At 42.3% G+C, this 144,179-nt stretch overlaps 1 long non-coding RNA gene across 1 annotated transcript; it reads right to left on the reverse strand.

The window, feature by feature from the left end:
• Nucleotides 1–45,734: 45,734 nt before the first annotated feature.
• LOC148501519 (uncharacterized) lies at nucleotides 45,735–109,520 on the reverse strand. The gene is made up of 3 exons (XR_015870041.1): nucleotides 109,425–109,520; nucleotides 51,840–51,916; nucleotides 45,735–46,343 (listed from the first exon to the last, which is right to left on the reverse strand). It is a non-coding gene; the product is annotated as an uncharacterized LOC148501519 (long non-coding RNA).
• Nucleotides 109,521–144,179: the final 34,659 nt, after the last annotated feature.

Raw genomic sequence — 144,179 nt, forward strand, 5'->3', positions numbered from 1 at the left:
AAAAGTAGCAGTGAAACCTGCAGTTGCTAGGCAACACAATGGAAAATTAGGTAAACACAGCATAACAACATAAATATAAATTAGATCATTTAATTATAAAATTGAAGCTATAAAAATACTTGTATAAAAACTACTGCCTTGTCTTGTCTTCTACTTATCTGCTTCAGTCATCAGCTATCCTTCTTAATTACTACAGCCAGTGTACACCTCTCACATTGTGCCCATGGTGGTTCCAAGAAGTATAAACACTACCCCTGCACCTGCCCTGCACTATACCTGCCTGTGGCCCTAGTGAAGCTCTGCACCCATTCCACAAGCTGTTTTAACATCACCCTCTTATTGCAGTCTCTGGACGTGATTCGGATGAACTTTATTTTGTTATTGTACAGATTGTACAGTGTTTGTGAAACCTAAAACATGTAGTGCACTTAAGATGTCTGCCTGGCCAGGAATCTTCATGTGTAGGATGACCAATCCATGAAACCTATGATTCTGTGTATGTCTTGTAGTTTCTACACTAGGTAGAATTTTGTTCTCTGTTTCTCCTCAAAGTACAGTCACATCCCCACGTATCATGACATGAATGTGACTAGAGTCTTGTAAGGAACATCTATTTTTACAACTAAGCCTTGTATATTATTTATTAATTTTCCATTTAGTGTTATGTACAGTACTCTGGAGATTATTGAATCGCTTACACAGAACTGCTTGATACAGTACCAAGTTTTCTTTTTCTAATTAAAAGAAAAAATAGCATGCCAAAACATAATGTAAAAGTTAATTAAAAATATAATTGTTGTCTTTGACAAATATTGTTGCACAAGTATTATAGGAAATCACACACACACACACAAGCACACACAAACGAGCACACACATGCGCACACACACAAGCACAGACACACACACGCACACATGAACACACACAAGCACACACACACACACGAGCACACAAGCCTAAACAGCTGTTTGTTCAAGCCTTTATATACTCATGGAACTCCTTGGTTATTCCTGAATCCTACATTGCAATAGCTATATTCTATTTTGAACTTTAGGGGTAAGGAATAATCATCAATATATCACATCAGTTTAAGAAATTCGGGAACACCTTTTTTATATCAGACTTCTTGTAGAATATGATTCCTATCACAGCTGGAAACTTCCCTTTTTCTTTTGTACTTTCTTTATAAAAGCATAGTCATGGGAGAGTAGGAGCAACCCACCATAAAATAAATGACTCTCAAAGACATAAGGCAATTTGTGAAATACTTAAAAACTTATCAGATACAATATAATTGGGAAGCAAATCCAGTTACAACATGTGTTATCTTGATTTATGTTGCTAATAGGTAATAGTTCATATATACCACAGTTGCCTCTGGCACTGGTCCGTTGGCTTCATTTAAATAATGTAAGTGATCCATGAGAAACAAGTCCTGTCCTTTTTTTTGTGTTGAAGATAATTTACACATACGCAATTAGCCTCTGGCAGTTGGTATCCACTTCTAGTATCATAGATAGCTTGATTGGCAGTTTGACAGCAATACAGTAACCCAGTCTGGCTCAAGAGAGTCACATATTCCACTCTTGTGATGGTAGGAGCTTAGACATAACTTTAATCTTAAAGCTGACTATGATGAATTAAATACTTAGTACCTCTGGCAATAAAACATATATGACATAAATGATTTGGCTCTTACAGTTCCTCTTAAATTTGTTGAATGTTGAAGAATATAGAGTAAATTATCTAAAGTTAATGTTGCTATGTCAACAACTACAGAAATCCCTTTGGTTTTCCATCAGTTATAGTTTGGAATCATGAAAAAACTTGTTTGAAATGACTAAGGGCTCTATTTACTAAAAAATGCATTTGTAATGCAGATTGTAGTGTGATATTATCGACTGAATTCACATTGCAAATTCAGGCAATATCACAGGGATTTACTACAAATCCCTTGCAGGGACAGAGCTTGCGATAAAGCTCTGTCCCTGCAAATCCCTTCCGCACACTAGTCACGGTATTTTTGCAAAAATTACTGTGACAAAGTGCCCGCGCATGCACCTACCCCCCGGTGCTAAGCCCCGCCCTGTCATTAAGCCCCACCCCCCATGATTGTGTACCCACACAACCCCCCCTCCCTTAATAGCACTTACCTGCTGTCATCGGTGCTGCGGTGATGTCTTCCATGCCTCCGGTCAGCTGATATCCCATACTGCACTGGGACCTGATCACCTGATGACCAGGCCCCAGTGCACCATGGGAGACCAGCTGACCAGAGGGGAGTCATCACTGGAGCCCCGATCACCGGTCCATGGAGTCAGGTAAGTAAATTTTTTTGTTTACTTTTTTTTAGCAGAGATCAGCTTGTGGTCAGTTTAGACCACACAGCTGATCACTGGGACCGGCTTTGGGCTCTGCTCTGCCTTTTAGAGCAGAGTAGGAGCCCAGTAACCGGGTGAGACCCTGGATAATGCCACCTCCAGGTGGCGTTATTATAACAGGTCTTTCCCCGGTATTTTTTTACAATTTATTTTTAGTAACTTTGGTCGGATCACATTTCCCATTACAATTATGGGAAATGCGATCTGCTTACTAAAAATAAGTGGTACTTAGGGGTTGGAGTAGAATTTTATGAATTCTACTCCAATTGCCCTATAATAACTATAGGTGATACTAAAATAATGTAAAAAGCCCTATGTGTTCTCTGTTACTGTAGAAAACCTCAGTATCTGGTTAGAATTTAAATGTCCATTAAAAATATTTATTTAAAATGTATTCTTAAGGCATATTTCATTTATATTATGAGCACTCAATGTAGATTGCATATGCAATCTACATCTAACTTGCGTGAGAACTCGCTGCATGAGTAGCTGAGGAATATCTGTTCTGCTTGAAACGCGTTAGGACTGAGATTTGATTAATTTGATTAATTGCATGTTTAAGAGTAGCAAACAGCTGATGTTGGTCTATTTGTTACTAGACATGCATTCTTCTCTTTTGTAAACCACTTGGATGAACTTGGAAGTGACGGAACAGTGAGAAGGTGCCTAGATGGCTAATAACCCTACATTGACATACTCTGTTATCACAAAGGCTACAGCTGTCTTGACACTCATTGTCTTGGTTGGGATAAGAAAAAGTTCCACACGGTAGAAGTGGCCTTTTTGGTCTTTTGCCCAGGCATGACAATTCATTTATGGTCATTAGGTGGGACAACTGGTGGATGTCTTATTTTGTTTTTAACAGAAACAACATTGTAGTCATTATCATCTTCAAATACAACACAATTATCATTGTTATTGTCTGATACACACTGGTCTACCTCTTTTTGTTGCACATTATTAACTTACATAGCAGCATCCTCAATTGATGTATCTAACTGGAAATCATCAGCATGCATATTCATCTCCAAAAGGTTCAGATTTTTGTAAGAAGGATGCTGTGCTACTGTTTCCAAATCAGAAATGTCAGGCTGAAGTATTATACTCATGGACACACACTCTCCTCAGGATTCTGTGATGGCCCAATTAATTCTTTTTCAGCCTCAATGTCTTCTCTCTATATATACATATAGGGAAAGGAGGATCTGTTACCTAGCAATCCAGACACTGACCCACAATATTTCTCCAAGTTTTTATTCAAATGGTTGCCCCTTTCTTACATTTATGGGGGAGGGAGGTATGTTTTGTTTATTTTTTGTGGTGTTACTACATGGTGAAAAATGCAGATCACCCTGTATTTCTGCCGCTGCTAATACCCATCATATACAGAACATGACACCAAGCCTCACACAATACCCCTTCACAATGGTACAAAATAGAATAAACAATTGAACAGAGGGAGCCCTTGAATTTTGTTGGGGGTATAATTTACGGAGTCAATACACCCACAGTCTCCAGAAGAAATTTGGAAAGAAGGACTATTGCAATTAAATATATTTTTTTATTTTGGAGTGTTCTGCAGTTAAGCATGTAAAGCATCCTGTATTTCTGCTTCACACAATAACCCTTCACAATGGAAATACTGTATTTAGTATTAGTACAAAACTGAATAAACAATTGTTTTTTGAACAAAAGGAGATTTTGGGGGTGTATGTAGACTTGAAATACCTAAACAGACTCAAAATATCTCCCAACTAGGCTACTTCACTCTGTGCAAGATTTTTTTTTTAACTTGATAAAAGTTTATTGAAAAAAATAGCAGCAGATATTGTATAAAGCATCAATACAGAGGGCCTGATTCAGAGCTGAACGCTCTGACCAGAGCGCTCGCTCTGAATCAGGGCCCTCCTCCCTGAAAATGGAGCATCCTCTTGGACGCTTGCATAGCTGTGGGTGACCACCCACAGCATATGCGAGCGTCCATGATGATGGTCGTGATGGTCTTGACCATCGCGACCATCGGGCTTGCGACGGAGACCCTGCGGTAGGGTCTCTCTTCCGCAAGCTCAGGAGTGATTTTGGCTCTATCAGAGCCAAAATCACTCCCACTGACATCGCTAGTGATGTCAGTGGGGCCGGCCCCAGACGGAAGGCGTTCCCATGGGAACGCCTCCGTCTGGCAGGCATGCCCACCAAAGGGGGTGTGCTGTCATTCAACATCGACAGCACGCCCCCTTTGGTGCGAGACCCGGAGCGACAGCTTGGCTGTCGCAGTCCGGGTCTCGCGCATGCGCATGACGGAGCTCCCTCCGTCATGCACATGCGCAGTGGGGGAACATCGACCCGTTTGCGAGAGTCCTTTGCTCACGAACGGGTCTGAATTACCCCCAGAGTACAATGTACAATATGCAAAGTGCTGTTTTTGGGTAAACTTAAACGAAAAAGCACAGAGAATTGAAAACAGATGAGAAAAAGGATAGGGGAAAAATAAGTAAATAAATTATAAAAATTGCAATCAGCACATCTGTAAAGAAAATAATACATACACCTAACTAGGAAAATGTAGCAACAGTTACAGTACCAATTGCCATTGAGGTCCTAACCATTCACACAACAAAGTGAAGACAGACAGCGTGTAGCATAGTATTCAGAGCATGATTGAGAACCATTTAACTATAGGGGACGAGGTGGACTAGAATACTTGAAGCCCATAGTTTCCATTTCAGAACTACATTGTCCGTGCAAGATTTTTAGCCCTCATCCACACTCATTACCTGCTCCTATGGTCAGAGCAAGGCACTAAACCACTTTTTACCAGCCCTGCCTCCAAAACCTGTGATGTTATGCCCAGGGGACAGGACCACCTGCACCAGGAAGTAGAGCACTGCCCAGAAACATTGTTAGGATACACCAGGTGGCTCTGCAACAGCACTACTGACTGCAGTCTGCCATTCCAGGCACCCTGCAAGCCAATTACAGGTGCCATCACTGCCTTGAGTCTCTGTGCCTTGACGATGGCACGAGTCATAGACCACTAGTTATGGTCCTACCTGCTGTTATTCACAGTTACAGGACTTCTTTCAGACTCAACACACTCTGGGGAATGCTCTCCCATGTGCGATAAGACTTTCTTCTAGCCTCCAAACCATCAAGCGTTCCCTGAAAACGTACCTCTTCAGACAAGTTTATCAAATCCCAGAACCACCCAACTTGCATGCCCAATTACTCCCTTCTACACAGCTCGCAGAAAATGTATTCTGGCCAACTAATAACAACTATTAACAAATATCATCAGATACTTGGAGTACATTGCAGTGATTCCTAGAAATTGCTTTAAGTGAATATTGGAGAAAAAAATGTCTATATGTGATGTTAAGAATATAATTGTGAAATTGATTATAAGACTGAGCTAAAAGTTAATAGTAGTTTCTTCAACATTAATGAATGTTGGTCTGAAAATTTTTAAACCAATAAAATCTTAAAAAAAACAACAAAATAAAACCAAAATTAACAACAAAGTGAAACGTGTACATTATGCTAGGTACAACAAACTGTGATATTGTAGCCACTCTATAATAACTGTCTGAATATTTCATTGCATTTGTGTGACATTCAGCCCTAATGCCTGCTAAATCTCTGAATGAAATCAATGAGGTCATTAGTGGTGAGAAGATGACTACACATCACGATTATCGGCCTCTGTGTCCAGTCATCATCCAACGACAGGATCATAAAAGGTCTCTTGTGAAAGCAAAGAAATATATGTTGTATGCTACAAGGACTCATACAATTTAACCACACAACATTTCTTTTAAATCTCATATGCAAAACTTATCTGTCCTCTTTCACATTAATATTCACCTTATTCGTTACGCCTCATACAGTTCATCAAAGCTTCCCATCCTTGTCAGCAATTTTAATCATGGTGATGAGGTTAGATTAAAACTATTTAAATATGCTAATACTCTGACAGGCAATTGAATGGCCTATTATAAATGATTCAAAATCAAACATTGCTTTTCTCTCCCTGCACAGCTGATCCTGATTAGCTTTGATATTTCTACTTGTCAAATATATTGAATGTCCACTGATTTCCATTGCTGTCAAACATATCTTCTCTCAGAGGATTACGTTTTAGTCACAAATGTTTGCCTGGGAAATTCAGCTTTGGGAAAAATGGAACAATTGCACCACAAAATATAAAATTTTGTAAGGCACCTTGTTATTAGTGTAGACTTTTATTTATTTGTTTTATAAACAGAGGTTTATTTATTTATAAACTGTTATATGATACATTGTTCAAGTTAACTCAACACCAAAAAAAAAATCACTTCTCGGCATCTGCTTTAGGGGTATTTTTATTATTATCTTTTATTTCTAATTGCCACAAAGTTTCCGCAGTGCCATACAAGGCTTAAACATAAAAACAGAAATGCAGAACATAAGTATGATACGCAGGTGAGAGACGGGCGAACAAGTCATATAAATAACATAAGACATTCACAAGTAAGCAGAACAAAAGTTATTTAATGCGATTTTAACCAAATTCCATGGCAGACAAAATAATTCAACCTGAGACATGGAAGGCAGGAATGACAGACAGTGCCGTATCTGGATGGCAGTGCGCCCTGTGCAGCACTGCCGCCCCTCTCGCTCCCTCGCCACCTCCCCCTGAGCGCTTACCTTTCCATACAGGGGGTGGAGGGTGGGCGGGACCTTCAGCTGGCTTTCTTGGTGCACCGAGCCCCACTGCAGGAGGTCTACTCTTGCAGATCTCCGGAGCCGGAAAATGTGTGGCCGGTGACCCTGGAAGGATTCCGCCCTGTGCAAAGGCACCGGCCGCACCACCCACCCTACGGCCTTGATGACAGACATGAACATAACAGTTATGCAGAATAAGATGGATGTATGCAGATGAGCATAATGCATACAGAACTAATTCAGCATAAGATAAGACAGGGATACATGATGAAGATGATGAGCAGACAGACATGAGACATAAGGTAGATGACACTACCTGTAAGTGCTTACATTCTAAAGGAATGGGGTAAGAAGAGACAAAAAGAGCCAATGGGAAAGTAAGCCAAGGGGGAATGGGTTGCAAGGTCTAAAAGAGGTGATGCTCTGTGAAAAAAACATCACAGGCAGCATGATTTCTAGGTGATGTTTATGGTAGCGGAAGAAGAGGCAGTGGATCCATAGTGCTGGGGTGTAGGTTGGGAGGACAGAAATTATGGTAGGTAAGGGTCACTATGGAAGATGGTCGGCCCATGCTTCAGTAGTGCCTGTGTGAAAAGGATGCAGAATCCAAGGCCTCAATGGAGGCCGGCCAGTCCAGGCCACAGTAGTGATAAGTTTTGCAGAGTACATTGGTTTTGTAGTAAAACATACTGTATGTGTGGCAGTCTCTGTGCAATGGTATTGAAATGAATTACTCACCACACCAACTGACCTGAGAATTTTCAGGCCCTCCAGACGGGATGTAGTCAGTAAGCCGTCGGTCAAAATGCCAACTGCTGGCTTTCCGACAGTGAAATCCCAGCATGAAACTAATGATAGGTGTCTAAATACAGACGCCTATCATTAGCCCCATGCCAAAATCCCGACGCCTGGCATACCGAATGGTGGTAAGCCGGGCGTTGGGAGGTGATAGCCATGAAGGGGGAGGGTTAGGTTTAGGGACTCATGGGGGTGTCTTAGGGTTAGGCACCCCCCCCGGGATGGTTAGGGTCAGGCTAGGGGAAGGGAGTGTTAGCATCAGGCACCCCCGGGAGGAGGTTAGGTTTAGGCACCACCCCCAGGAGGGCTAGTTTTAGGGTGCAGGGAGGGGGGGTTAGGTGTAGGTACCACTGGGAGAAGGTTAGGGTTAGGCACTAGGGGGGAGGTTAGGGTTAGGCACCCCTAAGGGAGGGTTAGGGTGGGGAGATGGAAGGGTTAGGGGTCTTACTTCTGTCAGGATTTTCATGTGTCGACCTTCCAGCATTGGTATTTCATTTGCCGGGTTTTGGTCCAGCGGTAATTCATACTGGTTCCCTCCAGACATGTTAGTAACAGAGCTGGACTAACTGCAGAATAAAAGTCCCTCAGGTGGTAGGAGGCAAGCAGGTAGGCATCAGCTCCTCAAGTGCTAGAGGGGTGCCATCTTCAGAGGCAGATTTGGAAGAGGAGACCTCAGAGGGAGCCACTTGGGTGAAAGTTTGATGTGCATTAGGTACCAATGGGGAAGCTGGAGCAACTCTCAGTACCTGTCTTATTCCTGGTTAATGAAAGAAAGCTCAGCATGGGCGTATGAACCATACTTTGCAGCCAAGTCTTAGGAGTTGGGTGATAAACGGTTGTCTCAACCATGGCCAGAATGGGAACTCAGCATCAGCTGGCTGGAGAGACACTGTGCGGACTGGCTGGACACTGTGAAGGCTGGTTGGGGAGAAACTGTGGGGCTGGCTGGAGAGAGAGAAGGGGGCTGGCTAGAAAGACATAATGGGGCTGGCTGGAGTCACACAATTCTAACAGTATTCATTTTTAACTATAAACTCAAACAAATTTGCAAAAAAAGTAAATACAGAAACTATAGAGTACGTGAAGATGATTGTTATTTATAAATAAATAAAGTGATAAAATGCAACACAATAATGATCAAAAATAATAATAGGAAAGTCCTAATAAATCCTAGTTAATAGTAACAGCAGTACATTTCCATAAGCTAATTACTGGAAAAAAAACCCTGAAATGAGTAGAAATAAAGCACATCATACTATATCATACCATAGCATGCCATACCATAACATATCATACTACACCACACCACAGCAAACCATATACTGTATGACACAGTATTATCTGTTACAGATAATATAATTTTAAAGTAATAAAGTTAAAACTAACAGGCTTATTGAAGTATTAAAAACATCCTATATAATATGCAGTTTTGTGAGCACAAACTGTGGGACTTATTAACATGCGGCTTACAGTATATAAATAACATCCCATATGTGAGGCAGTTTGCAAAGTCCCAAACTGCACTTGGTTTAAAGCAAACTGTTGACTTCAAATTATTCTACCATTACTTTAAAAGCAGTTCTACTTCTTTCACAGTCAGTGTTTTCACACGATAGTCAACTTTTCATATATCAATTTGTATAAGCTTGTTTTGAAATAGTCCATAACAGCATGAGCATAGTAATCTGTATAGATAATGGAACCTAAAACTTAAAACTAGTAACAATCAAACAGTAATTTTTTTTTCCAAAGTGAGGAAAGAAGAGGAATAAACATGTTGCCTAGGTCTGGGGTTTAGTTAGGTCAGCCTTTGAAAAAACTGCAACATCATCAGCTTTATTTAGTGCCTTTGAGAGTAGAGTTTTTAGGTCATTTATCTAAAACATTTCTTTTTTACATAGATAATGGAAACTGTTTCCTCCTCTGTCCCTAGAGGTTATTATCTCAGTTCCTTTCATCTTTAAACCCTCTATGTAACAATAGTAAATGTCTCCAAACTGGTGTGTCTTTGTTCACCAAACTTTGCTTTTAGTGAGAACTGTGTCCTGTCAGAATTTGCAAGTAGACATATCTATTTGCATGACTAATAAGTATCTCTATAAGTTTCTATAAGTTAAACAGCAAAATTGTAAAGTACATTATGTTGACTTGAATGAAAGCAACTGCACACACACTCGGGGGGTCCGCTCCTACCCCCCTGCTACCGCACTGTAAAAGTGTGTGCCGGCTGCCCTCCTGCTCCGCCTACCTACGCCGCGGCTGACACACATATCTCTTTGAAAAAAGTGACTTACAGTTACAGGCCCTGCCGGGGCCTGCTCCTGCCAACACGCTGTGGCCGCCCATCACTACCCCCAAAGACTGCCTGGCTGGGCCGGAGGACAAGGTGCCGCCAGCAGTCTGCAGCCAGACGCTGCACACTAGTGCAGGACCTGGCCTTGGGCCGGCATTAGCATCTGCCACCGTGGCCTGGTGAAGCTGAGTCAGAGGGGATGTTGAGCACTGTGCGCAGCATTTGGGTGGGAGCGGGACCTGGCTGCCTGATGACTCCTCGGATATTTAAGCCAGTGATCTGAGGAGTCTGAAGTAAGCTGAGCTGTGTGCTTCAGTCTTCTTTGGTCACTGGCTGAGAGAGTCATCAGGAAGCTCCACCCCACCCCAGTCAGTGCAGTGTTCAGCTTCTCCAGGGACCCCGGCCAGCGTCAGGCATGATGACAACACAGCAGTCTCTGCATGCAGAGGAGCCAACCACCAGGTAGTAGGACTGCCCAGCATTGTTCAAGGTTAGTGTTGGAGGAGAGGGCACAGTGTGGGTGAGATGAGAGAAGGGGGCACAGTGTGGGTGACATCAGGTGGCGCAGTGTGGGTGACATAAGGGGGCACAGTGTGGGTGAGGGGGTGACATGAGGGAAAGGGGAGCACAGTGTGGGTGAGATGAGGGAAGGAAGAGCACAGTGTGGGTGACATGAGGGAAGGGAGCACAGTGTGGGTGAGTTGAGGGACAGGGGGGCACAGTGCGGGATAGGGAATGGGAAGCACAATGCGGGATGTGGAGCACAGTGGGATACAGAGAAGGGGAGGCAGAACATATAGGGAACACAATGCAGAATGTATAGGGGACACAATGGAGAACATATACGGGGCACAATGCAGAACATATAGGGGGCACAGTGCGGGATAGGGAATGGGAAGCACAATGCGGGATGTGGAGCACAGTGGGATAGAGAAGGGGAGGCAGAACATTTAGGGGACACAATGCAGAACATATAGGGGACACAATGCAGAACATACGGGGCACAATGCAGAACATATAGGGGGCACAATGCGGAAAAAATAGGGAGAAGCACATACATACAGATATATGAAAGGACAAAACAATAAATGTTATGATGGCATATATTTTACAATGGCTTCTTTGCTGTTCAAGTTAAGTCTGCCGGGAGTCAAGTAGATGGCAAAGTCAAGTTACTGTCACAAGCCGCCGCACTGCGAATGCTGTGCAAGGTGAACGCTGGGCAAGTGTTTGCTGAATCCCCGCCTACCTCCTGTCCAGCATTATGAGGATCAGTCCGGATTGGCTCCTGCACCTATATCTTGCTGGTGCTAACGCTGCTCTGATGCCGGTGATAGAGTTTCGTGTTTCCGGTTCTGGCTTTGTCTCCTGTCTTCCAGTTGAGCTCCAGTTTTCCTGCCTCCTATATTGTTGTTGTTCTGCCGTTGTGTCATCCAGGCGGCACAGTTTTGCACATCTACCTGCCATTTGAGTTATCCAGGTGGCACGGTCCACGTATTGGTCCCCTGCCATTTGTGTCATCCAGGTGGCACGGACTGTACTCTGTGTCCAGAGTATGCATTACAGCTTCAGCTGCTTGTGTCAACCTGGCGGCACAGGCTGCACTACTGTGTCATCTGCTCGTGTCAACCCAGCTGCACAGGCCGCAGTACAGCGTCAGCTGCTTGTGTCGACCCGGTGGCACAGGATGCATTACTGCGTCAGCAGCTTGTGTCAACCCAGCGGCATAGGCTGCACTACAGCGTCAGCTGCTTGTGTCAACTCGGCGGCACAGGCCACACTACAGCGTCAGCTGCTTGTGTCAACTCGGCGGCATGGGCCACACTCCAGTGACTTTAATGTGCAGTTCTGCACATCACCAGTGACTTTGTTACAGCAGTACCGGGCTGCTGCCACATCTTGCCAAGTCATACCAACCCTCAAGGCTGCTACCCGGCCCAGAGGCCGCTTCATATTCTACGGCCCACTGGCCACATCTTGCCAAGTTATACCAGCCCTCAAGACTGCTACACGGCCCAGAGGCTGCTTCATATTCTTCGACCCATTGGCCACAGCTAACCAAGTCATACCAGTCCTCAAGGCTGCTACATGGTCCAGAGGTCACTTCATATTCTACGGCCCACTGGCCACAGCTAGCCAAATCATACCAGCCCTCAAGGCTGCTGCATTGCCCAAAGACTGCTTCATACTCTACGGCCCTTAGGCCCACCTAGCCAAGTTTCTACCAGCTCTTAAAGCTGTTGCATGGCCACATCCAGCCAAGAATTCCAGCCCTAAAGGCTGTTGCAGCACTACACTCAAAAGAGTCATGCACGTACCCTAACAGTTACCGCCCAGAGGCAACTGAGGATCCAGCACAAGCTGAGGAGCAGCGCTGACCCTTGCATTGAGCAGAGCAGGTTGGCAGATGGGTAAGATCCCAGTGGGACAACCCATCCTCATTACCACCCTAGGCCACCAGGACGTCCGACCTTATTCCTTGGGCACGCAGGGGCACATAGCAAAGCCAGGGCCACGTGCTTGTGTTTGCTTCCCAATCTGAAAGTTGCCAGCTAGTCCCTCACTACCCTCCATCCTGCAGCACAATAGAGTGAGTCAAGTCACTTCTCATCCAGGCCTCCTGCTCCAACTCCTATATACGCCACAATAAAGTTTTCTTGTGAGCCGGCACGGCGTGATGTCAAGGGAAGGGGGTGGCCTGGGGGAACCATGACAATTTTTTCAGTCCCAGGCCCCACAATTTTTGATGGCAGCCTTGCTCACTAGTCACCAGATTGATCTTATATTTGCCAATTAGCAACATATTGTGCTTACATTTTTCTACCTGACACCGGATTGAGGTCAGTTTTTTCCTCTAGTAGTCTGCGTCAGCTATGCCAGTCTTTACATGGGACTTGTTGAAATCAAGTACAGTACATCTGGTAAAGTCCATTCATTGCGAACCTGGGCCCTGATTCAGAGCCGGACGCTCTGACAGAGCGCTCGCTCTGAATCAGGGCCGACCTTATCTTTTTTAAGAGCGGCCTCCTGGCCGCTCGCATAGCTGTGGGTGACCATCCACAGCTATAGCGAGCGGCCAAAAAGATGGTCGCGATGGGCAAGACCATCGCGACCATCGGGCTTGCGACGAGACCCTTGTGGTAGGGTCTCCTTGCCGCAAGCCCTGGAGTGCTTTCGGCTCTATCAGAGCCGAGAGCACTCCCACTGACATCACTTGTGATGTCAGTGGGGCCGGCTCCAGACGGTAGACGTTCCCATGGGAACGCCTCCGTCTGGGCAGCCATGCCCCCGGCACGCCCACCAAAGGGGGCGTGCTGTCACTCACCATCGACAGCACGCCCCCTTTGTAGCGAGACCCGGAGCGACGGCTTGGCCGTCACTATCCGGGTCTCTTGCATGCGCACGACGGGGCCGGCTCCCTCGTGCGCACTGGGCTAACATCGACCCGCTTGCGAGCGCTTAGCGCTCGTGAGCGAGTCTGAATCAGGCCCTCGGTCCTCTATAACTGGTACACAGACAACCTGTATTTATTTGGGATGGGAATTCTACACAACCCACTTAATTTGGCTACATATTTAATTTGTAACACCTTTAGGGGCGTGTTTATCATCAGCCACATTTTTAATGCAGTTGGGACATGATAATTACACCCCAAATTTCAATGTGATAATGCAAATTACTGCACGCATTCATTAAAAGTGGGGAACCGGACAAAGTTTCTAAAAAGCCCTGTCCCAGTGATTGGCTAGAAGCAAAGTGAGAGCTAGTGCTTTGTATTCCAGAGCTTAGTAAATCCGACAGTTTAAAAACCTGTGGGGGCTGATTTTGCAGTCGGGATTTCCGTAATATAACTGTGATAAATATGCCCCTTATATTAATTGGACACAAACCTTTAGCACCATTCACATTTTTACTTTTTTTTTATCTGACATCCTCAGTCAAAGATGATCATATTATTTCAGCACATTATCACAAATATGTTAATTCTAGCAACTACAGTATTTGCACTATAAAAGCTGCCATCATCACCCCTAGCTATCTCATATTCCCAGGCGAGAATTTAGTAGGAATAAAAGAAATTACACCTTGATTTTCCCCTTTGAGTCACAGGCCTCTAGCTTGACTTTGAATTTTGTAGACAGGAATTATCCAGAATCTATGGTTAAAGAAGCATTGATGGAAGTACATAAAGTTGACAGGACAAAACTATTAAATATGGATAATAAACAACCCATTTAGATTTGAAATGATGAACAAAGAGAATTTTACTTCTAAATTTATTTCTACAGGAAGGATCCAGAATATTTTATTAAAAACAATTATTATTTTTAAGAAAAACATTAATTAGCTTAACTTATCTATATAAAATAATATTTTTTATTATTAGCGCTTGGTCCTACATAAAATATAATAAAGTATAAAATAAAGTCCCTGGTAGGCGTCTGTCTGTTTGTTTGGGCTAATCTCGAGAACCACTGGATGGATTTTGATACAGTTTTTACTATTCTATACAGCATTTTTTTTGAGGAAGGTTTTGGTGTATGACACATTAATGTATGACAAAAGGGAGCCGAGCAGAGTCGAGTTTAGTGAAGCAAGTCAATGAGAAAATGACCGTCAGAGCGCTTTCTTGACTTATATTGCCTAAACCATTAAAGATTTATCACAACGATGGACTTTATTTTATACCATGTAGAGATTGATAAGTATTATATGGTTTCTCCAGAAATATGGATACTTGCGATGTTGCTGCATCTGAAGACTCCTGCAGGCATTAGCATAGTTTAGCATAGTAACTGCATCCAAAGATGCAGCTACTGAACTACTGCTTCCGTCTCTGAATCAGGCCCTGTGTTGTGTATTAGCCATTAATAAGGACTGTGCATTGTACACTAGTCCTCAGAACAAAAGTAGGAAAATGCACAAAGGGGTTGGGTACGGGATCCCACAGTCACAATGCCGATGGTCAGAATCCTGTCAGATTTCTGTAAGTATTATAACCCTTACCCTAAAGCTCCCACTAACTCCACCCCTCCCGCAGCCTAACCCTCCTGTCTGGATGCTGGCTACATCCCGTTTAAAGTGCAGTCTAATACACTTTGCTTACATATAGGGTACAGGCCTCACATTTGTAATGGGGCACATGGCCTCTAGATATTCCAATGTATTGAAATAAGAATCAATATAAGGAAAAAAATTATTATATATACTAGCTGAAGTACCTGGTGTTGCCCAGGTTTAAATCTTCACGTTAAGTTTTATTATATGATGTCCAAATCGATCAAGTGGAAGGCCCAGAAAAGGCTCTCTGGACCAGGACCCTAACCACTCCATTAGGCATCCCAGGCCAATTGCCACCACTCTGATAATGTTTTCATCCATAGTCATCCAGTGGAAGTTTCAGAACAGGCTCACTGGGTCAAAGTTCTGCCCAGTGTACACAACAAGAGGTCTGACCAGGACCTCAACCCCCTAGTATGTCTTCTCGGATCCAATGTTACCACTCTGTGAAGTTTTTATCCACATCATGTGAGGTCACTCAAATCCATCCTGTGGAAGGCTCAGACCAGGCTCCCCAGGTCAAAGTTCTGCTCAGCATACACCAGCGGGAGGTCCAACCAGGACCCTAACCCCCCTAAAACCTAGCTAGGTTCCATCTGGACTACCTCGCGTTGGTTTCATACCATTCGGTTCATGGGTGTCCGAATGCATAACCAGAAAAAACAAACAAACATACCAATGAATTTTATATACTGTATAATATTTATACAGCTTGAGTCTCCCATATCAAAAATGCTTGAGACCAAGGGTATTTTGGATATCAGAATATTCCATATTTTGGAATAATTGCATATCATATTGAAATGTCTTAGGAATAGGGCCCAAATCTAAACACAGAATGCATTTATGAATCATATACACCTTATACACACAGCCTGAAGGCAATTTTATACAATATTTTCAATAATTTTGTGGCTCAAACAAAGTTTGTGTACATACATGAAATTAATTTATGTTTCATATACACCTTATACACACAGTCTATAGGTCATTTTATACTTTATTTTCAATAATTGTGCGCTTTAATCAAGTTTGTGTACATTGAACCATCAAAAATCAAGTGTTTCACTATCTCAGTCATGCTAAAAATATTCCGTATTTCGGAATATTCCCTATTTTGGAATATTTGCATATGGGAGACTCAACCTGTATACTGTAGTGCAAATAATTCACAGCATGGTACAATTTTAGCACACAATGAAATTAAATAAAATAGAAGATGAGATAAATTTTCAATCTGAAGATGACATGGAATGAAATTAAAGTTATTGGCAAATATGATTGTATAGACAAGAAATCATAGCTAATCATGATCTGGCCCAATATAACATCAATAATCAGGGCTATAGTTGGCCACTCCAGCACCCTGGGCTTCTCCCACTGTGTCACAACTAGCACATGTGAAGTCATAGCATCACAGAAGAGGGGGCCAGGAGCAGGAGTCTGAACACTGTATATATCCTAAGGATGTGCTGGGTGGATCTCAAGGCATGCTGCAAGTCAAATACAGGTGTCACCAGGGCAGGATCAGTGTCATACCTTGGTCTTGCTCCCTGGGTGGGGCAGCGGTCACACTTGTTGCCGTCATGTCATTAATGGACCCATATCTGGTAACTACATCTACTGTATTTCGAGCTAAGTTAAGGCTATTAAAATTCACTCATAGAGGATGTGAGTATTTCTGAGAGACAGTGAGACTTTCTTCTGGACTCACTCACAATTATGTTTTGTTTGAAACCACTTGATTCCAATATTTATGTTACAGCATGCAATGACATTCTACATCATTCTCTGCTTCCTAATTTGTGGCAACAGTTTTGGGAAGGCCCAATCCTGTTTAAGCATTAGGATTTGCTGAGTTTGGTTTGGAAGAACTTCACTGGACTACAAAGAGCCCTGACCTCAACCCTTCAAACACCTATGGAATGCCAGATGTGAGCCTCCCAGAGGCTCCCACCATCAGTAATAATCCTCACTTACGCTCTTGTTGCTGAATGGATCCCGATACCGGCAGTGATTTTGTAAAAACGAGTGAAATGCCTACCCCAGAAGAGTGCAGGGTGTTATAGCAATGAAGGAGGGGCCAAATCCATTTTAATGCCCATGGTTTTGGGAGAGGTTATTAATAATCATGCAACAGTCATAATAATGACTATCTCATTGGCAATGTTATGTAGAGCACAGTATGCCGACATAGTATTAATATTACTTAAAGCATTGTAACCGGCTTTATAACTGGAAACAGGATGCTTAACCATGATGTTTAAGGTTATAGTGTCGACACGGTTGCAATGCCTTAACTGATATTACTATCATTTTGGTATACTCTGCTTGACAGTAAAAAAGCACATATTGGTGCGCTGCTCCTGTGTTCCTTTCACTTTTGTATTGGCTACTAATATATCAGTACCCCTAAAACAATCCTAACGACATTTATGAAACATTTTTAGGACTTTTGTGGCAGCCAAGAACATTAGAATAGAATAGCATTTGGTATTGTGCACAATTTTGTTTTTATACCAGTAGAGCATCCTGGAGAGAAAGATTTTCCATTTAGTATTGTAAATGTGTTTGCTAAATATTTTTTTCCCAATGCAACAGGGGTGCTGAATATTTGCTGAACATGATACATTTAATAATTTGCCATAAATTGCAATTTGTCATCTTTTATACAGGTGCAGATAGGGGTTGTCGGAGAAGAGTGTGAACACAGTGACTCAGGAGAGAGCTGTATTGGGAATATTTATTTCTCTGAATTGAGAAAAGAGGATTTAACTGAGTTTTTTGCATTAACAAGGTTCTCTATCTGCTCTAACGGAAATCTTTCCTCTCTACTTCTCAATATAATGGTTGCAGACTTTAACCTTCTTAGTAACGACACACTAAAAAATACATAAAGGGCACTAAGTTATGTTTGATTTCTTCCCCCCTATGGATTTATACTGCACTAAACTGCAATAAAAATAAATAAAAATGATATGCTAAGATTATATGTGATAGTTTTATTACTAAGATGGGCTCACAGTCATTCAGTTATTTGCCACTTCAGACATAACATTTCGTTTATTCTAATGATTCCGAACATTAGTATTCTGCATGTCAAAAAATGTTATGCTGGGAAGTTTAAAATATTAAGGCAATAAATGATTGGTCCCTTACACGTACACAGAGTTCTTGCTGTGATTGGAATTGACAGGTATCTCCTGCACTTCAGCTTCTCAGATTTTTATGTTTATAGTTCAACAGAGACTTAGCAAATAATATCAGATCAACTCCATGAGGTGTAGTTATCATACCGGAGATAGAAGATGTATCACTAGACTCTGAAAACTGTTATATGTCCCAGAACTGTTTTGTAATGGATTAACATTATTCTCTCCTGTCACAAGGTGCAGTGCCATGAAACTCATAAAATAGTTTTCTCTCCTTCTTTGTATTCATCTTATGATCAGCGAGTAGTGAAGTTAGCACTGCAAAGATTTACTTCATCTATAAGTCGCTTTGGAATATTCTATAGAAGACAGGCTAATTCCACTAAGAAGTGACACCTTCAGCTTCACCAGATATAGTAACCGGGAGTCGAGGAACATTCTCACTAGTTTACTTGGCTGTTTTGGGTGCATAAACTTTTAAAGACAGAACAGTCGATCAAGAAAAAATAGCTTGAATTTATTTTCTTCAGCATTTATTAAATGGAATAAACATCAAGTATATGTTATAAAATGTACTGGTATCCAGTATATTGTGGAACACAATTATACTCAGCTATAATGGGGCCTGTTTTTAGAATATATCTGCACTAGCATATGGGCTAGGCAAGACAGAAAATATAGATATTCCATTTAGCAATTTTAGTAATACGATTCAACCATGCAGAAGCTCTGGAATGTCCTGCGTTTCTGAGGGTAAGAGAGAGAGAGTGACCACAGTGACTGGGTGAGGAAGGTACAAGAACTGTGTATCTGTGTGGTTGTCCACTAAAGTGACAGTGGTAAACAGTCTAGCCGCCCACTGGAGAGAGAGAGGTGACAAGAAGATCATGTCCTGACATGAAGGTAACTTTAGGTCATACTTGCCTACTTTATTTAACTGAAGCAGGTGGGCAGAACTTGGGGTGGGGCAATGCAAATCATGTCATCATGACCCTGTCCCCATGACCCAATTACAAGAATCATGCCTCATAAAAAAGGGACAAGGCCATGATAGCTCGATTCTTAGAGAAATGCATCATCATGTCCCAACCGACCAACTTCCTAGTGAAATGGGCAGGATACTGGAAATTGACCTACTGTACTGGGAGTGTGAGGACACCCTGAAACATGTAAGCCTCTCGGTGTCCTGGGTGAATAAGTTAGTATGGTTTATGTGTTTCTTGTTTCCTTTAGACCATATTTATTTTGTCATATGCTATACTCTGGCTTCAATGGAAGCCAATGGATGATGTTGTATCAGAGGCTACTACCATAGAGTGAAAAGGGAGACAAGCTGTTAAAAGAAATAGAATTTAGTTGTGGGACATGTGCAGTAGGGATGGCCATCGGCGTAATTACCATTGATGGTAAAATCACAAGTGGCCATCGATGGTAACCAACCATGCAATGGATGACCATTGATGGCTTCACCAACCAATGGTCATCCCTGTTCTTTGACTGACTGGCCCATGGGGCAACCAGAACCTGGGGACAGGGTTTCATGGGTGTTGGGGGGCAGAGCTATGCTCCATTTCCCAGCACCTTGTAAAAACAAAACAAAAAAAAACATTTGGTTATGCTGTTCCATCGATGTAGGGAAGCCATTTGGTTTTCCCCCCATCGATGGTAAAAACATTCAACATCGGCCAAAACCATATATGATTATGAATCATCGATGGTCGATGACCATCCCTAATATGCAGTTTCCCTGAAGAGACGCCGAGGAGTGGAGCAAGAGAGTGGAGTGAGTTGCCGCATATCAGTGAGCAAACTCTGAGCAAGCGACAATGCTGGGGTGGTGCCAAGTGCCAGGACCACTGAATACTCACTGACAGAGTAATTGGGAACACAGCAGAATCACCAGCAGTGTGTGAGAGATCCGGAGAGGCAGCATGTCAGATCTGGGGACTGCAGCAGGATCCATTGAGGCTGGGTGATCTATTGTGAGTGAACTGCAGCATCAAGTAGTTTATACACCTGTAAGAGACTAAGGGACATACCGTCAGTGCAATCAGTTTTTATCTAATTGAAGCTACTTTAGTATGGTTGTTGCTGTCCTTCTGGAACACATATTCTTGAAAACATTAAGTAAATGGAGATTTATCAACGTATAAAGAAATGTTTTTCCAATAACAACCAATCAAATTCTAGGTAACATTCTATATACTGTACTAGATAAATGATAGTTTGAATCTTATTGATTGCTAGGGTAGAGTAACACTTCCAATTATCCTTGTTAGAAGGTTTGATAAATCTCCCCCAAAAGGTCTTGCAGATTGCAGCAGGTTTTCCTCTAAGATTTATCTGTATCTTTTTCCATCTATACAATATTCTGGTTTCCTGAAGCAGAAAAGCACGTCCACATCATTATGGGCCTGATTTCGCAAGGATCGCTATTGCGATTACGCATGCAGATGGCCGATTGTTGCATACCACCCAGACCAATCGCAGAATGATTGACAGGAAGTGACCTTTTGGGGGTGTAGACTAGGGGGTGATCGGGGAAACGCAGGCGTGTCAGTGTTTTTGACCGAAGTAAGGTCAGGGCTGCTGTAATTCTGCGTGAGGGACCGATAGTACTCAATGTTACCGATGTTTATGAAGGTTTGCAATGTATTATGGATGTGAGTTAGTGGTAGTGGTAGTGGTAGTGGGAGGCAGTGGGCGTCTCTATGCTGGCAGTGCGACGGCCTTGCAGTTGCATTCATTAGCATATTTTCGCAACAGACAAATCAAAATGTAGTTTATTAAATATGTTGATGATACACTGCGAACATTAGCATCTGACATATTCATATCAAAAGCAAAAAATAGAATAATGTAACCTAAATAGAACCATCCTAACAACATATAATCATAAATAAACAAAATTTATTTGTAAAGATTCTTTGTTAATAAAGCAACCGCACAACAGGAAAATCAGTCAACATAATAAGATATTCCACGCACATTAGGAATATACAATGATATATAAATCAAAAGTATAAGACTATCAAGGTAATAGGCTTCTCTGAATAACCAACAATAATCAGAAAGCCTCACAAGTTTAATATTGCTGTATCTTTATATTGTTGTGGGATTTTCTCATTATACTGTAGTATAGGGGATTTTTGTCTAGTGCTCAGAATTCATTGAAGTATTTTCCATCCTGTTTTTGTTTGATTTTTTAATCCAAATTCTGTGTGTTGGAATGATGTCAAGTTGCTTAGTGATGCAGGAACTGCACAAGTTATTCTCTGGATTACATTCTGAGCGTATTGGATTTATGTCACAGACTGGTAAGATAACAAAACGTGAAGTTCATTTGTTACTTCATGGACAGTTTTTGACTGTTCAAATACTAAGAGGGTTCAGGATTAATGCTATACTTACCATTGGTCACAACAGCCCTGTTCTTTGTAATTGTTTGATTGGTGTGCTTATTAAATGTTCTTTGTGTCTCATAAACTCACTAACGTGTATTATCGTGTTACCATATAACAACCTTCTTAAATACAATGTAACTTAACTTCTAAAATAAAGACACAGACAACAGTGTTGGCATTTAAATATTTTGTCAAATTTATTTTTGACAAGTCATTACATTTTTACACTATAAGTTAATACTAATAATGGTGACGGCACAAAAAGAACGCACAGGACAATAACAACAAAATCGTTCAAACAAACACACACACAAGCCAAGCATTGGTGATCAACTCTCCTTTAACTTCAACCACCGGTCCAGGTGGTATAGCCATTTCCCTCCAGGACAATTGGCTGTCTCCTTACTCCACTTCAATGACAGCGCACCCACTAAGCCTAAGTATTAACATAAACCAAGTGTCGTTCTTTTCCGCCAAGCGAGGCCTAAACCAATGCGTTGCCACCATAACTCAACCCTGTAACAATAAACACCTCAACCAGCAGAAAATTAGCCAATCCTGCAGGACTAAAAATGCACGCCATCTACACGAAAACAAATGTGCATCGCGGAATGAATAAACACCTGCTCCACTACACCACCACCATTCTCCAACATGTACCTCACCACTGCAGTATTTACCTTCCCCCTAGCCACATCCAACCAGGCACCAGAACCAGCACACCACCAAACACTCTTGTGGACAATGAAATACCACAACAACTGGCAGGAAGGCGAAGCTTCTGCTATCAAATGGCTCTAATGACAATAGAGCGCAAATCCAATGCAGTTCCCTGACTTAAATTATTCCCAATGATGGGTAGAGAGGGAAAGAGTTGTCTGCAATGGATGCACAGAATTAAAATAGAACTTTTATTAGTCTTTAAAATATGTAAATCAATTATATAGTCCGTGAAATATTCAATGAAAGAAATTAAAGTGTTATATAGGTAAGAAAAAATGTGATTAAAATAGATTCTTAGTACCAATACAGGTGTGTTTTTAATATTTTTCTGAAATATATGGTAGTATCCTGGATATCTACTGTATATATTACCATTTATTTAATCTATTGCAATAAATAATTATTTAAACCAAATGCCACTCTGTCCGTATTATTTCAAACATTAATTATAGCAGTGCGTTGAATGGAGTACATATACTGTATGTCCACATATCACAACATAAGTAGATATGTTCATTCACACACAGATGCAGCACCTATAATACGGAAAGAAAAAACACAAACCAAGCAGTCGAACCACAGACACACCATACCAACAAGACATAGAAACGAAACAAAGAGGGGGGAAGGGGGAGAGGACCAACGTAACTAAACAGACTTGAGGCAAAAAACATACAAAACCAAGTGAGAGCATGACTCTCTGCAAGCTCTTACGTACCTGAGCCACCAAAAGCAGAAAAACTCTCCCATTCCAGCCAACCCACCTGATAACAGCGCAAAATCCCTGGGGGGCAATGACCCTCAAAACTAATTCCTAAATGCCGGCCTGATGAACTGCCAAACCTAAGGCGGACACGGGTCACCGACCAATACGTCCTGAGGTGCTAATTCCTTGAACGTCAACAGTGTATTGGCAATCCCAATTTGTGTACCAGGCACATGACTGGCAACAAAATGGACATTAAGCAGCAGGCAACACAGAACAATTCATTCTAGCAAACGAACAACCGGAAGAGAGGACGAACTCTAAGGTCAAGCGCATGCACCGCGCCCAGGGTGTCGCAACAAAGTCAACAGCATGTTCTTAGTAAACCCCTACGTAACTCAAGTGAATGACCAAGGTGAAGCGCACCACGGACAGTTGAGGTAAGCCAAAAGACCAGTCGCGACAGCAGCGTCAGTAAAATTGGAGCTGAGTGTTTCTGCAGGAGTACTCAACCACTTCCCTATGGGGATGTAGCTGAGAGCAGGTTTCAGGGTAGCACGCTGCAAATATAATGAAAACCCGCCTGCAGATTATGGTAAGAGCAGTAGGCCTTCTCACCCATGCCCCCCCCCCCACGCCCCAGCGCAGCAAGTGCTGGCCAGCCAATAGGCCCAGCTGTGTCTGAACATGAAGAAGCAATGGGGAAGCGGCAACTGCTGATGACTGATCAATAGATGACCAAGGCATGGAGACTGGGATGCTAGCAAAGGGGTAAAAAAAATGGTGGCCTGAGATGACAGCATATGGAGGGCAGCAATAGCAGCAGCTCTGTCAGAGGGTGGGGTGCGCCATGGCCCCGGGAGACAATGCACCCGGCGTGGGTGTAACAAACCAGAGTATACTCTGTATATTTAAGTGCTCGGAATAATAATACAATCTCCTCTATTGACTGATAACAATAATTCAAAGTAGATAAAATTTAGATCCTAGGTGCCATACATAAATAAAGCAGAGACAAAGCAGCTACCCCTTAATGTCAGATAGCGCATCACTAAAGCATGCTATTCCCCAATGGGACTTCAATGCCCAGCATAAAAACTGCCAGTTTGCTGGGTTTCTCTGCACTCTAGTATTCCCCCGCAGACTGGCCATACCCCAATAGCACAGTACAGAACAGCACCCTGGATCGGCGGAGCCAAGACTGCCTAGCTCTATACATGGGAGACTAAAATAACTGCTGGCGTTACAGCAGGGGAATGGGTACCCCGGACCCGAGCACCCACAGCAGCTGACGCACTTGCCGCTGATGCGGTAATGGAGAGCCCACCGCTACTGGACCCATACGCGACCTCTTCGCTATAAAGGAGAGGAGGGGCCTGCCTTCCCCCTTGGGCAGTCCTAACAGACCTGGGGCCTGATTCAGAGCCGTTCGCTATTTGTGGTCGTTCGTTTAAAAACAAGGGGTGGCTATTCAAATGATCCGTACGCACATTGCAGTCTGTTCACACCTCTAAGTCTGAACGAGCGAGCAAAACATACGCTCGTTTATTTGTTAAAAACGCCCCCTGGCCGCTCGCATCCTACGTCATGTCCGCTATTTATTAGATTAATCGAGTACATCGACCAGCGTATGAACTGCTCGCTATTCTTGTGGTTGGTGTTTGCTACCACAAATTTGCGAGCAGTTCTGGCTATAAAATAACCCAGTGACGTGGTCAATGACGCTGCTGTTTTAAATATACACACCCATAAAACGCCCGTTTTGACCTTTAAGCACGCCTGCGTTCGGATCTCCACTCCCCATTTTCAAACTCCTTCCCCTGTTACCACCCACATACGCCTCATTCTGTCACTCAAAATAGCAGGCCCTCGCTATATTGCGTACCAACGATTTTCGGCCGCACTGACTGGTTCGCGCATGCGTACTAAAAACCGTACGCATGCGCAGATGTGCAAACATCGCTCGGAACGAGCGTACTGCCGCTAACGAGCGGCTCTGAATGAGGGCCCTGGTTTGTAAAGGGACAGGGCCCAGTGGCAAATGCAGAATCTCTACAGAGGAGTTTCCAAATGCTTGATTTTAACATTTTACCATTAAGAGGGCGTAATCAGCACTTAAACCTGCTATAATATACATCATACGCATGTACTGAATGAAGGAATTCTGGCATATACAGGACCAGCAAACAGAGTAAGCAATTATATGTAGAAGTAGAGCCATCCTGTCTGAGCTGAATCTTTTATTTCATATGTGGGCTCCATTACAGATCATTTGAGCAAGTTGGGGAATCTGGGAGAGGGCAGAAGAAGAAACCATGCACTGCCCTGGACATCGATGTACAGATTGGTCTGTACTGGATAGGGTATTATTCAGTATTAATAATTGATCCTATAGATGGTCTATATCAGTGCACTCCTATCAGTACATGTTTTCCAGATCTCCTAGTTGTTGCACAACTATATTCATTATTGGCTTTCCAATTTATTTACTACTGGCTGCACAACTATATTCATTACATGTTCTCCAGATCTCCTAGTCGGTACACAACTATACTCATTACTGGCTTTCCAATTTATTTACTACTGGCTGCACAACTATATTCATTACATGTTTTCCAGATCTCTTAGTGACACATTTTAAAAGATCATCAGGGACTGTAGTTTGCTAGTTAGTTAATTAGTGACACTGAGGGGGTCCTAATTTTGTATGGCCCCTTATAATCTGGGGCACGAATAGGGCAGTCTGTGGTACCTGGGAGGGCTGCCTGCTGCGCCTACAGGAGGCAGCAGCTACCCCCCTAGTATAAAGATGGCAGCTGCGACTCGGGACAAAGCCATGCCCCCTTCACAGCCCTAATTGCGGGCTCGCAACCGCCCACAACCAGGCCGCTTATTGATCCAACCAGCAGGGCAGCCACCCCTGCCTGCCGCTGGTTAAACAATACAGAGGTGGAGCCAGAGGTTACATGCTGAGCCGCGCTAGGTCTCACAGCACATTCGTGGATGCTGCTTCTGGCCTAGGCTGTGCTAGGGCGCGAGGCCGTGCCTGGCACCATATGAAGAGGCAGGATCAGAGGCGGCGGATACCGTACACCAAAGGCCGTCGGCCTCCGCCCTTGAGCTTTGGTGTATGGAGGCAGGATCAGAGGCCGCCTGCCTCCGTACACCAAAGCTAAAGGGCAGGGGCCGATGGCGCAGTAGGGCAGGGTCACAACAGTTCGTGATAAGCGTGGCAGCCTGCTCGGCGGGGGGGGGGGGGGTTTGGGGGTGGCAACATGGGAGCCTGCCGTTTTAGCCCACCAGAGGGCAAGAGGGAGAGACAAGGAAGGAATCACAGTGGGGAAGAAGACAGGGAAAGCATGAAAGAATAAGTGAAAAGAATGAAAGTATATAGCAAAAAATAGCAGGAGGGGAGAGAACAGGAGAAAGAAAAAAGGCAAAAAGGAGATTTATTCAGGAGATTCAAATCGCAAATTTTACTTCTCTGTACTGGAAAAAAAAAAAAACTGGCACAAAGAGACAGATTCACATATATCACTATTGGGTTTGATTCAGAGATGGATGCAAATTCCATCGCATCTGCGATCTTTTACGGATCACAATTGCTAAAATATGCTAATTACTCACTCACTATCCAGTGTTTAGAGACACCCATTGAAAGCATCTCACATCCGCCGCTCACACAAAAATCTGGAAACATTGAACGGAGCTCCGGTGGCCAAATGCCTACTGAGTAAGCCTAAGCTGTCGGAGACATAGCGGGTCTCCAGACACACAGAGGGCTTTCCAGCAGGACTGCAGTGGCTAATTATGGATGCACAGAAAACAGTGCTTAAAAGGTCCAACACTCCTGTGTTTGCCTAGCCCACCCCCCATTACCTCCCCCACTAACACTTTGCAAGTTAATCCTCTGTGTGAGCATATTCGCAATTTAGTTTACACGCATGCGCAATGGCTAACAATCACTCAATCTGCGAAAATTTCTGCATTGCGTCCATTAACAGTAATAAGAAGGGTAGAAAATTGTATTTTGAAGAGTTTCTTATGAATGATAAAATTTTTACAATTTTCCTATCCAATTGTAAAAAGCCCAGTGATTTTGACCTACTAATAAATGCTCATAATAAAACCTCAGTACGATTAATTGCGACTCTTTTAGAGTATCTTCAAGGAAATCATAGTATAGCTTGCTACACACTAGACCAGAGGTTCCCCAATGCGGTCCTCAAGGCTCCCCAACAGTTCATGTTTTAGAGATATCCATGGTTGAGCACAGGTGACTTAATTAGTACCTCAGTCAATTTGATTTCACCACCTGTGCTCACCCATGTATATTTCTTAAGGTACATACACACGTAACGATTTTTTTAACTATTTAACTATAACGACATCGTTATCATTCAAAAAATCATTCAGTGTCAAACGATAAATGATCAACGATTATCATTCATGCGCGTTCACGTTTGTAGATTGTAATTTGTAGTTTGTAGTTCAGTCAGCCTGGCCAACTGAACGATTTTCAATAGAAGTTGCAACATTTTTCCTTCAACACACAGAAAATCGTTTATTAAGTAAAGTAAAACCAACTACTTTGTAAAACGATTTTCCTTCAATTTTTCAAGGGAAAAACTGAACAAAAATCATTGTGTGTGTACGCACCTTTAAACCTAAGCTGTTGGGGAGCCTTGAGGACCGCGTTTGGGAACCTCTAGACGATTTGCAATTAACGCGATGGACATTGAACCTCAGTACAAACAATATAGTGCGTACACACTGTGCAATCTTTCAAATGACTGAACAATGTATCTTTCATCGTTTAGTCGTTTCATTGTTATATATTTAATGTTAACATATCGCCTGGTCGTCCGGTAGGGTATCCGCACTAGACAATTTGAACAAAATCGCTAATGATACAGTATCTTCAGACAATGGACAATGTGGACGATTTATTGTTCTGATGCGTCTCAAATCGACAAATCGTTCAATATATCGTCTAGTCTGTACCAATGCTTAAAACATACGTTTTATCTTGTACTTGTTGACCCCAACCCCTCATGTAAGGTTAAAGTCCACATAACTATTGTAGTATGGCAACTTGATATATAGGATATATTCTCTCATCTGCCTAATACTCCATACACTTTTCTAGGCAACTGCACAGTTTTTTGGCTTTTACTTACAACTTCTTGTTCAAGAAAATCACAGTTACTTTAAGGATCCCTTGAGAAACTCTTGGATAGTATTGCTTTATACATACATATATATATATTAGGGGTGTGCACCGGCCACTTTTCGTGTTTTGGTTTTGGATCTGGATCTTTCTTCGTGTTTTGGATCTGGATTGGTTTTGCCAAAACCACCCTTCCGTGTTTTGGGTTCTGGGTTTTGTGTTTTGGATCTGTATTTTTTTTTAAAAAAAGCATAAAAACAGCTAAAATCACAGAATTTGTGGGTTTTTCTGCTCCTATGCTATTATTAACCTCAATAACCTTAATTTCCACTCATTTCAAGTCTATTCTGAACACCTCACACCTCACAATAGTGTTTTTATATCCAAAAGGTTGCACTGAGGTAGCTTGATGACTATGCTAAGAGATACGAGTGGGCGGCACAAACACGTGGTCCATCTAGGAGTGACACTGCAGTGGCAGACAGGATGGCAGTTTGAAAAACTAGGCCCCAAACAGTACATAATTCAAAGAATAAAAAGAGGTGCAAGATGGAATTGTCCTTGGGCCCTCCCACCCACCCTTATGTTGTATAAACAGGACATGCACACTTTAACAAACCGAACATTTCAGCGCCAGGGTCTGCCACACGACTGTGGCTGAAATTATTGGTTCGTTTGGGCCCCCACAAAACAAGCTGGCAATTAATCTGTCCCTGCACAAACTGGCTCTACGGAGGCAAGATGTCGTCCTCATCCTTCTCATCCACCGATTCCTCACCCTCTTCAGTGTTGTGTACATCCTCATCCTCACAGAGTATTAATTCGTCCCCGCTGGAATCCACAACCACAGGTCCCTCTGTACGTTCTGGAGGCTGGTCTCCCTGGAAGAGTTGATAATTAATTTTATGAACATCATCTTCTCCACATTTTATGGAAGCAACCTCCTACGCCTTTCGCTGACAAGGTTCCCGGCTGCACTAAACACTCTTTCGGAGTACACCCTGGAGGGGGGGCAACTCAGGTAAAATAGAGGCTGTTTGCACAGGGACCTCCAAATTGCTTCTTTTTCCTGCCAGTACAGGTACGGACTGTCTGACATGCCTACTTGGATGCTGTCACCGATGTAATCCTTTAACAGACAGACGCACGCTTGTCGCTGCTGCTTTAAGGATGCAGGTGCGGCTACAGCCCACACATTTCACAAAGACAGAAAAAAAAAATTTTTTTTTATTGTTTGTGGAGCGCACTTTGAGGGTTACACCACCCTTTAACAGACAGACGCATGCTTGTCGCTGCTGCTTTGAGGATGCAAGTGTGGCTACAGCCCACACAATTCACAAAGACAGAAAAAAAAGAAGAATTTTTTTATTGTTTGTGGAGCGCACTTTGAGGGTTACACCACCCTTTAACAGACAGACGCACGCTTGTCGCTGCTGCTTTGAGGATGCAGGTGGAATCTAGACGGGATTTGGAACCGGGGACACACTACCTCCATCAATTGTCTAAATCCCACTGCACTAATGGCGGATACCGGACGCACGTCTAACACCAACATAGCAGTCAAGGCCTCAGTTATACGTTTTGCTTCAGGATGACTGCTGTCGTGCTTCATCCTCATCGCTAGGAACTGTTGGAGGGTCAATTGTTTAGTAAAAGTAGTGGTGTTCCTACTTCCTCTCTGGGATGATGAACAACTCCCAGCAGCAGCAACAGCACTAGGAGGAAGTGGTTCTTGATCTTTCCCTATTTTATTTTTATCGGAGAAAGTTTGGTCCTCCATTTATGTTATATTGATATATACGTGCGCACACAAACACAGAAAATATTTTTTTATTTTTGCTGTAGAGTAGTGCACTTTGTGGGTTACACCACCCTTTAAGAAATGAGCCAGCCGGCTCTTTACTTATGGGACACAGGCGCACGCTTGGCACTGCTCCTTTGTTGATGCACGTGCAGCCACAGTGCACACAATTCACAAACACAGAAAATATTTTTTTATTTGGTTTGGAGTGTACTTTGGGGGTTACAGCACCCTTCAACGGTCAAGCCAGCCGGCCCTTTACTTATGACACAGGCGCACGCTTGGCACTACTTTGTTGATGCACGTGCGGCTACTGCGCACACAATTCACAAACACAGAAAATATTTTTTTATTTGGTTTGGAGTGTACTTTGGGGGTTACAGCACCCTTCAATGGTCAAGCCAGCCGGCCCTTTACTTATGACACAGGCGCACGCTTGGCACTACTTTGTTGATGCACGTGCGGCTACTGCGCACTCAATTCACAAACACAGAAAATATTTTTTTATTTTGTTTGGAGTGTATTTTGGGGTTACAGCACCCTTTAACGGTCAAGCCAGCTGGCCCTTTACTTATGACACAGGCGCACGCTTGGCACTACTTTGTTGATGCACGTGCGGCTACTGCACACACAATTCACAAACACAGAAAATATTTTTTTATTTTGTTTGGAGTGTACTTTGGGGGTTACAGCACCCTTTAACGGTCAAGCCAGCCGTCCCTTTACTTATGACACAGGCGCACGCTTGGCACTACTTTGTTGATACACGTGCGGCTACTGCGCAAACAATTCACAAACACAGAAAAAATATTTTTTATTTAGCACTTGGGGGGAGCACCCCTGACGGACAGAGCACCCCCTGGACAACACTACAGCACCCCTTTAGGACTGGGACACTGCACAGGACTTTGGAGTGGACACAGCCCCTATGGACAACAGCAGCACAGCTCAACACAGCCAGCCCCTATGGACTTTGAAGTAGTGGACACAGCCCCTATGGACAACAGCAGCACAGCACAGCACAGCACAGCACAACACTACTCTGCACTACACTACACTACACAGCCCAGCCAGCCCTAACTCCCACCCTCCCTCTTCACTGTCCACAGCCGAGTGAGAAAATGGCGCCGATGCGGGTACCTTATATAGGATCCAAAACTCACGAGACCCGGAAGGTGGGATGATGACGTTTTGCCTCGATTTCAGATCCCAGTCAGGCGGGAAAAGTCGAGCCTGACTCGAATTGGCCTCGGATCGGGGGGGCTCGGGGGGGTTCGGATTTCAGAAATCCGAACCCGCTCACCCCTAATATATATATATATCAAGCATACTCTCATTCGGAAGTGGTACAGTTTGCCTTAAATGGCCATAGAGTTGGGACATAAATTGAATGATGTTCGGCTCTGGGGACGATTGCTCTGGGTTGTCTACCATAGAGAACCTTGAAGGGGCTAAACCCTGTAGAGGCTTGGGGCACCTCACAAACTCAAAACACTAGATAGAGTCAAATTAGGTCCCAATATCGCTTCACCTGTGACACAGCCCTTCTTACCATCTCCTTCAGGTTTTGGTTTCTAAGCCATCTGTCTTGGGGTTGTAAACAGAGGGGTTCATTTTATCCACCCTCAACAGATGAAATTAATCTTTCATCAGTTTAGATAAAAAAGGGGTATCTTGGTCCATCAGGACCTCTTTTGGTATTCCTAGGGGTAAATTTACTAAGAATCGAGTCTTGGAGAGTTTGCTTTTTTTTCAACTCGATTAGCTTCACCTAAACTCGGGTGATTTGAAGCTCCTGAGATGCTCAAATTTACAAAGAAGGGAGTTATCTGAGAGTGAGATGGCCGATGGTGAAGCAGAACGAGATTTCTCTGCCGAGTAGCAGGTTTTGCAGAAGATTTCTCCCCCGAGTAGCAGGTTTTGCAGGAGATGACTCACTCAAGATTGCAGTGTCTTCTCTCTGCAAAACTCTCCCGAGCAACCAGCCTGCACATATCAGTGAGATATCTGTAAGCTGCTTGTGTTGTACCTGTAAAAAAATGGGTTAAAAGCGATTAAAAAAAATGACATAGGGCCCCCCCTAAAGTTCAACCAGCCCCAGGCTTGCCAGCCTGTCCTGGTTTCTAAGATTACGGGGAGCAAAATGTGTATTGTTCCCCCATAATTTAGAAACCAACACCAGGCTGCAGGGACTATATTTAAAACCAGCACCAGGCCCAAAACGGACGGGCTGTAATGCCACTGCCCGGAGACCCCTCCACCGGGGCTCCGGGTCCAAAACATTAGCAGCCCAAAGCTGGTCAGGTCAAGCCGGGGATCTCAGGGGAGGTGGGGACCCCCCCAAAAGTTCCACAAGTGCCAAAGGGCAGGCACCTGTAGTCCCACTGTAAAATACAATAGTTTTGTTCCCTGTAATCTTGGAAACCAGGACAGGCTGGCAAGCCTGGGGCTGTTTAAGCTTTAGGGGGGAGGGGCTATGTAATTTTTTTACGGATATTTAAATTTATTTTCTATATTTACAGGCAGAAACATACATGGATCACAGTGATCTGTGTATGTTTCTGCCAAACTCTCAGATCACAGGCAGGTGTATTTTTTTCACGAGTTTCAGGAGAGTTTGCCCATCTCATGAGAGTTTCGAAACTCTCTGCTTGGTAAATTCCAGAATCCTATATGCACCAGTGAAAAGGTTCTCAAGTTTTGCCGATGGTGAATTGAAGAGAGCTTGCTAACTCTCCAGTATTTTCACGTAGCAAAGGACATCTTTCTCCCGAGTTAGTAAATTTGAGAGTGGGAAAAAATTGCCAAACTCTCCAGAGTTTGCAAACTCTCCCAAACTCTCAGCTTAGTAAATTTACCCTCTTGTTGAGTCTGCTTACCATATCTGGGTTCTTGCTGCCTAGTAACCTTCAACAATCATGTCCTGATTGGGTGCCAAATGTGTCAAGGATCACATAGACAGAGTAGAATCCAACTCACCTTTATTCTCTACCACAGGCAGGTTGTACAGGACAATGCAGGTTTCACAGATCAGGTATTACAGGCAGTTTACAATGTCTTCAAACAGAAATACATGTCACAGCATAACAGGTTAAAAATCTTCTTAGCACAGTTGGCCGGCTTGTCCAGCATCAGGAACCCTGTTCTTTTGTGTCTGAAGCTCTTTTACCAGCTGTCACGCTATGAGGCAGTTTTCTGGAAGCTGAGGCCTGAGGCTGCGGGAGGAAACAGAGGCGAGGGGCCTGAATGTACGACCTCCTCATCCACGGGTCTTGGTCGTTGGCGATTCCTAGCCAAAGGTGCGGAATCTAACCCACGAGATGGTGTTCGCCAGTGACCCCACCAATCGGGATATGGGCTTGAGCTGCACCTCGTAAGCAGGTCGCGGTCCTTTGACTAGGTGACCAAAGCCTGCGGGAAAAAGGAGAGACGAACACTCGTGGCCCAAAGGGTCTGTGCCAGTAAGGGGCGCATAGGGACACTGTACTTGAGGTACAAGGAAGTGTGCACTGCGGACACACTCTACCGGGTTGCCGGTCAGAAAGAGTGCACCATGATGCAATACTGTAACACATAGGTAGGGACCTCAGAGTCCAGTAACGAGGTGGGTAGTGGCACTGGAGCCAGCCAGAGATTACAACACTGGAGAGGTGGGTACGTATAACTACACTCAGGCTGTGATGGTAAAGCACTGGTGAAATGGATAGTATACTGCACACAGGTGGCGGTGGTAATGCACTGGTGGAATGGAGGTATACTGCACACAGGCGAGGTGGTAATGCACTGACGATATAGCTGCACACAGGCTGAGGTGGTAAAGCACTGGTGAGATGAATGATATAGCTGCTCACAGGCTGAGGTGGTAAAGCACTGGTGAGATGGATGATATAGCTGCACACAGGCTGAGGTGGTAAAGCACTGGTGAGATGGACGATATAGCTGCACACAGGCTGAGGTGGTAAAGCACTGGTGAGATAAATGATATAGCTGTACACAGGAATAGATCACTGGAAGCAAGGGAACTTGGAACGAGAGACCACTAGTAACACTAGCAGCGACAATGGTTGTTCAGGCAACTACCTGATACACAGGAGCCGGAAATATACCCCTGGAAGCCCACTGATTGGTCCACAGCGTCAGCTGACCAGCCAGACTGTCAGGGGAGGAAGGACAGTCAGAGAGGGAAGTGTCATGGTGGCGCCCATGACAGGGACTCCGATTCCCGCGCACCAGGCCGCCCGGGACACAGCATCAGGGAAAATGCTCAGCACCTCCCATGTCACCACATGAGCCGCCTGACTGCCCGGGAAGTCAGAGGAAGCCGGCGGGACGGTAAGGGATGGCCGATCCCTGGCTGAGCTCTGACACCAGCCACTCACAGGTGCTCGCAATCAACCCTGTAGCTCAGACTTGCACACATAATACCTGGCCTGGCTTTGAGACCCTGCACTCTTACATCCCTGTCAGTTCTGTGCTAACCCTGCCACACTCCTCCCCCCCCTTAGCTTCAACCACCCTGGTGAAGCTAAGAATTTTCCAGGTGAGCTTTCTGCCTCGCCAACATCTATTTGTGTCATCCATCTTGGAAAACACTCCCCCACCAGCTTCCAGAGTTCCTTTTCTTCTCCCCCTTCCTCCTCCTCCCCTGGCTTCACCACAGCATTGTTTAAGGATTGGGACCCACAAACTTTCTGGATAGGGCATCTGCATTGATGTGTTCTTTCCCTGGATGATCCTGCACCTCAAATTTGAATGGCTGTAAGGCCAGAAACCAGCAAGTCACAGGAGCTTTTACTTCCTTGTATGTATGCAACTATTGTAAGGGCACATGGTCTGTGATTAATTTGAATTCTCATCCTAACAAATAATATCTTAGCGACTATACTGCCCAATTAATCAAGCCAAGCATTACACAATTGAGTGTTTTCACTCTCTGTGCAGCAATTTCTAGCTAAAGTAGAGGATGGATTTCTCCTCCCCATCTACCTTCTTGGAAAGGACTGCCCTTAATCCTGTTACTGAGGCATCAGTTTCCAATTCAAACTGCTTTCCAAAATCAGGTGCTTGCAAGACAGGCTCTGCACACAAGGCTTGACTTAAATCCTGCCAAGCAGTCTCTGCCGACTTAGACCACACTATTTAGTCTGGGGACTGTTTCTTCAGACATTCAGTTAGTGGTGCCACCCTAGTGGCATAGTCACATATAAACCTGCGATAGTATCCTACCAGACCAAGAAATGTCTGGAGTTGTGACTTGCATTTTGGTTTAGGCCATGTGAGGACCACTTCCACTTTATTGGGCTGTGGTTTAACTTGCCCTCTGCCTACATCATATTCTAGGTACTTTGCCTTCACCATTCCGATGGCACACTTCTCTGGGTTAGCAGTGAACCCATGTGCCCGTAGAGACTGTAATACTGCCTCCTCAATTTCCGATTCCTTTACTCCCCTGTCTTCTCTGAAACCTGTCCGCGCCGGGTGTTAAGGTCCGCAGATCTGGGGTTTGTCTCCTACTTCCCTGTGGGTTCCTGCCGGGGCCTCGATTTTTGACGAGATCTGTCTGGATCACTGCATCGTGGCATAGGTCCGGAGCCTCCCCATCCATCATCTATCCACTGCCTGCCAACCTGCTCTGCCTCTTTGGTGGCTGAACTGACCTGTGGAGAGTGCCGCTTGCTGCTGGGCTTAGTGTTTGTCTGGGGCATCTCTGTGCTGGGTGTGTGCCTGCTGATTCCTTCTCCTGCTGAGATATTGTGCTGCAGTCGAGTGGCCTTTTTTCATACTGACCCTCTCTTCCTTCTGCCTAGAACTGGGAGAGCTCTTGTATACTCCTCAATGTACTAGGGGTGAGTCCCTGAAGCCCAGTAGTGCTCCTTCATTCTACAGTACAGGCTGGTGGGGCTGCTCTGATCCCTGCACATGTTTTCTTCCACTATATAATATATTTTCTTCATACTGCTGGGATAACTTTTAAATTTTTGCCCCGATTGTTTCATTTATATTATTACCATAAGGGATATATTACATATTGCAAATTATGTTTGCTTTTTATATATATTTTAATATCTATTTTTTGGGTTGGGGCTTAGCCTCACAAGCCATAGAGGCTCATTCCTAAGGTTGTAGCTCCCCTTTGTGACCAGCCTTTGCAATCACAGCTACTCCTGATTTATTCCTGTTCAGGCTGCACATTCATAAGTAATTATTCCCACAATTACTGATTACTGAGACAATGGTCTCTTGAGCGGTTGAGGTGCCTTAGATCAACCGAAGATGCTGTTTAATCCTATGCTCTAACACTATCCGGGATTATGGCTGTTTAGGCCAATCTCTCTGGGGAATGTGACCAGTGGCCGTACATGTGTTCCTGATTATACTTAAAGTCTATACTTCAATACGGTTGCACAGTTTTCTCACCACATTGATAGCCTTTATATTGTTACTGTTTTCCATCGGCAAGAACAAGAAGAGCTCCTTAACGGTGGACACTCCTAAACCGCAGTTATCCTCTCTTCACCCTGATTTACGTAAATTTTTATGGACTCCCGTGGTATTCTTAACTCCTATGGGAGCCTTATCTCAACCTTCCTCTCCAGGAACACCTCTTTTGCCGTGTCTTTCCCAAACAGAAAATTCTAGCAGTATTGCTTTACCAGAGACCCATGACCTCTCAGCCATAATGCAACTCCTCAAATCCCTACCAACCAAACAAGAACTTCCATCTAAAAGGGACCTTGAATTGCTTGAAGTTAAACTCCATGAAACAGTCTACAAAGAAGTGACAGTTCTCCAAGCTGATATCTCTCAATTGACAACCAGGTTGGTGACTCTGGAAGAGGGTAGGGAGACCATGTTAGAGGATTTCCAAAATTTGCGAGATACGGTCCATGCTCAAGCCAAAGGTTTGCTCCTTCTGCAACAGAAAGTAGATGATCTAGATAACAGAGGATGTCCAAATAACCTTCGGGTTCGGAGAATCCCAGAAGATATTCCAACATAGGATTTAATAGACAACTTGACCAAAATTTTCACTTAAATATTGGACAGCCATCCTAACACACTTGTTTTACGTTTGATAAAGCACATAAAGCTTTAAAACCTAGAGGTGATTACAACGATAAACCAAGGGATGTTATCAGTCGGTTGCACTATTATGGCCAGAAGGAAGAGATCCTGCGGAAAATGCGTAATGTGGAAGGAGTGGACTTTAATGACCACCGCGTCAAGATGTTTCAGGATCTTTCTTGGCACACCCTCCAGCAGCGGTATCTAGTACGGCTGTTAACTGAAGGAAATATAAATACCAGGAAATATAAATGGCTCTTTCCATTTGGCCTTCAATCATCGCATAACGGCAAATTCGATGTGTTCTGGGATCCATCTGAACTTGACACATTCTGCTCTGTTTTGGACTTAACGGCTCCTGTTCTACCAGATTGGACTAAAACCTGCCCAGTACCTCAAACCCTGATGGACTCTCCTCGGGATGGGGCTTTTCAACTGTTGAGGGGCTCCAAATGACAATATAGGCGATGGCAATCGGTAGCTATGCCTGACGTCACTTGATGCATTTTCTGAGGATCACCCCATGGTTTCTGATATATATATATATATTAGGGGTGTGCACCGGCCCCTTTTCGTGTTTTGTGTTTTGGTTTTGGATCTGGATCTTTCTTCGTGTTTTGGATCTGGATTGGTTTTGCCAAAACCACCCTTCCGTGTTTTGGGTTCTGGGTTTTGTGTTTTGGATCTGTATTTTTTTTTTAAAAAGCATAAAAACAGCTAAAATCACAGAATGTGTTGGTTTTTCTGCTCCTATGCTATTATTAACCTCAATAACCTTAATTTCCACTAATTTCCAGTCTATTCTGAACACCTCACACCTCACAATAGTGTTTTTATGTTGCACCGAGGTAGCTGGATGACTATGCTAAGCAACACGAGTGGGCGGCACAAACACGTGACCCATCTAGGAGTGACACTGCAGTGGCAGACAGGATGGCAGTTTGAAAAACTAGGCCCCAAACTGTACATAATGCAAAGAAAAAAAAGAGGTGCAAGATGGAATTGTCCTTGGGCCCTCCCACCCACCCTTATGTTGTATAAACAGGACATGCACACTTAACAAAGCAATCATTTCAGTGCCAGGGTCTGCCACACGACTGTGGCTGAAATGATTGGTTCGTTTGGGCCCCCACAAAACAAGCTGGCAATTAATCTGTCCCTGCACAAACTGGCTCTACGGAGGCATGATGTCGTCCTCATCCACCGATTCCTCAACCTCTTCAGTGTTGTGTACATCCTCATCCTCACAGAGTATTAACTCGTCCCCACTGGAATCCACCACCACAGGTCCCTCTGTACCTTCTGGAGGTTGGTCTCCCTGGAAGAGTTCATAATTCATTTTGATGAACATCATCTCCACATTTTGTGGAAGCAACCTCCTACGCCTTTCGCTGACAAGGTTCCCGGCTGCACTATACACTCTTTCAGAGTACACACTGGAGGGGGGGCAACTCAGGTAAAATAGAGCCAGTTTGTACAGGGGCCTCCAAATTGCCTCTTTTTCCTGCCAGTACAGGTATGGACTGTCTGACATGCCTACTTGGATGCTGTCACCGATGTAATCCTCCACCATTCTGTCAATGGTGACAGTATCATATGTAGTGACAGTAGACATGTCAGAAATTGTTGCCAGGTCCTTCAGTCCGGACCAGATGTCCAAACTTGGTCCTGCCTGCCCTACATCACCGCCAGCGGGTTGCTTAGGATAGCTAAGTTTTTTCCTGGCAGCCCCAGTTGCGGGAGAAAATGAAGAAGGAGCTGTTGACATGTCACGTTCCGCTTCAACTGACAGTGTGTCCGCCAGGTGCAGGTCTTTGCACCTCTGCAGGCTTGTGTCGGCCAGAAAGAGAGACACCACATATGCTTTAAACCTAGGATCGAGCACGGTGGCCAAAATGTAGTGGTCTGATTTCAACAGATTGACCATCCTGGAATCCTGGCAAAGCGAATGAAGGGCTTCATCCACAAGTCCCACATGCCGAGCGGAATCGCTCCATCTTAGCTCCTCCTTCACTTTCTCCAGCTGTTTCTGCAAAAGCCTGATGAGGGGAATGACCTGACTCAAGCTGGCAGTGTCTGAACTGACTTCACGTGTGGCAAATTCGAAGGGCTGGAGAACCTTGCGCAACACGGAAATCATTCTCCACTGCGCTTGAGTCAGGTGCATACCCCCTCCTTTGCCTATGTCATAGGTGGATGTATAGGCTTGTGAGGCCTTTTGCTGCTCCTCCATCCTCTGAAGCATATAGAGGGTTGAGTTCCACCGCGTCACAACCTCTTGCTTCAGGTGATGGCGGGGCAGGTTCAAGAGTGTTTGCTGGCGCTCCAGTCTTCGGCACGCAGTCGCTGAATGGCGAATGTGGCCAGAAATTTTTCGGGCCACCCAAAGCGTCTCCTGCACGCCCCTGTCGCTTTTCCGAAAATTCTGCACCACCAAGTTTATTGTGTGAGCAAAACATGGGACGTGCTGGAATTTGCCCAGATGTAATGCCCGCACAATATTGGTGGCATTGTCAGATATCACAGATCCCCAGGAGAGTCTAAGTGGGGTAAGCCACTGGGCGATGATTTCCCTCAGTTTCTCTAAGAGGTTGTCGGCGGTGTGCCTCTTACTGAAACTGGTTATACACAGCGTAGCCTGCCTTGGAACGAGCTGGCGTTTCTGAGATGCTGCTACTGGTGACACTGCTGCTGTTGCTGTGTAAGGTGATACATCTACCCAGTGGGCTGTCACAGTCATATAGTCCATAGTCTGCCCTGTTCCACTTGTCCACATGTCCGTGGTTAAGTGGACATTGGGTACAACTGCATTTTTCAGGACACTGAGGACACTTTTTCTGACGTTTCTGTACAGTCTCGGTATCGCCTGCCTAGTGAAGTGGAATCTAGATGGGATTTGGAACCGTGGACACACTACCTCCATCAATTGTCTAAATCCCACTGCACTAATGGCGGATACCGGACGCATGTCTAACACCAACATAGCAGTCAATGCCTCAGTTATACATTTTGCTTCAGGATGACTGCTGTCGTACTTCATCCTCCTCGCTAAGGACTGTTGGAGGGTCAATTGTTTAGTAAAAGTAGTGGTGTTCCTACTTCCTCTCTGGGATGATGAACGACTCCCAGCAGCAGCAACAGCAGCAGCAGCAGCAGCAGCAGCAGCAGGAGGTGTAGCAATGCAGGATCCTCCAGAGGAATCCCGGATAGGAGAGTCAGTCATGCCAGTGACATGGCCTGCAGGACCACTTCCAATCCTGACTAAGGAGGAAATTGACGAGGAGGGAGTTGACGGTGTGGTTTGCAGGCGCTTGGATACAACAGGACAACGGGATTTAGGTGTCCCTGGACTGCTTACGGTCTTAGCCAAAGTTTCTGAACTTGACAGTAACTTTTTATGAACGCGCTGCAGGTGCTGTATAAGGGAGGATGTTCCTAGGTGGTTAACGTCCCTACCCCTACTTATTTCACCTTTACATATGGTACATATGGCAAGACAGTTGTTGTCCGGATTTGGATAGAAATATTGCCAGACCAAAGAGGTGGAATGTTTGGTCTTCTGCCCAGGCATGACCGTGATGGGCTTTTTCATCCCACGGACAACAACTGTCTCCCCCAGAGCCTGATTTAAACAAACCACATCACCATCAGAATCCTCCTCGCCAACTTCCTCCGCAGCGCCAGCTACACCAGTATCCTCATCCTGTTGTACTTCAACAGTGACATCTTCAATTTGCATATCAGCAAGTGGACTGTGGGTGCTCCTTTCAGCACTTGCAGGGGGCATGCAAATGGTGGAAAGAGCCACCTCTTCCCGTCCAGTCCTGGGAAGGTCAGGCATCCCAACCACCACCACACTTGGACTCTCCTTGGGATTTGTGATATCTTCTTAGAACGCACAGTTCTTCGCTGTGCTTTTGCCAGCTTAACTCTTTTGAATTTTTTAGTGGGAGGAGGGCTTCCATCGTCATGTGAAGCTGAACCACTAGTCATGAACATAGGGAAAGCCCTTAGCCATTCCTTGCCACTCCGTGTCGTAAATGGCATATTGGCAAGTTTACGTTTCTCTTCAGATAATTTAAATGTTTTTTTCAAGGTCATTTCCCTGAACTTTGCCATTTGGGATTGTATGTCCCCTCTACTATGACATTGGGCATCGGCCTTGGCAGACGACGTTGATGGCATGTTATCATCTATGTCATGACTAGTGGCAGCAGCTTCAGCACTAGGAGGAAGTGGTTCTTGATCTTTCCCTATTTTATTTTTATCGGAGAAAGTTTGGTCCTCCATTTATGTTATATCGATTTGTTATATACGTGCGGCTAAGGCGCACACAAACTCAGAAAATATTTTTTTATTTTTGCTGGAGAGTAGTGCACTTTGTGGGTTACACCACCCTTTAAGAAATGAGCCAGCCGGCTCTTTACTTATGGGACACAGGCGCACGCTTGGCGCTGCTCCTTTGTTGATGCATGTGTGGCTACTGCGCACACAATTCACAAACACAGAATTTTTTTTTTTATTTGGTTTGGAGTGTACTTTGGGGGTTACAGCACCCTTTAATGGTCAAGCCAGCCGGCCCTTTACTTATGACACAGGCGCACGCTTGGCACTACTTTGTTGATGCACGTGCGGCTACTGCGCACACAATTCACAAACAGAAAATATTTTTTTATTTGGTTTGGACTGGAGTGTACTTTGGGGGTTACAGCACCCTTTAACGGTCAAGCCAGCCGGCCCTTTACTTATGACACAGGCGCACGCTTGGCACTACTTTGTTGATGCACGTGCGGCTACTGCGCACACAATTCACAAACACAGAAAAAATATTTTTTTTAGCACTTGGGGGGAGCACCCCTGATGGACAGAGCACCCCCTGGACAACACTACAGCACCCCTTTAGGACTGGGACACTGCACAGGACTTTGGAGTGGACACAGCCCCTATGGACAACTGACTGCACAACACAGTCCAGCCAGCCCCTATGGACTTTGAAGTAGTGGACACAGCCCCTATTAACAACAGCAGCACAGCACAACACAGCCAGCCCCTATGGACTTTGAAGTAGTGGACACAGCCCCTATGGACAACAGCAGCACAGCGCAGCACAGCACAGTACAACACTACTCTGCACTACACTACACAGCCCAGCCAGCCCTAACTCCCACCCTCCCTCTTCACTGTCCACAGCTGAGTGAGAAAATGGCGCCGACGTGGGTACCTTATATAGGATCCAAAACCCGCGAGACCCGGAAGGCGGGATGATGACGTTTTGCCTCGATTTCAGATCTGAGTCAGGCGGGAAAAGTTGAGCCTGACTCGGATCGGCCTCAGATCGGGGGAGCTCGGGGGGGTTCGGATTTCAGAAATCCGAACCCGCTCAACCCTAATATATATATATATATATATATATATTTATCTCATATAAATATAAGATAAAGGGGATTCCTGCACTCACATCCAATCCAATATGTTAAGTAATGTATAGCTGGGGCGCTCCTTTTGGACATCTCTATCCATGAATATACAAAATCAATACCACACAAGCAAGTAGGTATATAAGGGCACTCACCACATGTTCAAGTCCAACAGCATATTTATTGATGCAGCTAAGCAAAAAGATAGGTTGCAGATAGAGTCACCAACGTTTCGGTCTACATAGAGACCATTGTCAAGGCTATGCAATCCATAAGTCAACAAAGGCAACCAGGTTCACAGAGGAACTAATAGCAACAAACGTCCATACAGCCGTCCAGTGGATACATAGCCTTGACAATGGTCTCTATGTAGACCGAAACGTTGGTGACTCTATCTGCAACCTATCTTTTTGCTTAGCTGCATCAATAAATATGCTGTTGGACTTGAACATGTGGTGAGTGCCCTTATATACCTACTTGTTTGTGTGGTATTGATTTTGTATTTATCTCATATACATTTTTTGTGAAAGGCTCAGTTATCTATCCATATATTACAATGTTTTCCTGCACATCCTACGACCTTGTTATTCTACAAGCCTTTCTAGGAATTTCCTGTGGTTTCTAGTCTAATTTTCATTGAGTCATCATATTGAATATTTTGTACTGTTATTTTGATAACTATTGTTCTGTCTATTAGACTGTTTAGGTTTTGTAATGTTTTGCACTGATACTTATTTATTGTCTTACATTTACCAATGTTCATATTTTTGTGATAAGCATTGTTTTCTATCTAATGTATACTACTGTTAGTGGCGCTGTTTCCCTAGTGCCCCTATAATACTGATGTTTTTCCTAATATTGGGAAGACTTTTTCTTTCCACATTTATTAGGAACAGTATTCCATTTGTTGGTTGTCAATTTATTTAATTTGCAAATTTTTATATTGTATGCTGTATTCTTCTTCTTTTTTCTCCATTCTCCTTTTTCTCTGGTCCCCTCTCTCTCATTTTTACAGAGTGGACGTGGCATTTATTCAGGAGACTCATTTTAATAAAGGTAAGGCACACAGCTTTGCAACCGCGACTATCCCCATTACTATTTTAGTAACAATAGTTTGGGTAAGACGTTAGGGGTGGCGATTTTTTTTCTTGTAATCTTCCACTCTCTGATGTTGACATACATCTTCTAAATGAGGGGAGAGGCCTACTGATTGACTGCAAGAGCCGTGCTCAGGTTTTTACATTTGTTAACATTTATGCTCCGAACCTACACCAACCTGCCTTCTTGGACCAATTGTTTGACCAGGTACATGCTCTTAAAATGGGGTTCTTGATGGTGGGGGAGGATCTTGATTGGACACTTCACCCTTTAGTGGACACTTCACCCTTTAGTGGACTCATCCTCTAAATCATCCAACCATCCTGACTCACAGCATCGCAGAGTGCGACGTTTATTCCATGAATACCAACTAGTTGACACGTGGAGGTTGCGTCACCCCTCAGATAGTGACTACACTTTTTCTCCCACCCACACAATGTCTACTACCGAATAGACTACTTGTTTCTAGAACACAAACATTTGCATATGAACTGTGATGCGAGGATTAGTTCCCTAACTTATTCCGATTATGCACCTGTTTTCTATATAGTCTGGATTTGCAACTCTCCCCCCTCTGTTTGTTCATGGAAACTTAATGAACTTCTTCTGCAAGACTTTTATTGTAGGGACCAGCTGAAGCAGTGTATTGATTACTATATCTCCATTAATGACAATCCCCGATATATCTAAAATCCCCTTTTGGGAAGCACACAAATGTGTAATTAGGTGAAAAAGCAGAGGGAGGTACAGAAGGTGTATTTGTGACAGCAGATTCAGGAGCTGGAGATGGCCCATAAATCTTCCCTGTCTGGGGATGTCCTGGTGAAGCTTACAGATGCTAGACGGTCCTTGAACAAGCTCATGTCGGATAAACTTAAGTTCGACTACCGTAACTGTACAAGCCATTTTTTTAAATAGGGGAATAAACCTAGTAAGAAGTTAGCCAGGGCTTTGCGAGTGCAAAGAGCCTCCATGCATATCCAGAGGATAGTAGATGCCTCGAGCCAGGATTGTCGGTTAACATCAGAGATTGCTGAAGCAATCTATTCATATTATTCTGGGATTTATGATTTGACTAAAGGCTCCTCACAGACAACTGGTGAGATGGAGACTGCAAAGATACAGGCTTATCTTTCAAACATTAACTTTCCCACACTGTTGGTAGATGATGCTCTTGCTCTGGATAGCCCTTATACATTAGAATAACTTGGAGAGGCAATCAAGTCATCTCCATCTGGGAAAAGTCCGGGTCCAGATGAGTTCCAGATTTAATATTATAAAACTTTCTGAGACACCCTAATGTCTATGATGCTCCAACCATTTAACACAGTCTCTGATGAACATCATTTTTCAACTCAATCTTTAGAGGTACATATCACCATCATCTCCAATGAAGGGAAGGATCCCTCCCATTGCCCTAGCTATAAATCTATATCCACAAAAGAAATTGGGAATCTGACAAGTGCGCTCTATATAAGCTGCCAAGAGGGTCTCTTGGTGCAGTCATGTGCACCTTACACTCCCAAAAACTTGAAACAATTAAATAATATCACCAATACAGATCCTGTGGCGCTAAAGCTATTTTCACGAATAATTAGCGTTCCTTAGAATTGACCCAGAATCAACATGAGGAATCAGGATAAGGACTCAAACATATAAAAGAGGGTTCATAGTGTAATCCTGTCAACAATGTTTTCCAACTTGTTACAAATCTCTATATAGTTCGCCTACCAGATGGAGTGGTCTACATGAATTTGTAGACACTAAGGCACATATGGGAGTGGATATAATCACATTCCATCAATGTTTTACCTTTCGTCTTGAACTCACTCCTCCATCAAGTGGTTTATGCAAAGACAAATTCATAGAAAGGCTCCCATAGCATAAAACTGTATTTATTAAAACATATCACATTCCATAAAACATTAAACAAATCTTGTCAAAGTAGGGAAAGATGGCTCCTAACCAAATAAAATTGTCTACCCAATGAAATAGTAGACAACTAAAGTGGAGAAAGGAAAACTGTTCCAGGTGTCCCAGGTATACTATTCCAGCCACAGGTGAGGTCCCACAGGTTCCCAAAGATAGTCTCTCAAGGTCAGTCAACACATTTCAATACTTTTATGTGTGTATCTTTATCAAGCCATAAAGGAGAAACCTCCCAGAGCAGGTATTTATATCCACCTTACATATTAAAAATATATTCCTAATACCAGACATAGACCATCTAGCTGTTAATTTTCCCTTCAACAACAATCACACTCCGATCCACCTCATGCCATTCCACTATTTGTCCCAGTTGTATTCTCCCACTCAGACTGGTAAGGATGTACAACATTATGCTGCGTTGATCCTTCAATAGCCGCCGGTGATCAACCTCTGGCGCTGCCGGAAATGCGTCAAGCGGTCCTTTCCATCATCCGCTTCCTGGATTAGCGGTATTAATTGTCGGGTTTCAAGTCTCCATTTTCACTGAGTCTCATATCCCGTGAGTGACAGAGGTTAGGACTGGTATGTGGCGGCCATGTTGTTGTTGATCGTGCATTACTGGATACAGTAAAGTGACAGCATGCCTATTTGGATATACAGAATTACATATTAGAAGTATAACAATAAAGATGAAAGACAAAAATTAATAAAACCACTTTCATAAAAACCATTATCTTTGTTAAGACCAGATGGGATGAGGGTTTTAAAATTATAAATAAAACTAATTTCTTGCCGGGCTAATTCTTGTATCACATCATTTATCCTGGTTCCTGAAGTGACTTTTTTAGGACCATAAAAAATAATAATATGTGTACTATTGCACTGGTGGACTTCTTTAAAATGTGCCAATAATGCATGAATTTCTAACCCTTTTTTAATATTATGAAGGTGCGCACTCAACGTACTTTCAAAGGTCTACTTGTCCTACCTATGTAGAACTTTCTGCATGAGCATTCTATTCCATACACTACATTTTGTGAATGGCACATTATAAAGTCCATAATTTTATGTTCCTTATTATTAATATTCACTGAAATAATTTATTTCCAAAATTATTGGGGACATTTTTGCAACCCATACACAAACCACATCTAAAAAAGCCTTCCGAAATGATCATAGTAGCTTTCGGGGCTGGTGGGCAAAAACTACTCACCAGCTTGGATTTTAAATTCTGTGCTTTCCTATATATACTTAAAGGGTTAGATGGTATCTCATTCCCTATTATAGGATCCTTTTTCAAAAGGTGCCAGTGCCTACTAAGTATTTTGGTGACTTGGTGATTTTGGGAAGTGAAATCCGTAATGAAAGCCCATTTCATCCTATCATAATTTTGCTTATCATTACTTTCTATATTTTTAATCATACATTCTCTATTCATTGTGGGAACATGATTTAGAGATGATTCGACTTTTTCTGTATTGTACCCACATCCAATAAAACGTTCTATCATTTTCTCTGATTGAGTTTTAAAAACCTCCTGATCAGAGCAGTTTCTCTTTAGGCACTTAAACTGTCCCATCAGGAAGGCATTCAACTAATTTGAATGGTGACAGCTATTAATGCCGATATAAGCTTGTGAATCCATGGGTTTAATTAAGTTTTTTGTCTTTACACAGTTATTTTCAACATAAATAGATAAATCTAAAAAGTCCACTATCTTGTTGCTAATATTAAGTCAAAACTATATTATGATTATTAGTATTTAAAAAGGAACAAAAATTATTTAGAATATCCAAGTCACCCTTCCATATAAATAAAACATCATCAATATACCTGCTCCAGGACACTAGGTTCACCCTATAGGGATTGTAGTCCCATACGAAATCTTGTTCCTAATGTCCTATAAAAATACTCGCTTAACTGGCTGGGGGGCGAACCTAGTGCCCATTGCAGTACCTCTTTTTTGTATAAAGACCTATAACCCTTTTAAACGTGGATTTGAAACTTTATGCTAAGCTCATTGAAAATAGATTAAAATTACTCTTACCTTCAGTTATTCAAACTGATCAAGTGGGTTTTGTCTTGGGTCGTGAGGCTCAAGACAACACAACCAAAATGCTTAACTTAATCCATTTAGCATCCCAGTCTCCAGAGGCTTCGATGCTCTTATCCACTGATGCCGAGAAGGCTTTTGACCACATTAGTTGTACATTTATGCAGGGTCTGTTAGAATATATGGGGCTTAACTGAATGTCCTTTTGACAGAATTTTAGCACTCTACAGGAGACCTTTTCGCCAGAATAAAAATAAATGGAGATTTTTCTAACCTGGTCCAGATATCTATTGGAACATGGCAAGGGTGTCCGCTGTCTCCATTGATATTCGTGTTATGCATGGAGGCTCTTGCATAGGCCATAAGAGCCAATCCAAGTATTTGGGGTTTACGGGTGGGGGACTCAGAATATAAATTAGCCCTTTTTGCTGATGATCTGCTAGCAATCACTACAAACCCTACGATCTCCCTTCCTAATTTGATGAAAGAATTTCACATTTTTAGCAAACTTTCCTTATTTATAATCAATTATTCCAAATCGTTAGCTATGAACATCACTGTTACTACTTTGATTCTTAGTCGCCCGCAACAGGCCTTTGCCTTTCAGTGGCATCTCTCACACTTAAAGTCCTTCTCTCCAGGGACCTCTCTAAGGTTCACTCACACTCACTCAATTTTGCTCCTTTACTTGCAAAAATCTGACAGGAGCTTACCACTTGGACATGTAAGGGTATCTCATGGATTGGGAGTATTAATGTAATAAAAATGAACAACAAGATGTTTTGAACAACAAGAGCAATCAGTAAGGGCATCACTTGAAATGTTTAAGCAGGGAGTGCAGCAAAGTGTATCCTGGAAATACATACAGCAGCTGTTAGTGATGGTGAATTGGCGTATTCCCACAAGTATGTTTAATGTCCTTCAGAAAGTGTTCTGGCTTTCAGGATGTTCTCTTTCCATTTTCCTCCAGTTTAACTCCAGCATAACTCCGTCATAGTTTTTAAATTGTAAGTACACTTATAATCAAACACTTTGAAACGAACACTAACTTTAGCAGCCTAACAGATCACTAATAAGTATAGCTACAAACATGTGTCTGTTGGTTCACTGATTGGGAACCCTCCCCCAGTACTCAACACACACTAGATTGGGATGCAATAAAGTCTAAGATAAACAAAAAATTAGATGGGAGTAGACCATCACACATTCACCCCCCAAAAAAATCCTTAATTAATTTATAGTAATGTCAACTAATACAAAAGTAGTAGTAGATTACCTAAAATAATTTTTTAAAATGGCGCAATGGCAATCAAGGTAACAGCATCTAATGAGAACAGAAGTAGTAGATTGCGTAAAATAATTTTTTAAAACTGCGCAATGGCAATCAAGGTAACAGCATCTGATGAGAACAGAAGTAGTAGATTACCTAAAATAATTTTTTAAAACTGCGCAATGGCAATCAAGGTAACAGCATCTGATGAGAACAGAAGTAGTAGACTACCTGCAATTCAGGAGAAATCTGGCGATACCTTTAGGTTAAACATTTTCTCCAATCACAAAATCTCCTCTCTTCAGGGACTCGTAAACCTTTGACATTTGAGCAATTGGTTCTGTCCTCAACTTTCCCATCCCATGTTGTTTCCACTATATATACACTCCTGATAGAACAACGCTTTTCCTCATTGCCAAATTTTACTAAAAAGTGGGAGAGAGATCTTGGTACAGACATACTCAATGGGCATCTATTTTGGAGAAATCCTGGAGTAGCTCCACCAACATATTAACCATTGAGACCCATGTTAAAGTAATCTCTCATTGGTATCGTTGTCCATTCGTTTATCTAAAATGTACCATGGGGTGTCAGCATGTTGTTGGAGATGTGGTAAAGACTTGGGTAATCCTCTTCACATTTGGTTGTTCTTAGGCCCTTTTGGGGTGGTTATGGTTGCACAGGAGATTTTGGGTTCAGATGTTCCAGATGGGCCTGAATTTTGGCTCTTGAATTTACTTACAATGCCTTTATCTGTATACTAAAAATCCCTTTTGAAATACCTTAATAGTGCTGCCAAGGCCATTATTCCTGTGCAATGGAAGTCTACCTCCCCCCGACTCTAGTTGATTGGTTACAAAGGATTGAACTATATCGCTCAATGGATGATATTATACTGTCTTCTGCTGATCAGTCCAAAATGACCTGAAGGTTTGGTTTTATTGGTTGGAAGTTTGCAAGTTGGACTGCTTTAAATTCCTAATGGGAGTCTGATAACTTTAATTCCCACATGCTCTTGATCATTTGATTTATTTTTCTTGGTCCTTAGGTTCCTGGTGGAAAACTCCCCTCCACCTCCTCTCTCAACCCATCACTTTCTCCCTTTCTTTCTTACCTGTTTTTACTTTTTCTTCCTTTTTCACTATTTTGTATTTGTTATATTAGATGATTCATTTAATTTTGTATTTTTTAGGTGATGGTTTATGCAAGGCCATACTATTTGATTTAGGGCTTTTTTAGTCCATACAGTGTATATATTGTAATATTTTGGTTACTATGTTTTGTATACTGTCATATTATTGAATACTATCACATGCTATTGTGCCTACATATTTGTATTGCAAATGCTTTAATAAAATTTACTTGCAAAAAAAAAAAGATGGTGCGATTTCCAATCAGAGCTAAATACAACAATGTCATCTAGATAAGTGGCGGCATACTCCCTATGAGGCCGGAGTAACTTGTTCATAGCTCTTTGGAAAGTTGCAGGAGCTCTATGTAACCTGAAAAGTGGTATCTTATATTGAAATAGACCCTCTAGGGTGGAGAAGGCTATTTTCACCTTGGCAGCTTCAGCCAAAGGGATTTGCCAGTATCCTTTCGTTAAGTCAAGAGTGACTTTTTGCTACATTTTCAACTAGTTCCTTAACCCGGGGCATAGGGTAGGTATCAAACTGGTAAATTTTATTTAGTTTGCATAAATCATTGCAATATCTTAAAGCTCCCGAAGGCTTATGGACCAAGACAATAGGATTATTCCACTCACTGCTTGATTCCTCTATAACCCCTAGGTGCAGTATCTCCTCCTCCTTTCATTTTACCGCTGCCTGTTTGGCTTTGGGAATACGATATGGTCTTTGTTTTTATTACTACCCCAAATGGAGTATTAATATCATGTTGTATGATTCCAGTTTTGCCTGGGAGGGCCGACAACACATCCTGATTTCCTACTACGAATTCCATCGCTTCTTGTTATTGGCTTGGAGTCAGCATATCTTGAATGGGTACCTGACACTCTAGGGTATTCCTAGCCACCATAGAGGGCTGACTGGTACTTTCTTTGTAGGGTTTTAATAATACCTCCTTTCTTCTACCCTCCTGGTGCACTTTATAATTAACAGGTCCTACAGCCTCTTTGATCTCATAGGGTCCTCGCCACTGAGCATACAGCTTACTTTCAGTGGTAGGCTCGGGAACCAGTACCTTGTCTCCCAGATTAAAGGAGTGGTTGACTGAGGTAATGTCATGTCAAAGTTTTTGATGCTGTTGAGTTTTGAGCTTCAAGCATATTCTCATTCAGAAATGGTTCAAATTGCCTTAAACGGCCATACAGTTGGGACACAAATTGAATGATGTTTGGCTATGGGGACGACATGATCCCACCCTTCTTTCAACAAATCTAAGATTCCTCTGGGTTGTCTACCATAGAGAATCTCTAAGGGGCTAAACCCTGTATAGACTTGGGGCACCTCACAAAAACATTAGATAGGGTAAAATTAGGTCTCAGTCTCACTTCTCCTGAGACACAGCCCTTCTTGTCATCTGTTTCAGGGTTTGGTTCAAGCGTTCTACTAAGCCATTTGTCTTGGGGTGGTAAACGAAGGTGTTAATTTTATCCACCCTCAATAGATGACAGCAATTTTTCATCAGTAATGATACAAAAGGGGTACCTTGGTCCGTGTGACCTCTTTTTGTATTCCTAGTCAGGTCCGGTTACAGTATCTGGGTTCTTGCTGTGTAGTAACATTCAGCTATCAGGTCCCTGATCAGGTGCCAAATGAGACAAGGATCACATAGACAGAGTAGAATCCAACTCACTTTTATTCTCCACCCCAGGCAGGTTGCACAGGACAATGCAGGTTCACAGATCAGGTATTACAGGCAGATTACAATCTCTACAAACAGAAACACAGGTCACAGCATAACAGGTTAGAGTTGGTATGTATGGTTCCTAGCATAGCCCAAACCCCCAGCCTCTTGCCTGGCCAGCTTGTCCAGCATCAGGAACTCTATTCTTGTGTCTGAAGCTATTTTACAAGAAACTGACAGGTGCTTGCAATCAAGCCTGCTGCTCAGACTTTCACACATAATAGCTGGCCTGAATCTGAGACCCTGCATTCTTACATTCCTGTTAGTTCTATGCTAACCCTACCACATATAATATATATATATATATATAGCAATATTGCGGAGTAATTAGCTCGGTAAAAGGATACATTTTGCAGTGTAGAGGTTTTTAAGGAGGGCCCAACACTGATTTTTTGTGAATAAAATGAAACACCCTTACTTTCAGCATAGAAATGGTGAAACACAAATGATCAGAAAATAACAAACATCTATACTCATGCAGGGCACTGACTCACTTCTTGACTAACCATGGGCAGCTAATCTGCAAATAAAGTCCAAAATCTCTCAGGCTCACACTCTCTTCCTGCAGAGTAACAATGGTATAGTTAACCTGGCCTGGCTTGTCCTCTGGCTTCTCAATTGTCAGTTCAGTCCTGCTTAATGCAGGTTAACACAGCGTCCTGCTGGGTCTTTAGCTGGCTGCCACAGCCTCATAGTTGCAGTCTTAACTCAAAGTCTTTTTACATGTTTAGGGTTCTCCCTACCTCATGTAGGTCTGAACCCCAACACAGACTAGTCTCTGATTGCAGTCCCACCTGGACTGTCTGACTGCTCCAGCCCCACCTGGGCTCTGTGCAAAGGGCAGTCTCTCAGTGTGTTCCCACAATCCTTTTCTTCTATGTGTGGGTGGATCTCTCCTGTCCCTCACAGAATCTGCTGCTCACCAGCACCATCTCTGGTGATACTGTCATACTGTCACTATATATATATATATATATATATACACATAGCTGCTGGAGTTGGCATTTGGTATTGTATAATAATTAAATTATGCTGATAATTTTAATATACGGTCTAGGTTCAAATGCTGCTTCAACTTATTGTAATATATTGACCTTGTATAATCAGAATATAGGTCATAATTGTGGAATCAAGCTTGTCCAACATGCTGGATCTTTTCAATCCTCTGACCCCAGTGTCAGCAGAATGGGAAATTGCCCCGAAAGCTGTCCGATATATGGGTCACATAAGATTATAACAATATACCAGGATTGCAAGTACTGTACTTCTGATTATGTCATCTCGACCTTAACTTATCAATGTGGGCTGGTTAATGTTGGAAGGATGACCAGATGATTTCATGAACATACTGTATAGTGACCACATATCATCCATCCAAGCTGATTTTAATTGAAATTGCTGATCAGCCAGTAGTACATCATTATATAGAGTGAAAATCTGCTAAACGTAGATGCATGTAAATTAATTGATTTCTGCTACCCAGGATACTGTATGTAACAAAAGGAGCCTTATATGACTTAAGTGTGAAAGGTATAGAGAAAAAAACAAGTTAAATCTATATAATAAGCAATAAAGTGTGTCTGTCTGTCTGTATGTCCATCTGTTTTCTGTTATGCATAGCCAGAGTTTTGGACCTACCGTAGCTCCATCAAATTTGGCACGATGGTGTAGTTTGACCAGGATTAGAATTTTTGCCAAGGTTTGAACTTCATCAGGGCCACACTATGCCACAAAATCCCTAAAGATGGGTACACTCTTTAATAACACAGGTTCTGAGCAAACTTGCTAACTCATGCAAGTTAATATTAAATCCAGAGCCTATGTGCATGCAAGGGCGTGACTAGAACTTTGTGGGCTCATAGCAAGAACTTAAAATGGCCCCCAGAGGTAAAAAACAAACACATACATTTGCCCATTCATGTTATGCCACATAGATCCCATTCAGGTTATGCCACACAGAGCCCATTCAGGTTATGCCACATAGTAGTATACCTTATACACATTATGCCATGCAGTAGTAGTGTCCCTTATACATTAATCCCCACAGTAATACCACTTACACTACACAGTAATGCCCCATACACATTATACCACACAGTAATGCCTTTTACAGATTAAGCCACGTCACACAGTAGTAGTGCCACATATAACTCACCTCCCCTTGTCCCTCCAGCAGACTCTCACCTCCCACTGTGTGCCATCAGTAGCCAGCAGGTATGAGATTTGGTGCCAAGCCGCCAGCTAATTACAGCTGGTGGACCGGCAGACAGCAAAAGACATGGACAGACAGCGCTGGTGCAATTTGAATCTGGAGCCGGTCCGAGCTCGTGGACCGGCAGCCAATCAGGTACCACCCCTGCTGATTGGCTGCCGGTCCTCAAGCTTTGATTGCCTCGTGACTGGCTGTACTATCTCTCCATGACTGGCACCAAATCAACTCAGCTGAGATAGGGGCCACACTCAGCGGCCGTGACTGGACTGGCCCACCATGTGTGCATGACAGGGTGCAGGTGGAACAGTGGGCCACAGAGGCAGCTTAGGCACCATAGCAACTGCACTCCTCGCACCCACGGTAGTTACGCCACTGTTTGCATGTGTGTTAGCAAACAGTGGGGTCCTTTTCAGTATTAATGGAATTAAGTTATAGATGAAGACAATGTAAACAAATAAAGGCTGCTGGTGTACTTCAGAGTCCAGTCTTCAACCCGGGCAATGCTGGTTATCCCAGCTAGTATGATATAGCCAAAAGAATTGAATGATTTAATCCACTTTGGAATGTTTTTTGTGTTGCGCCATAAAACAGCAGCATTTTCACTGTATTAAATGTGAGATCCCTACTTGGGGATGCAGTTAAGATGCCGGATGTCGAAATTCCGGTGCCAGGAATCCCAACCCGCGGCCATAATACTGACGCCGGAATCCAGACATCACTTAGGATGCTGACGCTGGAATCCCGACAGTCTGCATCCCGAACGTAATTATAGCGGGGCGGGTTAGGTTTGGGGTTAGGTTTAGGCACTAGTGGGGAGGGTTAGGGTTAGGCTGCGGAGGGGGGGGGGTTAGTATGCAGGAAGGGAGGGTTAGGGGGTAAAGAGGGGAAGGTTTGGATACTTGCCGATCCCCTGTTGGGATTCGGAGCATCAGGATGCTGCTGTCAGTCTTCTGACCGCAGCATCCCGACTGCTGGTCTCCCGTATGTATTCCCCTTACTTGATGCTTCTATATACATTTTATGACTATTTGTGTTCTGCATTTAATTATGTATACATACAAAACTACTTTTCATCATTACAATACTTTTTTCTACATAACTATAGTAACTTTAAGTGGAACCATTAATGTTTACTGACTTGCAATTCTATTAAATTGCCGTTCACTGCCTATTATTCATTTAATCATAGTGTACCTCCTTCAGTCCATGAGACCATGGCTCCCTTATCTGTTTATTTCTGGTGAGATCCTTAGTATTTCTTATTATGTGGACTCTTTACAGTAGACATTTGTTTATTGACATTGGTATGAAGCCAGGATTGTACTATTTATGTTATTTTTTGTATTCTTTCTTTTAATGTGGATATTTTAAATATTAATGTAAATAGTGTATTATGAGCATGTCCATTTTAATAGACTACAATTGAATTTTTTTGCAGCCATACTGATTAGTTTGTGATATATATTGTGTCATTTTGTAGATTGCCAGTGGTCATAATAAATGACTTCTGAGGGGGACTTTTTCAATTATTCATGCACCACATTCTGAATAATCCATTGTAGTAATTGTATTTTTGACCCAGTTTTAATAGTTTTTGACAGACATTTTACTTAAGCAACAATCCCACGTACTGTATAAGATGTTCTCTTTGAATTGCAAGTTAAGTGCATTTTAAGCATGTACAGTATCTGCTGATAGTCATTTTTCTTAGCTATCGTCATACAAAACATAGGACCTGATTCAGAGGTAAACGGCGTGTTGATGTCGCACGTAGTTGGCCGATGTCTGAATTCGCACCACGTATGCATCCCATTTTCCCTGTATGCAGTTGCAGAACAAATTTAGATGCACGGTATCACAAATGTAAGAGGCATTCCTGGATGGTGATTGGGAAGTAGGGGGGGTGTCTAAACTGATATACGGAGATGTTGCATCTTATGGAAGTGTTGCGGGTGTGTTGTAGGCATGTCACTGAAAGCTGCTACATACATAGATGCTCACATAGGAGCCCATACTTAGAGGAGAAAATCCACCTACCATTGGGCATGCGGAGAAACTACACCTACCATAGGGCATGGGGAGAAAGTGCACCTACCTTAGGGCATGCTTGCCCCCTGCAGTGACAACCAGATCAACACTGATGGGGTGTGGTGGTGGCAACAGTGGGTGGTGCGGAGGCATGGCAGAGCAATCACGTCATGGCGGAATAGCCTCCCACTTTGCAATGCCAAAATTTCCAGCATTGTAGAGCAGGGGACGGGGCTATGGTGACGCATCATCGGACCCCTCTGGATCAGCCACCTTGACAGGTAAGTAAGCAAGGTGTGGAGGAAAGCAGGGAGGGGGGTAAGGTGCAGGAAAGGGCGGCCATCCCAGGGGACTTACCCTCTCCTGCGGGGGAGGGGGGGGGGGGCGGGAGCGCCATCAGATATTCGGGAGCCTCTCGGCCATTGCAGGTGAGTTGGCAAGTCTCCATGGTGTGCCGATGGTGCACTGGAAATGCAGTATGATAAGACGCTGCGAGTGATCGTTTCAGTCTTTGCACATTTGGACACAGAGATGTTCACAAGGAAAGAGCTTTGTAGCGGCAATAACATAAAGACATAGGGCATGATTCAGCAAGGATCGCAACTGCAAAGCTGCACACAGGTGCTGATGGTATGTCTAAATATGCACAGTGATGGAAATGTCCTGGCTTAAGATGCTGCAAGTGACTAAAACTTAGGCAGGGAATTAGCATAAAGATTAATCAAGTTTAGTCTGTCTGCTACACAGATACAGGCTAACAACATTCCGCATGTCATGTGAGAACAGAAGGGAAAGAAATAATTGGTAGGCTGTCACATTAAAAACAGAGCTCAGAGGTGTGTTGCAAATCCTCTCTAGTTACTTCATCTTGTGCTATGCGGCTGTGGTTGCCATGGGAACCCCTTAACACTGTGGAAAAATCTGCAGAATTATTTATCAATAATAGAAGCAAGCCAGCAGCAAAATGGTAATTACAAATCTGCTTCTTATAGCCTGCCACAGTGGTTTTACATTTATAAAACACTCTTCATTGTTGTTTAACTTGCACTGGATATTTTATAATACAACACTCTGATATGGTTTGTCAACAGTATAATTCAGGAGTTAGTAATAAATCTAGAACTGGACAGCAACATTTCTGAGCATGCTGTTATGCTTGAGATCTTGAAACAGCTCAATTGTTGTGGTTCAAATACTGTGATGCTGAGGTACTTTCAGGTAATGAAATGTGTGATGGAGAGAAAGCACAATGGAACTCATTCAGAGGTGGTCGTTAGTTGCAAGCGGTCGCACTGAATCAGGACATCCTGAACGGCCGCCTCCTTGTCGATCGTTAAGCTGTGGGTTACCACCCACAGCTTGACCAGGTTGAAGGTCGCGATGGTGATCACCATCTTGACCTACGACCAGACCCTAAGGTTGGGTCTGGGTACTCATAAGCCCCATGGAGCTTTCCGCCCTGATTCAGTGCGACTGCTTGCAACTAACGACCGCATCTGAATGAGGTCCTGTGTGTGTACAGTATAATGCACTGAATGCCTTTCCTTTATCAAACTCATTGCTCACTGTGCATCCACATAGGTATAGCTACTTATGCGTACTGATGGGAAATGAGTCTGAATTTATGATCAGTACCTTGTGCCAAACAAACTTGTATTGTAGGTTTTATATTCCTGGGTACATCGCTGCTCTGTTATTTGCTGTTGACCCTCACTATCATTAAGTTACTGAACCATTGAAATTGTTCTTATTGTTTATGATCCTTTCTTTCACTTGAATAATTTTTTTATAGCATTGACTGATTGGATTGGCCATACATGTCTGATTACATTGCCTGTCTTGTGTGATTGCACTCATATTGGCATGGAGTTATAGTGTAATGTCCTAGATTTGGCAACAACCATGTTTGTAAACACACAGGTGCTGAATGTAAACTTGGAAGGATTTTCTGTCAGAATGGAAGAGCCAGATTGGAGGTGTAAGATGCTCCTGGAGAAAAGATGCATTTAACTCATCTCAACATGCATCCAGCTGTGCAATGGTGGCCTATGTGCCAGCAGTATGTGTCCCAGGTTAAAACTCCACATTCATTAGAGGTATGTAGAGGTTTGAGTTTCTTAATAGGTACAGGAGTTCCATAGCTGGATATACGTTTATATGAGCTGATACAGTCAAACTATACCAAAAAGAAAATGTGTCTGTTGCATTTGCAGGCACCTGAGGGAAGTGCTGTCGAATGGCCCAACAAAAAGGGATAATGACATGATTAATGGACATATCAGTGGACCTACTGTAGTCCAACAGACAACCTGTGTGTTTTCTGGCTAGGTACGATTACAACTTACCCTACAAATTCAGGTAGCATTATACAGGGGGTATCCGGATGAAGGGTCGACAGAAAAAACGTTGACAATGTATAGGTTGACACCAAATGGTTGACAGACAATATGCCAACACGGACAAAATTTCGACCGGTAACAAAGGTGCACAATGTCAACAGTTACAAAAGATCGACAGGATCAAATGGTCAACACACCAATAGTTGACATGAAAAGGTCAACACATGATTCTTTTGTTTTTTCAAAATGTTTAAGGTTAGTAGTTAGGGGTTAGGCACTTGGGGGAGGGCTAGTGTCAGGTTGCCAGAGGGAAGAATTAGGGCTAGGCACTAGGTGGGAGGGTTTAGCTACCGTTAAGTTTAGGCACTTGGAGGAGTGTTAGGAATAGGCACGAGGGGGAGTCTTAGGGTCAGGCACTAGGGGGAGAGTTAGGATTAGACCTAAAATGCAAAAAAGTCGATCATTTATGTGTCACCATATGTGTGTCGACCATTTGTCCCTGTCGACCTTTTGCACTGTCGACCTTTTGTCAGTCAACCATTTGTACCTGTCTACCTTTTGTTCCTGTTGACCTGTTGCTCATCGACCTTTTGGTGTCAATCTATACATTGACATCCTTCTGTCTGTTGATCTCTTGGTCATAATCTACAGAGGGATATTTTACATCACAGTAGGGACCTGTTAACTTTAACAGAGTATAGAATTATGCCCTGGTTTCTGCTTACATTCTACAAGTATAATACATACAAACTACTCACTGGTTTCAAGAAATTAGTTCCAGAATGCACATTTGTTTACAATGTTATTTACCTACTGCAGGAGTGGGAAACCTTTTTTGTGCTGAGGGCCATTTTGATAGATATATAACATTATTCGTGGGCCAGATGCAGGCCACACCCCATCCGTGTGACATCACATGGGGTGGGGCCACAATCGCCGGTGATTACAGCAATGCTGTAAGGGCAGCGGTGTGACCGTATGAAGCATCCTAAGGACTCTCCAGGCTGCACTGCTGCATAGATTCTGGCTGCATGGTACCATTGTAGGCACCCTGGTGGCCAGATGAGGCTAGCAGAAAAAAGCTCAGAGGGCCAGACCAAATGATGCTGCGGGCCTTATATGGCCCCTGGGACTGAGGTTCCCCATCCCTGACTTACTGCATGACCTATGGTGGCACTCACAGCTCTCCCAAGCCCTTTAGGTTAGCTAATACCTTGGGGACATTGTCCAATAATAAAAAATCTGTATGGGAAAAGGTATCTGTTGTGTATATGGGCTCAATTCAGCATTGCTCCAACGCAGAGGCAGGTGATCCAAAAATCAGCTGTCTCCACAAGTTTTTTCACTGCTCCTTGTGGAGCAGTGAATCTTTTTTTTTACTGCTCCTTTCGGAGCAGTGTAGCTAGTGTGCCTGCATGACCTACAGGTCACACATGTGCACAAGAGCCCCGACGTCCGGCGGAAGGAACCAGACAAGGGCCGAGGGATTCGAAGGTATCGGCGAATTCTCCTGCAGTCAAGCTCTGAAAAGATTGTATTTTCGGAGCTTGATGAATTCTGTCCCCATACTAGTGTATGGCGACAACAGGACATTTCGGGAGAGGAAGGTAAGCAGGAGATATCTGTGATATCGCCTGTATTACCTTTTTGATGAATGGCCCGAAAACTTAATTTCTACAGTTGCAGGTGAAAATTTTCATTTTCCCCTACTTTTGTAGAAATTAAGTGATGATGAATAGATCTCACATTTGGGCTCTATTCATTATCACTTAATTTCACCAGAGTACACCAAAAGTTAATAGGAATTTCATTGGGCTCAGTATGCATGTGCTGCTAATTGGGAACTTGAATTAGCAATGTTCTTGCATAAAAATGTCTACCAGTTCTGCAAGGATAGAATAAAGTAGATGACAGTATAGATGGGAAGAGGTTCTCCAATGCATTGCAAAAATTGATTCAAAGATGCCAACAAAATCTGGAAGGCAGCGGAACGGTGGAAGTTCTCAGTTCAAAGGAAATCCAAGTATCCACAGGAATTGAAGGGTATACAGTATATGCAGATGATAAAAAGGTTTAAGCCAAGCCAGTACTACTAATGCATTTCCTTACCTCAAGGGTATAATTCCTTATTAACAGGACAAGGATATAGATCTGTAAGAAATTCCTAAATATCTTAGGTGCAATCTGTAGAAACCTTTGTTTGCAATAATATGGATCATTTTTATCTTCAGGTTAAAGTATACAATTGCTTTCATTTTGCCATCTTATGCTGGGCATACACTATACAATTGTCTGTTAGATATCTGTCCAATCTTGCTGGTTGGAATGATAATCTGGTAATGTATGGGAGCCAATGACATTCGACCATTTGCTCACAAACACTGAAAAAAAGACAAAAATTGTCATCCAGACAAATTGGTTAAATCAAATTAATTTAACCAATTTGACCAATCATTTTTGACCATTTTCCAGTGTTTAAGACCATATGGTCGATTGTCATTGGCTCCCATACATTACCAGATTATCATTCCAACCAGCCAGATTGGACAGATATCTGACAGATAATTGTGGAGTGTATGCCCAGCATAAGGAAAACATTCTCTTCCAGCATAGCTGAGCCATTTCCATGTGTGATTAAATAGATTGCTTGCAGACAGCCACTTTCATAAGTAGATGGATATAGGTTGTGCAGCCAACTTTGAAAACAGTTGAAGATTTGCATTTATTTATGAATACATATGTGGGATTAAAGAGTATCTCAGGGCCTCTTTGATGTACATACAGTAGTCGTTGGCCATATCACACTATTGCCCCCTTTGTCTGAGGGCTTTGATTACTAAAACCTGTCAAAATTAAATGCAGATTATGTCACTCTGAGAATACACTCTTTATCAATTTATTAAATCCCCCATAATACACCTTTTTATCTATTTTTGGCAATATTATTGTGGCTATATATATATATATCTCATGTTTCCGATCTTGCATAGATATTTTTATTTCTCATATACTAGTCTGTACCCACTTCTGACTAACAACTCACAGGTACTGATGCTCTGAAAGGTAAGTAGAAAGGCACTTACATCACAATTGAGTTTATATTATGAGCAGGGCCGTAGAGAGCGCCGCCGGGCCTCGGTAAATAGGGGAAGTGGCCTAATCGCGTTAGGTGTGGCCATGCCCCCTTGAAAAAAAACAAATTTGCAGCGCCACTCAGCGGCGCCGTGCGCCGGGGAGGGGGCGCTCTGAGCCCCTCATCCCTGCTCAAAGCTAGGGGGGGCACGATCAGTGTGATTGCTCCCCCCCTCAGGCATAGGAGATTGCTGTGCGAGCAATCTCCCTCAGCATCCCAGCACACGCTGTGTGCTGAGCTGCTGCAGAGGGAGGGAGGAAGGGATGGCACCGGACTCAGGCTCCTCTGGAAGCCCGGGTAAACTGTACCCGCTCCCCCCCCTCTCGGCGCCCCTGATCATGAGCTAAGACTAGCATAGTCATTGAATTGATTACTGTTCAAATAAATACATATAGGTATATGGAGCCCTAGCAGAGCTCCATTCTATTGATGTTCCGCTTATTATTTCTCGATGGACATTGGGTCCCTGACTGTGTTAATCCTGCACTGGGCCTCCCAACAGGATTATTATTCAGGTTTCCCCTACAGCAGATCAGCCTCCTCCTCTTTACTTTCACCAGGGTTGGTTTTACCTCTGTGTTCTCACCACCCTGTTCGCTGCACAGTTGCACACAGGTAAGCAGCAGAAACAGAGGGATTATCCATTAAGACCTTAGTCCAATTTTCTATCCACTTATCTTTGTTTTAGCTTCTTAATTACATCAATTACGATGTGTGTTACAGAGTTTTAAATGGTATGTTAATAGAGGGCTATATTCATTTATGATATATACTGTATATCTTGGTATAATTTGTCTTGTATACAATGGCAAATTCACTATGATTTATGTTATATACTTACTGTTGAATGCGTAATAGCACAGGGATACAAATGTGATATAACTCCAACAATTGTGCTTGAGGGTATTTTGGTAACAGCAGATTGTCAGTCTTGGGCAGATGTACTGAGCTATGGAAAGGATAAATTAGAGAGTGATTAACTACCAGTCACTCAGTTCCTGACTGTCATGTTACAATCTGTGTTTGAAAAATGACATTTAGGAGCTAATTGGTTGGTAATTTATAACTTTCTAATTTATAACTTTCCAGAGCTTAGTACATCTCCCCCCTTATATAATTCATCTGTGTTATTTATATACATCCCTTAAAGAATGTAAGCTCTTTCGAGCAGGGCCCTCTACCCTCTTGTGCTTCTCCCTACTGTAATTTAATTTATCTTACTCCCCACTATTATCAATGTCCTGTATTGTATTGTAATGTAAGTCACTGGTTACTTATTTGTCTATGTACTTTGTAAGGCGCTGCGGAACACTTGTGGCGCCATATAAATAAATGATAATAATAATAATAATAAAACACTGTATCAAGTCACAGTATGAATTATTTGAAAAGCTGATGGGCAAGAATCTATTGGTTTATAATAGTATATACTTACACTACTGTTATTCATACAATTCACCACCATTTTATTTCTTTAATATCAGGAGCTCTCATATTAATCGTGTTACTAGCCCAATGGAGTAATACTTTTGTAATTTGAGAACATGAATATACTAAATATTTTGCCTTATCAGTCACAATAAGCCAGTTTATGGGAAATGGTGCAAGGCCTATTTCCTTTTATTCTTTATCTCATTTTGTTAGTCTTTACAATCAAGGGACAGGTCCCTTTACATGATACTCTTTATAGGCTTCACTTGTAAAATAACAGTTTACTGTATGTATTTGTATGTATTGATTTGTTTAATTGTGTCATATGTTAACAAAGGTACTCAGTACATTTGTATTAATATTTAATTAAAGTTATATTTTAACTGCATAAATTTAACAACGAGCGCCCTACAACAGAGTTTTCTTTTTTCATTTTTGCCCAAGTATAAATTGTATACGACTCCTGGGAGTACTGCCTGCTACTACTATTGTTGGGGATTCTTATTAGCATATTGTTTTTTTTGTGTTTATAATATCCGATCTTACACATATTGAATATCTTGTGTGGAATCCCCATCCTTCTCTTTAGAGTATATTGGGCCTGATTCAAAATTGTATGCAAACTCTAATGGCTAACCACTAGAGAGTGCAGGCAGGGGTGCAGAGAGGGGGGAAGCGAGTACAAATTACTCGGGCCCGGGCTTCCGGAGGGGCCGGGTCCGAAGCCGCCCCCCCTCCCTCACAGCAGCCCACCACACAGCGTGTGCTGAGCTGCAGTGGAAGATTGCTTGTGGCTGCTGAGCAGCAGCCACAGCAGTCTCCTATGCCTGTGTTGGGGAGCGATCACACTGATCGCGCCCCCCCTGGCTTTGCGCCAGGCTGAGGGGGCTCAGAGTGCCCCCCTCGCCAGCGTGCAGCGCCACTTAACAGCGCTGAAATGTTTTTTTTTCTGAAGGCGCCGTGGCCATGCCTCCTGTGTTTAGGCCATGCTCCCTGTTACCAGGGCCCGCCGCGGCTCTTGGCGGCCCTGAGTGCAGGGTCTGGGCCCCTATAGATAGATAGATATACTGTACAGTATATACAGGGCCGTATCTAGGGTAGTGCGACCAGTGCCATGGCACCGGGCACTACAGGACAGGGGGGGCGCTGTTTGGGCCTGTCGATTTTCCTGTTTATTATCATTCTCACTTGTAGCTTCCTCTTACTTTATCCCCAGCATCTCCTGGCCTCCCCTTTCTCTTCATTGGCCCCTCCCCATGAGGTCATAGCCCTTTTTCAGATGCACCCTCTTATGTCCCTATTTAAAAAATGGGGATGGGGGCACCAATGCTCTCTCTGGCACAGGACACCAAAATGTCTAGTTACGGCTCTCAGTATATATATATATATATATATTGTAAATACTGATAATGCATGCATGATAATGTAAAAGCAGTGCACTCGAAGGTATACACCCTAGTCCTGGGAATGAAGTGTAATGTAACATATGTATAATAATTCAGCACATGATGGTGATCCTGTCTATATATACCACATTTATGCACTGTGCATGTGCTCAGGGCCAGTAACTAAGGGTGTTCAAGTGATGCCAGGATGCCGGGCCCTGGAAGCCGCACCATCTCTGCCCCACAGGCCCTGAATGTGGCTAGAAAGGTGCCTGGAACGGCACCTTGCAGCCAGTATCTCTGAGGAACCTCATGGCAGTGCCATACTTCCCAGGGATGGCAGTCCGTCTCCTCAGTTTGATATCATACCGCCATTCGCTCAGGGGCAGGGCTGGCACAGGGCACAATGCCACCCTATTCCAGCTCTACATGTGATATGGGACCCTGGTACAGACTGACCAGTGTCTAAAAGTGCATAAGGTCTAGTAAACATGAAATACATGCCATTATAAAAAAATAAAAACAACTATCTAAGCTCTTACCACTGGGATGACTTCATTGTAGGTTAGGGAATGAATGCAGAGCTACAATGCGATTCCAATCTCTGGCAGGAACTGTGTGATCATGAACTTTGATTGGCAGGAGGGCCACCAGGTAACTGAGCCACTAATAGAGTAACATGCAACCTCTCATAGAGTAACAATGTATAATTTGAGTGCACGGTCTGGAACCTGACCCCTAGAAAAAGTACTGTACTCAGTAGCGCCCCTCCCTGCAGCGTCACCCGGTGCGGGGAGGGATGCTGTGCACGCGGCGAAACCGTGCGCTGGTCTTGTGGGACCGCACAGAAAGGGGGCTTCACCTCACAGCCTGAATCCCCATAGTCACGTCAATGTGCTTATTACTGGCGGGCAGGGGGGGTGCTGGAGGTGCGGACTGCCCTGTGTGCAGTGTTGGCCAGCTCCCTCACAGTGTCAGGAGCTGAGTGCTGCACTTAATTATACAGTGCAGCTCCTGGCTGCTGTCACTGAGGGGGAGTCTGCACCTTGGTGTCACCCCTCGGCGGGTGACACCCTTGGTGCGGCCCACTGACTGTTCTCCTGTGGGCCAGTGCGACCCTGATTGTGTGTTACTCTAATAGAGTAACAATGTATAATTTGAGTGGAACCTGACCCCAACCCTGATTTCGTGCAGAAAGATGTATTTTTTGCTGATGGAGGCTTCTGTATAACAAATACAATATATCACTCCCAAACAGAGGCCTAAAGAAATGACCTACTGTATGCCATTGTTTTGGAAGATCCTATTTCAAATATTAAAGTTTGACAACAAAATATAACAACCTTTAGATTTAGGGTCAGGTTGGATTTAGCTATAATGTATAATTTTAAAGGTATTCAAAAGCACCCAATTCATAGCTTTCTGTGAATTTTTCCTCCACAATTAAAATCAGTTCCACCTGCCAAAAATCTGTATATGAATTTGCTCTCTGTAGTTGTACATCTGGCAGACTCTGCAATAAAAAAAATAATAATTATGCAGCAGACGAGCATTTTAGAACTTTTTTCAGATACGAGTATTTTTGAACATCAACTAAGAACCTCATTATCTGCCATAAATAGAAAATAAATTATTATATAGTTAGTGCCATCTGTTGCTTTAGGTTATGAGAATAATTCTTCAGTGGAATGCAGTATATTATTACTGCATATGAAGCAGATACTACATTTTTATCAACACTAATGAGATGTAAAAATTTTAATTAGATTTTGGAATTGAAACACAGAGAAAGAGCTTGCCAGATATATATTTTTAAATGTTGTACCGGGCATCATTTTTTACAGCATTCAGTTGCTACATTTTTGTAGAACACTAAGCTTTAACATGTACTCTTTCAATTTACACAGAAAACATAATTGCTAAGTAAAATTAACTGGTTTGCTTATTAGTTTATGGATTTTACAGTAATTATTATTATTATTATTATAATTATTATTAGTAGTAGTTTTAGTACTTGTAGTAATATAATTTCCTGAGCTTTTTAGGTATATATTTACATTATGTAAAGATGGACTGTTTGCTTTTCAGTGCCTCCCAGCCGCAGCCTGGTTGACAGGCTGCACCATTTATGAGGCTGAGTGGGAGCATTCCTGGACAGCCCATTTTCCAGAAGGGACGAGACCAGGATGGATGCAGATTTATTTGCATTTCAAGCTGCCATGACCCTGTCAGACTGCGGCAAGTTACAGTAACTGCAGCCTTGCCAAAGGGGTAACCATCGCGGCTGACTGTCAGAATGGTGATCCTAGGTTACGACCTCGGTCGCAGCGCTTGGATCGCAGATGATACAAGGAGGTCCTACAGACACTTCCTGCTGCATTTGCATTTTAGATTGATGGAATTGCACAGCTGCTTGTATGCGGCTCTGCAATTCCATCCATCTCTGAATCAGGCCCTTAGTGACACCATTCCCTTACATAGGATCCACTAAGTAAATGAATGGCGTAGAGGAATTGCGGACAGCACAAATATGAACGGCTGTATTTTATAGTTGAAACCCCAACAACTTAAGGTCACAGTCTAGTGATATATAAACTAGAATATAATGAAATAAATATAAATGTATCCCTGCATCACAACACACATGGGGCGGTATTCAATTGTTTTGCCCCCTTTCGCACCTGACAGTAGCTATTCAATTGGGCACGATCAGCTGCCTGAGCACCATTTCAGCTCTCAGCCCCCGGAGGGTGCGAGCTGAAATGGACGAAGAGTGACCTGTTGGGCACCCAAACAGCACTTTTCGTGATCACGCCCAGCACTTTGGTTGGAGGTAGCCATTTTACGTGGCTAAACCCGACCGCTATGGGAGCGATCAACACGAAAATGGGCATCAATTGAACAGCGCCTCACAATCTCCTGTCACTTTAGACTGGAGATCCGGACCGCGAAAACAATTGAATACCGCCCTTGGAGGGGAGTTGGGAGTCATCTCACATTTCCCGGGTTTTGTACTCAACATAGCATTCAGCAGTGAAAAAATCTTTATCACTCTCCGACTGTGATAACAGGGCTTTTCATTGCTTTGTCTTATTCAGAGAAGGGGTTGCCAATGAGAAATATCTAATTAGTGTAAATATCGCTTCCCCATTTACTAGTATGGGGATCGTGATACAGAGCAGAACGAAAAGCTTCAATAATATTCACCATCTCTAGATAGTGTAATAAGGGAAACTAGCCAGGTGGTAAGAGAAGACCAGGGAAGACTAATATCTTCTTGACTCCTCCCCTCCTCACCAGTCGTTCCACCCACTGCCGTATAAGCAATTGGTAACAAAGCTCAGGTCCCAAAAGCTCTGCCCCCATATTTGATATCTGCCTCCCCCTCTATCAGCTAACTACTTGTACTTCTCTACTTACTTTATTCTCTCTCCCAGATATGTCTCTCCTCCAACCTGTACAGTTCACACCCAGCCCCATTGCGCCCTGCGGCGGAGCTGGCTCATCTGATATATGTATATACTCTCAAAACTGAAAGTGGATAAATCAATGGGACCAGATGGGATACATCCAAGGATACTAAAAGAGCTTAAAGGGGTCCTGGTAACACCATTAACACAATTATTCAACCAGTCGCTACTATCAGGAGTGATTCCAGAGGACTGGAAAAGAGCAAATGTAATACCACTATACAAAAGTGGCAGCAAAGAAGAAGCAAATAACTACAGACCAGTAAGCCTTACATCAGTAGTGGGAAATATTATGCAAACACTATTAAAAGAGTGGTGGAATATCTCAAATCCAACAATTTACAGGATCCCAAACAGCATGGATTTACTCAGGGAAGATCATGCCAAACAAATCTTATTGACTTTTTTGACTGGCTGACAAAAGTAATAGATCAAGGGGGGCTGTAGATGTAGCTTATCTAGACTTTAGTAAGGCTTTTGACACGGTCCCGCATCGCAGAATGATAAACAAACTGGAAAGCTTGGGATTGGATTCTATGACTGTTGAATGGATAAGATTTTGGTTGCAGGATAGGAAACAGAGAGTTGTAGTAAATGGAGTGTATTCACAGGAGGGAAAGGTAACCAGTGGAGTACCCCAGGGATCAGTACTTGGGCCAATGCTGTTTAATATCTATGTTGGTGATATTGCAAATAATATTAAAGGGAAAGTATGCCTTTTTGCAGATGACACAAAAGTATGCAACAGGGTAGACACACCAGGAGGGGTAAAACAAATGACTGAGGATCTGGGTAGACTAGAGGAATGGACAAGAACATGGCAACTACAGTTTAATGTCAAAAAATGCAAAATCATGCACTTGGGTCCCAATAACCTAAAGGCTAAATATTGTATCAAGGAAACTATAATGGAAAATACAGAGGAGGAAAGGGATTTAGGAGTCACCATTTCAGATGACTTGAAGGCAGGCAAGCAATGCACCAAAGCAATGAGGAAGGCAAGTCAGTTGCCTGGTTGCATAGGGAGAGGAATCAGTAGCAGGAAAAAATAAGTGATAATGCCACTGTATAGGTCCTTGGTACGGCCTCATCTAGAATACTGTGTTCAGTTCTGGAGGCCATATCTCCAGAAGGATATAGACACATTAGAGACGGTACAAAGAAGGGCAACTAAAATGGTGCATGGCCTACAGCACAGAACTTACCCAGAAAGACTAAAAGATCTTAATATGTATAGTTTGGAACGGAGAAGGGAAATGGGGGGGCATGATAGAAACTTTCAAATACATGAAGGGTTTTAACAAGGTACAGGAGGGAAGCATTCTTCAAAGGAAGAGATGTACAAGAATACGAGGACATGCACTGAAACTGGAGGGTGGTAGGCTCAGAGGAAATTTGAGGAAAAATTACTTCAGAGAAAGGGTAGTGGATAAGTGGAATAGCCTCTCATCAGATGTGGTTGGAGCTAAAACGGTGGAACAATTTAAACACGCTTGGGATAGGCATAAGAATATCCTTAAGAGAGACGTAAGGAGTAAATAGGGTTGAAGTTGCCTAAAGGACACATGAAAAGGGGCAGACTAGATGAGCAAGGTGGTTCTTTGTGCAGTGACTGGAGGGCTTTCAATGCGGATTGTACAAATTTCACCAGCTCATGTGCAGTATCCAGATCCCAGGACACTAATGCTTCATATTTCAAACCGCACTGATTGGCTGCTTTGCTGAGGAGGCTGAATATCGTGGGACACCGCCAGATGGGTAAGTATTATTGAATCACTCAGTAACTTCAAGATATATCACATCGATATGAGGTGATCTGTTTTGATATTTACAGTGGCCAGTGACGTTTGGTCATGTGCAGCAGAGCCTTTCCTGTCATACTTAGGAATAACCCACAGTTTTTACTACAAAAATTAAAAGAAAGAATTTAAGGAAATATTACAAATATCTTCTTTGTATTATTCTAATAATTTTTATATTCAAAACTCTGGAGTAATAAGTGTATGGCAGGTGAGGCACTGCCTCCTCTGTCTATATTTTCCGCACATCCCTTATCAAAACACACCAAATTTCCAGCACTATGTACAGCTGCACCTTTGTATAATGCCCACATGTACCCTCAGGTTCATATATGTATATGTAAATCTCGCTCTGATACTAGCCAGTGCCTCCCCAGCCATTTACCTCACCGCACGTCACTGACAGTAACTCACTTTAGTATCTTTATGAATAGTATTTCTACTCCAATCAGTTTCTCACTCCAGGATGTGGGTCCTTTCAGGATTCACCTGGGGTTGACACAAGACAACATTACAAGACTTCTCTCATCCCACTACCCACCTACTGAATTACCTACCACAATAAACATCCTTGCTACTGTTCCAGTCTCCATTCTGTGCAACATTCACTCCTCAATTCTTAGTTCTGCCTCTTTTCCTCTAGATTGTATGCTCTATCGTGTGCAGGACCCTCCTAAACCTTCTTTTTTTCACATTTGTATTTTTTTGTGTCTACATTTTATATTCCATTTTTACAAATGCCCTGATTTTTACACTGTCATGTGGTATGAAGCACTGTGGCATCTTTCAAATCAAAGATAATAATAATAATAATAATATATATTTTCTGCAAAACAGTGGTTAAAAACCTAATACATATTTTACATACTGTATACTGGGACTTTACAGAAGTTTACAAATTAGCTACATTCTAGATACAGTCTTACTCAGATGCATAAACCTAATTTTCCTTTAGGTGCCTTACCTCTTTCAAAATGTGAGATATTTCTTACATGTTGGCTGTTAAGATGTTATGGTTTTGTGGCGCTAGAAGTGTCAGCCTGTCATAGTTTTATGCTGTAAGCAGATTTGCTAGGTGATTATTTGTACTGTGATACTAAGGACATGCTGATATAGCACATACTTTTGAATAAAAAGTCAGGAAAGCCTCCTATTCAGAGGAAAATTAAATATGAAATACAAGGTGCTTTTTATTATTAATTTTGCATCTAAACATTTTCTTTTAACCATATGCTAAGCCTGTATTTATTTTAAACCTGCTGTTTTTCAGGCTGAAGGCGGAATGCACTAAAGCCTATATTGCAGTCAAAACTCAGAAAACCCACATTTTCTGAGTTTTGTCCGCATTTTGATATGTACCAGGTTTCGGAATATGATACATTTCCGGAGCTTGGATCTAGTGGGTAATGCCATCTTTAGATGGTGTTAGCCAATAGAAGCCTATGGGCTCCTTACCGCACCTCCTCCTGAGAGGTATCCAATTGGATCCCTCCCTGCATCCCCTGTGGCATGTGCAGAATGACACCAGAGGGACCCCATAAACCCAGGAGTCCCTCTATTGCAAAGGACAGCTCTTACCAGGAGAGCTGTCCTTTGCGATTTTAAATGCATTTCTAGGTACATACCCGATAAGTGGCGGAATGTATGGCATCGCGGATATGATCCTTAGTACATCCTGACCTTAAACAGTTGTTGTAATTAGAGATGTGGTGTTTGGCTCCAGTAAATCAGAAAACATTCATACTTGAGGTTTCCGTGGAAAACAAGCTCAAGTCTTCCTGCTAAGTTCGGATCTCAAAATGAAGCAAAACTTCAGTTTTCCAAAAATCTTGGATCTTGTATGTTTTGGATTGTGTATACGAGTCCCTGCCTTGTGGTTAGGCGCCATTTCACATAGCAGAGTGGAGGGAGAGGGTGTGGGACTGTGGGCTGTGCATAAAAATGCTATTAGGATGCTTTTAGGGCAGAGAGAGTTATAGTAAGTACAGTAGATAGTCGGTGGAAAGGCTGACTGCAGCTATCTCTGTGTACTGTATGTGTGTTTGTTTGTCAGACACACACTTAAACAGCATACTGTGTGTGGTGCTGCAAAAATAGGCTCTTGTAGTTAAAATGTGAACTGGCACTTTTTTCACAGGGAAATCTATCTACATTGCAGTATATCTATACTTATGTGTGAGTGCAGAGACAGTGTTGATTTCAAGATTACTGTGCTTTGTTTGAGTTTGCTGATCCCCAAAGAAAGACCTCTTTTCCTGTTATATATATATATATATATAAAAAAAAAAATTGCAAAAAAAAAAAGAAGAAAATGTTGCAGTTCGCTGCCAGAAAAAAACTGATCTTTTCCAACTTGATGATGAGTCAAGTCAGCAGACCAGAGTGTACAGTAACAACATTATGACCTCCGGTTAGGCTTTAAAGATTTGTTCACTTACTATATATTGACAATTCTACCGTGACTCAATCTGATATAGTAAATATCAATAGAAAGTACAAATTAGTATCTCACACAGTTCAGTTGAATATGGGAGGAAAAACAGTCAATTTGAAGCCCTTTGTACAAAATAGGTTTGGTGTGCTTAAAATGCCCACCCTCAGAGGCGGATTTACCGCTAGGCAACGCAGGCGCGCGCCTAGGGCCCGGCGGGTCCCAGGGGGCCCGTTTGCGGCCGCCAACGGAGATGTATAATAAAGCAGGGCAAAGGGAATGTTGCTTGCCAGCACCAGCACACACCACTCTCTTCAAATTCCTAGTCAGTGACGTATTTCCTCCTCCCCTGCACTGTGTACACGTGACACGCACAGAGAGGGGCGAGAGGAGCAGACACTCAGCACAGGAAGAACTGAGAGGACATCGCTGAGCGCGCTGCTCAGCTGCTGAATCTAAGGTAAGGTGCCTGCACTGCCAGTGCCTTTAGTTTACTATCTGAAGCAAGAGAGCTCACTGTGGGGGGTGTAATTATTATTGTTATTATTAATAGTCCTGCAGTTTAACAAATTCCCGGGGGAAAACTGCCTTCAGACCCAGCTAGAGCAGGGGCATGGCATGCTCCCTATTAGTTAGATATAGTGCATTCACGAGCCCTACTGTTTTCCCGCACGGTGGGAGCCAGACAGTGTCATAGATACTCTCCTTCCTCTGCACAGCAAGCACCTCTCCTTCTTCCACGCTGCCTAAGTGCACTGTGTCTGTGACTGAACTGGACACCTCCCCTTTTCCTGTTCTCACTGGGATTAGGGCTTTGCTGTGTAAAACTGTGAGTATGCTTGATGAACTTTTGACTGTGCACTGTTATATAGTAAAGGAGAGGGGGGTAGATTTATTGCTCTGCCATGTAAAAGAGGAGTAGTATTAGCATATGACCTGCGTCCCCACCCGTATCTGTATAGCAGTGTACTTATCACTGCTCTGATATAATTATATCTCTACAGCAGGGAAAGCTACACAAAGGCATTCATCTATGCAAAAGGTAGTGATAAGGTTCTGCTATGCTGTCTGTATATATATGGGGGTTACTGACCTTAGACCTGCCCCCTCATCTCCTCTCCATCACACCCCTCCTACTTCCCATTCTCTTCACTTCCCCTGCTTTATTGATTGATGACTGCCACCATTATACTAATAAAAAGGGATTTGCCTTTTAAGCCTAGACAGGTAATAAGGGCTCAATTTAACAACAATCCATATTACCAGCAGGCAAATTAATTGAGTATCACTGTGATACTAGCGAATATACAATTGGTATTTAACATTACCTACCCCTCCGGCGAGGTCCAGCGATGTCCTCCATACTGTTGCTGGCAGCCTATAGCTGCCAGCGATGGGCTGTTGTCTATTGCACATGCCAGGTGGCCAGTCTGCGCATGTGCATTACACTTTCACCTGGCGGGGATTCGGGTGACAAACAGCGGCAAACTAAGTTTACTGTTGTTTATTAAGTACTGAAAGGATGACATAACCCCTTTAGCAAGTGCTAAAGTGGTTATGTCACATTAAATGGGACCCTAAGTGGAGAACCACCTTGTTTGCTGCAATAATTTACATTAAATCTAGACAAACCGAGAAATGGATGCAGTCAATAGACCGGTGGATGCAATGCCGCCGGTCTATATCTTAACTGCACAAGTGCTGGCATAGGACTTAAAATAGGCATCAAAATACCGACACCTATCTTAATCCTGACACCGAAAGCCTGACCCCCCCATCCCGATCGTCAACAGCTGGGGAGATATTCTACTTAGCCCAGGGATTGGGGGGTTAGGTTTAGGCACCACCCCGGGAGTTTTAATGGTTAGGCATCACTAAGGGAGGGTTAGAGGGGGTGAGGGGAGAATTACAATACTAACCAGCCCCAGTCGGGATGTCCTCCATCGGGCTTCTGCAGTCGGTATTTGAACCACCAGGATTTCAGTACCATTCCACGAGAAATGATTACTGGACCTGTTCTTTTTTAGTGAAAACAGCCCAATGATAAAAAGTAATTTGAAATAAATAGATCACAGCCTCAGAACATTGGGCCTGATTCAGATATGTCCGAAATGCCGATATATTTACCCAGTTGAGCAATTATCAGTAGATTGCACATGCATCACAGTGCACATGCGCCAAGGTACCACGTATTTGGAACACATGCATGGTTAGGGATGTGCTGCTATAGAGCCCAATATTTACATATATGTCCAGGGTAGTGCTAGGTTCTTCTGCTGCTCCCCCAGACTCCCAGACTTGCTCCCATGCCCTGGAATGGTGCCCACATCTAAAATAAAAACATTAAGCTCAGGCAGGATGGCCCTACTGCCGCATTTAATGGCTTATTGTAATCTCTGGTCCTGTATATGTTGGAATTATGACACACAATACACTTTGTATGATGCTTATTAAAGCTGGATAAGTGGTAATTATGCTCTCTTCATGGACTGGCCACACTCACTCTAAAATCAAGCATTTGGAAACCCCCCTCTAGAAATCCTGCGTTTGTCACTGGCAAGCACTGCAATTACTGTAGGCTGAAAAACAACCAAGTGATGTGTACAATGACTCATCTTTGCTAATTATTCACACCCATAAATCTCCATTTGGATGGCCAAGCACGCCTGCATTCGCAGCACCACTACCCCACACTTAACCAGCATGGCTACAACAGCATTCTGCAGCACCATGCCATCTCATCTTTTTTGCGCTTACTGGGACCATCATTTGTTTTTCAACAAGACAATGACCCCTGACACACCTCCAGGCTATGTAAGGGCTACTTGACCAAGTAGGAAAGTGATGGAGTGCTGCGTCAGATGACCTGGCCTCCACAATCATCCGACCTAGACCCAATTGAGCTGGTTTGGGATGAGTTGGACTGCAGAGTGAAGGAAAAGCAGCCAACAAGTGCTCAGCACCTCTGGGAACTCCTTCATGACTGTTGGAAAACCATTCCAGGACACTACCTCATGAAGCTGATTGAGAGAATGCCAAGAGTGGGCAAAGCTGTCATCCAAGCAAAAGGGGGCTACTTTGAGGAATATAAAACATATTTTGATTTGTTTAACACTTTTTTGTTTACAACATAATTCCATATGTGTTCTTTCTTAGTTTTGATGTCTTCAGTATTTATCTACTATGTTGAAAATTATTTAAATAAACAAAAAACATTGAATGAGAAGGTGTGTCCAAACTTTTGATTGGTACTGTATATTATAAATATATATATATATATATATATATGGCCCCTTGCGAGGAGATCGACAGAGGGCACCAGTATTTAATATATCTGCATATGGGAGTGCCATCCACAAAGCTTTGCATATATAGAGAGAGAGAGAGAGAGAGAGAGAGAGAGAGAGAGAACGCTTGACCCATTAAACCTGCTTTCTGAAAAAGAATAAAGAAAATGCAGTGAAGATGAAAGGAGAGGATTCCTTTAGAATTAGTAGTTTAAGTAAGTGGTAAATGAAGTAATGGGTAGGTTGCTATTTGGCACAATCGGCCTTGCCTTAGATGCAGGATGTGATTTGTGCTTGTAGAACTGCTGTGGTAGCTGCCACTTGTATTTATGCAAGCACCAGAATACCTAAGCAGTCTCTGGCTGTCAGGACTCCTTAGACCTATAGAGCAACATATGAAAAGTAGCATTTGCCAGATCGCTAGCTATTATTTCTGGCATTGCCATAATTTTGTTCTCCTTTCCCCACATTACCGTCTTTCTTCCACGTCATCTTACCATCTCCCTCTCTTTCTCTCCCTTTTCCTCCCATCTCTCTCTCACCTCTGCCTGCCACTTCTTCCTCTCTTTCTCTCAATCTCTCTCCCGTTATTTCTTATTCCTCCAATCTCTCTATCTCTCTTCCCCTCTAATTTTTCTCTCTGTCTTCCTCATAGTAAAAGATTGCTGGACAGCGGAGGGCAGCATAGAAAAGATTGCTGGGTGGTGGAAGGCAGAGTAGCAGTGGTTGCTGGGTTGTGGAGGGTAGCAGAGCAGGGCATTCTTGGTCTGGGGGTACTGGGTGAGGACTGATGGAAATCCCCATCCCTGATCTTACTGTGCCCCATTCCATAGGCAGGGAGCTTGTCAACCAATGGACTCATCAGCTTCACTCTATCAAGGTGGATGGCAATTACTGGGTAGGTGACTGGGTGTGCGGGATGCAGTGGGCATGTCAGTGACAGCCTCATGGGGAGTGTGGGGGCATACACAGTGAACATGCTCAAAAACATGCACGCAACTGCAACCAGCTGTTACTGTTCCCTCTGTGAATAACTTTATCAATTAAGTAAGTGGGAGTGTGAGTGAGTGTGGCAGGCAGAGTACTATGTTGTGGCTCTGAGAAAAATGGCCTGAAGCAAGGGTATGCATTTCTCCCCTTAGCTGCCCTTCACTGGGTGAACTGTCACCACTGAATAGGGTAAGGGGTTTATACGGTGCTGTAGCCTGAAATCGTGTGGGATTATAAAACTATTACACATTATTACACTAACACCTCTAGCCACTTTCAGCCAAGTTCTATTTTTTCCCTAGAGATGTGACCTAGTTTGATCAGTAGTTTCGCCACTGTGCTGAATAAGCATGACAGGGGGCCACTGGGCTGCGGGTTTACCTGTTATAGTGTGATCAGCCCAGCCTGTCAAAGCCTGGTGCAGGTTTTTCTTTTGTAGGAAAACCCCACACTGTTCTTCACTCTTCAAACCTGCATAGGCAATGATTGGATTTTTGAATTATACATTAAAATGGGATGTAGTCAGGATGCTGGCCGCCAATATCCTGACACCGGAGCTACAACAGGATGAAGATCCCGATGTTGGCATCCCAAAGAGGATGAAGATACCGACCTCGACATCCTGACCGCTGATATCCGAAGAGGATGAAGTTACCGACCTCGACATCCCGACCGCCGGCATCCCGAAGGTTAGTATCAGGCTTACCTTTAGTGTTAGATAGGGGATGGGGAGGTTAGATTTAGCGTTCCCCCCCCCCGGGGAGGGTTAGGGTTAGGCACCCCCAGGGGGAGGTTAAGGTTAGGCACCACCCCGGGATGGTAGGTTTAGGGCCGGGAATGGGGGGTTAGGGTTAGGCACCACCGGGGGGGAGGTTAGGGTTAAGCACCCCCAAGGGAGGTTAGGGTGGTTAGGCACCACCAAGGGGGAGTTAATTTTGGGGAGGAGAGGGGGAGGATTAGGGTGCTTACCAGCCATAGTCGGGATTTATAATAATAATAATAATAATAATAATTTTATTTATATAGCGCTTTTCTCCTAAAGGACTCAAAGTGCTTTACATTTACAGTACAAAATACAAAATAAGCTTAAACAAGGGACATTAGTGAAATGCTTGGGTGAATAGGTGAGTCTTGAGTCTATTCAACAGTCGGGCTTCCGCCGTCGTTATTTGAACCGGGATATCATACCCAACCCATTAAAATGACAGACCACATTGTAAGTTTATCATGATAACTCATGTCTTTTGTGTGCGACTATGTAAATAGTTGCGCTTTTAACTTATCTCCATGCAGACACAATTTGCAAAATTGTGTAATTCAAAGATTTACGCAATAGCAGCCTTGATTTTTGTTTCAGCCGCTATTGCATCTGTATGGTAATGCCTTAGCCAGTGGGCATCTTATTGAAACACCTATCAGCTGTGGCATGAGTCCAACGATGTGCGCATAAAGGGGCACCATCGATCAGACATCAGCCGCACCGTATATATGGAAACTGATACCTGTAGAACTGCATCTTTCCATGCATTCCGTGACACTGACATACTGACATACCCCTGGCACCCCTGCTGTTGTTAGCCACCCCCTCAGTCACTACACAGTAATGCGCATCGGAATTTCATGCAATTCCGATCTACGTCCCCCAGTGGTAAACATCGGGATGCATGTTCAGTGCATCTCGAACACATGCACAGAAGTAAAACATCCGAAGCTTACATCCACTTCTGAATAAAGTCCATTGTGCTGAATTGAACACATCTAAAGGTGGGGGTGTGGGGAGTGTGACATGGGCAGACTGGGGCAGTGCACCTGTTAAACCGTAACACAAGTGTCCTAAGGAGAGCTCAGGGAGGACAGAAACCCCCTGTGGAGCAGAAGTGCATTTTTAATAGTCATGAGCAGGTTCGTATTTTAGAAATCCGACCCCCCCAGCCCCCCCGATTCGAGACGGGAACCGAGTTCGGCTCGGGTTTTCCTGCCAGACTCTGTTCCCGGAACAAGGCAAAACGTCATCCTCGCGCTGTCGGATTCTCGCGGGTTTTGGATTCTATCTTTTCTATCTGTCCATCAGGGGTGCTCCCCCAAAGTGCAAAAAAATAGAATTTTTTTCCTGTGTTTGTGTGTGCATTAGCCGCACGTGCATCAACAAAGTAGCAGCGCCAAGCATGCGCCTGTGTGATAAGTCTAAGGCCGGCTGGTCTGTTGAAGGGTGGTGTAACCCCCAAAGTGCCCAAAAAAATGAAAACATTTAAAAAGTGTTTATTTTTATAGAGAAACAAGCACTTAAAGCTCTACAATTTTTGTTCTCTTGTAGAGCTTTAAGTGCTTGTTTCTCCTGATGCATCAAGAGAAACAAGCACTTAAAGCTCTACAAGAGAATAAAAATCTAATCTTCAAACAGGCTGATAAGGGGGGTGGCCTTGTTATTATGAACAGGCTTGATTATACTAAGGAGGCTGTACGGCTCTTAGATGATCCTAAGTCATATATACCACTAATTAAAGACCCTACAGAAGAATTTGTTGAACTTTTTAGAGAATTACTGGTGCAAGGTTTACGAAAAATTTTTATTACAAAAGATGAATACCAATACGTAATGATGTCCAATCCAGTTATTCCCATTTTTTACCACCTGCCTAAAATCCATAAAAACTTAAGAAACCCACCAGGTCGACCCATTATAGCGGGTATCGACTCACTGATGTCACATGCATCTGAATATGTAGATATTTTTCTTAATAAATATGTGAAATTACTTCCTTCATACCTCAAAGATACAACTAGTCTCCTAAATTCGATTCAAGACATTAGGTGGGATGATTGTTTCATGTGGGCCACTATAGATGTTCAATCTTTGTACACTAGTATTGAACACCACAAAGGAATTGAGGCGTGCAAAAAATATCTAGAGAAGGATTTATCTATTGATGCGAACCACCAACAATTCATTTGTGACGTGATTTTATTTATTTTAACACATAATTATTTTAAGTTCTTAGATGATTTTTTCCTACAAATATGTGGCACGGCGATGGGTACTGTTTTTGCACCTAGTTCGCTAATTTATTAATGGGGCACTGGGAATCGGAACATATTTTTAACAATAATCCTTTTAGTCATTTTATTCATTTTTACAAGAGATATATTGACGATATTATTATTATATGGAAAGGGAGTGCTACGGATTTTAGTAATTTTATTGCATTCATCAATATTAATGATTTTAACTTGAGATTCACCTCCAATCTACAAAAAGATGAGATTGAGTTTTTAGACATTGTCTTGAGGGGATCCAACGAGGAAATTACTACTAGAACATATATAAAATCAGTGGACACCAACAGCTATCTACATTATAAAAGTGCACATGTAAAAAGTTGGAAGGACAATATTCCATACTCCCAGTTTCATCGCATTAAACGCAATTGTAGTGATGAAACTGTCTGCCTTACACAACTTAACATCTACGCTGACAGGTTTAAGGAAAGGGGCTATCCAGAAACATTGATTATGGAAGCCATTTCTAAAACAGAAAACTTGAATAGAAAAGAACTTTTGGAATATAAGACTCGCCCTAAAAAAGAAGATCTTGTACCTTTCATAACGCAATTTAATAAAGAAGAAAAAAGAATTAGGCATGTCCTCAACAAACATTGGGGAATACTCAAAATGGACCCTATTCTAGCTGACATTTTACCTAATCAACCCACCATTATTTATAAGAAAGCTAAGAATCTCAAAGATATTTTAGCCCCGAGCATGCTCCAGCAAATCCCATCCACCAAACCAGCTCTTAAGTGCTTAGGGGCCTATAAATGTGGTCATTGCAATTTGTGTAGATACCTACATCCTAATAGAAAGGCCTTCTTTAATTTTAACAACTCTAAACAGTTTAACATGAAGCATTTCATCAATTGTAATACTTGCTCAGTAATTTATTTATTAGAATGCCCTTGTGGATTAAAGTACGTGGGCAAAACTAAGAGGAATCTGAAACTGAGAATTCAAGAACATGTAAGAAATATAAAGAATAAAGTTGAAAGCCATTCCATATCCAGACATTTCAAGATACAACATGATGCGAACCCAGAGAATCTATCCTTTAGGGGCATTGAGCATGTCAAATTAGGCACAAGAGGAGGAGATCTTGCTACAAAATTGTCTCAGCGAGAGATGTACTGGATTTTCGAATTAAACACATTATACCCCACGGCTTAAATGACAATTATGAAATTGCTCCCTTTCTTTGAATGGTTTTTTAACCTTGTTTCTATATATGTCTTCTTTTTTTACCTCTATTCCCCATATGTGATACTACAACGTCCGATGGTATTTTTATATCCTTTTATATTTTTATATATGTAAAAAAATTTTATATATGTATTTTTTATATATATATAATCTTTTTCTTATATGATGTTCTGATGAAATCCAGGTCACTTTTATTGCCATATTATTCTTTTAATATTTAGCAACTGGGACACAAAAAATCTTTTTATTTTATATTTTATATTTTATATTGCATATTTTATCTGGTTATCTGTTTGTAATATCCTAACTTATATGTCTATTTATTAATTTATTATGTGAATATGACATTGACTATAATGATCAGACTCTTATATAATAAGTTTGGATTATATATTTAAGCTGAGAACAAATTCCTTAAAGTACTATGTATCTATTCAAACCAACAAAATGGCTACTGTTTAAATTATGTCATCAGTGAAGCCTGTTACTAACCAACAAAATGGCCACCAGGTATCTAACTGTTTATGGATAACCAACAAAATGGCCACCACCTACATGAGTCTCTAGGAGCACTGTATCATATCTTAATGATTAAGTCCCTTTGTTTACACGCCGCCGGGTGTTTGCACTTCACCCACACGGCACACAAGGCGGAACTTGTTATTACAAGCCGCGATGTATTTGCCGCGAGTCGCGCATGCGCGGTGCAACACGCGCGGCATCTTGGGATACCACTGACATCATGGATGATGTCACCAGGATGGCGGCGGTTCACTGCGCATGCGCTAAATGGCGTTTAGCGCCAATTTTAAACCTAATGATTACCTCCACCATAGGGTATATAAGGCTATACATTTACACCTATACCATTACCCCTGAGGAAGTCCAAAGGACGAAACGCGTTGGGAATTGCCAGCCTCTCTCAGACAGACTTGACATCACCTCACAGATAAGCTATTTCCCCTTTTTTTAATCTTGTGTTAACTTGTCCTATACTTTGTTTATTACCTAATTTATATAATAAAGTCCCCCTGTTTAAGTACACCAGTGTTGATGATGGTTTTTTATTTCATTTGAAGACCATCACCACATTATGTGGGTACTTTCTGGGGCTGAAAAATAAAGAAGAAACTTGGATAAAGCTACCAAGGTTATCACTACATGCATTTACACAAGAAATTATTGGGTACGCATAACCATTTATCACGAGACTCACTATTCTGAAAATACTACACTATATTATTTTTCTTCTCCACTTGGCTCTGCAAAGAGCCTCTTCTTATCAAGGTCCTATTTGGCACCAGTAACCCGGGTCCAGCTCTATGTCATCCACCAACAAGATTTACAGATAAGCTTTAAAGAATTATCTTTTGGTACGCACATTATTATTTGAGCACGGGCACCATTATTCATTAATTTATCACACTATTTGGCGCTTGTCCTTTCCACCCCATTTTCCTTATATATATATATATTAGGGGTGAGCGGGTTCGGTTTTACTCGGTTCTTATTGCCACTTTACCGCAAATTTGGCTCGATTTTATTCGCTATCCAAAACACATGTTCGGCGATAGCCAATAAAAAGATCCGGGTAAAACCGAGTAATACCGAACCCGCTCACCCCTAATATATATATATATACACACACATATATATATATATATATATATATATATATATATACACACACATATATATATATATATATATATATATATATATATATATAAAATATCATACAAACTCGGCGATCACATGCTTTTCAAACTGCAACTCCTTTGAACATAGGGAATGTTGGTTCCACCACTTCACGGTCATTCCCATCTGGCCAGTCCCTACACTGATTCTCAGATAAATGAACTTGATCTGCCACCTTTGGCTAAAGCTGCATACATTTTAAACATGAAACTGGGTCCTGCCTCAAAGAGACAGGACCATGGTGTGGTCACATGCCAAGGGCACCCCTGATGGTTGAGTGCCGTGGATTAAGCCTGTCGTGTGTGTATATATATATATATATATATATATATATATATATATACATATACCAATATTTATAATGTGACAAGAATCACATAGACCAGGTAAAATCCATCAGTAGCTTTTATTGTTCACCACAGGCAGGTAAGCAGGATATGGCAGTTTCACAGGCAAGATGTCATACAAAGTCTTCCAATGCAGCAATATTTCTTCAGTGGACTCGCAGGTCCAGGAACCCTAAAGCTGGCCACACACTAGATCAACTTTCATCCAACCATTCTACTAGTTGATTGGTTGGAATTAAAATTTGGTAAGGTATGGGAGTAAATGATGATCAGCAATTTGCTCCTAAATGCTAGAAAACATATGAAAATTGTCGTTCAGACACATGTTTTAAATGTTTGATCTAAACAATTTGTTCAAACAAACGTTTTTGTCCATTTTCCGGCGTTTGGGAGCAAATAACTGCTTGTCATTTGCTTTCATTCCTTACCAGATTTTCATTCCAACCAATCAACTAGTTGGATGGTTGGATGTAAGTTGGTCTAGTGTGTGGCCAGCTTAACACTAGTCACCCCAGGCCTATAAGCTGGGTGACCATTCACAGTCGGGCTCAGTTTTCCCAGTGTCTCTGCAGTTCTTAAACCAGCTTCTCCCAGGTGTTTGTAATCAGCTGCCTTTCCAGACACTGATTGAGGCAACACCTGAACTGGACATTTACACAATCCTAATGCCTTTGCTCTGTCAAACCTGGGAGATCTGGATAGTCCACATTTACTTAATGTGGAATTATGCTGACCCTGTCATACTCCTCCCCTCTTAGCTTAAACCACCCTGGTGAAGCTAAAGCATTTTCAGGCGAGCTATCTACCTCGTCCACATCTATTTGTGCCATCGTCTGGATACACAGTTCTCTGCTATTTTCCACAGTTCACCATCCTCACCCTCTTCCTCCTCCTCCTCTAACTTCACCATAGGGTTGCTTGGAGGATCGGGCCCAACAAACTTCCTGGAAAGGGTATCAGCATTGAGGTGCTGTTTCCCGGACGATGCTGCACCTCAAACTTAAATGGTTGCAAAGACAAAAAACAACGGGTTACACGAGCATTCACTTCTTTGTTCGTGTGCATCCATTGTAAAGGGGCATGATCTGTAACCAACAAAAACTCCTGCCCCAACAAATAATATTTTAATGAGTCTACTGCCCACTTTATTGCCAAGCACTCTTGCTCCACTGTGGAGTACTTGCACTACCGATTAACCACGGTCACGTCTTATCAACATTTTTGCCACTGTTGTGCCCTATCCATGTGCTCATTCACAAGTGGCGCAATTTGCCTTAAACGGCCATACAATTGGATCACAAACTGAATGATGTTAGGCTCTTGGCATGACTGTTGTTCCCACCCTTCTTTAAACAGATCTAATATCCCTCTAGGTTGCCTTCCATAGAGGAGTTCGAAGGGACCAAATCCCGTAGAGGATTGGGGCACCTCTCGCATTGCAAACATTAAATAGGGTAGGAGTACAGTAAGCACCAAGCTCGCTTTTCCTCAGACACCGCTCTTTTTATGATTTGTTTAAGGGTCTGGTTAAAGTGTTCAACAAGCCCATCTGTTTGTGGCTGATAAACTGAGGTAGTAATCCTATCCACCGATTACAGTCGGCACATATCTTTCATTATTTTAGAAACAAAAGGGGTACCTCCTTTGGTATTCCCATGCGGGTATATAGCATCAACAATTCCCGGGCAATAGTGCTAGATTTCCTGTTATGTAGTGGGATGGCCTCCGGGTACCTTGTGGCATAATCTACCACCACTAATATGTATTGATGCCCATGAGCAGATTTTTCCACCGGCCCTATCACATCCATACCAATTCTCTCAAAAGGTACAGAAATGATAGGGAGGGGAACCAAGGGTGCCCTAAACCCTGGCCGGGGTGCTGTCTTCTGACACACTGGACATTCCTGACAATACCTTTTTACTGCTGCATGAATGCCGGGCCAGAAGAATCTTAACTGAATATGCTGGAGAGTTTTCTCCTCCCTCAAATGGCCACCCCACAGATGTGTATGAGCTGCCTTAACACCAACTGCTCGTGTTTCTGGGGAACCAACAATTGGTCTACTCTCTTACCTTGCAAATAAGTTACACAATGTAACAAATCATTTTTCAATGCAAAGTATGGTACACAGTCTACTGGTAAAGCCGTGATTACTCTACCATTAATCTCTACAACATTTTCAAATTTATTTATCAAGTTCCCATCATTCTGTTGATCCTGGCCAAAGTCCTGCAAGGGCATTTCCTTGCCAATGGGAACCCACTGTGTCTCAGTCTCACTCCACTCCAGTTGATAACTGGCCAAGGAGGGTGATACAGCCACCAAACTTTGGGAAACAGCAGAGCTTGGCTCCTGGGACACCTCTGATGTGGACCTTCTGCTGTCATCATGCCACATAACCATCTCTTGTAACAACAGAAATTCCAACCCCAGGATCAATGAGTAAGGTGGTGTGGCAGCTACTTTGATCATTATTGGGAAGTGCACTCTGGGGGCATTCTTCTACATCCTCCTGTAGACATATAACATTTACCGTGGGTAGCACCTGATCAGCCCCAAGTGGAACCAGGTTGGCAGACATGATGGTTAATTTGCTGCCAGTATCCACTGAGGCCCAGCCACCCGGTCTTCCACTTGCACCATCAAACAAAACAAGGTGGTTTGCGCTGGGGAAGTGCTTCCCGCAGCCATGCTGACCAATGGTCGAATTATTTTTCCAGCACTACAGTCCATCGACTTGCCCTGCTTTGGGCAGTGCCGGTGCAAATGACTGGGCTCACAGCAGTCAAAACACACAACTGGAGGTGGGTTGTTTGCTTCAACAACTGGGACCTGGGTTCTAGGCTTGGGTACTTGCTGGAATCCCTGTTTGGCTTTGTTTAACTTCCCAAGAGTCTGGTACCGTTCAATCACCACCGCTAACTCCTCAAACATTTGAGTATCAGCCTGTAGGGCCCACTGTTGCACCACATGATCTAGTACCTGCACAGCATGGTCCAAAGCCACCACCTCTACTATACGCTGAGCAGAGTTCTCATCTGGCTACAACCGCGCCTTACTTAGCCTGGCTAATTTGGCCAGCTGGACCCTTGGAGCTTCAGATGGGTTTAGCCACCATTCCTGAAACTCCTGAGTTTTGCTAGGTCCAATCACTCCAACTCTGCCTTTTTCAATTGTGGATAGGAATATGCTTCAGTCATGTTTAATTCAACATATGCTGTCTGAGATTCCCCTGTGAGACAGGGAGCAAGTCTGGCAGCCCACTCTTCCTCAGGCCATTTTAAACGTGCAGCAGTATGCTCAAAGGTGCACAGAAAAGCTTCAATGTCATCAGATGGAGTAAGTTCCTGTAATACCTCTCGCTCCTGCCCACCTTTCCTTATTTCAGTTAACTCTGCATATAATAACTGTATTTGAGTTTTTTGTCCTTGAATCAAAGTTTGCTGTCCTTGCATTTGTGCTTGATGCCCTGCTGCTAGTTTGTTGCTCTTGCATCTGTGCTTAATGCACTGCTGCCACAGCTTGTTGCCCTGCAGCTATTTCAGCAAAAGTTTTCAAAAGTTCCTCCATATTACACTGCTTTTATCCCTTTATGGACAAACTTAGGATGCTTTATGAATTCTCTTTTGGAAGCCAGATTCCCAACAAACAATATCAGCTGATGTCTCTTAAAACTGCCCGACATTCCATGGCCATTCACCCATGCACAGGAATTAAGCAGTTTTTATATTGTGCACAATTTGCATATACACAGACATATTATCACTGTGAACAACTGCCGTTTTATGGCTGGCCTGCCACACTCACCCACCCAGCTGCTAGTAAAGCGACTTACGCACCAAGCCGCTGCGCAGTGGGTAGCATCCTGCAAAGCATCTCACTGCTGCTGTGGGTGGATCTGGTCACTGTATCTGGGCTCTTGCTGTGTAGCAATATCCAGCAAGAGTCCCTGTTTGGGTGCCAAATGTGACAAGAATCACATAGACCGGGTATAATCCATCAGTAGTTTTTATTGCTCAACACAGGCAGGTACAAAGGATATGGCAGTTTCACAGGCAAGATGTCATACAAAGTGTTCCAATACAACAATATTTCTTCAGTAGACACGCAGGTCCAGGAACCCTAACACTAATCACCCCCAGGCCTATAACCTGGGTGACTATTTCACTGTCAGGCTCAGTTTCTCCAGTGTCTCTGCAGTTCTTAAACCAGCTTCTCCCTGGTGGCTGTAATCAGCTGCTTTTCCAAGCACTGATTGAGGCAACACCTGAACTGGACATTTACACAATCCTAATGCCATTGCTCTGCCAAACTGCGGCACTCGGAGACTTTTTTTGAAGTTTAAATAATGTATTGTAAAAATTACATAACTTTTGCCAATGTTTTGGGGGACACACATCCCTTTATCAAGGTGTAACAAAACAAATAGAATACACAACCTTATAAATGGAGAAGCCCACTCGGTGTGTAGCTGCTACTGAGTTCTGGGGAGTCTGCCACTGACCAATAGCATCGCGGCATCCAGCGGAGGGCACCGGAGCACCTTGAACTTGAAAGTGGAGTATATATACAGTCAGGTGCATAAATATTGAGAGTCGACAGCAACTGATTCCAAATGCAAATGTCACACCTAGAATCAACTCTAGACCTTTTACCTGCTTAATTGATAATGAAATAACGAGGGAATAGCCCACACCTGTCCATGAAATAGCTTTTGAGTTGATAGTCCCATTACTTTTGGCCCCTTAAAAAGTGGGAGGCACATATAGAAACCGTTGTAATTCCAACACCGTTCACCTGATTTGGATAAAATCTGAAAAGTCTGCAGTTAAAGCACATCTTGTTTGTTTCATTTCAAAGCCATTGTGGTGGTGAATAGAGGCCAAAATATGAAAATTCTGTCAATGTCCCTATATATGCACCTGACTGTATATATATTCCCACATCAGCAGAGGATAGAATTTATATACTTGTTCTGTGACATTGAGAATCATTGCACAGCTACAGTACTTGCAGCTGTAATTTATTATTATCATTATTTAAAGGTATCCTAACTGTAAAAAAATAGTAAACAAATAAATTGATGCATTCAATCAAAACTTGAATATTTCACAGATAAGAAAAAGATTTCTGAAACTATCTTAGATGGTTTTAGAGCCCCTTGTCGGTCCTTGTTGTTGTTTTGTTTTGAAATAAGTAATTTCCGTTGAAATTAACATTTACAGTACAAGTAAAATGGATTTCTGTGCAATGTCCCAAAGGTAATCAAAACAAAAACCTAAGCAGTATTCTTTATCTCAGCTGTCTATGAAATGCAATGATCATCTGTAAGAGTCTATACAAGCCGATCTGCTTATATCAATCCATTCTACCATCTGAAATGTGTCTGACAGATGCTATTCTTCTTAATTCTAGTATTAATACCTTCTGACAAACTCATAGCATGGAGATGAAGGCAAATCAGAAAATTGTTTAGATATAAGGTTAGATTATGCTGTAAATATGCCAATCTAAATGTATTGGCCATCATTGATAAACCCTAAGCCATGTGGGAGAGCAGCAGAGTTATTCACATATTAAAGTGGATGTTCCATTCTACATTTTTGTGGGCTATCATGTTTAAACAGCCAAATTCCAATTATAATACCATGGTTCCAAATGGGATTGAATAAAATTATATATATACAATATTATATATATATATATATATATATATATATACACACACACACACAACTAGAACAGTCCCCTTATCCTGTGCTTCAACTAGCACTATGGCTCTCAGTAAACTCTCAGTAAACTGCGAGGGCGCTCAAGTACAATCAAACCATATACTGTAGTGTTTATAATAATCATATCAATGGAATGTGTACAATCATATACTTTCTTGGCAATGGAAGAGTTGACAATCCTTTTAGAGGCTTTTGGCTCTGGACTTTAGCAATGGAAATACCATGTATTCAATTCTCTCGTAAATCTCTATCCAAAGTTCATTAAATAATGATGAATTAGCAATGACCCATAAAATATCTGTGATTTCCTTTTGGGTACTAAAAAGACACCCTCACACCAAGTGACACCCAAAAACTCAGGCCAATGGCCAACATTAATAAATTTAAATGAATTTTATTAAAACAAATAAATTCACAAAATGGTTATTAAAAAGTGCTTTCACAGTTTTCAATGTTCTGTCATGTTCCAAATATGAGGAAAATCCCTGTACCCTCAGATTGAAAATGTGGGTTCACAATAACAACCCTAACTCCTCTTAAAACCTTACGCGTTTCTTCTCCACGAGACTTTACCAGGGGTATATCCAAAATATAGACCAGGTGTCTGAATAATGTAATAACAAGCTCTACAAAAGGCTGACAAGTCACAATTTCCCATTTATGTGAACAATGACATACCTTAAATTAGTGTGCAAATACAGTATCCCAATATGGGTCAAATGGTATAATACAGATGGTGATCCACCAGGTTATACACTGCAAGACCTATCAACATTAAAAATACTTCTTAATTTCATCCAGCCATAATAATTATTACTCCATAGAAAAATTTTATATTTATTTACGTTAAAACTATCTTATCTATACTATTATATTATTTGATTGAATAAATCTCCACTTTCTCTATTGACTTTTTCACATACCTTCAAATTATGTAAAAAAACTCAGCAAGGTTTTAAATACGTATCACAGATTTGTGGTCTACTTGTTACAATGTAAAAACAGTATTCAACCTAATGAAATGTCAACAGAACACAATACTTAAAAAAAACACTTCTTATCTTACAGTACATCGAATGAACAAATAAAAATAGGAAGTGTCCCAATTAAACATGGAGCCCACTGGCACAGGAATGCATGTAAGTTATAAGCGGATCCTAGATGGTGCCTCTTACTTAGAGACCGGGTGGTGGAACGCAAACACTACGTGGTTCCTTGCTTTTTTCCCATGATAGAGCTGGGCAGTATTGACTGACCAATAGGACTGTACCTACAATTGGTCCGTTTACAGTCTAAATATTGGATGATGCGGCAATGCATGCCTGCATTTTAGTTAATCAGTGCGAATTAGATATTAATAATAGTTGCTACTCGTTGTTTTAAGTATAAGACAGTAAAGGAATTTATCTGTATTCGATAGAGACTAACTAAAAGGTAGGGAGTCACTCACATTAAATTAAAACAGTAAGAGCGGATTGGCACCAATCAGAGTTAGGAGGAAGTGAGTTACCTCTGGTGTGGGATAAAAGGGAGCCACCTGTTCATTGCACTTCATTGCAGCATTTTGACTGAGAGATGCAGGTCATATTAGATCAGAATGTATCATATGAATTCCTAAATGGAGATTACAGCAACCATATTTTGTACAGTATATGTGGGGAAGTTTTATTATGTTCATTGGATTGTGTAAATGTTACTATATATATATATATATATATATATATATATATATATATATATAAGTAGCAAGGGCCTGGCACTCAAAGTCCCAATGTAAAGTCGGTGCCTTCTGCATATAATATAAACATACAGTCACGACAAAGGAGCAGCGGCACTCGTCAAAAAAAGACTATTAAAGCAGGGTTTGAAAGAACCTCTAATACCACTTCAACGTTTCAATCAACAAAGATTTTCATCAGGAAGTACAAAAACAGACATACAACACTTACCTATATACAGATACAAACACCACGAGTGTAGCTGACCGCGTCCACCGGGATCACCTCTGACGTCATCGCTACGCACTATGCAGCGGGCGCGACGTCTGACGTGTCTGTTGCTATGGAAAGCAGAATCAACAAAATGATAGTGACATACCTTCACCAACATAACAAACATTATTACATGTGCATAGAAGTCAAATCTATGCACAAAACTGAATATATAAACGGGGCTGAGCAAAAATAAATGCACATATGTTACAAAGTAGCAGGAGAGCGTTTCATTGCAAGAGTAGTTAAATCAGGACAAATAGATCTAGATAATATATATGATCTAATAATGGGGCTATAGGTAATAAACCGGCCGAAAGCACAGACAGTGGACTAAGCTGAAACAAAATATCAATTAAAGCACGAGAGAGACAATGTCTCATTAAGGCCATGAGGTTGCAGAGTGTTAAGGCGATGTATCCATTGTGCCTCAATCTGCAACAACCGTTTGGATCTATCACCCCCTCTCACACTCAAGGGGACGTGGTCTATCATTTTATACCGTAATGTCGATAGACTGTGTCGATGACTTTTGAAGTGGCGTGCTACTGGCTGATCAGTGTCACCACCACTCAGGGCTTGTCGAATGGCCGATCTGTGAAGTGCCATCCTTTCACGTAACTGGCGGGTCGTTTTCCCAACATAAAGGTAACCACAAGGGCACCTAATAAAATATACAAAGTATTGGCTGGTACAAGTAAGGACATAATTGATCTTGTAACGATGACCTGTATGTGGGTGTACAAAGGTGTCACCTGTCTCAAGAAAACCACAAGTCGTGCATCCTAGGCATTTATAGTTGTCAGGTTTTTTGGTCAAAAAATGAGATTTAGTGGGGTTTTCGAAACTGGTGATGTCATTGTGCACCAGCCAATCGTGAATATTCTTACCACGTTTGTAACATGGTAGTAGGGTGGAATTATGTAATGTGGGGAGATTGATGTCGGTGCTAATCAGTGGCCAATATTTTTTTGCGGTTTTAATGATTTGGCCACTACTGGCACTGTATCCATTGACCCAAACCAGTTTGCCCTTAGCATCATTGGTTTTGTTTCTTGACTGTGTTACAGACTTAGGGGCCAGGAGGGCCTTCTGTCTGGCTCGTTGGAGGGTACTAGCTGAGTACCCTCTCTGCCGGAAATTTTCTGTCATAGTATCCATATGTAAAGCCTCATCAATGGGATTACTGCAAATTCTATGTATTCTTAAAAATTGGGAATAGGGCAGTCCCCTAATTAGGCTCTATGGATGATGGCTGGACGCATGTAGCAGATTGTTACGATCTGTAGGTTTTTTATAGATGGATGTACTAAGCTGACCATCAGTGAACGTGATCAGTACATCCAAAAAATGAATGCACTCAGCACTGATGTTATAAGTGAATTTAATATCTGGGTCCAGATCATTAACCTCACTCATCAGTAGGAACTCATTCCTACTGCCTAACCAGATCATAAATATGTCGTCTATGTACCGGGTGAAGAACCTGATGTTATCAGCATAGACTCTGTTAGTAAAAAACAGGTCTTTTTCCACCCGATACATAAATGCATTGGCATAAGCTGGGGCTGCACAGGAACCCATAGCACAACCGAGGGTCTGTAAGTAGTAAGACCCATCAAATAGAAAGTAATTCCTGGTTAAGGTAAGAGACAAAAGTTGTAGAAAAAAAGATAAATCAGGGCCATGGAATTTAGGATTATTGCACAATAAATGCTCAACTGCTATCAATCCTCTGTTATTTGGAATGCTTGTGTATAAACTCACTACGTCAATAGTGCATAACAGGCAATCAACAGGGAGATCAGTCAGGTTACGTAACTTGTGCAAAAACAAAGAAGTGTCTTTCAGGTGAAGGTATGTCACTATCATTTTGTTGATTCTACTTTCCATAGCAACGGACACGTCAGACGTCGCGCCCGCTGCATAGTGCGTAGCGATGACGTCTGAGGTGATCCCGGGGGACGCGGTCAACTACACTCGTGGTGTTTGTATCTGTATATAGGTAAGTGTTGTATGTCTGTTTTTGTACTTCCTGACGAAAATCTTTTGTTGATTGAAACGTTGAAGTGGTATTAGAGGTTCTTTCAAACCCTGCTTTAATAGTCTTTTTTTGACGAGTGCCGCTGCTCCTTTGTCGTGACTATATATATATATATATATATATATATATATATATATATATAGATCGCAGAACAGACGGCACTCAATGAGACTTCACATCAATCAAAAAAAACTCAGCAATACTTTGCTTCTAGGTTAACATTTCAGTGTTTCCACTTTTATCAAGACATAAACAAAATAACCACAATACACACCTTAAATAGATTCCACCCTGTGCTCCTTCACCACGCATCTCTGTCCTTGATGACGTCATAGAAAGCGTCAATGCGCCGGCGTCATCGTCATCCCCGGGGGCGGGTACACCAAAAGTGTTTACCATCACCATAGAAACAACATAACTGTATAAAAAATGGATACATCTGACACAATGAACCACCAGCGCATACTGGCACAAGCATGTGATGAAGGATAGATGCAGATCATAGATAAAAAGGCTATAAGCGTAAATCAAAGGAAACAAGAAAACAAGTTAATTTCATTAAGTCCCATAGGTTGAAGGGTTTGCAGATCATGAATCCACCTAGATTCATGCTGTAAAAGAACACGACCCCTATCACCACCCTTTATACTGGGCAGAATCCAGTCGATCATTTTACAGCGCAGAGCTGCCAGGCCATGTTTAAAGTCCCGAAAATATTTGGCCATCGGCTGGTCCACCTGTTTACCATCAAGAGCTGTCCTTATACTGGAACGGTGAAGCGCCATGCGCTCTTTCAGCTGACGGGTAGTCTTCCCTATATAAAGAAAACCACAAGGGCACCTAATATAGTAATTAACGTACCGGCTGGTACAAGTAAGGGGGTATTTGATATGCATTTTTCTACCAGATCGAGGATGTACAAAAGTGTCACCAGTCTCCAGATGGCTGCAGGTAACGCAACCTGTACATTTATAGTTTCCTGCCCTCTTGGTAAGGAAATGTGCGGGAGCTTGTTGTTTATGTTGTGACACATCATTGTACACAACTAAGTCCCTAATGTTACGGCCCCTCTTGTAAGCAGGAGTAATCTTGGAGTCCTTGAGCATTCTTAGAGCCTGGTCCCCGGACACAATCGGTCACAGCTGCCTAGCCATCTGCATGACTTCCCGTGAAGAGTATGAGAACTCTTGTATCCACAAGAGCTTTTGATCTTTTACTGCAGGTTTGATAGAGTTGAGGGCTACCACTCTTGATGTTTATAAGGCTTTTTCTTTAGCTTCCTTAAGTGCTCGGGGATTATAACCTCTGCCGAGGAACTTGATAATCATGTTATCAATCTGTAGGTGAGCATCTACAGGATCGCTACAAATTCGTACAATTCTCAAAAACAGAGTATGGTAAGCCTTTCTTGAGGGCTGGGGGATGAAAGCTGTCCGCTTGTAGAAAAGTATTTCTATCAGTGTTTTTAAAGTAGATTGAGGTGATGATGTCCAAACTCTCATTGATACTCACAGCCACGTCCAGGAAATGTACAGCTTTGAAATCACATTCAAATGTAAATTTAATCGATGGATCTGAAGAATTGATTACTTGCATCATGTTGATAAAGTCCTCCTTAGAGCCAGACCACAGATCGAAAATATCGTCAATGTACCGTAAATACTTTGTAATTTTTCCTCGAGTAATGGATGAATTAAAGAACAGATCTTGTTCAACCTCACACATGAATAAGTTGGCAAAACTGGGTGCCACACAGGAACCCATCACACAACCTGATTTCTGTATAAAGAATTTATTATCAAATAAAAAGTAATTCCTGGATAAAGTTAATTCCAAAAGTGTAAGGAAAAAACTGATGTCTGGACCGGCATATGATGCATTATTGGTTAGTATCTGTCTGATAGCCTCAAGACCTCTTGAATGGGGTATAGAGGTGTACAGGCTTATCACATCGATGGTGCACATCAAATGTTTGGAAGTCAGAGGAGAAAGTTGTTGTAGTTTCAAAATAAAAGAAGTGGTGCCCCTGAGTATGGAAGCTTAGGACCGTACCACCGGTTGTAATATAAAATTGTGACACAATGTAATATAGCGAATCCCTGGCAGAGATAATTGGTCTGCCAGGGGGTTTGACTGCATTTTTATGCAATTTGGGTAGGGTAGATAGAATGGGTACTTTTGGCCAGTCCTGTTTGAGGCTGTCATACGTTTTCTTAGAGATATAATTCTTAGATAGTGCGTCCAACAAAATGTTATCAAGTTCCTTTTTAAAGGTTAAAGTGGGATCACCAGAGAGCGGTTGGTATACATCATGATCAGAAAACTGTGAATAGATTTCCTGCTTGTAACTATCGGTATCCTGTATTACGATACCTCCACCCTTATCTGCGGGATGTATGACAATATCTTTGTAGGTACCTAAATTTTTTAATACCTCTTGTTCGCCCTTGGACAAATTCCATCTATTAACCCTGTTGGACTGTGCTTTGTCTTTCATAGAACGTTCCTCCAAACATCCTTCCATTCTGGATGTAAAGTACTTAATGGCTAAATTGTTAGATATGGGCTCAAATTTGGATTTTTTAAGATAAGTAGGTATATGTGCATCGGAGTCATTAGAGTCACCAAAATGTTCTTTAAGTTTAACTTTTCTGGTAAATTTATAAAGATCAACCTTATCCTTAAATAAATCGATACCCTGTGTAGGAACAAATGAAAGGCCCTTATTCAATACCGCAGTTTCATCCACAGTAAGGGTACGGTGTGATAGATTGAAGACTACGTCTTCTTTTTGTAGATTTTTCTTGGCCGACCGGGACCACTGGCCTCCGCGACGGGTGTTGGTTCTGTGCCGGTTTCTGCCCAAGCACGGGTACAAACCCCTAAAGGGGGTCTCTGAGAGAATTTGGTTCTGTTCTCCACGGCACATTGTGTGTCACTAGTGGATATAGCTCCACTAGAGGACTCAGTCTCTAATGAGAACTTGCGGGGTCTAAACCTGGGTCTTCTATCAGCCGTAGAACTCCTGTTATTCACCTAGCTATATACTTTCAATTCCGCGTAGTCGCGATTTACTGTTGCTAATTTAGATTTTTTAAATTTAATCAGATCAGACTTGTACTGTTCAACTTGTGTGACTAATTTAGCCAATATCTCTGCAGAATTCTGAGTGCAGCAGATTGTGATGTGAGATCTCAAATTTGCAGATGTTTTCTTTGGCTATAGCAAGTTCTCTTGCTGATTCCTCTATCACAAGGAGAATTAGATCAAAAGAGCATCTATTCAAAATCGCAGCCCATCTTCTACATTATGCCGGCTTGTAGCGTCCTATAGTGGGGATGTTATTTATTCTGAAGCCCCTATCCGATAGTAATCGGATAGAGTCACTCCGTGTAAATAAAAGTCTATTTCACTTTTCTTTAGCCGAAGCAGCTGTGCAATAAGTTGTTCTGCACTCTCGTCTCCTGCAGTCGTCTGTAATTATATATATATATATATATATATATATATGTGTGTGTGTGTGTGTAAAACAGTAAAGGAAACATGTAGCTATGTTTACTTTGTTGATGGTGGTATATGTTAGTCCCAATAACAAGCCCAGGCATTATAGTATGGAGCATTATTTGTTCATTCTATATGGGATAAGAAGTGTTTTTTTGAAGTATTGTGTTCTGTTGTCATTTCATTAGGTTGAATGCTATTTTTACATTGTAACAAGTGGACCACATATCTGTGATACATCTTTAAAACCTTGTTGATTTTTTTTACATAATTTCAAGGTATGTGAACAAGTGAATAGAGTGAATAGAGAAAGCTGGGTATTTATTCATTTATTTTTTAGTCTTCCTTATATATATTACCAGTTGCATTGCAGTGTCGCATCATCCATCATGCCTAGACAGGCAATACTGCCTAACTGTATCATGGGAAAAATGCAAGGAGCCGCACAGTGTTTGCATTCCACCACCTGGTCACTAGGTAACAGGTGACATTTAGGATCTACTTATAACTAGGGGTGAGCGGGTTCGGATTTCTGAAATCCGAACCCCCCCGAGCCCCCCCGATCCGAGTCCGATCCAAGTCCGGCTCGACTTTTCCCGCCTGACTCGGATCTGAAATCGAGGCAAAACGTCATCATCCCGCCTTCCGAGTCTCGCGGGTTTTGGATCCTATATAAGGTACCCGCGTCGGCGCCATTTTCTCACTCGGCTGTGGACAGTGAAGAGGGAGGGTGGGAGTTAGGGCTGTGTAGTGTAGTGTAGTGCTGCTGTTGTCCACTACTTCAAAGTCCATAGGGGCTGGCTGTGTTGTGCTATGCTGCTGTTGTTAATAGGGGCTGTGTCCACTACTTCAAAGTCCATAGGGGCTGGCTGGACTGTGTTGTGCAGTCAGTTCTCCATAGGGGCTGTGTCCACTCCAAAGTCCTGTGCAGTGTCCCAGTCCTAAAGGAGTGCTGTAGTGTTGTCCAGGGGGTGCTCTGTCCATCAGGGGTGCTCCCCCCAAGTGCTAAAAAAATAATATATTTTCTGTGTTTGTGAATTGTGTGCGCAGTAGCCGCACGTGCATCAACAAAGTAGTGCCAAGCGTGCGCCTGTGTCATAAGTAAAGGGCCGGCTGGCTTGACCGTTAAAGGGTGCTGTAACCCCCAAAGTACACTCCAGTCCAAACCAAAAAAAAAATTATTTTCTGTGTTTGTGAATTGTGTGCGCAGTAGCCGCACATGCATCAACAAAGTAGTGCCAAGCGTGCGCCTGTGTCATAAGTAAAGGGCCGGCTGGCTTGACCGTTAAGGGTGCTGTAACACCTGAAAGTACACTCCAGTCCAAACCAAAAAAAAATTATTTTCTGTGTTTGTGAATTGTGTGCGCAGTAGCCGCACGTGCATCAACAAAGTAGTGCCAAGCGTGCGCCTGTGTCATAAGTAAAGGGCCGGCTGGCTTGACCGTTAAAGGGTGCTGTAACCCCCAAAGTACACTCCAGTCCAAACCAAAAAAAAAATTATTTTCTGTTTTGTGAATTGTGTGCGCAGTAGCCGCACGTGCATCAACAAAGTAGTGCCAAGCGTGCGCCTGTGTCATAAGTAAAGGGCCGGCTGGCTTGACCGTTAAAGGGTGCTGTAACCCCCGAAAGTACACTCCAGTCCAAACCAAAAAAAAATTATTTTCTGTGTTTGTGAATTGTGTGCGCAGTAGCCGCACGTGCATCAACAAAGTAGTGCCAAGCGTGCGCCTGTGTCATAAGTAAATGGCCGGCTGGCTTGACCGTTAAAGGGTGCTGTAACCCCCAAAGTACACTCCAGTCCAAACCAAAAAAAAATTATTTTCTGTGTTTGTGAATTGTGTGCGCAGTAGCTGCACGTGCATCAACAAAGTAGTGCCAAGCGTGCGCCTGTGTCATAAGTAAAGGGCCGGCTGGCTTGACCGTTAAAGGGTGCTGTAACCCCCAAAGTACACTCCAGTCCAAACCAAAAAAAAATTATTTTCTGTGTTTAGCCGCACGTATATATCAAATCGATATAACATAAATGGAGGACCAAACTTTCTCCGATAAAAATAAAATAGAGAAAGATCAAGAACCACTTCCTCCTAGTGCTGAAGCTGCTGCCACTAGTCATGACATAGACGATAACATGCCATCAACGTCGTCTGCCAAGGCCGATGCCCAATGTCATAGTAGAGGGCACATACAATCCCAAATGGCAAAGTTCAGGAAAATGACCTTGAAAAAGACATTTAAATCAGCTGAAGAGAAACGTAAACTTGCCAATATGCCATTTACGACACGGAGTGGCAAGGAACGGCTAAGGTCGATCCCTAGTATGTTCATGACTAGTGGTTCAGCTTCACATGACGATGGAAGCCCTCCTCCCACTAAAAAAATCAAAAGAGTTAAGCTGGCAAAAGCACAGCGAAGAACTGTGCTTTCTAAGAAGATATCACAAATCCCCAAGGAGAGTCCAAGTGTGGTGGTGGTTGCGATGCCTGACCTTCCCAGCACTGGACGGGAAGAGGTGGCTCTTTCCACCATTTGCACGCCCCCTGCAAGTGCTGAAAGGAGCACCCACAGTCCACTTGCTGATATGCAAATTGAAGATGTCACTGTTGAAGTACAACAGGATGAGGATACTGGTGTAGCTGGCGCTGAGGAGGAAGTTGGCGAGGAGGATTCTGATGGTGATGTGGTTTGTTTAAATCAGGCTCCGGGGGAGACAGTTGTTGTCCGTGGGATGAAAAAGCCCATCACGGTCATGCCTGGGCAGAAGACCAAACATTCCACCTCTTTGGTCTGGCAATATTTCTATCCAAATCCGGACAACAACTGTCTTGCATTATGTACCATATGTAAAGGTGGAATAAGTAGGGGTAGGGACGTTAACCACCTAGGAACATCCTCCCTTATACGGCACCTGCAGCGCGTTCATAAAAAGTTACTGTCAAGTTCAGAAACTTTGGCTAAGACCGTAAGCAGTCCAGGGACACCTAAATCCCGTTGTCCTGTTGTATCCAAGCGCCTGCAAACCACACCGTCAACTCCCTCCTCGTCAATTTCCTCCTTAGTCAGGATCGGAAGTAGTCCTGCAGGCCATGTCCCTGGCATGACTGACTCTCCTATCCGGGATTCCTCTGGAGGATCCTGCATTGCTACGCCTACTGCTGCCGCTGCTGCTGTTGCTGCTGCTGGGAGTCGTTCATCATCCCAGAGAGGAAGTAGGAACACCACTACTTTTACTAAACAATTGACCCTCCAACAGTCCTTAGCGAGGAGGATGAAGTACGACAGCAGTCATCCTGAAGCAAAACGTATAACTGAGGCCTTGACTGCTATGTTGGTGTTAGACGTGCGTCCGGTATCCGCCATTAGTGCAGTGGGATTTAGACAATTGATGGAGGTAGTGTGTCCCCGGTTCCAAATCCCATCTAGATTCCACTTCACTAGGCAGGCGATACCGAGACTGTACAGAAACGTCAGAAAAAGTGTCCTCAGTGTCCTGAAAAATGCCGTTGTACACAATGTCCACTTAACCACGGACATGTGGACAAGTGGAACAGGGCAGACTAAGGACTATATGACTGTGACAGCCCACTGGGTAGATGTATCACCTTACGCAGCAACAGCAGCGGCGTCACCAGTAGCAGCATCTCAGAAACGCCAGCTCGTTACAAGGCAGGCTACGCTGTGTATCACCGGTTTCAGTAAGAGGCACACCGCCGACAACCTCTTAGAGAAACTGAGGGAAATCATCGCCCAGTGGCTTACCCCACTTAGACTCTCCTGGGGATTTGTGATATCTGACAACGCCACCAATATTGTGCGGGCATTACATCTGGGCAAATTCCAGCACGTCCCATGTTTTGCTCACACAATAAACTTGGTGGTGCAGAATTTTCTGAAAAGCGACAGTGGCGTGCAGGAGACGCTTTGGGTGGCCCGAAAAATTTCTGGCCACTTTCGCCATTCAGCGACTGCGTGCCGAAGACTGGAGCGCCAGCAAACACTCTTGAACCTGCCCCGCCATCACCTGAAGCAAGAGGTTGTGACGCGGTGGAACTCAACCCTCTATATGCTTCAGAGGATGGAGGAGCAGCAAAAGGCCATACAAGCCTATACATCCACCTATGACATAGGCAAAGGAGGGGGTATGCACCTGACTCAAGCGCAGTGGAGAATGATTTCCGTGTTGTGCAAGGTTCTCCAGCCCTTCGAACTTGCCACACGTGAAGTCAGTTCAGACACAGCCAGCTTGAGTCAGGTCATTCCCCTCATCAGGCTTTTGCAGAAGCAGCTGGAGAAAGTGAAGGAGGAGCTAAGATGGAGCAATTCCGCTCGGCATGTGGGACTTGTGGATGAAGCCCTTCATTCGCTTTGCCAGGATTCCAGGGTGGTCAATCTGTTGAAATCAGACCACTACATTTTGGCCACCGTGCTTGATCCTAGGTTTAAAGCCTATGTGGTGTCTCTCTTTCCGGCCGACACAAGCCTGCAGAGGTGCAAAGACCTGCTGGTGAACACACTGTCAGCTGAAGCGGAACGTGACACGTCAACGGCTCCTTCTTCATTTTCTCCCGCAACTGGGGCTGCCAGGAAAAAACTTAGGTATCCTAAGCAACCCGCTGGCGGTGATGCAGGGCAGGCAGGACCAAGTTTGGACATCTGGTCCGGACTGAAGGACCTGGCAACAATTTCTGACATGTCTACTGTCACTGCATATGATACTGTCACCATTGACAGAATAGTGGAGGATTACATCGGTGACAGCATCCAAGTAGGCATGTCAGACAGTCCATACCTGTACTGGCAGGAAAAAGAGGCAATTTGGAGGCCCCTGTACAAGCTGGCTCTATTTTACCTGAGTTGCCCCCCCTCCAGTGTGTACTCCGAAAGAGTGTTTAGTGCAGCCGGGAACCTTGTCAGCGAAAGGCGTAGGAGGTTGCTTCCACAGAATGTGGAGAAGATGATGTTCATCAAAATGAATTTTCAGCTCTTCCAGGGAGACCAGCCTCCAGAAGGTACAGAGGGACCTGTGGTGGTGGATTCAAGTGGGGACGAGTTAATACTTTGTGAGGATGAGGATGTACAGACTGAAGAGGGTGAGGAATCGGTGGATGAGGAGGATGAGGATGACATCTTGCCTCCGTAGAGCCAGTTTGTGCAGGGACACATTAATTGCCAGCTTGTTTTGTGGGGGCCCAAACGAACCAATCATTTCAGCCACAGTTGTGTGGCAGACCCTGGCACTGAAATGATTGATTTGTTAAAGTGTGCATGTCCTGTTTATACAACATAAGGGTGGGTGGGAGGGCCCAAGGACAATTCCATCTTGCACCTCCTTTTTTTTCTTTGCATTATGTACAGTTTGGGGCCTAGTTTTTCTAACTGCCATCCTGTCTGCCACTGCAGTGTCACTCCTAGATGGGTCACGTGTTTGTGCCGCCCACTCGTGTCGCTTAGCATAGTCATCCAGCTACCTCGGTGCAACCTTTTGGACATGAAAACACTATTGTGAGGTGTGAGGTGTTCAGAATAGACTGGAAATGAGTGGAAATTAAGGTTATTGAGGTTAATAATAGCATAGGAGCAGAGAAACCAACAAATTCTGTGATTTTAGCTGTTTTTATGCTTTTTAAAAAAAAAATACAGATCCAAAACACAAAACCCAAAACCCAAAACACGGAAGGGTGGTTTTGGCAAAACCAATCCAGATCCAAAACACGAAGAAAGATCCAGATCCAAAACCAAAACACAAAACACGAAAAGTGGCCGGTGCACACCCCTACTTATAACTTACATGCATTCCAAACAGCGTTCCAGTGGGCTCCATCTTTATCTGGGACATTTTCTATTTTTACTTGTTCATTCTATATGGGATAAGAAGTGTATTTTTTAAGTATTGTGTTCTGTTGACATTAGGTTGAGTGCTGTTTTTACATTACAACAAGTGGACCAGAAATCTGTGATACATATTTAAAACCTTGCTTTTTACATAATTTCGAGGTACAGTATGTGAACAAGTGAATAGAGAAAGTACAAAACCACAGGGACTTTATATCCCCGTGCGCTCCAGCTGGTGTCATCAAGAGGAAAATATATAAATGCATTCCAGCAATATATATATAATACATTGCTGGATATAATATAAGTTATCTCCCAAAAAATGTGACTGAATATTAAAAATCCATATACACAGTATATACAAAAAATAAAAGTGAATTGTGCATTTATCACTCTATAAATAAATTGCATTGATATGCACTAATAAGATGATATAAAAAGTAAATCAGACAAAATACTGTTGATTTAAAATCAAAATGTGCATCACCTAACCCTAATGAATGAATCATTATTATTAATTAAAAAAAATATTATAAAAAAATCTTTATTCTAAACTGAATTCCTAAATGGAAATTTACAACATATAGATATTCCTTTTTGCACCTTCCATGTTCACATAAATAATTGAAATAAACACACACTTACAAGTCCTCAAGGTATAGAAAACAGCATAACCTTGCTTAGGTCCCTCCTTTCTGTAGGAAATGACATTATCTATCCCCTTGTTTAAATCAGCCAGGTGTTAAGCGTGTAAAGCAAATATGACTCCCTCTTAGTAAGAGTTAAATCCCTATTACCCTCTCTATCATTTTATTTTATATGTTCAAGTATAGTGAAAGTTAATCCTTTTACTTCTGAATTATGCACTTCAGCAAAATGTCTCAGCAGACTGTTTTTTCACTTTATTTTTAAAATACGCATACAAATATTCTTGTATGCGTATTTTAACATTTGTTTTGGTCTTGACTACGTAGGCTAAACCACAACTACACGTCATCCTGTAAACCATTAAATCAGTTATACAAGTGATCACATCTCGTATTCTATAAGTTTTGTTATCTTCACTCACCAAAGTGAAACTACTTTTCTCCACAAATTTACAGCACTTGCATTTGTTGCACGGGTAACAATCTGGCTTTTTAATAAGAAATTATCCAACTCCATTCTCCTTATTTGTAGGAGCTCTTTCTCTTTGAGACTTCAGGAAATGAGTATATGGAACTTTTTTTTTCCATGCTGGCAGATGACAACTGTTAGAGGGAATTAAACTAATAGCATCGGTTTCTTTTTTAAAAAAAAGTTTTAATTTCTAGATTTTTAGTGGAATTTATCTCTAAGAAAATATCCAAATAATCTATATGCTCTGGATGATATTTATATGTGAATTTAAGATTGTGAGTGTTCACACGTATATAAGACAGAAAATATTCTGTGCTTATGGAATCTCCATCCCATACCGAAATAAGATCATCTATATAAGGTCGATAGAGTTTTATATTGTCATTAAATATTACCATATTGTAAATGAACTCCTTCTCTCAATGCTCCATGAAAATATTTGCAAACGATGGGGCAAACTTCGTCCCCATCACTGTACCTTGTTTCTGGAGATAAAAATGTTTGTCAAATTCAAAATAATTATGTTCCAATATAAATAGGATACTATCCAAAAGGAACTTTCTTTCCATTTTGAATATATTGGAATCAGCCATTAGAACCTTTTCTACTGCTCTTATTCCCTTATCATGAGGAATTGAGGTGTAAAGGGCCTGAACATCTACTGTAAGCCATTTATATAAGTGGAGCTACTTGAATTCCTTAATCTCTCTTAAAAGACTAGAAGAGTCTTTTAGATATGACTTTTGTTTTGTAACATAGGGTTGTAACTTTAAATCAATAAAATGGGAGAGATTTGCAGTGAGGGAATCCACTCTAGAGACCCTTGGTTTCCCCGGAGGACATTCTTTATTTTTATACACTTTGGGGATTTGATAAAATATTGGAGTTCTTGGATTTTTTACATCAAGATATTCATATTCTTCCTTACAAATAAGGCCATCTTTATTTGCTTTGTAAAGTAGGTTATGTAGGTCTTCCTTAAATCATTTTTCTTTTGTATGGCAATTCTCTTCATTTCCCCTAAAAAACTAGTCCTATTTGGGGATAGAGAAGGATTGGCTTTATATCTATTATAATGTGCTGGAATTGCATGTCTTCTAAAATGGGGAGACCTATTCGAAGGGAATCTTCTTGTTCTAAATTGAGGAGACTGGTACAAAAGTTTATGTCTTGGTTTATAGTCTGTTGCCATCTAGATCATGACTGATAGAAACCAGGTTTAGATGAAGACTTCCTGTTCATTATATCTTTCATTCCTCCACCTAGATTGATGGTGTTCTTGAATCTGTTATAAACTTTTCGTGTTGACTCATGGCACTGATAGTTCCCTATGGTATCCATGTTTCAATACATATATGAGAATTGTAAGACTATAATGTATGGCAGTTGTATTTGTGCTTGTTTGTCTGGCTATATGTTGATTTACATATACTTATGTTTACTCATGTAGAGATTACTCTGGTAACCATGGTGATGGTGTCACAGACATGGACGTCGCTAACCCACGCTGATAGCGTGATGACATCATCTATTGGCGCCACCAGATGGGTGTGCAGTCCCAGTTCTGGGGGAGCGGCTTCACACGAGGTGCAGTTATCTGTATTTAAGGTATGTTTGTTTTATTGTTTTTGTTATCTTGAAACAGTTCTAATTGGACTGAAATGTCGATTCTGTTTACTGCCTCTTGTCATTTATTGCCATATGCCACAAGTGCCGCACTTTCTGTTTTCTATATATATATGTATATATATATGGCTCAGATGTTCTGAGTGTTCTAACGTCGGGTGGCCAATGACATCACCAAGCAGGGTCGGTTTGTGGGACAGAGAGACATGCCAGTGCACAAGGTATTCACTATTTAAGGTAAGAAAGTGTATTTTATTTGTTTGTATCTTTGAAAATGGTGTCGAATAGAACTGAAACATCGGATTTGCATATGATTACCTGTGAGCCTGATTTACATTATGAGAAGTCCCAATGAGTGCCACTAGTTCAGATCTGTGTTTTATTTTACTTTATTGTTGTGGAGGGGACCTTACGAACAAGTATACTTAAATATACTTAAATAGTGCAAAAAGAGTACATAAAAGTCCAAAAAACACTCTTTCCCAGCAATCCTTATAGGTGGCAACAGTTTCCTCAGAAATGCTTAGAAGCAGACCGGCTGTAAAAATTGTAAAAACCATTGAGAGAAAAAAAGCACCTAATAGTGTAATACTGTATCCAGAACCATGTGATAAGTGCTCAAATAATGTGTGATCAAATGCATACCAGATATATACTTGAGAAAAAGGATAACTCCACTTCAAACACTTTTCGTCTGGTCATACAAAATGGAGTCTTTTCTTCCTCTCAGTATGCATGAATAATTAGAGCAATCAATAATAGAATCCCGCTGCTTAGAAAAAAGTGCTTATAATGCTACAATTTCAATAAATATATGTATAATAAAAAAGGAATTTTTTTCTTAAAAAGGGTACAATTATTGTAAACACATCTATAAAACACCAAAATAAAGATAAAAATTAAAAATTTCCAAAAAGTAAAAAGGAAGACCACAGTTCACTAAAATAACTTAATTTCCAAGAAGCAAATGCCATGTAAAGAATTGTCCTTATTCTAATACCACAGTTAATCCATTCAGGGATCTGTGTAAAAGGCAGAGGAGGTAAGTAATCTCGACGCGTTTCATTCACAAGTGGAATTCCTAAAGGGGAGCCGTAATAAAGGCAGGCAGTGGCCGTAGCATAGGCCTGATTCAGAGATGGATGCAGTTGGCACAGCTATTATAAAATATGCAAAGCCACAGGAGGCATCTTGTGTAAATAGATGCCCACTTCAAACTTCAGTGATCCTCTACTGCATCCCAGGATACAGCATTGGATCAGCTGAGTGACCATCGGACATCTGTGTAACCCTCAGTTTACTAAAGATGTTCAGTGTAATCACAGTGCAGAATCCAGTAAATCTGCATTGGAACATGCAGGATATGGCCTTGGCATGCCTATAGAATGGGGCTGACACCCCCCATTTTGTCAAATGCTCCACTTCCCCGTCTCCACCTAAAAATGACTGCAGCCTGTCAATCAGGCTGCAGTGTACAGGGCAGTACAAGTGATGTCATAGAACAAGATTTGTACAAGCACAGTGCTCAAACCGTCAGAGATATGTGTTTAAATTGAGTTAAAGTACATCTCTGAATCAGGTTCTATGTGCATACTTTGTTCCATGAATTAATTTATTTTTATTTAACCTGACTATGATGTCTGTTTTATAACAAATTTGAAGTGTATTCCCCTTTGTTTTGATACCTTCTGTTACCACATTGAGCCGCAACAAGGCATGTGGACAGAACAATAAATTATACTTTTACCTTTTCCACGTACATAGGTTAAATTGGACCACAGTGTCCTTTGGCTCCCATACCCACACAGAACAACCACACAGAGAGAGCACGTCTGGTGAACCACCAGGACAGCGTCAAGACCTGGGTAAGTCACTATAGCTTACCCACCTTTCTGCATAATAGTATCCACCAGTACCTGATACTCTGGTTTGTTTGTGTGAATTTTGAGGTGGAGTGGCAGCATACCGATGCAGATACCAGTTGGAGAGGGGAAGAGTTTCTACACTATGCTACTACCTACCAGTGACTTATTGAATATCACTTACCATAACCCATTCACTGAGACACTGATGAACCTAACTGCCTAGAGTTTTTGCAAACCAGTGACTGATTACTAAGACTGATTTTGTAAGAACACCCACCCTACAGTTTGTTTCAGGTGGATCACACCAGGACTTTGGAGACATAATCTATACATCTCTTTAACACAAGAGAATCAATTATACCACACACACCACCCACATAGTCCACAGATTACAACTTTGAAGTGGTAGAATAGGACCTTAGAGCGCTGACACTATATCCCATTCACTGTGTGCATGCATGCCCACGGTTTGTGCATGTGTGCTCACTACCATTGATGGATAATCCATCAAGGATTTTGAACCTGATAATTTAAAGCCATTGACCAGGGCTCATAACTAACTATGGACGACCACTGCTGCTGCACAGAGTGCAGCACTCTGTGGGCAGCACTGCCAACAATCCACGGGTCCTGTATCTGGCTAGCAGGTGCCTGAAACGGCACCCAGCAGCCAGAATCACAGATGCAGTGCAGCCGGGAGCGCTCCTGAAGATGCTCCGGGCAGCGCTGTTGTTCCGGTCACTTGTTGACCCATCCCCTGTGGCAGTATGACGTCATGGAGTCATACTCTGAAAGGGGAGTGGCCGGCTCCAGGCACCATAGCTTGAAGCTGCCCTTGACCATGAATTATTATGTTGTTGATGGCCATCCCTGACACTTCCCATGCTTCTTTAGCTATACCCTCAGACCTGACAGTGTACAGGCTTTTCCTGCACATTAAAAGTGTAGTTCTGATTTTACAGTTGTGTTTACTATAGAAAGATTGTTGACACGCTATATTGATTCTACTAGAACTAATCATTTACATTTAATACATGTCTCATAAATGATTCAAAAGATGTTAATTTTAATGAAGCCAAAAAGTAAAACTTTCCTGTGCAGTACTGTATCTTTGTCTGTTGGGTGTAGTATAAATTTGGTTACTTATAACAATGATTACTCACCTTAAAATGCAAACATAAATACACAATGTATTTTAATTTAGCTGTGTGCTGCAAAAATGCATCCAAGCTATGATAAAGTCAGTATACCATGAATATTTTAAACAGGTTGCCAAAGTGGAATTCATTCTAAGTACATTTCAGTAAATCCCTTGTGTGCTTCCGAAAAGTTTGGCAGATTTTATAGCTAATGGTATAAACTTATGTTTGATCACCAGTTTACCCGAGAATTGGGCATGATCCAAACTACACAAAAGAGATAAATGGAAGAAAAAAATAAAACCTTATAGTGATGTATTAAATAAATGTTTTATCATCTAAACAAGCAATGTCATGGTGATTCCCAGGGAAAAGACAGCGGTGTTAAAATTGCTGTAACAGGGGAACCAGTGGAGGGAACAGTAATATAGGCACCTACTATAAGATAAAGAAGCCAACCTACACCCATTACAGTAGACCTACATATATTCACATTATATAATTGTATTATTGCTGCTATTTTGCCCCAGGAATATTGCAGAAGAAGGTTGGCATAGGGCCTGATTCAAAGATGGTTGTATTGCACAGCCGCAAGGAAGCAGCTGTGCAGTACTGTCCAATTCAAATCAAAATGAAGCAGGATGCTGTCTGTAGGAAATAGACACCTCCTTGCTGCATCTGCGATATACTTGCAGCGTCTGTAGACGCTGCCTCGGATCACCATCTTTTGTCCAGGCTGCGTAAGCCAAAGCTTATCTCAGCCTTGCTCGTTCCTGGCAGATTGCGAAGCCAGGAAGCCAGAGCCTGGCCTCATCCCTCTCGGAAACAAGGACAACGCTGACCAGCCACATCCTTACGTCAACCCCACATCACCATAGCATATTTAGTCATGTGAGTCATGCTGTGGCCTGGGGTTCTGCGAGCAAGATAGCAGGACCCATTCTGCCCATGTGCAGAACGGGTCCTGCGCATGAGCAGACCCCAGTATATCGGAGATGTATGCAAACCATAGGGTATATCTCTGAATCAGGCTCTTAGGGGTATACTTACTAAACTGAGAGTTTTTAGAAGTGGAGATGTTGCCCATGTTGCCCATAGCAACCAATCAGAAGATAATAGCTAGAAACTGATTGGTTGCTATGGGCAACATATCCACTTTAAAAAAAACTCTCACTTTAGTTAATATACCCCTTACAGTCTAGAGATACAGGCTTGTGATATATTTGGTAGGGGGTAGGGAACTTGGGGTGCAAGAGCAAGTGTGACCACAAAAATTTACAACAATTAGCTTTGATCTACAGCACTCAAACATCTGTGGTACCTGTGGTATATGACCACACCATTTAAGTAAAAAAATCATACAAACTCAGCACTCACCATTATATTCCAAACTGTACTTCATTATATTCTAGGGAATGTTAATTCCAAATTATTGCAATCATTTGTCAAGCCAACCACGTCATGGTCTTCCCATTCTGGTCAATCCCACTGACCTTCAAAAATATGAGCATTGCTTTGCATCATCCGGCTCACATACATTTTAAATACACATTATACTTCTAGCATGGAATTTTGTATGCTGATGCAGGCGGATCTAAAAACCATCCATGCCCTGTAATGTTCTGTACTGCAAGTCACTTTTCTCTTGTTCTGTTCATACTGCTTCTGCTTATGTACTTGATGTATATATATGGTTATACCAATAGAGGGGCAAAAATCAAATTGATTTCACAGCAATAATGAAGATCAATAGCAAAATATTGATGAATGACAAAAATCTCATAATGGCGGCAATTGCTCCATGATAATGACTACATGTTTCTAACAAATACATGATACTGGCAACTACGTGCTGACAGATTATAAAAAAAAAATGAAAGTTACGTAAAGGATGGGTCCTCTTTTATTCTCTTTTCCAGCTTCAGATGCAGTGCTTAAATTTAATCTTAAGAGGACAATTCCCACTGCACTAGACAAACAATTTTCTGCTTCTTCAGACAGCAGCTCACCTGTTTTGGGGAGTAGAATTTATATCACTAAGTGCTAATGGGTCTCACAACAGTGCAATTATTCCTGGAGCTTGGCACCACAATATCCACATATGTTTTATTGTTCTCTCCCTGATGGACAAACTGCAATTAAACATCTGATGATAGTTCACTAACAAGGAGTGAGAGAAAAGGGGTTATGGAGAATTCCTTTTCCTTCATCTATAGCTTTCCTCTCTCTTTTTTACATCCTAAATGTAATTGAAAACAACACCCACAAATAACTTAGACGTAATTATACGTTATGTTTCCTATTGGTAAATAAAACATAAGTACAGTATAATATCTGAGGTAAAATATATCATGAACACAATGTTATTACAATATATGTCACTGACAATAGGGCACAAATGTGTCACACGCAGTACTATGTCAGAAGCAGCAAGTTGTGCGGTGGTGTCTTCAGGGTGGTGCCAGGGGCGTATTTATAATGGGTGCAGGGTGTGCAGTGCACACGGGCCCCTGGGTCCAGGGGGGGCCCGCACTGCACACCTTGCACCCAGGGGCGCCGAGAGGGGGTGGAGCGGGTACAGTTTACCCGGGCCCGGGCTTCCAGAGGGGCCCAGCGGGGGCCCGGGTCTGGCGCCGCCCCCCCCTCACTTCCTCCCTCCCTCTGCAGCAGCCCAGCACACAGCGTGTGCTGGGCTGCAGCGGGAGATTGCTTGCGGCTGCTAAGTAGCAGCCACAGCAATCTCCTATGCCTGAAGGGGGGAGCGATCACACTGATCGCACCCCCCACTGGCTTTGCGCCAGGCTGAGGGGCTCACAGCGCCTCCTTCGCGGCGCTGCAAAACTCTTTTTTTTTCTGGGGGGCGTTGCCACGCCTTCTGAAATTAGGCCACCCCCCCCCCTCTTTACTGGGGCCCGGCGTGGCTCTCTACATCCCTGCTTGCACCCATATTATACTAACCTTTCTGGAATCCCACGTCAGCGCCGGTGTTAGCACTGTAAAAATGCTGTGGCCATTTTCCCGGTGATCTGCACATGCACTATAGACTCTGGGCACACTGTAGTGCCCAGATTCTATCAGTGCAGCGCTGGCCATGCTGCGCTCAGTGCGCTGCCGGCCACCGGACTGAGAGGAGGGGGCCCGTGATGGAGACTGCACATGGGCCTCCTCCTCTCTTGAAATGCCTCTGGGTGGTGCATCTTATGAGATACACTAGATGGATGGAGCATTCCGTGGTAAGTGCGGTTATGTACAGTACCTAGTCCTGTACTGAGTTTCACAACTTTAATTTTGTTTTGTGGGACATGATCATTAAAATCAGGGATGGGGAATCTCTGGCCCGGCAGCCGTATAGCCAGAATCTATGAAGCAGGGCCGTCTGGAGCATCCTTCAGACGGTCACACCGCTGCCCTTACAGCTCCCCGGAACATCCTCAGGATGCTCTGTGCATTGCTGTAATCACCAGCAATTGTGGAACCGCCCCCGTGTGATGTGGCACAGAGGGGGCATGGCCTGCACCAGGCCCAAGAAAAATTTTATATATATCAAAATGTCCCTCAGCAGAAAAAAGGTTCCCCACCCCTAATTTAAATGAAGACACACTTATGGTGGTTTATTTTCTGTAATAGAAGACTGCAGAGCTTTTTTCTCTAAGCAAAAGCCCTTTGTCTGTACACATTCTCAGTTGTGGTGAAAAACAGGTATCATTATACTTTCATTTTTATTTAACGGTTGCCTGGAAATCCCCCTCCTTAGCCCGTGCACTGATATACTGTAGACCATCTATAGGGTCCATTATTAACACTGTATAATAATTAGAGATGTGTGCCAACCCCTGTGTATTGGTTTTGGATCTGGATCTCCCCTGGTTTTGGATCTGGAATTATTTTTCCAAAACCTCACCTCCGTGTTTTGTTTTCGTGTTTTGGTTTTGGATCTGGATTTTTCTTAAAAAATAATAAAAAACTGCTAAAATCACATAAAATGGGCCTTTTTTTGGTCCTGCGGTATTAATAACCTCAGTAACATTTATTTCCACTCATTTCCAGTCAATTTTGAGCACCTCACAGCTCACAATATTGATTTTTTTCATCTAGTTATAGGGCCAAAAGGTTGCATCCAGCTTGCTGGCTGAAAACTGATTGATATAATTATTAATAGAGTTGAGGACTGTGCAAAGATGATGGTTGGGGTACCCTTGAGGATTGAAAAATTGATAGTTGATAGTTGGTGCAGCCCCTGGCTGTAAAATTGATAATAAATGAATTAAAAAACAATTCATTGGTGCAGCCCTGGGCTGAAAAATTAATAATAATTTAATTAAAAAAGCAAAAAACAATTAATTGGGTGCAGCCCCTGGTTGAATAATTAATAAAAAGAAATTAATTGGTGCAGCCCCTGGCTGTCAAATTGATATTAAATTAATTTAAAACAATTCATTGGGTGCAGCCCCTGGCTGAATAATTAATAAAAAGCAATTTATTGGTACAGCCCCTGGCTGTTAAATTGATAATAAATTAATTTAAAACAATTCATTGAGTGCAGCCCCTGGCTGAATAATTAATAAAAAGCAATTCATTGGTATAGCCCCTGGCTGTTAAAATAATAAATTAATTTAAAAATAAATTATTGGTTCCTAAACCAACCCTAACATTAATTTAAAATGTCAGGCAGCAATGCCCCAATCGGCAAATAATGGAATGGAAAAAGGTGCAAGATGGAATAGTCATTGGGCCCTCCCACCCATCCTTATGTTGTATACCCAACAGGACAGTTTAACAAACCAATCATTTCAGCAACAAGGACTGCAAATTGTGGCTGAAATTATTGGTTTGTTTGGACCCCCATAAAACAAGCTGCCAATGTGTATTGGACAAGGAAATAAAAATTATCCCATACACAAAATGGCTTTACATTACAAGTTGTCATCATCCTCATCCTTGTCATCCCCATCAGTGTGTACATCCTCTTCCTCACTCTTCCTCGTGAAATTTGTAGTTAATTTCGATAAAAATCATCTTTTCCACATTTTGAGGACGTAACCTCCTACACCGATCACTGACAAGGTTGCCAGCTGCACTGAAAACTCTTTCGGAGTTCACACTTGAGGGTGGGCAACTTAAGTAATGCAAAGCCAGTTTGTGTATGGGCCTCCAAATTGCCTCTTTTTCCTGCCAGTACTAAAAGGGACTGTCTGACATGCCTATTAGGATGTTATCTCTGAAATAGTCCTCCACCATTCTGTGAATGGAGACCGTACCACACACAGTCATGGTAGAAGACATGTCACTAGTAGGCAGTTCTCTCAGGCCAAACCAGATGTAATTTTTTGGTGAACAATCTGCATGACCAGCAGGCATTCTGTAAGGAAAATTGAGCCTTTTCCTGGCAGCTGCAGAAACTGAAGGAGGATATGATGGCGTTTCACGTGTGGCTGCAGTTGACAATTTTTTTTACCAACATCTCTTTGCACAGCTTTAGATTTTTGTCTGTTGGAAAAAACTCACAAGGTAGGACTTAAACCTAGGATCCAGAATGGTCGCCAAAATATGTTTCTCAGATTTGAATAGATTGATGACTCTTGGATCCTGGTGAAGTGAATCAAGGGCTTAATCCAACTGTCCAACATACTTTGCGCAATCGCTCCGTTTCACCTCCTTCAGTTTCTCCAGCTGTTTTTGCAAAAGTCTGATGAGGGGAATGATCTGACTCAAGCTGGCAGTGTCTGAACTAACTTCACGTGTGGCAAGTTCAAAGGGTTTGAGAACCTTGCACAATACGGAAATTATTCTCCACTGCACTTGAGTAAGGTGCATTCCCCCTCCACAGCCTATGTCATAGTCCATTGTATAGGCCTGGATGGCCTTTTGCTGTTCCGCCATCCGCTGAAGCATATAAAGGGTAGAATTCCACCAAGTTACAACCTCTTTCTTCAGCTGATGGAAGGGCAAATTTAACAGTACCTGCTGGTCATGCAATCTTTGACAAGCAGTCGCTGAATGTCTAAAATGTCTGGATATTTTGTGGACCACCAAGAGCATCTCCTGCACGACAATGTCAGTTTTTAAAAAACATCGCACCACCAAATTAATTGTGTGAGCAAAACATGGGACATGGTGGAATTCGCCCATATGTAATGCTCTCACAATATTGGTGGCATTGTCCGATATCACAAATCCCGAGGTACCAATCCCCAAGTGGGGTAAGCCATTTAGCTATGATTTCCCTGAGTTTTTCTAAGAGGTTCTCAGTAGTATGCCTTTTAGTGAAACTAGTTATACAAAGAGTAGCCTGCCTCTGTATCAGCTGTCTTTTGGTAGATGTTGCTGCTGCTGTAAGCAATACACCTACCCCGTGAGCTGTCACAGTCATGTAATCCTTAGTTTGCCCTGTCCCACTTGTCCACATATCAGTGGTCAATTGGACAGTGGGTACAACGGCATTTCTGAGGACATTAAAAAGGTTTTCTTTAATGTCCTTGTACAGACTTGGAATTGCTGTTCTAGCAAATTGGAATCTAGAAGGGATCTAATAGCAAGGACACAGGACCTTAATTAACTGTTGAAAACCCACTGCAGTAATGGCGGGTACTGGATGCACATCTAATAACAGCATAGCTGTTAAGGCGTCAGTAATCTGCTGTGCAAATGGGTGATTGCTGTCATATTTGTTTGCCCTTGCAAACGATTGTTTAACAGTTAATTGTTTTTTGGAGGATACGCTACAAGTAGTCTTCCTTCTGGTCCCCTTCTGGGATGAAGATCCACTGACAGCAACAGCAACAGCAGCAGCAACAGGCGTAGTCATCAAGGATCCTTCAGAGGAATCATGGATAGAAGAGGAGTCAATCATGCTTTGAATACCAACATTGGATGCAGCAGGACTACTCCCGATGACGAATGAGGATGTTGATGATGCAGGTGTTGGAGATCCAAGGCGCTTGGATCTCACAGAGAGGGAACAGGTAGGTGACCATGGACTTGTTATGTTTTGAGTTTTGGAACTTGGCGACGTACACTTTGATATTTGATGAATGCGCTCCAAGTGATGTAACAAGGAGGAGGTTCCTAGGTGGTTTAGGTCCCTCACTCTACTCACTCTTGCATGGCAATGGTCACATATGGCTTTACAACTATTGTCTGGATCGGGGTGGAAATGATTCCACATGTGAGAAGTAGATTTTTTTTGTATTTTGTCTCGGCATGACAACAATGGGCTTTGGCTTTTTCAATCCATGGGCAACAGCTGTTGCCTTACTTACACAAAGGACATCCTCATCATCAACATCCTCATCACCAACATCTTCATCATCCTTAGTGCCTCCAACTACCAAAATATCTTCCTCATCCATGTGCAATTCCACAGACTTATCCTCAATGACTACGTCTGCAAGATGTTAACTGCCCTTTCCCACATTTACAGAGGGCATACAAATGTTGGAACTTGGAGGATCCTCCAGTACACTAGTATTTAGGTCTGGCTCACATATGGCAACCACGGACACACTTGCACTCTCCTCGGGGATTTGTGATTTCGATTTCTCAGGGCACACAGTTGTTTTTTCCGAAGGGCTATCAGAAACAGCAGTGTTCCTAAAGAAACGCCAAGGCCTTGTCCTTTCATTGCCACTTCAATACAAGTAGCTTTACCATATCGATGGTGTGACTTAAGCCCTGGGGCATGGGCCTTCATAGAGGATGAGGAAGTTGACAGCCTTGTACTGCTGGCGGCAGCTACAACATGTGGTTCTTGGCCTTGCTCTCCTGTCATGTGACAGCCCTCCCTATTTTCTGCAGCCTTGAAGCTGTGTCACTAGCACCAATAGTGTAGCCAAGGTGCGGTTACAAAATTGACACACGTGCAGTCGTGCAAACACACAAAAATCTTAAACAAAAAAAAGACAATTAATTTTTTTTAAGCTCCAGACCTTGGGCCCAGAGCACAGATTGATCACGACTGGAGTGGGGCAGCACTAGGTTGCAACTTGCATTGCTGGCTGGATATACACACACACACAGACAGTGAAAAATCAAAAAAATTACAATTGATTTTAATTTTTTTTATGCTCAAGAACTTGGGCCCAGAGCAGTGATTGATCACGACTGGAGTGGGGCAGCACTAGGTAGCAACTTGCGTTGCTGGCTGGATCTTGTGCAGTACTGCGGTTAAGCCTAACATGCGCACACACACACACAGAAAAATATAAAAGACACTTTGATTGATTTTTTTTCTTTTTAGCATGACTGAAGTCGGGCAGCACTAGGTTGCAACTTGCGTTGCTGGCTGGATCTTGTGCGGTACTGCGGTTAAGCCTAACATGCACGCACACACACAGAAAAATGTAAAAGACACTTTTATTGATTATTATTTGTTAGCACAACTGGAGTTGAGCAGCACTAGGTTGCAACTTGTGATGCTGGCTGGATCTTGTGTGGTACTGTGGTTAAGCCTAACACGCACGCACACACACACACACACAGAAAAATATAAAAGACACTTAGATTTTTTTTTTACTATATATTTTTTTTTTGAGTCCAGAACTTGGGCCCAGATGGACACAGCAAAAGCCCAGATGTATCTGCTGTTCTGCTCCAGCCCAGGTGGACACAGCAGACAGCAAAGCACCAGCCCATAATGGATCAGCAGCACCAGCCCAGGACACAGCAGGCAGCACAGACAGCCCAGATGGATCAGCAACAGACCAGATGGACACAGCAGACAGCACAGTGATAGCACCAGCCCAGAATGGATCAGCACTAGCCCAGGACACAGCAGGCAGCACCTCTCCCAGCCCTACACTACCCACCCTCCCTGTTCAGTCTCCACAGCTGGAGTGAAATGGCATCATTTGCGTGGTCTATACTACATTGATCATAGAGACGAAAGTTTTGCGAACCGCGAGATTTCAGACTCTATAGTTTTGCCTCTGTTTGAGATCTGAGTCAGCCGGGAAAAATCGAGCTTGCTTGGATCCGACTCAGATCTGCTAATTTCGGGTGGGTTTGGATCTCTGAAATCCGAACCCACTCATCTCTAATAATAATACACTATCCAGTATATCTTCTGTATGTCCAGGGCAATGCACTGTTCTATATCTGCCCCCCCCCACTAGATTCCTAAACTTGCTTAAATGACTTGGAATGGAACCCACTTCAGCAGTAAAAACATTTGGCTACTGCAGCATATATTGGCATACTGTGATTGCTGGTCCTGTATGTGTTAGAATTATTTCATGCCTTCGTATGACATATGCGCCGACCCCCGTGTTTTGGTCTTGGTTTTGGATCTGTATCTCCTTCAAGGTTTTGGATATGGATTTGTTTTTTACAAAACCACCCCGCATGTTTTGGTTTTGGTTTTGGATCTGTATTTTTTCTAAAAATCCTATAAACAGCTGAAATCACATAATTTGGGCCTGGTTTTTATTCCTCCAGTAATATTAATCTCAATAACATTTATTTCCAGTAATTTCCAGTCAATTGTGAAAACCTTACTGCTCACAATATCAATTTCATCCAGTTTAGGCCAAAAGGTTGCATCAAGCTAGCTGGCTGAAAAAGCTAAGCAACAGCAGTGGCAGTTCAGATTCCAACATGGCACAGAGTGGCACCGCAGTTTAATAAACTATAAAATTAAATATGTCAGGCAGCAATGCCCCAAACAGCACATAATGTTGTCCTGGCATACGCACTTGCTGGAGAAACTGAAGGAAGAGCAAGTGCTGCATCACGTACCACTTGAGCTGACAATTTGCATACCAATAGCTCTTTGCATCTCTTCAGATCTGTGTCCGCTGGGAAGAAAGACATGGTCACCAAAATGTATTGATCCAATTGTAAGATCCTGACAACCCTTGGTTCCTGGCAAAGTGAATAAAGGACTTGATCTACAAGTCCAACATGCTTAGCAGAATCGCTTTGTTTCAGCTTCTCCTTCAGTTTCTCAAGCTGCTTTTCCAGCAGTCTAATTAGGGAAATTACCTGACTCAAGCTGGCGGTGTCTGAACACTCTTCACAGTTGACTAGTTCGAAGAGTTTCAGCACTTTGCACAACATGGAAAGTATTTTCCACTGAGCTTGAGTAAGGTACATTCCCCCCCTCTTCCTATGTCATACTTTGTTGTGTAGCTTTGGATGGCTTTTTCTGTTCCTCCATCCGCTGAAGCATATAAAGGGTGAATTTCCACCTTGTAACTACCTCTTGCTTCAGCTGGTGAGAGGGCAAATTAAATATTTCTTGCAGGTGCTGCAATCTTTACATGCACCTGCCGAATGGTGAAAATGTCCAGAAATTTTATGGGCCACAGAGAGCATCTCCTGTACAACCCTGTCATTTAAAAAAAAAATTGCACCACCAAGTTGATTGTGTGAGCAAAACATGGAACATGTTGGAATTCACCCTGCTGTAATGCTCTCACAATATTGATGGCGTTGTCAGAAATCACAAATCTCGAGAAGAGTCCCAGCGGGGTAGCCTGCCTCTGAATGATATGCTGTTTCTTAGATGTTGATGCTGCTGTTGGTGCTACTGAAGGCAATACACCCACCCAGTGGGCTGTTACAGTCATCTAATCTTGTGTTTACTCTGTTCCACTGGTCCACATATATGTGGTTAAGTGGACAGTGGGTATAACGGCATTTTGGAGGACACTAAGTTTTTTTGTAATGTCCCTGTACAGGCTGGGAATTGATTTTCTAGTGAAGTGGAACCTAGATGGGATTTAGTAGCAAGGACACAGGACCTCAATTAACTGCCTAAAACTCACTGCATCTTATGGCGGATATCGGACACACATCTAATACCAGCAAAGATGTTATGGCGTCAGTGATCCGCTGTGCAACTGGGTGACTGCTGTAATACTTGCCCCTCCTTGCAAAGGTTTGTTTAAGAATCAATTGTTTTATAGAACTACTACTAGTAGTCTTCCTGGTCCCCTTCTGGTATGAAGATCCACTCCCAGCAGCAGCCAGCGTAGCGCTCAAGGATTCTTCTAAGGAATCCAGGATAGGGGAGGACTGAGTTAGCCTTATCAAATTGGATGCAGAACTACTTTCGATCATAATTGAGGATATTGTTGATGAAGGTGTTGGTGGTGAAGATACCAGGTGCTTGGATCTAGCCGAGAGAAGGGAGCTAGTTGACGCTGGACTGCTTGTTGTTACTTTTTTAGCCAAAGTATATGAATTTAGCAAACACTTTTGGTGGATGTGCTGTAGATGATGTAACAGGCAGGAAGTTCCTAGATGGTTAGGCTCCCTACCTCTACTAACACTGACATTATAACAGGTACAGATGGTTTGACAGTTGTCCGGATTTGGGTAAAAATTATTCCACACATAGAAAGTGGATTTTTTAGTTTTATGCCCAGGCATGACAATGGGATTTTCCTTATCATTGGCAACAACTGTTTCCACTGGGGCCTGATTTACACAAACAACATCCACATCAACAATATCCTAATCATCAGCATCCTTATTAGCGCCAGCTACACAAATATCCTCCTCATCCTGGTGCACTTTCACAGAAGCATCCTCCATTTCTATGTCAGCATGTTAACTTGTGCTGCTCATCCCCACATTTGCAGAGGATGCACAAGTGGTGGAAGGAGGCTCCTCTTTGAGTACAGTATTGGAAATGTCAGGCTCACACATGGCACCCGCCAACACACTTGGACTCTACTCAGGGATTTGTGACATTTCTGAGTGCACAGTTGGTTAATGTGCCTTAACGACTTTAATTTTTTTGAAATGTTTACAGGGAGAAGGGCTTACAGTACATCATCATAAGATGCAGAACCACCAGTCATAACTAAAGGCCAAGGCCTTAGCCTTTCCTTGCCACTTCATGTGGTGAAAGGCATATTGCCAATTTTATGTCTTTCTGCAGCTAACTTTCCCTTAGATGTTTTCTTCTTTACCACTGTAAAAGATTGTTTTTTTTATTTTAGATGCCCTGACTTACTGTAAGCCCTGTATGCCCTCAGGCATCAGCTTTAGTAGATAATGTAGATGAACTAGTATCATAATGCTCTCCTCTCAACTGATCGTTCTCTATATCAGCAAACACGAACAAAGTGGGGTACAGCACACATGTCAATTTGTACCAATTTTAAATATTACACTGCGGTGACCTACAGTGTCACAATATTTTTTATGAATAAGAAACGAATAACACACTGTACTACCACTTACAGTTTCACAAGATTGTTTTATAAGTAAAACATTGCGCTACTACTTACAGTGTCACAAGATTTTTTTGATTACCAATAGAATAACACACTGCGCTACCACTTACAGTGTCACAAGAGTTTTTATGAATAAGATGAATTAGAATAACACACTGTGCTACCACTTAGTGTTACAAGATTTTTTATGAATAAGAATAAGACACTGCGCTACCAGTTACAGTGTCACAATATATTTTATGAATAAGAAGAAAAGAATAAGACACTTCGCTACCAATTACAGTGTCACAATTTTTTTATGAATAAGAATAACACACTGCACTACAACTTATAGTGTCACAATAGGTGGATGATAAACTGCAGTCTGGTCGACGTTTTGCCTCACTTTCGGATACGAGCCGGAGGTGAAAACCCGAGCCAAACTTGGATCCGACTCAGAATTGCAATGTTTGGGTGGGTCCGCTTCTCGGAGAACCGGACCCGCTCATTTCTAATAATAGCTGGTTAAGTGCTGATTATGCACTCTTCATGGACTGGTAACACTTGCTTTAAAATCAAGCATTTGGAAAACTCTCTGTAGAAATCCTGCATTTGCCACTGTGTTCATACCCACACACCTCTAGTTTGCTTGAATGCATATGACAGCTCTTCCAATAAGAGCTGTCCTTTGAATTGTGAGAACTTCAGGGTTTACGACCTGGGAGTCCTACGGCACATGAGTGACCGTCGGCCTGAGTGTGTGTGTGTTTGTGTGTGTGTGTGGGGGGGGGTACTGTGAAAAGAAGCCCATAGGCTTTAATATATGATATTGCCTATCAGGTACAAGCTTTGGAAGGTTTTACTTTCCGGAACTTGATACATATGGGGAATGCAGCAAATCTCAGAATGCTGATGCATTTTACCCTTAGTACTGTACATCCTGCCCCAAAAGAGTTAAAGTGTGGAATTTGCCCTTAGCAACCAATCAGCTTGTGTCATTTATCTAGCACAGCAATGGCAGTTAGAAGCATGGTTGCTATGGGCAAATTCTCCACTTTATCTCTCTTGAGGGTTTGATAGATCTCACCCACTGCCTAAAGGACCCATATAATTCCTGTCAAGAGACAGCATGTACCACTGATCTTCTACATAGAGATAATTATTACACCTTTGAAAGAGGACAAGAGGAGGTAGTATGGCAGAGTTATGTAGACACCAGTGGATGTCTTATCACTACAGACGGGTTGAGTACAGGATCCCGGCAGTCGGGATGCCAGTGGTCAGAATGGCATCGTGAAAGTCAGAATCCCTTCCCTAATAAAAAGGGGCGTGGGCTCAAAAGAAAGGGGCATGGGCACACAATAGTATTACCACTTAAAATTATGTCACACAGTAGCACAATCTTATTCACATTACACCACACATAGTGCTCCTTATTCACATTACATCACATAGTAGTGTCCCTTTTTCATGTTATGACACACAACGATGCCCCTTATACACAATGCCCACAGTAGTATTGCCTCCCATAATACACATACTTCACAGTAGTAGTGCCCCTTATACAATACCCACAGCAGTAGTGCCCCTTACACATAATGCCCACAGCAGTAGTGCCCCTTATGCAATGCCCACTGTTGTGGTGCCTCTTATGCAGTGCCCCCAGTAGTGGTGTCCCTTATGCAATGCCCACAGTAGTGGTGCCCCCTAAGCAATGCCCCCAGCAGCAATCACCGATTGGGGTCCTGAGGACCGAGTTTGAGAAATTGTGCTCTATTCCATATTTTCTCAGACAGATTCAAAATCTTTGATTAGGTATTTTCTACCATTATCAAATCTCAGTGTCTTCAGTCTGTCACTGGATTGATTCTCTAAATGAATTTTGTATTCTGCAATTTTATTTGCAACTGTACGTTAGACTTCTTTATGAGTGATTCTTGTGAAGTCATCTATGAATGTCATGAAGTATCTGTTTTCACTTACTGACTTTACTACCATTGGACCACACATGTGAATGTACTATCTCAAGTGGTGCTGTATCTCTGTTTGTTGACTTGGAAAATGGCTGAATACTTTGTTTAAGAGCTATGCAGCTCTCACATACAGGTTTCTCTGTGTCACTCACTGACATTCCTGTGACCATCCCATTCTGTAGCTTTTGAACCCTGTCATATCCAAGGTGACCACATATCCTTTTGAGGGCTGTCATATCCACGGTGAACTCATATCACATAGTAGTTCATATCACATAGTAGTATCATGAGTTCTAATGGCTGTGACTCAATTATCATCATTGCGTAATAGTGTGTATCAAGGATGTACAGTTGCTGACAACTTGTGCCTGTCTCTATTACTGTCCTTTTACTGTTGCCCACAATTCTCTTTCCTTAAATGAAGTGAACTCTGTGACCTTTCTGTTCTAGGAAACTTATGGCTAGAAGATTGGATCCCATTTCTAGTACATAAAGTATGTCTCAGATTTCTGTGACTTTAATTCTTGTTCCAACTTTCAGGAGGGGTTTAATTATTGAAACTTTTGTAGCTGTAAACTCTTGAAAGCTAATCACTTTGATTTTGATAGGGTCACATGCAACTAACTTGGTGAGCCATTCCATATTGCAGCTGAAATGCCCTGTTGCACCTGAATCTATAGAGCAGCAATCCTTTCTGTGGTTATCTGTAACTCTCAATGCTGAATTATCTTTGTTGTTGCACTTCTTGCATTGCATAGAATTCACACTCTTTTGCTTGCACTCAAATGCTTTTTGACCTATTTTGGGGCAGTTATAATACTTAGGGGTCTATTTACTAAGCAGTGTTAGGAGACAGAGTGAAAAGTGATAAGGTGCCAGCCAATCAACTCCCAACTGTAATTTTTCAAACACAGCCTGCGAGATGACAGTTAGGAGCTAATTGGCTGGCACCTTATCACTTTTCACTCTGTCCCCTAACACTGCTTAGTAAATAGACCCCCAAAGCTTAATAAAAATATTTCATTTTTCAGGATATATTTAATAAAGTGTTGGTTTATAGAAGTGGAGATGTTGCCCATAGCAACCAATCAGATTATATATATTATCTTCTAGATGTGCTAGATAATTGTTATGTAGATTCTGATTGGTTGCTATGGGCAACATCTCCACTTTTAAAAAACTGCACATTAGTAAATATACCCCTTTTGTGTAATGCAGTAGTCTCAGCACTTGACTCACATGACACTCACTCTTGGAACTGCAATAACTTCATTTTAACTGGGTCTGTGGGTAATTTTGCGGTGTTTGCCTCCAATGCTACAACTAGGAAATCAAACTCTGGTGTCGAGTTCTGTAACATTGCTGTAGCAATCTTTTCATCATTTACTTGCACACCAATGGACAGTAATTGCTAAAATCAGATGTCATTCTGTGAAAACAATCACTCATACTGCTGCATTCACATAACATGGTATTGTATAAAAGACATCTTAAATGTATTCCTTTCATGAGATCTCCATCTTGGAACACTATCTGCAGTGCTGTCCATGTGTCATGCATTGACTCTTTTCCATGTATAATAAAGTAAGTGTTTTGCTTTACACTTAAGCCTATGGTACCCATGGCTCTTTCTTTATCATCTGAAAATGGATTTGCACCTGGATCTACAGTGACTTTCCACAACTTTTCACAATTTAATTGCATTTCTAAACTTTCTGGTTGTATCATTTTCTACAACCCCTGTCATGAATGTAGCTCTTGTGTGCATACTTCTTGCAGTCAAATCTACACTTTCTGTCCACTAATAAGTCTCTGTAATGACACATTGTGCTGGAAACACTCTGTGCTTTCTCACTCTGGGCCAGATGTACTAAGCTCTGAAAAGTGATAAACTTTAGTGTGATAAACCACCAGCCAATCAGCTCTCAAACACAGCCTGTAACATGACAGTTGGGACCTGAGTGGCTGGTCGTTTATCACTCTGCACTTTATCACTTTTCAGAGCTTAGTACATTTCCCCCTCTGTGCTTTATGCAGCTTTTGTGTACTGCACCAGATACACTTGTGCTTCTTCACTCTGTTCTGTAGCTGTCTATGTATTGGATGTACCTAAGATGATGTATCTGTGTTGCAGTGAGTGTCTCAGTAGCTTGGGGCCTGTGTACTTTACTCTTGTGTGCCTGGGCCTATAACCTGTTGGATATAAGTGTGTACAGGTATGGCAGACTTATGTACACACCAGCGGAGTGTCTTATCACTGCAGACAGCCCAGTTGCTCAACCAGATGGATGGTTTATTTGGTTTAAGTGTTGTACAGCCATACTCACTGTCATTCACTGATTAAGATGGAGTGGAGCTTGAGCAGAGCAGGGTTTAATACACATTACCAGCCTGTAAATGTGTATTGGATATGGGTAGTGGTGCGCAGTGCTGGAACAGAGATTGAGGTCCAATTGTACTTGCTCATGGTTTGCAAAAACCAGCACAATTCTGGTGAGTAAGTCACTAGATTTAAAGCAGTATTATTTAGTTTAAAGTCAAAACCAGGCTGGTTTTGCCTCTAAACCTAGAGCCCCCACATCATGGGCTACTGTATTACATTTGCCCTGAATATGAATCCAAGACCTGCAATTCTTTAATAAACCAATGTGTGGAGATCAGAGGTCCTGCTTTCTTATTGTTTTTTGTTCCTTAAAGGACCCTAAATGATCAGAGACTGGCCCACCACATTACTGGCCACAACATTGTTATAAACTGTATAACTTGTATTATGACATCACCAAAATGATAGGCACAATAATAATTAAAATAGTAATGTGGCAATATTATTATTATTTTTTATACTGAAGGGGGCAATACTATGTAATTATTTACATAATGAGAGTAATGCTATTTCATTATTATAGTGAAGGGGCAATAATATTTAATTTATTGAAGGTGACAGTATTAATTCTGGATCTCCCTAAAGGAAATAATGATTGCTTATGACAAGAAAGGGGGCATGAATATTTAATTGTTGATCTACATGGGGCATGAAAATGATTCTATATATTTGCAGCACCAACAAAATCTTTATTAAGGAGTGCTACACCTGTAGTGCGCACTCTTACAGCACTACAAGTTCAAGTATGCACAGGTGCACAACAGCTTGTTGAGTTTAGTACTGCCACAATACTGTGAACCATATTATACTTTTTATACCCTTGGGTACCAGGAAACACCTAGTGCTACTTAGCATTTGCCCGGGATTTTCTTGGTGTGGGGGGTTGATCATTTTCATTGGCTTTCCCTAGGGGTCCAGATTGCCAAATTATCACGCATTGTATGTGGTTTCAGTTTTCAGATTTAAACCGATAGGTTGATAAATCCAAAAAGTTTGAGATGAAAATATTAATAAATCTCTCTCTTGTACATTTGCAACAAAAAGGTGTGTAGGCAGTAGTATTATACGTTCAGGAAGCCGGCAGACGCAATGCCGACCGCCGGCTTCCCGGCGAGGGTTAAATGACAGGCGTCTAAATCTAGATGCCTGTCATTTTACCGACGCCGGGAGACTGGCGCCTGGCATCCCTGTTGAAGGGATGCCTGGCGCTGAGCATGTACAGCCGTGGGGTGTGGGAAGGTTAGGTTTAGGGCTCCCGGGGAGACTTAGGGTTAGGCACCCGCAAGGGAGGTTAGGGTCAGACTAGGGGTGTTAGGGTTAGGCACCCCTGGAGGGTGGTTAGGGATAGGCACCCGCCCGGGGGACTTAGGTTTAGGTGGCAGGGAAGGGGGGGTAGGTTTAGGCACTTAGAGGGGGGATTAGGGTTAGGCACAGGGGGAAGGTTAGGGTTAGGCACCTTAAAGGAAGGTTAGGGTTAGGGGGTAGAATTAGGTTAGTTTATACTTACCTTTAGGACAATTGGGATTTCCTCCTCTGTCAGGCGGCCGCTGCCGGGATTTGAACCGCTGGGCATGGGTCCGGTGGTAAATCATACCAAGTGTGTAGGCAGTCTCTAAACAGGGAATGTCCCTCCTGCAACACTTGTACATTAGGCAACAGTTGAAGTGAAACTATCTTACAAGATCCCCAAATTTGGGTACAATTTTAGGTGCATTACTATAGCTAGACACTTTGAACAAGCACCATTATCTATCTATCTAAATATATGTTTGTACATATATATATATATATATATATATACATATACATATATATAGTTATGCATTTCAAATATATATATATATATATATATATAGTGTGTATATATATATATATATATATATATATATTAAGTGTAATGGTATATTTCTAGACAAAATTGTGTTCTTATTTGAGATTTAAGAATACTTTTCTTTTACTTTACTATTGTTTACTATTAATACTGTCTGTATCTGAGTAGAGTAATAATGCTGCCTTATATTTGTTTACAACAGAATTATGTAAAAACAGCTGCCCAGCTGGAAATGGCACAGGAAATATTTTATGGCTAAAAATAAAATAAACAAATAGTAATATTTTGCTATTACAATATTTGGAATGTAAGAATTAATGGTAAAATGAATACAAATACAGAAAATACATTCCTCTTTCCATTTCATTTGAATAGTCCCCTATGAAGGTGCATTTATTTGATTATATACACACAAAGAACAGCCAAATCATTCCCTGCTTCCCTTTATACTGAAGAAAGAAAATAACACCTACTCATTTGTTAAAATGTATTTCCCTCAGCATAATCTCACAGAGGAGCCCTGCAATTGGCATAACAGAAAAATATTGCTTTTTATTAATCGTGTTAGAGTTTTATTGAACCGTGAAAAGACTTGTGTTAACTTGAAAGTACATTGGAAAATAAAACAAGAGAATGGGTAGATATTATATCTAATTGTACAGTATATCTCATTATTAAAAACATTGAAGTCTGTGGAAGTAAATGGATTTTCTCAAAGTAGGACATAAAAGCGACACATTTCTTCATAACCATAATACAAGTTGTAACTACAGTCAACAATTGGAAATAATGTCCCTGCAGGAAAATTAGTTCTTGTAGTTATTAAACACTTAAATTGGTGAATTTACATTACTGGTAGAAATGTATGAGACCTTAGCAGTTCTGTGCACTGTGATTTGGACACATACTGGCTGAAGCAGTTAGTACCAATAATGGGGGAACAAAAAAGAAAATGAACCCCTCTGACAACAGCCACTCCTGATTACTCACAGGCAGCACTTAAATTATTATTTTTTTAAATGAGTAACATGCCCCCTCTCCCCAAATAAAACCAACCTTAAACAGTACTACTAAAAAGCTTTGGTTGCTAATGCTATACGTTATTCCAATTGTAAATTAAATAGAATACAGATGTGTCTTCCTCATACACCTAGCGTTTTTTCACAATATGCATGAAATGCTTGGAGCGACTTAGATGCTCTGCCACCAGTAGCAATTCATAGCTTGTCCTGTTTTTTACATCTTATTCGCATTGTAGCCACATACAAAATTGCTTACAATGTACCAGGCGCACTACATTGCTACTTTTGGCACAAAGGAATTTGTATGAAGCCGCAGATTAAGCATAGCGATATGTGGCGATCAAGACATGGTGTGGGTTGCTTGTTTGGGAAATTCTGTCTTTTGCCTTATTACCCAGAATGGCAACTGAGTCACACAAAGAAGTACAGCGAATGCCAGCATTAAATGCACCCTAGTATTGTACCTTTGTAGCACTAGTGATGTGAATAAGATACGTTTTAAGAAAAAGTCTTGGGATGCTTGGCACGGCGAAGTTGCAAAGTTCATAATGCACCAAGCGGGGTTATTTAGAGTGATTTGAGCAAAGGAGTATATGTACACATATGTATGCTGGTCAGGGGTGCAGAGAGGGGGGGGAGCGGGTACAAATTACCCAGGCCCGGGCTTCCTGAGGGGCCTAGTGGAGGCCTGGGTTTGACGCCGCCCCCCCCTCCCTCACAGCAGCCCAGCACACAGCATGTGCTGAGCTGCAGTGGAAGACTGCTCATGGCTGCTGAGCAGCAGCCACAGCAGTCTCCTATGCCTGTGGGGAGGAGCGATCACACTGATCCTGCCCCCCCTTGCTTTGTGCCGGGCTGAGGGGGCTCAGAGCGCCCCCCTCCCCAGCAAAGTGGCGTTGAAAATATATATTTTTTTCAGAAGGGGGACGTGGCCATGCCTCCCATTATTAGACCACGCCCCCTGTTACCCGGGCCCACCGCAGCTCTTGGCAGGCCTGATGCTGGTGCATCTGTATATAAAGTGAAAACCAGCCTATGTTGTTCAGTTAAGTGCTGATGCTTGTATAAGAGTGGGAGAGGACGGGGACTTATACTGAATGCCTGAACTCCTGCCTTCTGCAGCCCCTCCCTTTTGTGGGACTGTTTCTTTTGTTTTTACTGGACTGTGGATTCTTTACCTTATCCCCTATATATATACTCCTCTTTGTCAAAACATCAAGATAGTTTCAGTGATGGGCCGATAGGCTATAGCTATCCAGCTTCTGACTTTTTGAGTTATATGTGAAGATTCATCTGTAAAGCACACAAGTTTCCTCTGTTCTTCTTCAAGCTATATGGTTCTGCAACATTCACCAGTCCTTTCCCCACTAGTAAGGTGGGTACTGTAACTCAAATTCAAATGCCTCAAAGGTAATAATTCCAGCAAGTCGGGTACTCACTTGTACAGTTATTAATTCACAGTCAATAAGGTCTTCTTCAATAAAAAGCAAGGTAGGCCAAATTTTCAGCTGTTGGAAAATGTGACACCTTTCTGCAATATCTCTTTTCATGGTTTGGAAATAGGCTTGCTGAAATGCAGCTACAGCTCTTTCATGGCTTAAAAAATCTTGCATCAAATGTTATAGCACTGTCAGTGCTCTCTGCAATGAATTGAATACAATATTCTGTAATAAGTTATTTGTTTGCTCACCATTCAAGGTATAGGCATGTGTATCAGCTTGTCCAATGCCCCTTTTCCAGTACTGGACAGCAGTCTACATAGGCTGCTTGTCAGATGTCCAGATTTTAGTGTGAAGATTTACAGAGCCTTTTGTTTTCAGTGACTTGGAACACAGCCAAAGGTTTAGCAAGTTGGCTAGATGTTTCTTCTCTTGTCTGTCTCACTGCCTGAAGATATACAGTCAGGTGCATAAATATTGGGACATTGACAGAATTTTCATATTTTGGCCTCTATTCACCACCACAATGGCTTTGAAATGAAACAAACAAGATGTGCTTTAACTGCAGACTTTCAGATTTCATTTGAGGGTAATTACATCCAAATCAGGTGAACGGTGTAGGAATTACAACGGTTTCTATATGTGCCTCCCACTTTTTAAGGGGCCATAAGTAATGGGACTATCAACTCAAAAGCTATTTCATGGACAGGTGTGGGCTATTCCCTCATTATTTCATTATTAATTAAGCAGGTAAAAGGTCTGGAGTTGATTCTAGGTGTGACATTTGCATTTGGAATCAGTTGCTGTCGACTCTCAATATGAGATCCAAAGAGCTGTCACTATCAGTGAAGCAAGCCATCATTAGGCTGAAAAATCAAAACAAGCCCATCAGAGAGATAGCAAAAACATTAGGTGTGGCCAAATCAACTGTTTGGAACATTCTTAAAAAGAAAGAACACCCCCCGGAGAGCTCAGCAACACCAAAAAACCCAGAAGACCACGGAAAACAACTGTGGTGGATGACAGAAGAATTATTTCCCTGGTGAAGAAAAACCCCTTCACAACAGTTGGCCAAATCAAGAACACTCTCCAGGAGGTAGGTGTCAAAGTCAACAATCAAGAGAAGACTTCACAAGAGTGAATATAGAGGGTTCACCACAGGATGTAAACCATTGGTGAGCCACAAAAACAAGAAGACCAGATTAGAGTTTGCCAAACAAAATCTAAAAAAGCCATTACAGTTCTGGAACAACATCCTATGGATAGATGAGACAAAGATCAACTTGTACCAGAGTGATGGAAAGAGAAGAGTATGGAGAAGGAAAGGAACTTCTCATGATCCAAAACATACCACCTCATCAGTGAAGCATGTAAGTAGTGTCATGGCGTGGGCATGTATGGCTGCCAATGGAACTGGTTCCCTTGTATTTATTGATGATGTAACTGCTGACAAAAGCAGCAGAATGACTTCTGAAGTGTTTCGGGCAATATTATATGCTCATATTCAGTCAAATGCTTCAGAACTCATTGGACGGCGCTTCACAGTGCAGATGGACAATGACCCGAAGCATACTGCAAAAGCAACCAAAGAGTTTTTTAAGGCTAAAAAGTGGAATGTTATGCAATGGCCAAGTCAGTCCCCTGACCTGAATCCGATTGAGCATGCTTTTCACTTGTTGAAGACAAAACTGAAGGGAAAATGCCCCAAGAACAAGCAGGAACTGAAGACATTTGCAGTAGAGGCCTGGCAGAGCATCACAAGGGATGAAACCCAGTGTCTGGTGATGTCTTTGCATTCCAGACTTCAGGCTGTAATTGCCTGCAAAGGATTTGTAACATAGTATTAAAAAGTGAAAGTTAGATTTAGGATTGTTTAGTTTGTCCCATTACTTTTGGCCACTTAAAAAGTGGGAGGCACATATAGAAACCGTTGTAATTCCTACACTGTTCACCTGATTTGGATGTAATTACACGCAAATTAAATCTGAAAGTCTGCAGTTAAAGCACATCTTGTTTCAAAGCCATTGTGGTGGTGAATAGAGGCCAAAATATGAAAAATCTGTCAACGTCCCAATATTTATGCACCTGACTGTAGCTGCATTGCTGCACTAAGGGTGCATACACACCTGCACAATATTGGCCCGATTTGACAGATTTTAGCCAAATCGGAACAACAAATTGGGCATATCGTACAGTGTGTATGCCCAATTTGCACGTATCTGCGGTCGCATGAAATATCATTCGATTTGCTGTGCTGCACAGTCAATCACACGATATCGCATGTGAGCCTGTACATGTTAATGAAGGACAGAACAGTGATTGTTCTGTCTGTCATTAAAGCTTTCAAGTGTGTACCGGCAATTATGTGATGTCCAGGGTGAAGGCAAATAGCCCTGAACATTGGCATGATTGCCGGTCGTTTAGGTGAGTATCCAGCCTAAGAGTCCATAAAAGTTCTGTATCAGTGTGAGAGGCACCATCATCTACAGATGTGTCCACATCCATCTATCCTCCATGTGCTACAAGTCGTGTTACATAACGCATGAGTGCCGTGTCACAGGGCATATTTTCATGCAATTTTTAACTTTTTGATGCATCTTACTCACACAATGATGCAAATAGGACTCACTTGCAGCTTCTGCCGATTAAAATGATATGTGGCATGCCAACTGTATGTTCTGTGTGCGACTATGGGTGTATCTGCATACAAAATGCTACATTACAGTGTCAGTGGCTGTGACACTATAATGTAGAGTTTCACATGCAGATACAGCCACAGTTGTATACAGAACATAGGCATGCTGCATATAATTTTAATCAGCAGAAGCTGCTTGTGCATTCTATGAACACCACTGGGCGACCAAGATGCATCTGAAGGTAAAAGGTCACATGAAAAGATGCTTGGCACTACTACATGGCGCGACTAAAAGGGCTGTTCAATGCACAAGGAGGCTAGATGAATGTGGACACATCTGTATGAACCAATAATACTGTCTGTCTTGAGAAGTCTCCAACAGTGGAGCTATGCTCATTGAGAAATCGAATATACTGTACAGTAAATAGTCCTCATATCTTTGGCAACATTAGTTTGAATTTGACAAGACCAGCAAGTGGCTGCTGTATAACGGGTACAACGTAAGGGCCTTGTCATTTCATGCATATCTTTTGTTGTGAGTACCATCGTATATGTATCAAAGTCTGATTTTGCATCCTTCTGTTATGAACAATCCGTTCCTTTGCTTTGACCTCTCCAGCAATCGATGTGTCAGCTCTGGTAACTGCTGTTAGTAACAGTGCAGCTTACAGATGTTTCAAAACCATTGACTGATAAGATTTTGTCAGGGAATACACTGGGATTTGATCTTTCTTACTACTTATAATTGGCTTTTTTACAATACAAAACAAAGTATTTACATCCCAAACTTTTCTCTGTTGTTCTCTATCATCAGACAGCAATTTCCCAATCAGTTTGTCTGTTGTGGGTGTAAACCTGTTGTGCATTGCCATATGTGATGGCCCATTGGTTATCAGTGTCAGTGTGTAACCCACAACCAGTTTCTCATTAGTAACTGATAAACTATAAATGTCAGCTGCAATGAATGCTTTCTCATAACAAACACTTTATTTTTTTTCATTGTGCAACTTAACAGGGACACACTGGAAATCATGCCATATAAATTAAATATCCTCATGGGGCAGTTCTCAGGGGGTCATTCAGACCCGCTTGTGAGTGGCAGTACGCTCGCAAGCGGGTCGATGTTCCCCCACTGTGCATGCGCACAACGGAGGGAGCTCCGTCATGCGCATGCGCGAGACCCGGTGAGCGATGGGCTCTCCATCACTCCGGGTCTTGCACCAAAGGGGGCATGCTGTCGATGTTGATTGACAGCACGCCCCCTTTGGTGGGCGTGCCTGCCAGACGGAGGCATTCCCATGGGAACGCCTACCGTCTCAAGCCGGCCCCACTGACATCACTAGTGATGTCAGTGGGAGTGATTTTGGCTCTGATAGAGGCAAAATCACTCCAGGGCTTGCGGCAGCGAGACCCTACCGCAGGGTCTCCAGCGCAAGCTCGATGGTCGCGATGGTCAAGACCATCGCGACCATCATCATGGACGCTCGCTATAGCTGTGGGTAATAACCCACAGCTATGCGAGCGTCCATGAGGACGCTCCAAAAAAAGGTAGGAGGGCCCTGATTCAGAGCGAGCGCTCTGGTCAGAGCGTTCAGCTCTGAATCAGGCCCTCAGTCTCAGAGGCATGCATTCTGACTGAAGTCTTGCTTTCCTCCCACCTACTGGCCATTGGTATCTCCAAGTTCTCACTGGACATCATAACCACTCTCCCAGCATCACTTGGTACAACCCCTTTGAAAGGCATCAGTGTTACTTCCTGGTTTATTTCACTACACATTGTAACCTGGTGAGTGACTTTGTCTAGCATGGGAGTCAACGGCATGTTGTCAGAAACCTCAATTTATAATTCATCTGGCCGTACTTACAAATTCACTTGCAATCTGACCATACTGACAAATTCACTTGCATTCAGAAACATACTCTTGCTCTGACAATGTGTGACTATTTTCTCTAATGTGAATGCATGTGAACTTTTTTAATTCATTCAATGTTTCTCTCTGAAAACGTTTTCTTTCAGTTAGGCTGTATCTGTGTGAGTCAGCTGAGTTTCCATCTTAACTATCACAAGGTTAACACATTTTTTAGCCACTTCAAATCCATTTCTTGTTTGTTCAGTAAAACAATACAGGAACATACACTGTGAGACAAAACAACAACATTCACTGTAATGGATCAGAGCACACCTCCCTCATGTAAAATGATAGATGAACTTGCATAAACCAACATACACAGCACTATAAGATTGCATAAAAACTACATTACATTAACCAACCACAGGACTGTAGGATCCAAGACTGCTTTCTGTGAAGGGAATTTATGACTGTAATCCAAACAATATTTATGGCTATAAATATGGCTTGTACCCTGCTAGCAGCACCAATTAATGTTCCCAGTGGGAAGAGGTTCTTTGTCTACACAGAGTTAATTAAACCACTCATACAAACATTTAAGTCATACTTAGATTAGCTTACCACTAACCATTTTCGCAATTCAACATTTCATATCAACATACGACATTTACAGACATCTCATTACACAAAAGTATGCACTTTTATGGAATCAAGGTATCTTTGGTTTCCTGTTAAAGCTCCCTGAAATTCAGAAGTCTCCCATACTGAGAGAGTAGACAAGTATGGTGCAAACTTTTACATCCAAGTGTCAACATCATATTTGTGGCATCAATGAAGAAGTACACCAACTGCTGCCAAAACCACCTAGGGAGTGGGTTAATTCAACTTTGGAGGATGTACAGTTTCTAATTAACACTAGATTATAACAATATAAAAGAAACATACTGGCTCCTGGTAATGCCCAATAATATTAATGGAAAATTTGGGTAGCCCCAAAGTCCTTTTCCCTCTGATTTTTCCAATATAAGCCAAGGCTGAAGCATTAGTGCTGGTTTTATAGTTGGGGGTGGGCATGAGGATACCAGGTATATATGTGCTTTATTTTTGCCTATTGCCCATCACTGCCTTGAGAAAGACACCAGTTATAGCTCTCACATAATACACCGGTTCCTTTATGAGTCCCTCGGATTGCATAGGATTGACACTATAGCAAAAGGTACAAGGATACCTTTATTTTATACAGCACACATTATAGTCATGTAAAAACAGTAACAACTATATACAATATATACAGAATTGCTAGTAGCATTATCCAGACTCTGAGAGCCCTAGTATGTCCCTAAAACAGTTAGCCCTTCAGTATTAGAAATAGAAAGAGTTACCCAGTCACGCTTACACACCTGGATTGGGATAATGCTTTGAGGGAGGCTGCAAAGCAGGGTCCCATGGAGAGAGATGATGCTAAGCAACTTCATGCTTTTCTTGAAAATGTCTTCTCCCAATCCTGGCCACTGGGCCCCATAACTTGATCATGTTCACTTGGCCTGATGGTCCTCTACCTGCAAGTGAAGGACATGTTAAAAAGTCACCCTGCTCCAGCAAGGCACACCCACTGCATGTCTGGGACAGCTCCAGAGCGAGCATATGCTTTGGCTGCATATATTTCTCTTGACCTTCTCTGTGGAGCAAGATAAGCTGGTGATAAGCTGGCAGACTCTCCCGACACCTTACCCAGCTAGGATTTATATGTCCTGCCACTCAGGCTAGGAACTGACACACACTCCAACTGGAACTGGAATGCCTAAAAAGTACTGGATTTGTCATTTTAAATCCTCTAATTTTCTCATGATGAGGTGACACCCCCCAGGTGTGGGCTATAATGCCCTAAGCCCTGGTATCGGATGTTTTAAATTAAGGGACTGACTACAGAACAGTTAGTGGGTCTGTCTTCCTACACTGCCTCTTGTGGATTCCGGTGCCCTCATTTTCTGGCAACCCCCCTTCCACAAGAAAAAAGCACACTTAATATTATGATAAAAAGGTTTGACACTGCAGGTGCCATACAATCACCCCCTTTAACCCCTTATAATCATTAGTGATGTCACAGGCCATTCAGCTGAACATGGTTTCTTGTGAAGACTGGAGAGAGAGGGGGAGCTGTGTGGGGGCTGATAGCTGGAGACTTCCCATTGGTCCTAGAAGCACACACAGTCACCTGGCTGCCTGGACATTTTTGAGGTGGGGACTAGGAATGGTGGGTCCTAGCAGCCCAGACAAATGGACACAGGATAGTACATACAGCTGTAAACATATTATAAACAGTAACAAGGCATCGTACAGCATAATACATAATTATTGACAGGGACACTGAAGCTGTATAAAAAGAGGGACTATTACACAAAATAAAACCATATGTTCAGATACATCAATATAATGTCCCATTAATGTACAATGCACAGGTCTGTCCACAGCAGTATGTGATGCACAAACACTCTATCTGTTTATGATGTGACACACAGGCAGTGTGCTGCACATACATGCCTACTCTTCTGGAAGTCACAGGTGGCTCCCGATTTTTTGGGTGAGCCCCCGCACCCATGGTAGTGTTGGCACTCCTCCCACATTCCTGCCCACTTCCTAGTAAAGTGGGCAGAATGGAAAATTTTAAATGAGATCGGGGGTCCCTGAGTAGGAGGTGGGGCTTAATGATGCGATTCTATAAGAATTGTCATTTGGCCCCACCCCTATTTAAATCTGCACTTTTCACTGTAATTTACCATGAGGGCATGGGACTTAATCTTGCAAAACATCAGGCCTCATCCCCATCTCCGCCCACTTGCTTCTCCTGCCCAGGGAGGAAAAATTAAAGGTAGGCAAGTGTGGTGCTGCATCATCCTGTACTTATATACTGAGAAGCAGAAACAGGCTGTAAAAGCACATTATTTGGGTTTCTTTCTTGAGAGAAGGAAGGAAGGAAGGAAGGAAGCAAGGAAGGAAGGAACTCACAGGGAAATAATTATTTTTAAAAAATTACTGAAAACACAGTTGAATATGATGTGTAGGTTTATATCCTAAAGCACATACTGTAACTGGCAGCTTGGTGAAATTGTCAGAAAAGCTTTGCTCTTTGCACTTTTAAGCCCTTATGTAAACAATTTGCATTTCAAATGTGGTTATAGTGTGATAATTTCACCTAAATTTGCATTGCAAATTTAGGAACTATCACAGGATAAAGCGCTGTCCCTGCGAATCCCCTCTGCACATTTTTCACTGTATTTTTCAGTAAAAATACAGGGAGAATGTGTCTGCGAATGCGCCCACCCCTGCTTCTGCCTGTCTTCCCCTTCTCTCTGGTACTGCAGCCTGGCTCCCTGCCTCCCCGTGCTCCCACTGAACCTGTCCTGCACCTGCTGTCCGCCTCTGCTGACACCCTCCCATCCTGCTGTCATCACCGCCAATGCTCCATCCTCTGCCCTGTCATCACCGCCAATGCTCCTTCCTTCTGCTGCCCGGCTAAACATTTCCACTGCTCCCCCCCACTGCCACCCCGCTCCACCGCCACTGCCTGCTTTGTACTGCTGATAACCCCTCTGCTGCTGCTGACCCCTTCCCCTACCCCTGCTGCCCTAGTCCACCTGCTCCTGGTTTACATATACCTTCACCGAGGGCTGAGTGGTGACCTCCTCTGACTGGCTGATCATATGATGCTGCAGTCAGCTGAGATACAGGAAAGTGCTGGCATTTAAGGGCATCTCAGATGACAGCAGTCAACAGCTGATCACCCGGTCAGAGGAGGTCATGATCACCGGTCCTGAAGCAGGTAAGTGTGTGTGTTTTTTTTTCATAGTGATTTGCTTGTGGTCTATTTAAGCCACAAAGCTGATCACTGGGAACGACTCTGAGCTTTGCTCTTCCTGACAGGGAACCTGGGGAAAACCTAATAACGCCATCTGAAGATGGTGTTATTATCACAGGGCTTTCCCTGTATTTATTTACAACAGATTTTTAGTAGATCTCAGGTAGAAAGTATTTCCCATTACAAGTAAGGGAAATGTAATCTGTATACAAAAATATGGAAAATGAAGGGGTTGGAGTAGTTTTTCACGAAAACAACTCCAATTTCCCTTTAATACATTTATGTGCTACTAAAATAATGAGAAAAGGGTGTGAAAACACCCTTTTTCTATTTTTTCTGTAAAAATATTATTAATAAATTGGGCCCTTAAAGTGCCCGATTTACAAGCACCATATTTGTGCCACTTGTGGTCTTTTTGGTCAGGTATCTTACATACTATCACTTAGCTCCTTTAGTATAACTTACATCAACTCCATCACTACAGTATGTCTCACCACAGCATTTGTCCATTTGGAATTGATTTATGACATGATAACAGGATCACCCACTACCACCAACACCATTACAATAAATTAAGGGAGATGATCTTCTCCTCCAAAACAGTTTTGAGTTTTATTGACAAATATAAGCTTTTTTTCTCTATGGCAAGATGCAACTATTGTACAGTTTGAGCATTTTAAACAAGTTTTAATTTGTGATCTTTGTGCCTTGCCTGCTGATACTACATGCTGTATTTAAAATATAAGCATAGTATCAGACATTTTTAATGATCCGATTCCTACAGTAGCTCATCATTCCTTGGTTATCTCTCCTTCATCAGCCGGAGGAAAGACAGCAGATAGGTTATGACAGTTTGTAAATACATAAGAACTAGAGATGTGCGCCGACCCCTGTGTTTTGGTTTTGGATCCCGATTCATCTTCATATTTTGGTTCTGGTTTTGGAAATCTATCCTCATGTGTTTTGGTTTTGGATTGTTTCATTTTTTAAAATAAAAAAACAGCTAAAATTATGTAATTTTGACATGTTAAAATGCAATCCAAAACCCAAATTTGGTTTTTAAATTCGAGTTCCAAATTGTGGGAAGATCCAATCTGGGACTCAGTTCGACTTGGTACCCCAAAGTGATTCTGAACTCGGACTCGGGTCAACCCGAAACCCTTAAATTCTGTTGTTGTCGGTTCTCTGAGAACCGGACCCATACATCTCTAATAAGAACAGCAAGCTTTTGAAAATTAATTTTTTTGGTCCTCCATTTATTAAACCCTTTTATTTTTTATCACATTTTGTAACGTGTACTTTTGAACAGGAACTAAATAAACATTTATACACAGATAATAAGGTTTGTAATATATGTAATTAATAATAATAATAATATTAATAATAATAATAATAATAATAATATTAATAATAATAGTAATTGTACAGTAAACCAGTAAAAGCACAATATGCCAGTCACCAATGTCTTCCATATTAATGGTGGCTGAACGTTGCTTGCTGTCGTACAATAGTCAAATGTACTCACAACATAATTTTTATTCTGCTTCTGTACCTTTTGTATTAACTACCAAGTGTTCTCTCCACCTCTTTAATTACAAGCTCATCAGGACAAGGCCGGTAAAAGAAATTCAGATGTTTTACTGCATTACAGTTAATGATGCAGCATAGTGCACCTAAAGGAACTTAGTGAGAGCTCCACCAGAACTGAATTGTATTTTATAGAGCATTAATGCCAGGTGAAGCAAACACTTGTCAGAAAGTGTTTCCATACAATTCCATTAGCTTACATTATTTTTTATATTATCCATGCCAAATAGCTTTTAATAAGCTTTAAGCGTGTGCGTTAATCACTTACTATTAACATCTAGGTCTATGAGGTCGTAGGTCATAGTGTAGATTATGCTAGAGGCATAGCTCACATCCGTGTTGAAAAAGTATTTGTGTAATGGAGACGACTGATCTGTAGTTGTGCAATTATTGCACATATATTGCAAAAAAAAAATATTGAAAGTCCTGACCACACACCTTTACCCTATTTATTGTCAACAATCTATGCACACTTTTTAAAACACACCAAATCAATCCACTGTAGTATGAACTACAATAGGTCTACAGTACTCATCCCTGTCTCTAATTTTCCACCTATTTCCATGTGGTCAATGCAGATTTGTCCATCATGTGTCTTTTCTGGCATTGTTTCATATACAGACATATAGCTAAAAGTCTATATATTTTTATATTAAAAAAGAAAAAAAAACATAACATGTGAGGAGAACTCTAAGACTTTTGGGTAAGGGTGAGCTATTCACTGGCTGTAAAATAAAAAAAAGAAAAGCAACTCCCCCTAATGGATGAAAGGACTTTAGCTATTTTTTCCATCAGTTAGTTATTCAATACATTAAGAAGAAATTATGCTTCTTCAATTGGGCTATCCAAACCTTAGGTAGGGAGGCATGCTACTAATTGATTTTAATAGAGGAGTGCCATAGAAATTTGCAGAGCATTTGTCTCAAGAAATGTGCAGCTCAAAGCACAATGGGGGTCATTCAGACCCACTTGCGAGCGGCAGTACGCTCGCAAGTGGGTCAATGTTCCCCACTATGCATGCGCACGACGGAGGGAGCTCCGTCGTGCGCATGCGCGAGACCCGGACTGAGATAGCCAAGCTGTCGCTCCGGGTCTCGCACCAAAGGGGGCGTGCTGACGATGTTGATTGACAGCACACCCCCTTTGGTGGGCGTGCCGGGGGCGTGGCGGCCAGACGGAGGCGTTCCCATGGGAACGCCTACCGTCTGAAGCCGGCCCCACTGACATCACTAGTGATGTCAGTGGGAGTGATCTTGGCTCTGATAGAGCCAAAATCACTCCAGGGCTTGTGGCAGGGAGACCCTACCGCGGGGTCTCCGTCGCAAGTCCGATGGTCGCGATGGTCAAGACCATCGCGACCATCTTTTTGGCCGCTCGCATATGCTGTGGGTGGTCACCCACAGCTATATGAGCGGCCAGGAGGCCGCTCCATTTTCATGGAGGAGAGCCCTGGTTCAGAGCGAGCGCTCTGGTCAGAGCGTTCGGCTCTGAATCAGGCCCAATGTCAGCAGGCAGAGAAATCCATATACACTCAAAGTATACATTGATGCAGCCACAGAAAAGATGCACTAGTCATCATCTTCAACTTATTGTTAATGATTGGAATGTAAAGATTTAAAAACATAATAAATATTGCTAAAAAAGAATAAATAACTAAATTAATAAAAAAAGCACCATTAAAACTGAAACAGTTCCCAGATACAACAAAGGATATTAGACAAAAGAGAGACATTCCCAATTTGAGAGGACTCTTAGGGGTAAATTTACTAAGAATCGTATCTGGCCTGAGTTTAAACTCGCTCAACATCGCAGGGACACAGGAGAGTTTTGTCAGCTGAAACACTCAAATTTTCCAAGAATCGTGTTTTGCTGATTCGTGTTTTCAGATGCTGTATGAGATTATGTTTCTCCCCAATGTTCCCTGTGTCTGACTGCGGCCAAAGACTCCCGAACATAAAGCCTGCACAGATCAGTAAGATCCATGCAGGCTTCTGTGTTTGTATAGTGTTGGGTCGCCCCTCAAAGCATAACCAGCACAGGGCTTTTTGATTCGGTCCTGGTTCTGGAAATACGGAGGGAAATCTGCATGGAGGTCCCCTGTATTTCAATGAACCCGTAATTCCATTATCCAACACCAGCCTCTTACTAGCCGAGGGGGTAGGGGTAATGCCACAGCAGGAGGACATGCTTCCCCTGGCCAAAGCATTAACCCCCCCAACTAGTCAGCCCAGTGTGCGGATTCCTCAGGAAGTGAATACCCCATCAATAAAGGGGTATTCCATCCAGACTATAACCCAGGCCCAGTCTCATAGCCTGAGGCTATTCACTGCACCCCTGGTGACTTTGGGTGTGGGCTTAATTGTGTAAAAATAAAATAAATAATGTCTGTTACAGTGGGACTGCTAGTCCCAGCAAGCTGGTCCGGGCATATCGGCACTTTATTGATCCGCAAGTGCTGACATGCCGGGACCTAAGGGCCTGTTGGCACCTCTAGCCCCACTGTAAAGGAAAATATTGAACTAATGATGCACATTCACTCACACTTGCACTCACACTACATACTCACCTAATCCACAGCTCTTGCCAGTCCTCTTCTCCATGTAGGCACCCCAGGACTTGGCAAAATAAAAAACTAATTACCCTTGCCCTCTAAGTACAGTACTTCCCAATTTAATGCAGAGTCATGGTATTTCCCATAGAAATCTATGGGTGAACCGTTTATTGGCTGAGGGAGCTGGCTGCCCCCACACATGCAGAAATGTATAAGATTTCTCTTGATATTGTGTGGTTAGGTGGTAAGAGGATGTGGACATAAGACACAATTTACCATTCTCACTAATTCTGAAATCTCAAAATGTAAAAAAATTTGAAACAAGGTGTAACCCTGGTTAAGGGTCAAAATAAGAACTGTACTTAGAAATCTATGTAATATTTATAAATGTACAATTTATGAGGTAATATATATATATATATATATATATATATATGTATAGTCACAATTCATGATATATGTATTTAATGCATTAACATATCAATTTATGTGGTACTTTTTTATCTCTGTTGTGAGGATGTGCTACAGTGTGTTGGATGCACTGGAGGAAAAGGGGCGGAGTAATATAGGTGGGAGTGAATTGGTTCCTATCAGGAAAAGAGGATCCGGTGAGAGGGAGGATATATAACAGCTGTTAGCAGCAGCTGAGAGGCAGTCTGCTGATTCCTCCCTTCAGTGCCTGCCCTCCTGTGACCCGGGCAGCCAGTGAGCGGTGATGAGCTGCCGGGTGCAGGGGGCAGAGCCAGAGAGGGAGCCTAGCCAGAGCTGGGAAAGAAGGTGAGACAGCGATACTCACCTTGTTTGGCAGGAGAGGCGGCGTCGCAGCAGGTGGTCCCGGTGGCGGAGAGGAGCGGAGGGACCCGTGCCCATGGGGGCATTCCCTGCTGGAGGAGGCGGTAGTGCTGTTGCCCGGCGGCACTTGTTGCAAGGTGAGCCGACGCACAGCTATGAGCTCAGCGGCTGCAGGGCCATCAATCACCATTGCTATATGCCGCTGATTGGGAGCCGGACCGGCGTGCAGCCAATGAGAGCCGGAGACTGAGAGGCGAGGCAGCTCCAGTGTCGGATGGACGGCATCAGCAGTGCTGGTCGGGCTGTGAGTAATTAAAACCTGGCACTCACACAGACACAGATATCCCTAGTGGCAGCAAAGAGTCTCTATAGGGACAGAGGCATATATCTCAGGATCATAAGGAGTACTAGAGGATTTATCTACTAGTGGTGCTCTTTACAGTGGTTCTACCGCTGTATAATTATATAGACATTTGTCTAAGAGGAGCAATTAACAAACTTCATACTAGAGAAACTATAGATATATACCTTTTAGACTATATCAGAGGAAACCTCTAATTACATTCTGTAGAGTTAATCCAGGGTCTGAAACAGTATCTGAATACAGTGTAACTTGAGCCAGAGGAATCTCAGAGACAGTTGCACTAGAACTACTTATTGAGTATTACTACAGTATATTGGGAACAGCAAAAGCCACAGTGTAGCAAGTTGATATTTAGGAGAGTAATTGCTCATTACTTTAGCAGACTATAACAAAGTTTCCAAGTAAATTCTACAGCCATTGGACTAATACCAGGGACAGTATCTGTGATTTATGAACTTCAAATATTTATATCCTTAGTCCTTAGGATTGTAATACTTTATTGCTTAGAAGTTTAGGATATTAGGTGCCATATTCAAGGTAGTAGTATAAGCATTGTAAATTGTTATAATATTGTTACTGCGTTGTCATTAATGTTATCTCAAATGTAAAGTGAATGCCTATGTATGGGAACAGCTTTCATTTAAGTTCTTCATAAAAGTAATATATGACAAGCCAACTATCTGTATGTTTACTTACCTGGAGTGATTATAGTAGGAGATCCATTAGTGCGGAATCTATGGAGGGAAAAGACATTGGTGGTAAATGTCAAGTGAAATGATACAGTATTGTATTGTGATTACACATTATCTATACACCACACTATATATTTTAACCATTGGGTTTTCCCAAGTAGACCCACATAAACCATAAGTACTTGGGTGGAGGCACTGACATTGGGTATGTACACCATTTAGAGGAATGCTAAGGGTGGGTACATTAGGAGTAACAAAGGTGTTAGTAACCCAGTATCCCTTTTAGAGAGTAAAGGGGGGTTACACAAGGTATAAATGCTTTAGTATATATGACCTCCTGTGAACTGTACACAGTTCTTTTTAACCATGCTCAAAGGTACACAAAAGTGTCAGACAAATATAAGAGGTGAATGTAGTTTATATATTATATTTTGATGTACAGTATGCACTACATCACAGCGAAAAATTCATATACTGTATGTTTAGCAGAATTTACTTTCAAGACATTGCTATAATCTACCAAAAGATATGAAAATGAATAATTGACATAAACTAACTTTGCAAATAATTTTAATAGAAAAAAAAACTTTTTTTTTCTTATATCTAGTGCTTTAGTGTTCTGGAGAAGTAAAGTTCACATTATGTGAACATTATAGCATAATGTATAAACTAGAGCCGAGTATGATACTTTTCCTCCCATACAATAACTTGCATTATATTACATATTAATGTACACATTTTTTTATATTTACATTTTTCCTTGCTTCAAGATTATTTCAAGGAAAGTAAAATGTCTCCAAATCATAATGTATTATTATTTTTACTTTCAGACTGTTTCACCTTTGATGTGGTGTCAGATACCGGAGACAGAATCCCCTTAATGATAATGGCAAATTAATTTATTATGTGAAATTCAATCTGACCACTACAAAATATATATAACTTGCACTTTTGGAAAACAGTCATTTGCCATTTAAAATCTGTTTTATGTGTTGTGCTATTACCCATCTTATTTCTTTTGTGCATGATTGATCTTTTGTTTATGACAGCAGAGATGTGCACCAAAGTACATTTTTAATTTTACAGCAAAATCCATATGCACCCTCCAGTCACAAAACAAGACTGCAGCTTTATGAGTGACTTGCTTGTCATAAATTATTCAGGTTGCGTTAATTAAACATTCAAACTTTCTACTGTTTTTTTCTATGCTTGTTTATTTTGGTGGCAATTTCAGCTATCATTCCATGGCATCTATTTATTAAGAAGATCTTCTTGTGCCAAAATAGAGTAAATGTAATTTGCTTTGTTTGTTTGGACCTTAAAAAGCAATCAAAGCCTATATTTCACTTTAACATTTATCAATGACCGTTTACATGTAATAACTGAAGGGATTATAATTATATAAATCTGTCCATCATGCTCTCTTTCACTCTTCTGTAAGCAATTATTGTTAGTAAAGGAGTACTTTTCTAACTGAACAAGCCGATAATGACTGGCAGGTAT

Source organism: Taudactylus pleione, unplaced genomic scaffold (genome assembly GCF_031769625.1).
Source record: "Taudactylus pleione unplaced genomic scaffold, aTauple2 ptg000517l, whole genome shotgun sequence".
NCBI classification, from domain to species: Eukaryota; Metazoa; Chordata; class Amphibia; order Anura; family Myobatrachidae; genus Taudactylus; species Taudactylus pleione.